This window comes from Perna viridis, chromosome 12, assembly GCF_037379345.1.
Source record: "Perna viridis isolate PV_CMFRI_1.1 ecotype Kerala chromosome 12, ASM3737934v1, whole genome shotgun sequence".
Taxonomy (NCBI): domain Eukaryota; kingdom Metazoa; phylum Mollusca; class Bivalvia; order Mytilida; family Mytilidae; genus Perna; species Perna viridis.
The window spans coordinates 11884715-12028893 of NC_142456.1; the positions used below are offsets into that span (position 1 = coordinate 11884715).

The window sequence follows — 144179 nt, forward strand, 5'->3', positions numbered from 1 at the left end:
ACGATCCAGGAGTTCATGATGGCGACCATAAAACTTCTGTAGTGATGACTTCAATTTTGTAGCAGCATAACCCTGTTCCAGAAGCCTATTTGTTAGAGTTCTAGGTTAGGTTTTCCTTTCTCTCCTTTATTAGAGAATCTTCATTCCAATGTTTTTCATGTAAATATGCTATGAATATATTATAATCACAACTTATAGTGAGGAACGGTTAAAGTTTACAACCAATAAAGAATCTGACTCTGAATCTGATTTTCAACTTAAAATGAAATAAACAGAACTGATTAATGGTCTGTTCTGTATGAGACATTCCTCACTAAAAATCTGAGGATAACTATAAAATTGCACGCATGACTAAGAATCATTTTATATTAATTTGCACTAGATTTAAGGTAAATCAAAAACAATAATTACGTCCGATAACCCTTGCCTAACATCCATTCCTTAAGTAGGTCAGCATTTACTATCATAATATTTTTTCCAGAATTAATAGAAAAAATATTCAGACTACATGTATAGAACAAAACATGTCCACCAATCTTATCGGGGCTTAATTACTCCAGCAATACTAGAGGTTGGCTGCCAAGCTATTTTCTGACTTGGTGCCATCCTAACGGAATTCCAACCTCTTACGTTGTACATGTAGGAGTAGAGGCTTAATATATTTTGAACACCGGATTTGGTTAACACTATACACGTATTCAAAATATGTCAACCGATCTTCACGAATCTTACACTAGTTGAACTCAAGAAAGTGAATTCAGAAAAGGCATAATCGGAACAAAGAATAAAATGTACATGTCAATATTTCAATTTTGGTTTGGTTTTTGGTCAAACCTTACACTATTTCGTTCCACTTGGAAGTCTGCATTTCATTCTTACCAACGAAAACATGGCAGACCAGGCTACGAGGTCGGAAGATGTCCTTGGACAAAAATGGGATAGATGCTTCTCTGACACAATGATTAAAACAGGTTATGATTATAACTGAAATGTAATAATTAAGGAACACCATAGACAAAATATGTATCTCTAATTTCTTAACATTTCATTGTAATCTGGTTTCGTTTTCTGATGACAGAAAGCCGGTGTAATTTTTTCTCGCAGAATGACTGAGTCTGAGTGAATTTTGAATGCGGACGGGACCTTTAACTTCTTTAAGTTCAATGTGTTACGAAGCTATTAACTTGGCTTTTAATTTAACCCGAAGAAAACTGTACCTCCGAAAGTCTGCATGTTTACAATAATAATAATACGTTATACATGTAGCTTTGAAAATATCAGGACTGGAGGTTTACTACCCTGCAGTGTGACACTGGATCCTAGAATTCAATGAACAACATGTAAAAAATAGCATGGGAAATCCCCTAGGTTTTATAAAAAGGGGGTCTTAATAAAGAACTCATATAAATACTTGGGCTGACATTTTCATCCTGTTGTTGTTGTCTCTTTGACATATACACCATACCTATTCTTGTTATATCAAAGTCAGTAAGTAAAAGTGACCATTCCATGACCAACTGTGAATAAATAAAGAGAATAATATGGAGTAGGCATTGCCTATATCTATGAGAACTGTAAGCTTTACCATACGTGTACCATAGTCCGAATTTCCTCTGACCCAGCAACCCTCCTCTTTTTTATTTGGATATTGATTAGTCGGGTTGGGGTCAGAACGATGTGCCATACACAAAGTTGGAGATTTAGCGATACCGTGGAGTATCGCCCTTCAAGCGCTTGTAATGACTTTCAAGTTGAAATTGTGCATGTCACACCTACCTAGTTTGATTTTGGAATCATTTTCCTGTATGCTGATACCAAATTTGCTACAAAAATGACATTTATTATTGAATTTTCGAAAATTTTCCATGAGAGATCCTGTTTTTTTGACATTTTGAACCGTAATAGAGAGTAGGCGGAGCTTGTTACCTTTGGAACGGAACGGAGCAGAAACGATTTTTAAAACCGGAATCTAAAAGAATATTTCAAAATTCTGCTGAAAAATTATGTGCCCGCTACCCTTCCGTTCCAAAAGTAACAAGCTCCACCAAACCCGACATATCAATATCCAAAAAAAAAAAAGAGGAGGGTTGCAGGGTCAGAGAAAATTCGGACTAACATGTACCGGAAGGCTCTGAAAACTTCGATAGCCCATGTCGGTCATTTTATCAAACTGTTGATCAAACTGTTGTGTCGGTCATTTAGATGCTTTGATCATGAAAGATAAATATTGGAATTTGTGTTATTTCATTACTATCAGAATGATTGAACAAAGTCCGCTTCAACCACACGTTGACATTCTAACAAGTAAACAAAGCATCATACACTGTGTCTCTCAGACTTTTTCATCACATTTGCAAACAGCCGAAAAAATGTTGACAAATAAAAGAAAATCATGAATACATTATGTATGTTGATTTAATTGGGTTGTTGACTTATGTGTTAAAAGGATTCAATCGATAAATTGATGATTACAAACTACACATGCTTTCGTAACCCTGAAAGATCGGTAAGAAATGATGGCTTTGTAAATATTTTTCTTAATTTTATAAATCAAGTAATACAATGTAAATGTATGAAAGTTCTTGGAGTCATTCGTATACACACAAATACTGGTAAAGATTTCTGCTGGGAAAATTCGTTAACTCTGTATCAAAATGACATAAAAAGTTATTTATCATTTATTTTTGTACATCAAACTTGAGTGTAAATCAAATGTAATTTGGTCACTACATTTTTTATTTGCATTTCGGCAATATTTACGATTTTAAATTATGTTATCAATGAACACCTCAGGGAACAATACTAAATACATGTATAACACTGAAGAAATGACATAAATTTGTCATTAACTTGGTCTGGATCCCAGAAAGCTCAGTTGAAATTGTACTAAAAATAGAATATCATAAGACAATACACATGAAATACTTATTTGGAAAATATTTATATCTGTACTGGTGCATGATAAGGCAGTTCATATCTATATCTACAGGTGCCAGATGTATTTTTGTGTTTCGACAAAGGGTGACCTTGCAGAAATCATAATTTTTTTATATTAAAGACATTTAAAATTATGGAAGGCATGTATGTCCCTGATTAAAGTATAAAAAGGTAAAGGGATTTTTATTTTTGATGATTCTTAGATGCTGGGGAGTTTCTTTTTAATTAAATCTCAGGTATGGGATTGTCTGGAAAACATGCCTGCATGATAGTAGAAAAAATAATGTGCTTTATTCATATGGAATGTACATTTATGTTTTATTTCATGTCTTTACAGAGTGCTGTAAATAGCAGATCATACTGAAATATCTTATTTCAATACCGGTACTACTTCAAAAAATATATCATCAAAATGGTCCTCTTTTTTTGACGCTGAAGTGACTAAAGCTTTCAAAATCCTGACGTCTACCATACTGTAAAATTTTTAACCCTTAAGGGCCATCTCTAGCAACATTCTTTTCAGTTTTAGTGGGTCAGATTAATTTGTACAGAATCAATAAATATTACAGTTCTCCACCAATGAAGGGAATATTTTATACATATCCTGTGACTTAAACAAAATTCAGATGCAACTGACGGACAGCTGCAAATTTCAAAAAAGAAAACGATAGCATTTCCTATCTAAGAAAAGCTATGCTTCAATTATAATTCAATTGGAATTATATTTTTTCTGAGGAAGGTTATGTTGACAACAGCAGCAGTGTAATAGCAGAGATACACGTACATGCATCCACGTTTTTCCCGAAATTTTTAAAAACACATCATATTCACTTCTTTTAGTAAATAAAAAAATAGGAAAAAGTAGAAAACTACTAGTATCAGAAGTGATGAAGTTATTTTTACTGAAACATAATCTTAACCTATATATTTTTATTTGTTTGATTTAAGGAAGCGATGTATTTTCTCTGTACAGACAGTCACTTTTTGTTACTTCCAGGACATTACTTTTTTTATTCTTAGTATATTGGGAAACCTTAAGGGAAATTAAGATAGTTCATGTAATTACCGTAGAGTTCATACTGCTTCCCAGTGCCCACTGTTATTCTCTGCGTCAGTGGTAGACGGAATTATTTGTTCGTGAGAATCCACATTCACTTTTTACTAATCTGATTTTAAAAAATCCCTTTTAAACCTACTCTGGTGGTCAAGATATGAAGCCTCCAATAAAAATTTTATACAACAATTGATGGACATGTTTTATTTCTACTTAAGTAACCTGGATATTCTTTTATTAAATTTTGAAAAAAATTTATGATTGTAAATGCTAACTTACTTAAGAAATGGATGAATGACAAGGGTCATCGGCCGCCATTATTGTTTTTTGATTAACCTGGTTCTGGTGCAAAAGTGAAATTCTCCATCATACCTACATTTCATTATTACTGACGTTGCCGAGGAATGCATCCTACAAAGCAAACTGTTCATCAGTTCTGTTTATTTTATTATACAAGTAGGTTGGAGATCAATGTTTAAATTTTAATTTAATTTTGAATGCATACAAGGATAATTAGGATGTACAGTAAATCACAATGGCAAACTTTTAAAAGGAATATTATACCCTATATGGAATGTTGAGCTGATTTGAATATGTTAGTAAACACCCCTTGACCTAATCTTGATGATGTACATGTATAATCCACATTTTTATATAAATGACAGGTATATTACACACTTTTCTATTTTCTTTTCAGCAAGTGGTTTAGGAGTTGGAATTGTGTTATCCATCATACTGTTTAAAAGTAAGTTAAGAAAAGCATGAATTGGATGTCATGAAGTTTTAAAACATACTGCATTTTCATAAAATGTCATAATTTTTTTTCTTCAACAAAGCTATTTACAATTTAAAAATTGACATTGAGCAATGAAATCTTGTGATGATTGATATCTACCTGAAAAATGGCAAACCTGTTCAAACCATGGTGGGGTCATTACTAAGACTTTAATCAGAGTTTACTGTTTCCTTGCCAAACAAGTAGTAGTCAGAAGAGTGACAACAAGCTTGTAAAAGGAAATATTGTGTCTGAATGGGATGATACATCTTCCAGTAAGGTATTGCTTCTGAGAGCTAGCACAATAAAAAAAAAAGCTCAGCACGTTATTCTGATACTAAGAAAAGTGAGTTAAATTGATCAAACACTCTTGACCTGAATTGCATCCTTTGGATATTTCACTACAACCAATCAATCAAGTACTGTAAAAGTACTATAATTCGTGGATATCAATTTTTGTGGATAAGGGAAGAAACACAAGTTCGGGGATTCTTGAATTTGTGGTTTTTAGGTTTTCAGTATATACATCAAATGGATTCTCCTTTTGGTTGGAAACCAAATTTCGTGGCTTAAACACGAAAACTACGAAAATTGGTACTCAATGAACAATAGTACTGTCACAGTAATCAAATGACAGCAAACACTAGTAGTGCTGTAACGATACACCTACTTTACGATACCATACGTATCATGATACAAGGGTATCGATACAATATCCAACTAGATGCTAGCCTATTTATTTTCTTCAAATTGGAATAACGAGTATTCAACAGATTAAAAAATTATGAATTTGGTTGAAGCTAAGTTTCATTTTTTTTCCATTCTTTGATCTTAACAAAAATCAATGGATTTTTCCTTACACAACATGCCCTACTATTTGCATAGTAATTTCATCAATTATTTAAAAAGAAATTGTATTTTGACTTGTATTGTATCATATCGAAATCCCAGTCAAATGTACTGTAGCATATCATGACCAAAAGTATTGTGATACATCAATATCACAAGAAATTGTTTCTTCCTCTGCCAACACAGAAAAAAACTACAATTATAGTAGCAATTTAACCCATGAAAACGAACTGCCTCTAAGAACAAAATGTGCATTAGAAAATAGTTCTTAGGAAGCCTTTTTGACACATTCTAATTCAATGATTATAAATGCATGTGCCTTTTTTACCACTGGGCGGTGATTAAATTTCTGTGAAAGTTTTCCTGCTATTTTTCATTTTTGAAGTTTTCTACAGATTTCATGGGAGAAACAGATTCTTCTCCAATGCTCTCTGGGATTACAAGATTTCTCCACTCTCGATAGTCAAATTTTAGGTATAACCCATTCGCTGTAGCTCTTGGGTTGAAATCTAAAATTTAACTGTTTTGAGTGGAGAAATCTTGTAATCGACTGGAGACTGAAAGAGAATCTATATTAAATACCAGTGAAAGTCTGTTGCCATAGTAACCTAAAAATATTGACATTTCTGACAGAATGTGTTGTTATTTCAGGGAAGACATGGCCTGTTGCTCTTGGTACTGGATTTGGACTAGGAATGGGATATTCAAATTGTCAAAATGATTTCCAGAATCCTTATTTGAAGCATGGGAAAAGAGTAAAGGTTTAGTGTTTATCTTTGGGTCATACCACCACAATGTTTGAGATTCATTACACTGGATTTAAAATAAGGCCTAACACAAAAGTGGACTCGTCTGTGAAAGATATTGGAAACTACATACCATGTTCATAAACAAGGAGTAGCATAAAGCTACATTAAAAAAAACTTTCTTAATTTTTAAATTTAAAGGAGAGAGAAAAAAATGAAATGCATTGAAATTCTTTACTGTCCAAACCTCAAAATAATAGGAAGGCAACTTAAAAAAAAATGTAATCATATACATAATTATCTTGTCTAAAAATATGTAAATCATATACATAATTATCTTGTTTAAAAATATGTAATATTTTCTTCGAAATTTTGTGTGTGCAAAAGTTATTTCACATTTCTGAACACGCTTCATAAACTATAAGTTGTTCTTCTAATCCTTTTTTTTTTTTACATTTAATGCCAATGTACCAGTATTTATACAAGATGCAAGATTTTGTTGAAGCTACATATCCTTTTCTAAATCTTATGGGTTTAAAATGTTATATAGTCTGAAATCCAAAACTAAAAAATTTAGATTTGGTATGGCACTAATTTTTTCCAGTCTTTTATATAGCAGTTTTCTGTTTAAACCATTTTTTTTACAGTGGAAACATATGAACCCTATATGAACATTAATTCTAGGGAGAATCTTTAGAATTATAGGTTGTTCTTGTTCCTTATTGGTATCTAGTCTGTCTGGAACATAAACTGTCAATTTTTAACATATTGATCTTTAATATATTTAAGGTACCAGTTGAAGGAACCCAGATTAGCTAACAGGAGTCTTATCTCTATTGACTGTGATTGTTGACTTTATACTTCTAAGGACTGTTAAAGTGGTGCAAAGTTTATCAGTCCATATCTGTATGAAAGGAGTTTTGTAAATGTCCTTTTATGTATTAAAATAATGAAAAGAAATTCTAGAAATGTGTTTTTTTATCGCTAAGTAAGAGACTACCATGAAATGGCAAATGCTGATTCTCCCCTCGCTGATAGTTGACCAAATAAAAAAAATACTCTCCAGGCTATCAAGTGAATATAAAAGAAAACCCACCACCAAAGTTTTACTCACTAACTCAACCTAGACAGTTATAGTTTCGGGAGATGTTCCAGCCTAGATGCCTTTTTAAGTGCAAGGTCGTAGGAACCATAGTAAAATAATTGAAAATTAATAAAATCAGGTACATTCTTGTCAAAAACCTGACAATATATTTTCTCTTTAATTGGATTCTTATTTGATCTCTACAAGAACTTTCAAATTTAGGTAATTGTGCAATTGACAATTTTATCTATTTCTCAATTGTTTTTAAGAGCATTTCAATAAAAATACACTTTGCTAATTCATAATATAAAATACAAAAAATATCAAATTCAGTCCTCCCTTAGTTCTCTCTAATGGCATAAATTTTATAGAAAACTAGCATTGTCTCTGCATCACCAACTACTTCAAGTACTTGAGAGAAAATTAGATTTGCTGACACACAGCCAGCATCACTACATTGGCAAAATATCAAAACCAACACTCGTGTTGAGAAATGACGAGCACCTTTATTATACCTGTGTTAAGAACAAATTTGATTTGTTGAAGCTATCAAAAACATTAAATCCTCAGTTCATTTTGGACGCCACTACAACTTTTTTCTGAGGGGTATACTGAGGACTCCACCACAATGACACCAGTACTGTTAAATGGCTAATGTGAAGGAGAGAACTACTGAACATGGTTGATGGATAGGTATTCCATGAAAGCTCTATACAACCCAATAATAACAGTCTGAAAAGAAAAAAAAAGTTTAAATTGAAAAATAAGTGCATACATAATTAATCCAACAGGCTTTTTAAATTTAATGGAACTCTTTCCGTACAATGGGACATGAAATTTATGTGAAAAATACTGTGAAAGTACTATAGTTCAGGGGGTGCCAATTTTGTGGTTTTGTGGGTAGGCCAAACCATGAAATTTCATTCTCAATGAAAAGGAGATTTCCATTCATATGTATACCTCAAAACCACAAATTCAAGAATCCACTAACTTGTGTTTCTTCATTAATCCACGAATTAAAGTACTTTCTCAGAAGTATAGTTCATCATCATAACTTTTTGCTGGATACATCTGTATTTTATTTAAGTTGGGCTACAGTATGATTCCGAAAATTATTAGTTTTAGATGAACATACAAACTGAACATCCCAGCAAAGCATCACATTTAGCTTATATTTTCTGTCTCCACTTTAAAAACTGCTGTTATTCTTTAGTGTGTCAAATTTTTCACAGTAAAGCAAATTATACAAAGAGAGATAAGTCATGGATGTTTGACAACTCACCTGACAACTGTAGGAAGTGATGTACACCACAATAAATAATGTAATGTATGGAAATACCACACATAAAACTGGTAGTGTAAAGACCTACTGAAACACATTCCTATAAAATTAGCTGTAAATAATGGTAATATGATCTGTAAGCATGTTAAGGAATGTACAGTTCTGTCTGATTAATAAATGCACATTTCTTATTGTGTTAAACAGACATTATTTGTTTTTCACTTTTTCAAAACCAAAATTTACTGTTGGGTTTCTTTTTTTACCATACATATACATTTGTATATGTTACATTCAATTAAGCCAATTTCCACTTTTTATATTGGCTTTGTAAAATCAAGTTGCTTACTGCAAGTAAAATAGTTAACTTCAGAAAATAGGGTTGGTCTTCTCTTGTTCATTGAATGACCACTAGACAACTGAAAAGGAGATATAACTTTCCATTATTACATAGATTTTTACATAGATAGCATACTATTACAGTAAGTGATGTTATAAGAGTACGTTTCATTTCCATTGAATTTTACCATCTCTCAATTTTTGTGTAAATACTGAAAAGCTTACACGTAAGTTGAAATCATTCTTGGCCCATGATTGGTTAGAATTCCATTGTGATGACATCATTTAACAATTTGTTTGCTTTAACACTTTAAACACTTAAAACTTCAGTTGTAAAATTTGTTAGAAGAAATCAGAAAAAAATGTGTGCCATATCAAAACTCAAAGATAAACAGATTTCTTAAATCTCGACAGTTTGGTGGTTATTCAAACACTCAATAAACAAGCTTTTATTTGAATTTGGAACTGAATGCTGAAAATACCATCAGTTAACAATCTTGATTGAGTGATTGATTGATTGTTAGGGTTTAACGCCCAAGCAGCAATATTTCAGATACATCCATGCAATGAACATGGATGATAAAATGAACATGAAATCTTAACTATCTTGATAAGAGAAATCTGAGATGCTTTTAGAAAACAGAATTCTCACATCTCCAGTGAATATGATGCTTCTTTTACATGTAATGCAGACTTGATTCAAATATCAAATTTACATTAGATCAGTTAAGTCATGCCTCTGTAGTTTAAAGTTTCATTTTAAAACTAAAAGGATATGATTAGAAGTTAAAATATGAGGAAGAGGTTTCATCCAGAGTTTAAACCTGACACATTGGTACAACCTGAAAGTAGATCAATGAAAACTGTAAAGTTTCAAATACACATAGAAATGGATGAATAAAATCATATTTTTTAATTTTGGTTTTTATGTTAGTGTTATTTTGTTTGATACTACATATTTCATGTTCTTGAAATGCAGCCATTCAACCTATTCCAACTACATTTACGGTTATATGCTGTTTATTGAAATAAGTATGTTCTAATGTAAGTCTGTGAAAAAAAAAACATATTAAAGATACTTGTGGCTTTTCTCTGTGTTGATACATAACTGATGGTATTTTAACAAAAAATATTGTGAACAAGCTCGTAAACGAAATACCCCCAGCTGCATGTGAAATTAAATCCATGTAGAGCCCTATATATGAATTATCTCCCTTTGTAAGCTGCTCACAATTAACATATTCTTTCATACACATTAACATAAGATGTCTAAACTTACTTTAAATTTCAATCAAGGCCATTAAGAAGTTAAAGAGAAGTTGTGTGTTCAAGAAACATGGACAGATGAACAAACAGGCAGGATGTATACCCCCCCCCCCCACAAAGATTGTCTGTGGGGTAAACAAACATAATAACATACCTCCTCCATTTAAAATGGAAAAATACCACTAAACAAATGACATGACATGACAACAATAAGAGCTGGAATCTTTTATCTAAAAATAAATCTTCTGGTATCAACCTCCAATTGACAGTCCATATGTAGAAAAACTGTCTCCCAAGATTAAAGGACTGCTTGGTGTAGCCAACAGGATTTGCTATTAGAAAGGGAATTGCTAGTAAGATCTAGAAACAGAGAAAAGGTTAATCATTGAGTACATCACACATACATGTCCAGAAAATAGACCTTTAAGTTTTTGGGAAGATTTATTCTGAACTGACTTTATGATAATTACCATGCCAACTTAAACTAAAGAGTCTTTCATAAAACATAAACAATTTAAAAAAGCTATGGTTTTTATTTGCTGCACTTCAAAATGTTTTTTAATGCAACAAAAGAAATTCATAGGATAATTAAGCTATGGTTTTTATTTGCTGCACTTCAAAATGTTTTTTAATGCAACAAAAGAAATTCATAGGATAAATAGACAAAATCGTAAAATATCAATTATAAGCCATGATATTCTTTAATGTGTGTATTCAAAACTAGGAGATATATATTACTTAGTAGTTATTCATTAGTTTAAGGAAACAAACTGAATGAGTTATCTCCTCTTGACCTTACAAAGAGAAAAGTCATAATGCATAGGAACTATATAGTGTGTCTAGTTTAATCATGTTTCCAGTTAATTCAGAGTCAACTTTGATTTAACTGTGAAATTTCCTTTTTTAAACATAATACATTTTTTGTATATTGTACTTATTTAGTATTTCAAAGAGGTAATTTTTCTTATAAGCTGGAAGAAAACAATTGAAAAACATTTTTTAAGGCAATTGCCCCAGTCAAACAACACATTATGTACATGTACATTTGCATTAATTGTTACCTGAGGCAGTGTAGACTGTCAGGTATTGGATTGTTATACCTGTACCATGTCTTACTTAAGGTAGAATACTTATTGTGAGGTATTTGGCTATTCCTCCTGGCTGTACCATGTCTTACCTGACACAGAACACCTGTCGTAAAGTTTTTACCCGTTTCACCTTGGACCTATTCAATGTCTTACCTGAGGCAAAGCAGAGATTGTGAGTTATCTGGCATTTCCATCAGTAACATGTCTTACTGGAGGCCGAGCAGAGGTTGTGAGGTATTTGACAGTCCCTTTGTACCATGTTGTGCTTGAGACAGAGCACATATTGTGAGGTACTTGACTGTTTCCCTGTACCATGTCTTACTGGAGGCCAAGCACAGTTTGTGAGGTATTTGACTGTTCCCCTGTACCATGTTGTACTTGAGACAAAGCACAGATTATGAGGTACTTGACTACTCCCCAGTACCAAGTTTAACCTGAGACAGTGCACAGATTGTGAGGTATTTGACTGTTCCCTTGTACCATGTTGTACTTGAGACAGAGCACAGATTGTGAGGTACTTGACTTCCCCAGTACCATGTCTTACCTGAGGCAGAGCACAGATTGTGAGGTATTTGACTGCTCCCCTGTACCAAGTTTATCCTGAGACAGGGCACAGACTATGAGGTATTGGACAGTTCCATTGTACCAAGTCTTACCTGAGGCAGAGCAGATTGTGAGGTATTTGACTTTCACCTGTACCAAGTCTTACCAGAGGCAGAGCACAGATTATGAGGTATTTGACTTTCACCTGTACTAAGTCTTACCAGAGGCAGAGCACAGATTGTGAGGTATTTGACTTTCACCTGTACCAAGTCTTACCTGAGACAGAGCACAGATTGTGAGGTATTTGACTTTCACCTGTACCAAGTCTTACCTGAGGCAGAGCACAGATTGTGAGGTATTGGACTGTTCCCTTGTACCATGTTGTACTTGAGACAGAGCACAGATTGTGAGGTACTTGACTGCTCCCCTGTACCAAGTCTTACCTGAGGCAGAGCACAGATTGTGAGGTATTTGACTTTCACCTGTACCAAGTCTTACCTGAGGCAGAGCACAGATTGTGAGGTATTTGACTGTTCCACCTGTACCAAGTCTTACCTGAGGCAGAGCACAGATTGTGAGGTATTTGACTGTTCCACCTGTACCATGTCTTATTAATAGCAACATCAGTAGGGCTGGAGCAAACAAAAGAACATTCATCTTGATTGATACACCTAAACTGAAAGTAGAAAATATCATCTTGAATGATACACCTAAACTAATGGTATTTACAATATTGATTGTTATATACTGTACACCTATAAAACTGAGAAATTTCATCCTGGTTTACCTAAACTGAGATTAGAATTTTGATAAACTTAAATACTTCTACATTGATTGTATCTAGTCATTTTCTAACCATTTTTAGCCCCATTTCCAATACAAAATATGTTAATTACCGGTACTTTCAGAGAATTCATTTTCTATTGATAATTTTTGCACTGGATTCCAATGCATATTTCTATTCCTAGTATTAGGTTGAAGACAATCTGAATACCCCCCTTGTATAATGATGATGGGCTATTGTAAATATAGTGTGCGTTTCTAAGAAAGCAGCATGCTTAGAAAATCCATTGTTGAAAACAGTGATAAGCACTTTACATTTTCTGGTGAGAAGAACATATTGAAATATTTACTTTTAAAATGATCATTAATAGTCTGGTGTATAAAGAAATCCAATATGACGTGCTTCAAAGATCTTTAGACCATAGCCATGGTAAAACTTTGATTAACAAACGATCAACTTCATAGATGTATTATTCCAATGTAATACATAAGTTTTACTCAATTTTATCAACATTACAACAGAATTTTGTTCCAAAACAGTTGCCATTTTATCAAACATATGTACTGCATCTTTAAACAATACACAAAGAAACTAGTCCTATTAAAACTGAAGTAAATCTAGGAATCTCCATTTTATCAAAGTGTTATTATGGGCTGGCTATTTATGTGGACATTTAAAATAATGTAACATAAATATCCAGCCTGTGATGAAACCATGATAAAATGGAGATTCTGCGATTTTCTTCTTAATTTTACCTGAACATAAGACAGCCTAAAGACCATCTATCTTGTAGGAAACAATCAACTGCTAAATATAGAAACAACATTGCAACAGGGTCATTAAACAGCCTCAGGATATAAATAGAATGAATTCTGTATGATGCACAACACATGAAGAAATACATGTAAGGTGGAATCTAAAATGAAAAAAAAAAAAAAAACCAACATAAGATTATACCAAAATATAAAACAGGGCGACATGTATCTACATTAAACATATATATGTTTACATGTACTTCAACCAATTTAAATTGGTACATAAATAACTTGGAAAATCTATGACATGTACATATATGTAAATGAGCTTACTTTCTACAAAATTAAGTTTCAATTGTCCCTAATACACAGCCTGAGTGACATTGTACTTTCATTATCATGAAAATTGTGTAGCAAGTACACACATATGTATTGTTGAAATAGACATTTTTACATGAGGGTGTCTTTTGCTGTATTTACCATTACCAAATATCCACAAAATAAACCCCACATGAAATTTTTCTTGATTAATTTGTTAGACAATAAGATATTTGACCATGAAAATTTAAGCCATGCAGAAAAAACACCCCTTCAAAAAGGTTAAGTTTACATAATTGTTTTTAAAATTGTGTGAGCTACATACATGTGTGTTTATGGTCCTCAAACTCTAAGATGACAGTTTGTATTTGGTTTAAGAAATTTAATGAACGATTTTAAAAAGTACATGTAATTATAATGACTCCATATGTGATCTGATATATCTTACTAAAATGTTATTAGAAGACAGTAAAGTTACAGAAAATGATAGATTTAATACTAATAAGATTGTAATTACCAGTTTACATTGTCTGTAAATATCAAAAACTACAATCAGGGAAAAAATGTACAATGCTGCAAAGATGTACTGTCCTAGTCTGATGTTGGTACCATGGCTAGTTATGTAATAAAGAGCTGTGTATAAGTAGACAAATCCAGCAGGATACCTGTGAAATATCAATAGAACACTATGGTTATGAAAAAAATTGTTAACATCTATGTACATTGCATATAAACTGAAACAAACTATCAATTTTAAACAAAGAAAAAAGTACATGTGAGTCTATTAAAAGTTTTTTGTAATTTACATCCATGTACATTTGATTTCTTAGCATTGTGCTATCAGTAATAATTTTTTTTTTGAATGCACTACCTGCACTGTGCTATAATTTAAGAGGAAGACCATAAGAGCTGTGCTATTTAAAAATTATGGTGAGAACACTGGGAGTCATTGAAGATGAATTCATTATTTCCAAAGCCAGAAATCAGATCCAAAGGCAAAGATATACATGTAACAAACCTGCATAAGTTTTCATCAAAATGTGAAGTGCATGTTAATTTGTAGGTGTGACAAGTAATCTATTGGCAGAAAACACTTTTTAAAAAAGCATGAAGGACAGACAACATTAAAATAAAATACCAGTACATGTACATTTGTACATATACACTCCTTGAAATGTTCATGTTTCCCATTTTAGCATTCATGCATTTTTATTGAGTGTTTGCAAGTCGTTTTGGGTTAGTTTAAATGCAAGAAAAATGCACAATAGAACCGTTTTAATTTTGTAAACGCATGCTAGGAGCATTCATTTAAATGCACGATAGAAGCTTTCATTTATATTTGTACATTCATTATTTCCTTTATTCATTTTTATATTTTTTGTTATTATTATTTTTCATATTTTCTGTTTTTTCTTTCTTCATTTTTTTGTTAATATTATTATTTTTTAAAGTTCGCCTATCCTGTGTTTAAACACACGCTACGAGTGTTCGACTATTGTGAGTGTAAACACATGCTAAAAGCATTCGTTTACCATGCTTTTAAATGCAGGCTGGGAGCCTTCGTTTATCTTCCATTCATTTAACTGCATGATAAAAGCCTTTTTTATGGTGAATTTAGTGAGCATTTAGGTTTTGTACATGTGGATAACCTAACTGTCTCAAGGAGTGTACATTGTACCTGTAAAGTATCAACCAATTCACATGGTTTTCAGTATGTTTTTTTTTTCAACATTGACTCACACTAGAGGTCCTGTATCTCCTTTTAACTTTAAATAATCATATGTGCCATTTACCACACCTTCAACCTCCTGCATATAAGCAATCCAATCTATTTCTGTATCTGAAAGTAAAAATAACCACTTTGCAAACAGGGGGATACGAAAACTATGTACATGCATCAATAGGTATAAAGTGCAGAAGAATTTAATATGCTATTGAATAGACTGTTGTTTTGATAATTTACTGAAGCATGATAAACCTACAGTGTAGCTGTTTTGTTAAACAATTTAAACCATTAAGCTACATGTGCAGGTTTTTTTCCAGGATATTAAAAGCTTTAGTCATTTTTGCCTAAGAAAATAAGGACCATTTAATATACATATTTGCATCTGACATAAAGAAAATAGTTCAGTATTTTCTGTCATTTACAGCACTGTGTAAATGCATTAAACAAAACTTAAATGTACACTGCATATGAGTAAAGCACATTGTTTTTTTTTCACTATCATGCAGATGTTCCAGACAATCCAAATAGCATGCATACCTGAGATTTAATTAAAAAAGGAACTACCCAGCCTTTAAGAATCATCAAAAATAGAAATCCTTTCACACTAGCTCTAGATCTTATACTTAATCAGGGACCATATATTCTATACATCCCTGGCATAATTTTAAATGCCTTTAATATTGAAAAAAAATGCTCTTTCCTGCATGGCCAACCTTTGTAGAAACACAAACATACATCTAGCACAGTGTAGATATAAGTATTTTCAAATAAGTATTTCCCCAGTGTTGCCTTATGAGATTTTATTTTTAGCACAATTTCAACTCCAGGCCGAATTAATGACAATTTTATGTTGTCATTTTATGTTTAGTATTGGTCTTTGAAAAATTCATTGATAACATAAATATTTTCAGGATCGTTAATATTGCTGACATGCAACTTCAAAATGTAGTGATACTTGGGTAGTGACCAAATTATCCACCTTTGGTTTATACTTTAGTTTGATATACAAAAATAAATTGAAAAATAATTTTTTATGTCATTTTGATACAAAGTAAAAGAGAAGGAATTTTTCCAGCAGAAATTTGTACAAGCATTTTTACAGACCTTTAACTGTGTGCAATAGTCATGCTTGAGTGATCAAGAGATCAACATTTACTCACCATGCCTGATTAGGTGACTGTTTGCATAAAGTTGAGTGTTGTATTTAGCGTGGGGCAGAGTTCTCAATAAGTTTTAAAGTAAGTGGAAAAAAATTAAAAGTAGATGGCACCATTGAGGGCCCTCAAGACTGAAACGAGTGCCGGAAAATTTTTAAAATCTAGAATGCAGTAGGTGGTCACTTACTCTTGATGCAAATATTCCAATTTTTGGAGCTCATTTTGCTCAAATTTTACAAAGTTATGTGACTTTTGCACGACATGGCTTGCTTTGCATGTTGTTTATATCACTAAGCTATTCCAGATCTGATTGTATGCAGGAGGGAGAGACACTTTTTATTTGAACCATAACTTTTTAATTGATTTTTCTCTCAGCTTTTTGACATGAACATTACAAAAAAGGCTACATCAGTACATGGTCATTATTTGGGGCAACATTTATAGGTCAATTCAAAACAGGAAACATCTATGTTGAGTGAAGCACAAGAGCTTGGCCTGATCACACCTAAAAGATAATGTCAAGTCATTGAAAGATGTTGATATTTGTTTATACACACCATCTATTGCCTTTTTTTAGTAAAATAAGATATTTTTCTGTACATGCACTGTGACATGCTTTTGTCAATGATGTCCAGAAATGTTGAATTGATTCTAAAACTTCCCTCATATGGAATCCATGATACTGAATCAGTACTGTGTTTGAAAAAAAAAAACAGATCATATCCATTACAAAAGCCCCGAATTAACCACGATTAAAGTTTGTTTATTTGTACTGCCGATCACAACAAAAAAAAATGAATTTATCAAGGAAACTAATCTGCATTACAATAAACACCACGATCAAAGGTTTCTGACACAATTTTTTATGTATGACAGTGTGGGAAACCATTTTTTTTCCCAACTTGCCATACTGGCAAGTGGAATATCGATCTTGATAGCCAAATAGAAATTCAACTAGCCAAATTTTTTTTGGTTTTTTTTTGTCTGTACTATCATCTGTTTTCTCTTGGATTTGACTATCTTCTGCGCTTCTTTTTCTTTCTTCAACTATCTTTTCATTTGTTTCTAAATTTATTAAAAACTTTTCCATTTTCGAATATTCCCTCCTATTAAGTTTTTCAAGTACTTAAAGTACTCCATTTCTGAACTCGTATTTTAAAAATAAATTTCTATTTCAACAAATTCATAGTTTTGGCACATCCCGTTAACCGGAAATTAAAATGGCAGATCGTAAACAATGCCTATAAGCTAATAAAATTGTGCAAAATTCACTTGACATATTCAAGCTAAACTTCATAATATGTAGGGAACATATTTTTAATGTATGATGTTAAGGGATGTTTAACTAAATAAGCTGTTGGCTGGTTAACTTTCCTTGGAACTCGCCAATCAAATGACGGTCGCCAAATTGACGAGTGTAAGCTAATGAGAACTCGCCAAATTACACATCTACTTGTATTTGGCGAGCTGGCAAGTGGTGGTTTCCCACACTGGTATGAAACGTGAAATAACCGAACATTTTTTTCAATTAAATTTTTTTTTTGAGCAACAAAATAGCTGGCGCCACTGTCAAAGTAGACAGCGAAATCGCTGGTTGCCGACAGTTATTGAGAACCCTGCCCATTGGGGTAATAAAATTATCATTTTTGCCACTTTAACCAATGTTGTGCATACAGCTTGATGTTTTTTTGTACTTTCAAAGCTTTCAGGTGACGAAAGGTGACTAGAGTACTTTCGTCATCCTGAAACGTCTTTTGTCAATGATGAGCACTAGGCAAATCACTGCATGTGAAATAATGTGTTATGAGATTTTGGTCTAGCTAGTAACATTTGGAACAGAATGTTAACAAGTCTGATTAACCTCTAACCCTGCAACCCTCCTATTTTATACTTCAATATTGATATGTCGTTCTTACCCTAAACTAAACATCAATATCCAAATAAATAAGAGGAGGGTTGCAGGGTCAGAGGAAATTCTGACTTAATGTTAGCAGACACATACATGTACATGTATTTTATAACTGGAATCTGATAGAGTTTTTCATGATTACAATAGTAAATTACGTGTCTGCTTAACTTTATCTGGACTGACTTTTGGACCGGGATTAGGGCAGTATGTACATTATATATATATATGTACATGTATATGTACGTTACATGTAAATAGAAATGTTTATAGTGTCATAAAACACATAGTGAACAGATTGGTAGCCTTTCTCCGAATTCTCGCCAATCTCGGTGTTTTACGTACACTTAATCTTTTGAATCACGAAAATGTTAACAAAAAGTTCTGCCAAAAGCAACAGGAACATTGCTGGTAGACAATATTCTGCATGAAAAACATATTTCTTCCAAAATGAAGGCGAAATGAAGTCTTTAAATTTCGTCCACTTAGATTTTCTGGAGACTGCCATTTTTTTAAGTTATCTTCCGGTTATCGGAACTCTCGGGTATTTTCCCATTTTTGTACAATAAAGCCTATGTTGCAGCTGCTGAATTCCCAAGCAATGATGAAAGATGTATTTTCTTGTTTTTGTTGTGTTTTTCTTATTTTCAACACAACATTCAAGTCAAATTGAAGTTGAATACCAAATTGAAAACAAGCAAACTCAACAATGCACCTACTTTGGTAAACTACATTTTAGAGCAAGTGTTCCTTAACACAATCCCAAATAATCATTTGATAACCTTGGTTCCCTTGATTACTCTTTCGATTTTGTGCATATGTAATATCATGATTGATTATTATTATTCTCATCTGCAGTAGCAGGTCTTTAATTTTATATATTTGTTTGGTTGATTTAACATTGAATTATGTGTCTCAGACTCCAGTATTGTAACTGGTTGTAATCTTATTACTTGGATTTTACATGTATACCAATATATAATTTGAATTTCATTATGCCTTCTTATCACAGAGACTGGTTTAGTGCCATTCAACAGGATATACTATTAATGGGCTTTTAATTTGGATTTTGTACCAATAAATAATTATAAATTTGAATTTCATTATGCCCTCTTTGGTACTGGGGCTCATTTAGTGCAATTTGATGGGATATACAAACATGTACATGTACAATGTACTATATTGTACCAAGGGGCTGTACAATCCAACACCCAAACACATTGGTGCTAGGCTTGGATAATTAGGCCATTGATAATATGAAATGCATGTGTCGGTGTTGGATTAAGCCTGCTCTCTTGGAAAGCTCATTTTTATTTTGCTTGGTTGCCTTCCATAACATCAGATTAAAAAAAGCCTCAGTGAACATCATAAATATCTGGACTAGTGTAGGAAGGGAAATTGGGTCATTTGCCCTGAATCTTGTTCACCCGATGTTCCTAATGCCTTTTCAACCAGAGACTGGTCACTTCTAACAGTCTTTATGCTGGTTAAACTTAAAGCCTTTTAGATTTACATTTGACTTACATGTATACATGTACGTACTGGCCAGGGGGAGGAGTGGTTAGTGGGGAGAAAAACTATTCAGTATTTTAGTTGTTTAAGGTATAAAATTAACAAATTGATAATGACAAAGTTATAATAAAAATCTGAGAAAGGATGACAAAACACTAGAATATAAAATAAAGATGTCAAAATTTTTCTGTAAAAATAAATAATTACATCATACTTATTAATTATCAGTAATTGCAGCAGGTAAAATTAATGAATTTGACCAACTTTTAACTGTTAATTTAGTATTTCAAACTACAGTACAGCTCACAGCATAGTCTGATACATGTAAATACCTGGCATCCAATGCCAGGTATTTATTGCTTATTGGGCATTAATTAACAAGACCCCCAGCATTACCTGTTTCCAATATACAACAAGAAATGACTAATCAACTGAACAGATACATATACCTACTGGTGGTTTTACCTGTATAGTTAATTATCACACACAGGTGGCTATCCCAGCATTTTAGAATTAGTATATAAGTAGAATAATTTAAAAACAAGAATTTTATAATTTAGGGCTTGAAATTTTTTAAATTTTAAGTATGTTTAACTAAAATTTCAAAACTATTTAGTTCTCAGGAAATTTGTAGATGAATTTGTGGATTTACCACTGTTTTAATTAAACATTATACATGTATATGTAGAAATTTTTTGTCCTTAAAAAGTTTTGGCATTTTCATGTAAAACTGAATTGTATTACTACATGTGTGGGACAATTTATATATTTATTATTTATCATTCTAGTTTGCAGTTTAAGTATTTTAAAAATCATAATTAGGAAACTATATTTGGTTTTTTTTTCAGTGGTATGAACACACATTTTTCTACTTCATGATTTAATATCAAAATTTGTGTAAGATGTAGTTTGATTTATTTAATTACTTAAAGAAGAATATTTGTTTACAAATTAAAGTAACTACAACAAAACAGTAAAGTTAAAATTGCTTTATAACAGTGGAAATCTTCATATATGAAAAGATTCCCATATTAAAAGCTACTCTATTTTTTTGAAGTACATTTAACATTGAATATACCATTTATGTTAAAAAACTGAGTTGCTACATGTGATTATGATTTGATTTCAAATAAAATCAAACTTTCACTTTGAAATGATATGTGTTTTAAAATGTTGATGTGGTTTTGTTTATTTGTTAAAAATCTAAAATGTGACATTATGATAAACATGATTAATTCATCATTTATTATTATTTTTAAAAGTTATTTATAATAGGCTATTTTTCATCTGTCTTTTTTTCCTCAAAAATATAAAATAGTACTGAGTGACAATGATTTGCAATATAACAAAGTATGTGAAGTCTACACTACTGATGACATGTAATAACTTTCTATGTGCTCTTAATATTTCCATGGACTATTGATTTTTAGGTTAACCGAAAAAAAGTTACAGGAAAAATACTGATGTGTTACAATGCCTGAAATATAATTAATTACTCCATCAATAATTTCTCCAAAATGAACGTAAATTCATATAATGTAAAAATAATGAGTAAAAAATAATGTCATGATTTTTTGGTCAACTTTACCTAGTGTACATAGTAATTTGCCTTTAGCTAAAAAAATATTTTAATGATATATGAAGGTTTATAATTCACTGGCACCACATACTTTATACATGTATATCACTCCCTGCTGGCACCCATTATTCTTTATACAGCATCTGATGTTCCTTCTAAATTGTGTAACTATTTTCAATATTGTCTTGATTTTTTTTCGATTTGACCCACATTACATAGTAAAACAAATTAAAAAAAAATGTATAGGGCAAATAGACTCTGAGGGTGAAAGGACCCAGGGCTGACAGACTCGGGGTGAACACTAAACTAGGGCGAAAGGACCCAATTCTGTTGGATAGTACTGCCTGTTGATAGTATAATCTGTCCAATCATCCTAAAAGAACCCCTGTGTCTTGGAAGACTAATTTTTATCATGCTGGTTATCTCCCTGCAGCATACAAGATGTAAATGTCAGATTTGAAAAATGCTTCTGTGAAAGAGTAATCAAGGGAACCAAGGTTATAGGGGTAATCAAAAGAATGTAATCCAGGGACAAAGACCAGACATGGAAAATAGATACACAACAAAGAACATAAAGTAACTAAAATAATACATACAAAGTGACACAAGTAAATGAGCGACTAGGACTCAACTAAAGACTGGGGGCATGGACCAGGTGAACCGGTAGGGTAAGCACATGACTATCTGGACTACACTAAGTTGACTCTTTCAGTATAACACATTGTTTACAAAGTGCTGTTCACTTGTTTGGAACATTGCTTTGCAAGCTGCACACTCAGCCATGACTGAAAATCATGAAGAATGCTCTAAAAATTAACCATTTAATGCTACATGTACATATAATTATACAGTTTCTCTCCCGTCACCTGCCAGAAGTTGATCAAATAAAGAAAACCGAAAGCCTATATACATTTACATGTATACAAATGCATCTCATGACGAGAAAGTACAGTATTCATAAAAATTCTTTGCAAAATCAGCTTGTATAAACCAGATCCTTAGCTTTTAGCAATTTGAATTTGTCTACCTGTTCTTTTACTTGTTTTTTTTTTCATTTTAGGTAGTGACAGAGATGCCAAAATACAAAGAGGTCTTGTAAATTGTTCTTGGTATGCCAACAAGGCATGCTGTAAGACCACTGAAGTGACATCAGTCTTTTCTACAATGATGCCCCTTTACGGAGCCTCACAAGCCTGTCAAAACCAGATGAATTACATGATGTGCTTTTTTTGTGATCCAGAGCAGCATACATGGTATAATGAGTAAGTAGACACTTTTGTTAAAGTTGGAAGGAGATGTGAGGTAATGTGAGGACTTTTATAGAATATTGTTAATAACAGTTAACAAATCTTTACAGGATAGATTTTCCCATCCCAGTGTTTAGTTGTGTTCATGCCATACTTTTCAGTTTTTGTGCTATACAACTTTTTTTTTCTTTCATGTACAGGGATTGAAATTAATAACTTTTTTTCCACAGGCTAAATTAAGCAAATACTAAAAATCCACACTTGATAACCCCAGTAAATCTAAGATTCATGGTAGCAAGGGGAACTAATTTCTACTTGCAAAATCAGTTTTGAACTTGCATTTAACAAGTATTTCCCCTTATGATTAAAATTGATTACTGATGTATGCTGTCCTTTTGGTGTTCCCAACGTTTTTTTTTATATTTATTTCACATCATATCTGTGGTATTGCTATTTCTTGAGCTACATTTTATGGCATGATAAAATGCACACAGCAAATTGTAACTAGCTGAACAAATTTTACAAGAAGTAGCCATGCTCTAATAGTGTGGTTTTCTGTGATACAATTATAAATGTATATTTTCAGGCACTACATTTCTTGAAATATAATAGTAGTACTATACAATCTATAGTCTAACCATTGTTAACCGAGTAGTATAGGTCAAACAGAAGGCATTGTTAGTGTACATGTATATACAATGTACCTCTTTCTTACTAATACTTTTTCACATATGAGAATAAGGAAGTGTGTAGTAAATTAATGTCTTATACATTTACATGTATGCTGAATTTAGTTCAAATTAGTTTGCTTAAACATGTTTTTTAAACGTTGATCAATGATTGCAAATTCTTATTCTAGTGAAACTGGTCGTAAAGTACACATTTGTGCAGATTTTTGCAGAATGGTATATAAAAGCTGTAAAACTGCAGAATATGATGGGCATGATATAGGTAAGGTATTATTAAGGTCATTTTTTTTCTGCATGGAGATAAATGAGGTACATGTACTTACCTAATTGTGAGGTTATCAATGAAATATCAATTTGTAGTGAAAATACAATGAAAATACTCAGCATCTTTGCTTAAGCCAAGGACTAAGGTCAAGTCCCTCTCCCTCCACTGATGTATCAAGCATTTTTTTTTTTTTATAATTAACCAGGCCAATTATTAATTACTTTTAATATTGGCAAAAGAACTATAGATGCTAAAACAGAACATTTATTAATACATTGTATATTTATATTTTAACTGCAAAAAAAAAACAAAAAAAATGAAAGAGGACATTTTTTTATATATTTATATTTTTATTGCCAAAATGGAACAAAGAGGACATTTATTAATCAGTGATCTAGATTCCAATTTCCTGTACACAGGGCAAGTGAAATTTGGGTCCCGTGGCAAGTTGAAAACTTCATTTGCTGTAAGGATTTGTTTTGTTAGGAAAGCAGTCATTGACTTTGGGAAAGTTGATTTTATATCGATTTTTCCTGAGGAAACCTCAATTTCTGAAAAATCCTAGAACACTGTTAATATATTTATACATTTGTATTTTTATTACAAAAAAACTTTAAATAAAAGACTGTTTGCAAATGATTATAATATCACTTAATCATAGCTGTAATATAGTGATATGTGTGACAAATATTGACTCACTTCTTTAAACAAAGTCTCCTATCATGCCTGTAAATGAACACTTCTATAGCTCCAATCATATATACTAACTCTTCTACCGTATGTTCAAATAAACACTCCTATAGTGTGTTTAATCGAACACTTCTTTTGAGTTGTTAAATGAACACTTCTATCACGTGTTTATAATGAGTTTCAATAAAGGAAACTAAAAAGGATCTGTAAACCCACATAAAATGCTCAGTAAACACATGATAAACGATGTATGTACACTTAAATGGAAACATGAACATTTCAAGGATTGTGCTTGGTAACAAGGTTTTATTATGTACAAACTCTACTTTATTATTATATTATATTTTTTTATTCTATAGGGGATTACTATCAGAATGAAACTGCATTTTGTCAGGCACAGAATTTTCAACTGGTTGAAGGAAAGAAGAACTGTTTCAACTTTGACCCTACAGTATTTGGACATACAACGATACCCGACATAAGTATTACATTAATCCTGGGGACAGTCTCTATCATGATGGTCTTAAAGAATTATTTGGTAGCATAGTTTTTGTTCAGATACTTTAGAGCTGTTTTGTTTTCAGAGATATTTTGAAGTTCTATAGGCTTTGATGTATTTTATTAATTGTTTTTATTTTGGTCAGATCATGAATACACCTAGAGTGTACACTGCAATAGAAAATTTTTCACTTATTATTGCACTTTGTACATCTATGTGTCTGATTACCTCTGTGATGTTTTTTTACACCTTTTTTCACCCACTACCTGATTCTTACAGGGACTGACACATGAATTCCACTAATAATATTTACTTATTTGTATTTACAAAAGATTTACAGTTACTGAGTGTAGATAATTTTTGTTGTGATGTTTTTTAGTTGCTAGGATTGCAGTTGCTCCCACTTAAAATCAGACATGTTACCTTGCTTAAATTTTTTTCTTTTTATCAATATTGGCAGTATATAGACAACAATATGAAGTGTTACATCACATTATCAACTGATGCATGTGCTAAATTTTGACTTGACTGTATCACAAATCATAGCGATCATTTGTCATCCAGTAAATTGACTTGGCAAAAGCTTATATACAAAAAATCTGGCTGGAAATGGTAAAAATGCTAAACACAGCCTTATTTTTCTTCATGGTTGTAAGGCACATCTGTGTAAGATTTTATGTCAATAGTGTATTATTTTTGTTTATGTAACTTAAATTTATAAAGTTATTAGTGTGTATTGGTATCAAAGTTCAGAAGTCATAGTGATTAAAAGGTCATGAATATAAACATGTACTCTGGTAGATAAGAACAGTCACACATAATTTTTCTGTAGCATATTGCTTCATAGTTCTTATGTGATTGAAAAAGTAGATGTTTGAACAATGAAAAAGTAGATGTTTGAACAATATATATATATATATTATGTTTGTATTAACCTTTGGAACATGTTAATGTTGGAGATTCTTGCCCATTGACACTGTCTCATGTGGGAGATTTTGACATAAAAGCAAATATTTGATGCTAAAATTCGACTATTTAGAATTTTAAACATAGAAAATAGTAATTGTAACCAAAAACCTTTTACAAATCTTTCAGTTTTATGTTACAGATTCTATAACAGGTTTGTATTAGCAGTTGATCATTTCTGCATGGATAATAGATTGATATGATTTTGGAGTCCATGTAAAATTCAGGCAGTGCTATGGCAGAGATGATTCATGGTGTTGAAAAATCCATAGAACAATGCTTTTTTGTTCTGCATATGTCATATTTTCATGTAATGAGTCCTTCCTTCATTCCAGAGTTAGAAATAGTAGCCTGTCCATCAGCCCAAGACTGGCTATTTTTTTGGCAGGGCTGGCTAATTATAGCAAAAATGTATATAGCCATATAGTCACTATATTGAAATTGTATTCAGGACTGGCTAGAATATGAGTGAGTGTCCTATCCTGCTTCATTCACATCAGTATTTTTGAGAAAACCATACACTCATCTTCCAATTCGTTAAACCAAATCAAACCATATTATGAACCATAACTTTCCCTAATTTCAAGTAAAAACTCTATAATATTTATATCAAAAGTGCAACAATTGAATGAAAAACTTATACTGGTTATGTGGTGTATAGTAATTTCTGATTGAGAATTAAAAGTGAATTTGGTTGGTTTCTGACATTTTTGAATCACCTACTGTCTGATTTATATAAAAACTGGATCTTAATTATTGTTGATGCTTTTTAAAGAAATAGTGTGGAGAAAGCCTTGTTTGTATAGTACCATATTTCTGTGTTGTTGTTTGATCTTACTACCATTGAAAACCTAACAAAATGTAAATATTAAAATTTAACATTAAGAAATAACTGCTGTATTTTTAGACATATTGGTTAATTTTTATACTAAAATTGAACTATAAGAAATAACTATGGCAAGCCAAAGTAAACAAAATGAGTATTTTCTAATATTACAAATTCGATTTCTTATTTCACAAAACACTTTTTTAATATTAAAAAAATATTTTCTAATATTAGATAATGGGTTTTTTGTATTCAATTATGATTTTTTAATATTAGAAAATCATTTTGTAATATTAAATGATGTGACTGATTTTGCAATATTGCGAAGTGATTTTCTAATATTACAAAATGTGTGATGTTTTGTAATATTACTAAATCAGGAATTTGTAATATTAGAAAATAAATTTTTAACATTACAAAAGGAATTTCTAATATTAAAAAATATTTTCTGATATTAAAAAAAATATTGTAATATTAAAAATTCATTTTCTAATATTACAAAATATTGATTTTTGTCCGCTTTGGCTTGCCATAAATAACTGCTATATTTTTTTAGTTATATTGGCAAATATGCCAAGATATCTAATTTGTTTATCTTATGATATATACTAAGTCAAATATTTACAATCTTATGAAGTTTGATAATCTCAAAATTTAGTACATTAAAAAAATGAAAGTTTGTCATGTTTTGTATAGGACAGTACAATAAATTTATAAAAAAAGTAAACTGGTAATACATAAGAAATACAATGTAAAATGTAGCCCTGTGTTTGGGCCCCTCTGACTGCCACTGGTTTGATATTGTATACATGTATGTATAAGTAAGATAACTTTTTCAAATAGTAATAAAATTTCAATAATAAAAGTTACGCCCTCTCCGAAATTGAAAAGATGAAAAGATTGTAATGTGTTACTATTATGTCATCAATGTTTTATGATGATCTACTTGTTAATTTTTCTAAATAACTATAATAAATAACTGTTATATTTCTTTTGAAGACAAAATCTAAATGATGTGGTCAACATTAAAGAATACCATAAATAACCTGTGAAATATTTGATATTAAAACAAAATTTTTAATTTTTTTTAAGGATTAAAATAGTGTTCACTCTTTCAATTGTTTTTGTTTTAAGTTTTTTGTAATGTGTCTCTTTATTTTTCATACATTATTGATGTTTAATTTGAATTTTAATGTTTTTTGTTCTATATGATAAATGCATGACAGTATACTGTACAGCATTTACATTGAGTCTGATTCTCATCTATTTCATATGTCAAAGGTACTGGAAGTGAAAAATGACATTTTCAATGGATGTCCATATACAAAAAAATGATGTATTCTTATTGAGTCAACAATACAAAAAAGAGGTCATTGACATCTTAACAGGAAATTTTATGTTTTTTGTTACTGTAACTGCTTGAAATCTAAAAAGTGGAAATATCAAAATATGAATACATGATGCATCATGTTGCAAGACGGTTTGTGTATTATACTATACCTCATTGTAAGTTGATCGTAAGTAATGACGTCACAACCTAACATAGTATTGTGACGTCATAATTTTCAATTAATTTCACACTTACAACTTTTTGTGAAATCGACACCTGGAAACAGTATCCATGAAACTACAACAAGACAAAGTAAGATTGAAAAACGATTCTACATGTAATAGTATCGACATTTCAACAACCAAAGAAATTATAATCGACTTGATGTGTCGAAGAATGAAAAATAACCTAATAATTTTAGGTCTTGGTAACCAAGAGAATGAACTTAGCAAAGAAATACTTCATAATCGAATTGTGGAGGTCCAGAAGTATTCGAGGAGCTCCTGAAATAAAATAATTATTTGTGAAGATCCTGAAATAATGCAGGAGCACAAATATTTCTCGAGATCATGAAAACGATTTCTTAGGTCCAGAAATATTTCAGGAGCTCCTGAAATCGATTTCTGGAGGGCCAGAAATAATTAAGGACCTCCTTAAATGATTCAGAACTTCCTTAGATAAAGGTAATTTGCCTGTGTTGCATTAATATCGATTTTCTAAATTTGCATTTTGTAATGTTTTAGATTTTTTTATTTATTTACTTTGACTTATGGTGTCCATTGATTCATATTGTAAAGCGAGAAAACAATGTAAAATTCGACGTACGCGTGTAGATAGTATTCTTAGTTAACTTGAAACCTCTACTGATATTTCACAAAGCTTTGTCAATTCTATAGCCGAAGAAGTAGTAAAACTCTACCGACTATGCTACAATAAACATTTGGAGCCGGGAAGCGCAAACCACTCGTTGTAAAACAACAGCTAAACCATTGTTAAATGCAGTCTGGAATGTAAACTTGAAAGGAGAAGTTTAAGATAAAAACATCGCAAAAGGAGAGCGTCCGATGAAATAGAATAATTTTGTTCAAACTAAATGTAATGGAAAATTTGTTGAAGACATAAAGCAAAGATCTCAGAAGACAGATTGACGAATTCAATAAAATGTCCTAAAAGCTAATCGGAAACGGCTTAATAGTAAATAACATATGAAACACTCTATTATGTGGAATTTGATTACCTCTTTTCATTCATTAAAAAGCTTAATAGTCTATCCGATCACAGCAACGGTATTCCTCATTTGACTGCAAATGGCACAAGTTTTTACGAAAATTTAAATGCATTCAAATGAGGAAAGATGAAGTCTTAAACTGCATATGTAAGCTAACAAAATGACAAAACATGCACTGATGATAAAATTGTAAATGAATACATAAAGTCATCAACTGACCATCATATAGACGTATACATTAAATATTTTAATGTTTTAGTTGATTCAGGTAAGATACCAGATCGAGTCATGACTTTTTGGAAATGTTAAACCCTTCCACAAGGTATAACCCAAACAAACATCACTATTGTTAGTTGTTTTGGTATATTGTTAGCATTGTATTTCATTAAAAGATAAATAAATTTTCAGAGGATTCGTTACAGATCAGTGGAAATCTATGATTGTCGTCAAGATTAATAAACGGGTATCTTGCACTATATGAGTGTCTAGGACACTGGATTTTGTACAGGCGGTGTCGCCAAAGATGTCACAGTGGTACGAGTTCGAGTCCCGCGGAGAGAACGACCAAAACTTTGCTTCGCAAATTTGACAGATCTAACATCGTTGGGAATTTTTTCAGGTCCTTTTATGCTTACTTTATCTTCCCTGTATCAATTTGATCCGATGGAACAAACGCTGTATATATTACACATTTGTGAATTAAGCATGGATAACCACAACCTGCCAACAGGATAGAAAGATGGTTAACTGTTCCAATTGTGCAGTGAGTATTCTGTCAGTAAGTGTGGTGTTGAGTGAGAATGACTTCTAAATTTATTTGATGAATATGAGCATGGCTACATTAAATCTTATTCGCCCACATTTAAGAGGACAAAGTCATGAGCAGACAAAATTGAAATTGTTATTGCTTGTACTTTCGTCTATATACATGGATAAAATGTATCCTGATGAAACCGACGTTACAAAAAAATCATTAAAACAAAGGTTCTTAACAGGAAATTACCATTTATCATGCAACTGAATCAGTTAGAAGTTTATATATCACATTATGATAGCACTATAACAATTATGCTATGTTGCATTGGGAAGTTTTCATTACACTACACGTTGAAATATTTTGCGGGATAAAAAAAAACCAAAGACAAATACATCAGTTGATTGCTATTTGGGTTTTTGTTATTGGATGTGTTTGTCTATTTTCCTTGTCTAGTCTTTATCCTTTGTAATATATTATTTTGAGTTTAGCTCTCATCTTGGTTCCCTTGATTACACTTTCCAACTTTCTAGATAGGACAACTTTACTTTTCACTTAGTGGCAAATTAATTGCACTTTTAAAGCGATAGATCTTTTGTTTACTTGATCATTACCGGATGGTAATGCATGATTTTTAGAAAAAAAAAACTTGTCCTTTAATCATTTGAAGTATTCATCAAAGCGTTTGGAGCAAACACAAACACCAAACATTGTTTACTTCTATTATATGATTGATATTAATCATTTAAGTATCTGTCGATCCTTGTAGGAATTATGTTGAATGGATAATCATTTTTAATATGAAGCAAGCCCGTAAAGGTATTCACTGTGATATGTATAGAACTTGATAGCGAAATGATGCTGACAGATCTAGAATAGAAACAAAAGTTGTAATGTATTCCATTAAATGTTGCCCATCATCGTGATCTTTCGGCCCATTAATCACCTCTGTAATATCCTTTAACGAATATCATCATTTGAAGTCCAACAGTTTATAAACATGGTCTGTTTTAGAATATACATGCCACAAACGTAATGTGAAGCCGATAATATATAGCCACATACGTAATGTGAAGCCGATAATATATAGCAAAATAACATAAATACAATATGAAATCTTCATTTATAGCACCGTACCTAAAGACCTCACGGCAGGTGTTTTCTTCCTTATAAATTGAACATAAAGATGACACAACGTTCGAGGAAAAAATGTGAAAAAAGAACAGATATGGGAATCGCGTCAAATGTATCAGCGTATGGTCTCACTAACCACTTCTAATGTTTTTATTACTTTACATGTTAAAAAAGTAATTTTCAAAGTCTCACTGTGAATTCCCAGGACAAATGACATCTTAAAGTTGAATACCGTTGCAGAGCTTGGAAAATAAGGCTTTCAAAATCATTATGCTAATGGTACGATGATAGTAGAAATTCTTAACAAAATTTACTTGAATAAATAATACTGATAATCCACATTTTTACCTGTTCTGCTAACTGACAGCATGGAGGCAAATTACTCACACATGTAAACAATATTCATACACTTTTGTAGTTAATTACATATATGATTTTAAAGTACACATTCTCAGCTTCATTTTGACTACTTTTAATCATAATACACACAAATAATGCACTTGCAATGCATATGTCTAGGTTCAGTGTGTTGTTGGTACTACATAGGGGGGTGACCATTTGACCCGGAAGTGGTTAGTGAGACCTATGATCTAAATCCAAAATAGTAAGGAAGTTTTGGGATTGCCAAAATAACCTCCGAAATGAGTAAACACATCTTTCAGCAAGCTCTGGAAGTGGTACCACCTGAAAGAGCTGTTCAGCCTGAGGCGAAGCCGTATGGTGTCCAAAAGTTCTTTCATGTAGTGTTATTTCCATATATCCGTCTGTTAGCATGGGTAAAAGATTAATCCCCGCCTATCAAGGTAAAAGTTTATAAATTATAAGTTATAAGTTCTTTTTTTTATCAGATATGAGCTAAACAGCAACGTCGTTGTGCATAAGAAATGCATTTAACCAGGTCGAAGATGGAATGTTTGGAACTAACCTCCGATTAAGCGAGTTTCAATTTATTAGTTTATTCTGTTTTACATTGTTTTTTTTCTACATTTCGTAATTGGCGGCTCAAGTCACGTATTATGCAGACAATGACGTTAAGTTCCGGTTTAAAAGTAGAACATCTGCAGCGTTTCAAATCAGATTTATTTAAAGAATTCAGGAGATAGATCTAGAGTAAGGGACATAACTATTTAAATCAGTGATATGTTTGTATTATATTCAATTTTACCAAAGCCTATCAAGATTTCTTTTGAAAAAGAAAGAATCAATCCAAGTTACGTTGATGCTTACATGAGGTTGATGGCAAATGCAGAATACAAACGTTCCAATGATTTGTAAGAGTTGTGTCACTATCCCTAGGTCTACCTCCTTTAAAGGACATCAGTGACATGGATTTTTTTCCTTTTGGAATAACTTAGTAAATGGATTCAACATGAACACAAACTTCATAGAAAAAAAGAACAGTTATACGGCATATTTGTCAAAGAACAAAGTCCTGATAAATTGGGTTATTATTGTTGATTATTATGTTGATAGATATAATGTAGTCGTTTCTGGTATACGGTGCAGCAAGCAAAGTATCAAATCACCCATAATGTCATTCAGACTTACGCCTCTCTTCTCCATCTGAAGTTCTGATACTTGCATTGAGGAGGGACCAGCGGGAAGGAAAAAATGTCTATGTTAACGGTAAAGCATTTTATTTCAATTGCGCTGGTCACAGCGGTGTTTATAAGCGGTTGCAATTTTTTTTCTTGTCTGATGTCCTTTGTTATTTAACGAGACTAGAAATGCTTTCAATACCAGATACTGACATGTTGTAATACCATACCTTCCCATTTTCATTAAATGATTTAAATGGCCTTTTCAAAAGTCTCTCACAATCTGGAGGTTTTTTTTAAAAAAAATAATATTCATATGAACTGCCTGAGCAATAAGGGCTTTCTGTCAGTCCAATCATCATTGTGAAGTTTTGGTTACATTCTCTTTCCCAGTTTCATTATCTGGGTTTATGTCAAAAGTGTTTTTGTCATTGTTTGCATGTTTTCAGCACCGTGGCGAAAAGAAAATCATTACCTTTTATCAAATTGAACTTTATTATAAAGACCAACGGTGTCGTATAGATTTCTGTGACGTTCGTCTTGATTCAATCAAGTTGATTGTGGTCCTCCTTCACCGTATTCTATTAACAGCAGTTATGTAGAAAGAGTTTGTTCATGAAAGTCTGAATCTTTTATAATGTCAAAAAAATTAATAAAGGTGGGACCTTCAACTAGCAGCGTAATGAATATCGTGTAGTTTCTGGGAACACTACCGCCTGCTTTTTGGTCCGTAGACAAGCTTAAATCTAGGTTCATTTTACGCAAATACTCCGTCAATAATATCAATACCTTCTTGTTGTCTCTTTCTGTGTTTTGGGGTATAGTTTTAGAGTTTTCCCTCTTAATATCTTTATCTGTAAAGCTTATACTCTCATGGAATTTATCAACCATACGGCAGCATGGGGTTTGTACCGACAATGACTACCCAATCAAAATTTCACATTTGTTATAAGCCGGGGATATTGAACCATATTTGTTTTCTGTAATGAATATGATTTTTGATGTCTTACATGACGAATCTGATTTTCCGACATTTCATAGGACAAAGTATGGAGCAGAACAAAAGTGTCATTGCTTCAGCATATACCTTAATCCAACTTTAGTCTCTCCACAAGACAAAAAAAAAAAAAAAAACATATATTCTTACAGAATTCACAATGCAAATAAAAATAAAACATTGTATATTTAACTTAATAGGTTCGTAAGCTTAAAGTATAAAATATCTAAATATGAAATACTATAATGGTTATACCATGCAAGATGAATTGTTCTTTACATTGCATTTGGTAATATTTTCCCGGATGAGGAATACAAGAAGACATACACGCCAATTGATTGCTTCAAACTTTCTAGATGGGCAAGTTTTCACTTACCTGAAAATTAATTGCACCTTTAAAGCAATAGATATATTTTTACAACTCGGTCATTACCGGCTGCCAAATCAAGTATTTAGGAAACTTCTCCATTCAACCATTTGAAATAGTCATCAAAGTGTTTAGTGTTTGGAGCAAACACACATGCAAAACGCTGTTTACTTCTTATACGATATCAATCATGAAGTATCTGTCCTAATAAGAATGATGTTGATGGAAAATGCAACGTTTATCATATGATGGCTTTTAGTAAAGACATCTACAGCGGAATTTACCACAGAAATTGGTACAAAGCAAGAACGGTCTTCCATTAAAATAAAGAAAAAATTGTTACGCATTTTGAGTTTGGCCCACCACAAGAAAACCATCAATGAATGACAATACCTTGAAGCAAACTTCTACACAATACATGTACATTAACAATATGTGATTTTTCGACCAATGAAGTACATCTGCATTATCCTTCGGCGGTCATATTAAATCCAACAACACGTTGTTAATAATACCTGTTATTATGTTATCATATCCATACCATGAACAAAATAAAGCTGAGGGTATATTGTAAAATGAGATTAATATAAATGGAGACTTCTGACACTGTCTACATTTCTCTTGAATATGATTTATGCATTTAATGTACCTTTCAAGTTGTATGTCTAAGAGCTAAAAGAAAGGAACTAACAATAAAGATGGTACATTGTAAGAAACGATGATACAACATTAACGAATAATCTGAACTGTACGAATGTTCATAAAAATGTGCCCCAACACTTAATTTTTCGCATTTAAAAAGAGTATTAACACAAATCAAGATTAAGTTGACTATTTGTTTTTTAGTTTTAATAATATATCCGAAATGAAAAACAAGAACCTGGTTTGCTAAGCCTCTCCTTTTTAATCCAGAGGCCACATATCGTTGATTAAAACAATACTAATTACCATGATTCATCACACAGATATGCCAGTGTTTTAGTAAAAGCAGCGGACGTGATACCCAATGGACCTAGTCAATATTTCCAGTTTTTAGTAGTGTTAGGGCTGATAATTTATTCTTTAATTTATGAGTAATCATTTCCTTTTTGGTTATTTTGTGTTAGTTTGGGGTTTTCACTTTCTTTGACCCTCGTTAGTGTTATTCTGCTTCTGATTCTAAAGTCTCATTGATTTAGCTATAATTAGAATGAAACTGACCATGGTGTAAATCCTATTGCATTGATTTCAACCATATCTTGATAATTCATATTTCCTGAAGTAGGAACATTTGCGCTCCGCCACAGGAGGCTAATTTGCCCGACCTTACCCATCCCCCTTTTTCTAGTGGCAATCAAAATTTGTCGACCCTGTTGTCCTTGTGACCCATTCTTTTTTTATCATTTCATGTTCATTTTATCATTCATTTCATGTTCATTGTCTGAATATAGCTGAAATATTGCTGCTCGGACGTTAAACCCCAACAAACAAACAAACAAACAAATTTCCTGAACATACCATTAAAGTACACTAATTTATTTGATAGTTGTCTACATGTGATGCTTCATGACTCGATGCAACACAATGTTTGCCTTGTTTATAGACCACGCCCACAAATACAGTACAACATTTATTGATAACTGTGTATTTTCTAATTTCTTTGGAAATGATGATCGCCATCACGGACGTTTTGAAGAGATTTAAGGTAGATCACACCAATTACATGGACCATTCTTTTCTATCATCTTGCGAAATCGTACAGACATTATTTTTTGTATAAACTAATGGTGTTTGAAGTGATGTAAAAATAATATATTTAAATCATTTCAGATTTTTTGACATAAAAATTAGAATCGTGAATACTTTTTTCTTCAAAACCCTTTTTCAAAGGATAGATAATCGGCGGGAAAATGTTTCACTGGAATGTGTAAAGAATTTTATATATTTTTTAATAAGGCGAGAAAGCGTTCGTTTTCATTTTTCCTTTTGAAATATGAAAGAATGTCAGTTAAGTGTTCTTTATATAAAGTAATGGGAAGTTTTATCTACCAGGTTTTAAGTCTCAATGGTCAACGCTTTTACACACCAATAAAACATCAAAGATGAAACATTCAATTTATAAGTATATTTTCTTGCCTTGTAAATATGTAGGGCTGTACTGATGTAATGGAAACCTTTCCCACTCATCAATTAAAACAAATTGAAATATAAGTTGCATACATATTGAAATAAACCCAGAATGTGAAGGTAGATGAGCCGTAACAAAGTGTTGCAAAACAAATTGCTTTCGTTCAAAGATGAAAATAACACTTTTATTTGCACTTGGAAAATTCTTAATTTCCTATATGCATATTTGTTACATTAATTTAAGTTTTTGAAAACACTGCCTTGTGTTGTGCGAAGGCTTTGTTTCATCTCTACAAGCTGATTTGGTTTTGCCGGAAGACAATTGTTCGATGAACTTACAAGATTTGAATTTAATCTAGTGTGAACATTGACAAAACAATGCCAATACTATCTGGAGACAAGTATTGGAATATCTGCAATCAAAATAATCTGACGAATTTGCTTACAAATCTACAAATACAAAAACGTTGAAATGATGCTACAAAAAGCTCCAAATTACAATATATCAAGACGCCGATAAGTTCGACCGACAAAATGAGATGGAAAAAATGGTATTACAGTACAAAAAGCTGAAACACGGTCTGGATGCATTAGATTTTCAAATTTCTTTAAACACAAATAGTTGAGCTTACTCATTTAGATATTTAGTGATGCAATCAAATAATCATCGTATACCATAAAACTAAAGCTAACTCGTCAAAGAATTATCAAGGGAACCAAGATTCTAGCGGCGATCAAAAGAATGTAATCCAGGGACAACGACCAGACATGGAAAACAGACATACACAACAAAGAACATAAAGTAAATAAAATCATACATACAAAGTAACAAAAGCAAATGAGGAACTCGGACTCCACTAAAAACTGGGAGCATGGACCAGGTACACCAGTAGAGTAAGCGTCCTCTGCTTTTCTAGAAACACCTGCCGAGTTGCTCATAACATGTAAATTTGGGTAGACGAAAGAGGAAAACAAACTATGATACGTTGAACAAATCAGTTTTCATGGCACAGATGGATACACCGTCATGAGTTCATGATGACAATCATGAAGCTTCTGTAGTGATAATTTCAATCTTGTAGCAACATAAGCCTGTTCCAGAAGCCTATTTGTTAGAATTCTAGCGCGATACAAAAAGTCTGCGTAGTTTCGGCAAGCTTTGGCATAACGTATGAGTTGTGATATGAACACTCCATACGCAGGTGCTGAAGGGATGTTGCCACAGATGAAAGGTAAGTTGACAATTCTGAATGAAAATCCATCACGTTTGTCGTAAAGTTTGGTCAATAGTCTTAAATAAAGTAGAACTCACTTGCGAACAGCCGTTCTAATATTCTGGTAGAGGTAAGACAATTGAATACCGAAAGTCAAAACACTGAATCAAACTGAGGTCGTTAGTTGCATTGCCATTAATCATGCTTTGAACTTTGTTGCTATTTAGAAGGGGATAACGTAATACGTACAAATATTCAACATATTTCGAGGGCTCAAACCTTATATTAAATATACTGACAATGATATTGTGCACAAAGTTCTGCTGTCGTCTCCATGATTTGTTTTACCCTTATCTTTCCCTGGACTTGACTGTCAACAAGGACGACAAATAGCAGAAACCGCATACCCTTCCGTAATATCTGAGTTCAGCAAGAACTGTATACGCCTTCCTTAGCACCTAAGTTCAGCAGGAACCTGAGTTCAACAGGAACTATATACACATTCGTAGCACCCGAGTTCAGCAGGAACTGTATAAACGTCCAAAGCACCTGAATTTAGCATGAACTGTATATCCTTCCGTAGCAGTTGAGTTCAGTAAGAACTCTATTCCTTTCTGTAGCACCTAAGTTCGGTAGGAAATGTATAATTTCCGTAGCGCCTGAGTGCAAAAATGTTTGTTACTCTGTATATATTATTTCAGTTAGTTTATGTTATTTTTTTGTGACTTGTTTGTTCGTTCAATTGTGTTCCCGATATTGTTTTGTCCACTATGACTTTCCCCTAATATGTACCTTTGGCATTGCTACTTCTACTTAAGCATACTCAAATGATTTATATAAAAGTCAAGCTTCCACGAAACATATTTGTTTCTTGGCGAGTAAATTCTAAAAAAAAATCTTATTCAGGTTATTCAGGTGAAATTTGTCTTTGTCTGGGTCTTATGAAATGTTCTATTTTGAATTTATTGCATTGAATTTACATTTTTGTAATTACAAATCGTAATATTGAACCGTGTAAATGGAAATTTGATTATATTCCTCAACGACCAACTATATGAAGCATTAACTAAAGTAATACAATTGGAAATCTTTTGATTTCAAATATAGGTTTTTAATGAGAAAATCACTTTCCTCACATGCAAAACTCAAATGAAGAAATTCAAACCCGTTGTACTTGGAGGTTATGGGTTTATGGTGATACGTTTCCATAGAAAAAAGTATATATCAATTAAACTTTAATCAGTTCTAATTGACACCAATTTGTTGAAGAATTTTATAATGTCTAATGATGTCGTGCGATTGACAATAACTCGCATCATGCTTCCTCTTAACATATTGTCTTATCATCTTCTAAATAAAAAAAAATGTTAATGAATTTCTGACAAAAATCTGCCTGAATAACTTTATAACAAACTTAAAACACTGCTTCTAAATTAATTCCAAAAAGATTTCTTGTTCACATTGAATCTTGTTCAAACAGTGCTTTTTGGGGTGAGTTTTGATGTTGTCAACCGATGTAAAATTATTAAAATGGCGCTTTTTGTGGCGAGTTTGCTCATTTACTATTGATTCTTTGTACCTGCTAATATTTTTTTAATTTCATGTTCTTTGTTGAATGTGTCCATTTCTCTGCCTTGTCTTTATCCTTGGTATAAATTCGTTTGATTTGCACTCGAATCTTAATTCCCTTGAATACTCTTTGTATTGACGACTGCTGACCAACCGATGTAATTGACGTTTCATTTCGAAGGCGTGTTATACATGTGAATAAAATAGAATGAACCAATCAGACGTTTTTTTTACATTTTACAAATTAATTGATGCAATGATGTATTTAAACAAGTCACAATTTTACTTTGTCTTCTTTTAACAATAATTCTGCCCTTTATATTAGCAGTATCCTAGATGCCGATGAAAAACATAAAGAGTTGAAAGATCTTGATTTAAGTTAATTTTGCAACAATTTATACACATATATCATTCTAAAATGAAAATATATTACCATATCCTTCGTAAGACTACTGGCGCGATATGTGATAAAACCAACCCTACTGTCGACATTCTTTAATTTCTACCTTTCAAAGGCTCATATTTAATAAACCAAACTTGTAATTCAAAGAAAATACACCTAAATCTTGTCAATCATGTAAATTTTGACAATATTTGTTTTTGTTTTACTACTGTAACATAGTTTTCGTGTAAGTTATTCTTTTGATACTGTTGTAAATAATCGACCTTTTCTCAATGTCGCGCCATACTAAAGTACTGGATATGGTTACTCTACACTGTAATACTACGATAGTGTGATATCATCAATTGCATAAATTGTACTTAACGATAAAGCTATAGGTTTATAACTTAAAGAATAGTATTTTCATTCTAAATGATTTTATTTTCAAAGTGCATAGTCTACAAAAAGAGGAGGAAAGTAAACACCTATCGATCATAGTACATGCAATTCTTAATGTATTTTGAATTCATTTAAACCTGTCTAAACCGAACTCGGATAAACCCAAAAAATTTTCAAAACCTGACATCTTTAAAGTCATTTTATATCAATTCAAATATATTTTGAACCTTCGTTAACCGAAAAATTTTAATGTCCAAAATGAATACATGAATACGAATGATATGAATATGAAACCCAATGCTAGCGAATAGTATTTTTTATAAGGCTAAGGTATTCGAAACAATTATATAAGATTCAAGTTAATATATCTTATTTTGGTTTTCTTGACATTAAGTAGTATAAGATTAACATTTAGTAACCTACATTTATTTAGTATTTAATTTAGAAACATCATATAACTATGATCGAAACGTCTTTAAATCACCTTTAGAAATTTTGGAAAAAAAAAACAGAAACAGCGGAACATTATTCTTGGACATATGTACAATAAATACACTTTTAAAGAATATAGAGGGGTTGGTTCAGATACATTTAATCGATCCTTGACGCAATAGCTTTTTTTATTTTGTGTTTGTGTTTATCTCCAAACGTTAAAAGTTCTGCTCGAAACTAAGTGCATTAACTTGACAGATCCTGTCAAGACTACAGTAATGTTTTGTTATGTAGACTCATACGCGAACCAAATGAAAACCAAACATCAATTAATTTTAAACTCTAAATTGCATAAACACACATTTTAGATGATTGACAATGCAAATATTAAATGGAACGTTCACGTATGAATAAAGTAATAGGTCTTTAGGTGATCAAAGATTTGTTTTTTTAAGAGAATTGTTAATATTAAAACTATGATTTTATGTAGAAAACTGTACCGTCATCACACAGTTGGTTGAAGAATAACATTATAGCCATGGCCTCAGCTCTTGAATGATATAAACATCCAGTTACAACATACATCATCTCAATATCAGCCTTCCCCATTGGGAAGTTTTCATTACTAATATTATCACCATTGCATTAATATTTTTCACACTTCTTATTCCATAAAATTAGATAATTGAATTGTTTTCAAAATTTTAACAAATGCTTTTGATTAAATTAGATGAAATTTTGGAAAGTTGCAAATAAAGTACTTTAAACAAACCAAACCAATTCAAACAGAATAGGAAGATTGTAAAATTCAAGGACTGTAAATAAACTGATAATATGTTGATAGAAAGCATGGAATATTAGACATTTAAAATACTTTATACATCACAGCACACTATTCTAATGTTTTATACTTCTACCGACTATAACAAGCCTATTATCAAAAACTATTTGTTCTGCATTTTACAGATACCGGAAACCTTTTACAGTACAGCAGTAATATATCACTGGTCTAAGATATGAAATAGGAAAATGCTGAAATACCTGTAAATGCCTGTAATTAAAATTATCCCCCGTACGCATTACACGAAAGAACAAAAAAAAATAATGCTGAGAATCAACCTTTAAAAGGAATTTTTCTGCGATCATTGAGCATACTAATTATACCTGCGAACACGATGGTTAATTTCAGGGAAAGCTGCAGGTGAGATGGAACTAGGTGGATTATTGAATTGTATAAATTCCAAGGCAGTGTACAGGTACTCCAGTGGGAGTATGAACGCTCTGGATGACAGGTGATTGCATTCTGGTAAGTTCATTATTCAACTTTCGGGTATAAGAGTATCGAGTAATGTTAATTCTGTAAAGGATTAATTTTCATATATTTCTAAGTTGCATACCAAGGTATGAAAAATGAAAACTAACATCAGACCTAATTCTGGTATCTAGACGAAAAAATTAAGCTCACAATCTAACAGGTGTACTCCCTAAAACTCTTCTTATTTCTTTGCGTCAACTTCATTTTATGATCTTTATAGTTTTACGTTTTCATTTTGTTTGAATAATTAATTTTCCATTTTCTATTTTCCTCAAATACTACGTTTTTTCAAAACATTTTTCAAATGATGCTTATTTTATTTTACCTTTCTAACATTATTTTTTTTCTCTTGTTGTTTTGGTTAAAATAATAGAACACTCATCTCAATGTCATTTTCAAGTTTATAAGGCGTAACATCTAAGCTCACAGATGAAACAAGATACCTTAACCTACTTAACACGTCTTATCGGATTGACAATCCATTAAACTTGACCCTTTCTAGATTCAGTGGTGCATCTTTTTTGATATATTGTCAAGGAGGAGCTCCAGGGCTGTTAATTACATTGCCATCGTGAAAGGCTGTAAGAATTAGACAGAAAAAAATTTGATTTACTTTTATCAAGTTCAAACCCAAAGATTCAGGTTGCAAATGTTGATTTGTCCAAAGTATTATTTTGTAAAGGTCCTTTTTCGATCTTCGACATTTTATTTCTCTTTTTATGATGATATTCTACCGTATCAATATTGTTTATATTAAAAAAAAATTAATTGTTAAATTAACTAATATCTTACCTGGGGTTGCCTCTTTGTTGTTGTAGGACCTCATTGTGACATTTTAGCTCTCACCAAATATTACTCAGGTTCACTATGACGGGTGCCGGAACAACATTCTCCTGTCGATTGTATAGTTTATGTGACGCCTATAAGCGTAGGCAGGATCACGAAGTAATGAAAAAGAAAACAAAATATTAAAAGAAAACAACAACAAAAAACCAAAGATTTCAAAACAAAACAACACACACCAACATAATAAAACACAAAACAACAAACAAATCCAGTGCAGCAAAGTATAACATAGTAAAAAAAATGAAAGTACACATGTTTATCAAGACGTTTGAAGTGATATGGACGTGTTTGCCCATTTAGTAACCCCGGAAGTTGTAAGCAACTACTAGCCCGGGCTGATAATTGATTACTGACCCGTCATCAATATTAGCCCACCGTCAATGGTAAAGTACTCGGTAAAGAAAGTGACGTTCTTAATTTAGACTAAGTAATTTGTTTACAAAGTTACATTCAAGTATAACTTAATTCAACGTCTTCGTCCTGATTTTTGTGGTGATTAAATGTTTGATTAAAATAATATCATCCCAAGCATCAACACTCGACCCATATTAACCCTCGCGTAGAGCTTTCTGGCATGATATAAAATTGTCGTGTCGATGCACGGGCCTTTATAGAAAATGCAATATTTTACTTTATGAACATCATGCGTATAGTTACAACAGATACTGCTTGTTATAAATAAAAAAACGAGGAACTTACATTTCTTACAAATCCTCATGTAGCGAGAATACGGGTACACATGAAAATATGACCCGATCTCGAAAAACCAAATTATAGTCTGTATATCATGGTATCTATGATTGTATTACTATCCCTACGAGTCTTAACTTCTGATATATATTGAGCTGTTTCCTTGATTAGAAGTTAAGGCCTTGAAAGAAGTTCTAAGAAAATATGTAACAGGTACATTTGTAGTTCTTCGTATTCCGATTAATCAAAATTTGAAGCGATATCTGAAGAGGCCACGATCCTACATAAGTAACATTGTTCATTTTTACCTACTAAGTTGTTTGTATCAGCGATATGTTAATTTTAATATATGTAAGTTACAATTGCACGATATAGATTTTACATAATTTTGCTCACACTATTTGAATTTAAAATTATTTTCAGTTGTGTCATTATAATTCTTTGTAATCACGCAAATTACACAAAACAGTAAACGAAAAAGACCGTCAAATAAAAAACAAGCGGCTCTCAGGAGACTGAATCGCTCACCTGCATAAATTTTTGCCTTTCAAGAGCAATAACTCTAACAAGAATTTGTCCGATAATTTCCGCAAATTCGTTAAATCTAGGCGTTTGTCAGCACTCGTGATAATATTTTGGTTATTCACTCTTTCCTATATATCAATCTTACTCTGTCGAAAAAAAAAATACATAAAGTATTTTAAAAGTAATTTTAGGACGGATCGCTTTCTAATTTTGCATGTTATTGATTCAATCCATTGTAACCGTCGATTAGTGCTTTATCTAAAACGAAAGGCAACTTAATGAGTTACTTACAAAACTCATACAGATATTTGCACAATAGAAATTAAAAAACAACATTGTAAAGTACTAGATGGACGTAGTTACGTTACTGATCATAATAGTTTGGGAGAGATGGTTAAGTAATATCGAATAATGCACTTATATAGTTATTTGCACAATCGGAAAATAATTATTTAAAATATTCTAGAATGTTAAAAAATGTTCGGCATCTACTGAGATGAACATTTATGAAAGGTGTATTAATGTGAAAATGACACATTGATTAAATCTTACGTAGATTAAAATCAATCTATCTTGTCATTGATTAAAACAAAAAAAGTTTGTTCGGCAATTTTTATTAAGCACGATAATTAGCAGCTCATTAACGGTACAGGCAAGAACGTTAATCGATTGACTTACTGAATATATAAATGTATAGAGTTACTAGAAAACAGTTCTTTTAAATAGATCTTTTGCCACACCTTTACCCCAAATGACGGGATCAGACATAGTGACATTCGTGAAAATTAGCAGTCTTAAGTTTAAAAAATAAGATTAGACGTTTATATGATTTTAAGGTGACTCAATCATTTTTAAGGAAGCCCGCATATATTTTTTCTTATTTTGATTAACATGTATGTTGTACAAACTATTCCACCGGAATCATTTCCACATACATGGGGTCAAAATTTTGAATTGTGCCCTAAAATGAATTCCAATTTTCTTTAGATTGTTTAGTATATATACAGGATATAGAAAAAACTGTAATCACATACCTTTATTGTTTAAATTAGAGGACGCTTATCTTACCGCTCTCCTGGTCCATGACTCCAGTTTGAAGTGGAGTCCGAGTTGCTCATAAACTTTGGTTTTTTTTGTACGCATTATTTTGGTTATTGTAATTTCTTTGTTGTGCGTGTCTGTTTACCCTGTCTGTTCGTTGTGCCTGGATTGCGTATATTTTTTTTTGAAATTTTCGCGAAAATCGTGGTTCCTGTGATTACTCTTTATATTAATAAAATAATCGAACTAAGTTTTTCTGTTTAAAAAATATATTTAACAGACATTAAATTGAAACATTTTGCAGTGAAAAAAAAATACGGGCTCACCAGGATATTAACAGAGATATAAGGAAAATTATCAGACAATTATGGCATACGACAGTAACCAAGGTCAATACATCTGGGTTTATTGCTCATTCTTATCAGATTCCTTGAAATTTAAATACTGGTATTGGAAAGTCCACTAAATAGGGGAGCCACCTTAATTTCATATGAGCCAAAGAAAAGAAAAGAAAAAGATCATCTCAAACAAGAAAAAGTCAAACAATTGTGGATCCTATTGACATTATTTTCCGTATTACGACATAATATTACATCATTTATTCATTTTCCTTATCTTTCCAAATTGGTATGAATAGGTCAAATGAACATAATTTGATCTGAATTAAATGTTTACAATGCAATGCACTGGTTATAGAAATCATCGGATGGGCACAGAGATAAGTAGGACATAAAGATGAGAGTGAATATACATGTAAAATTTCATATGGTCTTTGTATTAATTATTTGGTCTCCTATGATGATTTTGGATCACAACACTTCGTCTTGCATTTTTAGAGCATATAGCAGAGCAAAGGATAATCAAGGGAACCATGGTTATAGCGGTAATCAAAAGAATTTAATCCAGGGACAAAGACCAGACATGGAAAACAGACAAACACAACAAAGAACATAAAGTAACTAAAATCATACATACAAAGTAACAAAAGTAAATGAGCAACTCGGACTCCACTAAAAACTGGAAGCATGGACCATGTGCACTAGTAGTTCGCCCATTTGTACAATTATTGATACTGATTTTACTTTATGGTCCGGCTTCCCAAATGAGTTAGATTTCAAAAGATGAAAATGTGTAATTGTCTTCAGCTTAGGTCTCCATTTGTACCTAACATATATATACATTCAATTTCAACTGTGTTTTTCTGTAATGGAAACTGGTGACATTTTGGACATAATCTGCTTACGTCATTGATAATAATCTCCACGCTCCAAGCTTGTAGAAAAGTCATTGCTGCTCATTCATTTATTTCATTTCATCTCAATGTCTCTTAATATCTCGGTCTTCGTTTGTAGTTTATTCTTGTTTTTTATTTCGCTAAATGACATTGAAGGCGACTGTAATTTATTACCTTCTCAGGAAATTAAGTCTACATTATACTGTTGTTTTTTAAGCTTTGAGGATTTCAAATGTTAGAGTAGGATTTAACTATCAATAATTAAAAGTCAGAATTGAACAATATCAAATATATGTAAATCTCATCTAGGCTTACATTTAATCATAAAATAAAATTGAAATCTTCTTCAATTTCTTATCGATATAAACAGTTTCTGCACATGCAGTAAAACCCTTCGATTTCCATTAGTATCGCACAAAAAATAAATGAAAAAACCTATATCATTTCTATTTCTTAAATACGAGTATGTTACAAAATCATGACTTATTGTTATAACCACTTAAACTGCACTATTTAATCTTGGATATCACTATCTATTTTCATCATTTAATTTTGAACTTAATCTTAGCAAACACACTTGATTGACCAATTAAAACCGCGTTCTATTAATTTGCGTGGAGTATAATGCAGTATTCCAAATAAATATTTATGGATTGAAGGTGTCCACGCAATAGTTAGGCAGTGGGTGGCACATGGCAAGTTTAGTTTAAGACAAAAATACTCATCCATTTCATATCGCAAATCCATCCTTTCGCAAGTTGAATGTTGTTTTTGCTGTTAAATGCAGCGGTTAAAAAGAAAACAAATACGTAAAAAGCAATTAAATTGATGGACAAATGGTAGAGTAAAGAACAAATAGGACTAAGAAACCGAATGAAAATAACAAGAGTTGTTTACTTTATAACTTATTGACCAGTTGCATAGTACATTAATCACCCTCAGTTGTTTTAGAAGCCACTGCCGAGTTGCTTTAGGGTAAAATAATCGGATTAATACTATGACAATCAAACTCAATACGTCCTAGTGCGAGATGTAATGTAAATGAATTCCACATAAAGTCTTCAAACCGGTAATCTTATCACTGAGTGACCTTATGCATAAGTGAAGATGTATTAAAATTTGCATGTGTGTAATGTTTGTTGGCTTTCGGCTAAAATGTGTACTTAATTTCAACTGGTATCGTTTAAAATTCGCTGCATTCGCTGTCAAGAAAGATCCGCGAAATTATGCCGACTCCAAAATATCCTTCTCTAATTAGACAAGGCGTTAAGACGTTAAATATTACACCCTGCTAAAATGTCTACATGTACCCAAAGATGAACATCTTAATATAAATGCCGGCTTCGTTCATGTATCGTGTTCTTCGCCCGTCATGTGTGTTGTTTAGCCTGACCTGTTTTGGCAACTTTAATACCTTATTTAACAAGAGACTTCTTTTTCATCATACATTTTCTGAAAGTGGATTGCAAAGAAATAAAGATATTTGGGATTCAGTCCATAAGAAATTTATAACTTGTGATTTATTATATAAACAAACTTATAGACAAACGTCTGAATATTCTAAAATTAAAACATCTGTACCGTCTTAATTTACAGAAATTCTAAAAAAAAACAAAATATTGAAAATCTCGAGAAATGATATTGTTTTAACCAACACAGATGGGCAACAAATTCTGGATGTAAACAGACGAGTAATATATCATGACAAACTTTGTCTTGTAGCTGTCCAAAATATAATTAATAAAAAGCTTAATCATAAATGTCAAAACAAATGGGAAGAAACCTTTAATAAAGAATGTAACTTGGATGAAATTTGGAAAGCTAAGAAAAGTTTAATAACACATCAAAAATAAAAAGAATTTCATTGGCAATTTATACACCACATATTATTCACTGAAAACAGACTGCAAGTAATCGGTATGTCAAATGGCAAATGTCATTTTTGTCACGAATAAAATAACATTGAGACCATAAAACACTTATTATATGATAGCATTGTTGTCAATGAAGTAGTAAGTATATCATACAAATTATACAAGGATTGTTCTCATGTATATTTACTTTTACTATGTTACAGCTAATAATATTCTTAACATTTATGCCGAATGTATTACAATGTGTATTCAAAGTCATGCAATGCTATTTCATGGTTCAAAATTTACTTTTTATACATACCGAAGGTGTACAAAATCATTCTGTAAAATACTCTACGTATCAGAAACTCCATTTAAACTACATATGTAACCGTGAAAAGATACCGATTTCATTTCGTCTGTCTTTATCCCAGGGAAGAAATGTTTGTATTGTAAACAGTGACCCTTACACTTGTGTACACTCACCGTATATTGTTAATAGAAAGTGAGTACAAAGTAAACTATTTTAAAATAAAAACAAAACAAAACAAAACAAAACAAAACAAAAACAAAACCGATACTAGGCTTTCTACAAATACAGGATGTCAAATAAACCATGTATTTATATAGCAGCACCATACCGTCTGCTGTTTACCTTTTTTTTGAAATTTTGGGCAAAGCTTAAAGCAGAGAGGTCAACAATAAAAAGTTTTAGGGTGCTTTATGACACATCTGCGAATCGGCATATAATGATAAAATAATCATTTTTGCAGCGTATTTCAAAGTTTCAACTATAAAGTACAGTTGCAGGACAAAACAATATCTGAGCATTGCCTCGTTTGTTCTCGCAGCGAAACATGCAACCAGAATTGCGCGTGAAATCCTCTCATTCTGACTGTTTTTAAAGCTTGATGCTTTTCGACAATGCACGTGTATATTGTTTATATAGCCAAAATATTAACATGAATAAAAATGAACAAACAATTCAACTAAGTACATCGGCTTGAGGTATAATTAACTTTGGAGATTTTTGACCTGAAAGTACTCATTCACTCCTAATAAAATGATTTTATTGGTTTAAAGTATTTATTATAACCTGTATTAATTACGATGAGATAAACAGTGTCTAGTAATTAGTTTTTATTTGAAGTGTTCTTTTTTGTTTCCAGAACAGCAATTGATTTCAATTATTATAATCTTGTTTGTTAGTCGTTCTTTGCAATATAGATCCTCCCTCTTGACATGAACTTGATGCACCTGCCCAACAAAGTTCAATACTGTTTTGAAACTCGTGGCTTGGATTTAAATAATTTTTATTGTATTTTGTTCTTTTTATATTCATTAATTTATTTCATATCTTTTGTTGTGTTTTGACTATTGATTTTTAACGATTTTGGATGGTGGCAATTTTATGCTATCCAACTGCGTTTAAATATACCAGAAATAATGAATCGTAATGAAAGCAAAATTGATCTTTGTGGAGAACACTTAGAGAAAGACGTCATACACAGAAAAAATTCTTCACACCCTAAACACTTTCCTGAAAACATAAATACGAATGTGTTACGTTTCTTGACTTAAGTCATTTAACATTTTTTAAATTTTTTATTTAAATTTTTGTATATTCCCTACTAATACACGTATAAGTATCTTTTGAGACAAAAGGTCAAGGTCGTGCGGGTGTTATGATATGATTATTAATGGTTGGTTGCAAGTGCAATTTTTGGTATTTACAATAACTGAAACAATAAATGAAAGTTTCGAATAAAAAACTCATTATCTATTAATTGTTAAAAAATCAGCTCTCTTGTTTAGTGTCCGGAATTTCTAACATTGAACAAATGTTTTATACTGTCCTTTAACTTAAACAAATTCCTCAACGTTTTATTTTGTATGGTGGGGTAAATAATGGAAGGCCAGTTCTTTGTATCCATTTCTGTAAGAATCTGGCAGTTATAGAAGCGTTATAAATAAAACAAGATTCTGGCAGTGTTATTTCCTTATGCATATGTGCCATACATGTTTTGGTAAAACAAAGTACATATGATACAATCTCCTGAGTTGTTAGGATGATGTTAAAGTCATCCACGATTTAACTAGTACGAGAGACTACTTTGCGATTGAACATTTCATAGGATATTGGATTTTGACATGTGTGTTTCAGATTTTACAAATTTGCATGATTTGAGAGACGATTTGTACATTTCATTGGTGACTTTAACAGAACAAAATTCTGCAAGGTCTAGTTGCATACAATTATTTGTATGTAAAATAGTAAGTATTTTTTTTTTATCTTAGGATAATATCATATTGACAACTGTTAACGTTGTACAAAAAGAGGCGTTTGAGACAGATTTATTTGAGGTGTATGGGTGTTTACACCTTCCAATACGCAGGACAAAAGCCATGCATGTCATACGCATATGCACAAAAAACCATGTGTAAAACGTGCGTTTTTCATGTGTGATATAAATGATGTATTCAACTTGAGTTTATCAACGTGTGTTAAACATGGATTTTACATACGTTAAACGTAAAACATTGGCACTTTTTCCTGTGTACTTGTCAGACGAAAAAGCATATGCACGAATTATGAAAGACTTGAAGTTAAGAGTACATGAATAAAATTTATCATATTGGACCACAATGTTTACCACAGAAAGTAACTTTAAAGAGGTAGACATAGGATAAGGGACAGAACTCTTACAAATCATTGGAACGTTTGTATTCACCATTTTACATCAATCTCATATAAGCATTAAAGTAACTTTGACTGATTTCATTCTGTTTACAGGAAAGCTTGAAAGGTTTTGGTGAAATTGTACATATCATCGATTTCAAGATTTGTCTCCCTTAACTTAGTTCTATCTCCTTAGTTCTATGTGAAGCTTAGTCCAATACTCTGTTAGTACAAACATCACATTTGATTATCGGTTAATGACATAAAGAATTTGCAATACAATGACATGGAGAGAAAGAAATATTATCACTTGGAGTGTAAATATATAGTGTAATCGAGAGTGCATGTTGTATATAACAATGATAGAGGCAGTATTTTTAAATATTCATGGAATTTTTACATGTTATTTTCATATATTTATAAAATAAAGAAAATCACTTAAGTAGCTGTCTTTGTAAGAATCATGCAAAACCTGAAAAATGTGATACACCCCCAATAAAGACTACATATTTTTATTTTTGTTATTAAGTTGTTTTATTGGTCTATACTATAAAATGTGTAATTATTCATTCAAATCTGCCTGCTCTTAGGAGATAATCAACATTGAAAATACAGTAGATTCTATTGTATTTGAGCGCCATTTACAGAGTTATCTCTCTCAATTTTGAAATCTACAGTGCATTCTATATATTTTTTATCTCCTAAGAACACGGGTTATATGAAAAACCACATGTTTATTTCTGTTTACTATGACATTTCAAACAAAATATCAAAAATAAAAATATGTAGGCTTTTTACCCATGAATCACATTTTGCATGATCCTTAGCTAGAGTGCTACTTAATAAACCAAAAGAAATCACAGTAGACTGTAATTGAAAGATTTTTATTAGAATAACTTACAATATAAATTATCCAGGTGAAATCGGCATATTTTATCTGCACAATTCGATAACCACTCAGCATATAAGAGACCATAGAAGAAATATCATCAGTCTATTAGTGGTATAGGTGAAGAAAGAATCTCTGTAGATAATTCAACATCACTTATTGCTGTTATTTAAATGATTGTGACGCAAACACTAGCTCTAAACGATTAAATATCAAAGTATATTAAAAAGTGTGCCAATACATTTCCAATTTTCTCAAGGAATTGAGATGAACTAGTTCTGAAATATACATAGTAATACCAATATTGTTTTTCTTTTTGCAGTCGAGGAGTATATATAAAACCATCAACTTTTGGACTTACAAAGAGTAATCAAAGGAACCAAGGTTATAGCGGTAATCAAAAGAATTTAATCCAGGGACAAAGACCAGACATGGAAAACAGACATACACAACAAAGAACATAAAGTAACTAAAATCATACATACAAAGTAACAAAGCAAATGAGCAACTCGGACTCCACTAAAAACTGGGAGCATGGACCAGGTGCACCGGTAGAGTAAGCGTCCTCTGCTTTTCTAGGGACACAAATGTAACGGGATGTTCTGTTTGGACAGGTGTTCTATTTACCAAGGTATAAAATACATTTAAGTTGATATAAAGGGACACAAGTTTTTTTCGAATTACCTAGGGTACGATTAAGACAGGATTTGTTGTTTTATATGTTAGTTGAAGTATGTATTTAATGCATTAAATAGCAGTCTTTATAAAAATCAGAGAGAAAGAGAGAGTGATTTATTCATGTGAAAAACCCACTGAAATCATTTTTTTGTCATAATCAGGCTAAGTTCTTGCATTTAGTCGTTTCACGTTTGAAATAAAATCCATATAGATTGTACATGAAATAAGCACTTTGCTAGAATAGTTATCGTTCTTGATTTTGTTCAATTTGGTTGCTTTAAGAGGGATATATTGTATGATTTTCTCAAAAGTTCAGATCTGAATCTGAATCTGTCAATTTTTTAGCATATGTAGATTGAAAGGCATTGGTTGTTCGGTGGGTTTTTATTCACCATAAATCACTTCAATATGGACAGTGTCTGAATTTTATATGGACTGGTACTTTAATACATATTTTATTGATTAGCTTAATATTTACATCATCGTAGAAGCTACCTTGTAATCAATTGATTTTGATAATTTCTATATTGTTGTGTTTACTATTCGCAAACAGAAGCATGTCAATTAAGAGTTGCATCAGTGATGTAACTATTAAATTATCAAATTACATTATCAAAATAAGTTATTGACTCTAAAGTAGAATATTGGGAATGTCAGTTTACATAAAAACAAATGCAAACAATGCAATTTATGCCACACCAGACCAAATTAGTTACACATCTTCTAGAGAAACCATAACCAAACGAAGGAATAATACAATACAAACACAACAATTGAAATAAAAATAAGATAAAATAAATATTGAATATTAGAACATTATATCCGAAGGAGAGTTGAATTGTTTCAAGAAAATTAAATTTCAAATTCGACATAAATGATAAAAGATCATCAACAGACAGATTATACATCCAAACTTGAGCAGAAATGTTAAGACTTCAGTAGCTTTCGTCGTAAGAATCATGCAAAATCTGAAAAATGTGATACACCCCAAAAAAGGCTACAAATTTTTATTTTGTAATTAAGTTGTTTTATGGGTCAATGCTATGAAATGTGTAATTATTAATTCAGATCTGCCTGCTCTTAGAGGATAATCAACATTGAAAATTCATTACATTCTGTTTTATTTGAGCGTCATTTGAGTTATCTCCCTTAATTTTGAAATCTACAGTGCATTCTATATAATTTTTATCTCCTCAGAGCACAGGTTATATGAAAAAACCACATGTTAATTTCTGTTTACTATGACATTTCAAACGAAATATCAGAAATAAAATTATGTAGGCTTTTTACCCATTAAGCACATTTTGCATGATCCTTAGCTGGAGTGCTACTTAATTAAAGACATATTTTTGTTTTATTTTCATGTAGAAACACTATAGTAACTATTTTCAACTATAGTGCATTTATGTATTTATTACTTGCATCTAGCTACCTGAACTATTTGTATTCACAGTTATTGCGGTATCTATGTAGTCATAGGAATAAAACTTCATCTTCATTATAGACAGTTGAAATTATTTTATATGCCAATTACTAGTGAAAGAAAAGTGACAAAGTGATAAAAACGATACAGTCTGCCTGAAATCCGCATTGTGATGAATATTTCCTTAAAGTATAAATCATTTAACCCATGATTTGGGAAAGACTGCCTTACAAAATATTCGTACCGGATTATTCATATTACGGCATTAGTTTATTTGCATATTACGCAAAAAGATTATATTATGCAATCTTTTGAGTAAAACTTTCGCTTTTGGATCACGGACAAAAACGGATTATTTGATCTGTCAAATTATTTTCAAATATAAAACCAGCGATCGTGAGAAGTCTAACATTAGGAATACTTTTAGAATCAGATAATTGATAACATTAAAGAAAGAAAACGGCTCCCATGTTTGATATATGTATTTTCTCAATCAAGGAATATAAAGGCACTGATCACTTCAAACATCATATCTTACAATTTTCATAATATCATGACCACAAGACCATTAAAGTAACATTATAAAGATCAACTTTACAAAGCTTTCAAAAATTGGAATTAAAAAAAAGTAAATGAAAGATATGAATACATAACTTTAATGGCAATGTTAAAATAAACATGTTTTCGGAAAGATTAAATTCAAATTTTCGCACTAATTAGGTATAATAAAAAAAATTCGAGACACCATCGATCCGACAATATACGTTGCCTCTAGGAAGTATTCATATGAGATAACATAACATTCCTCTGCATAATTGGATATTCTAGAGATTTTCTTTGGTATTTTATGAAATTAAGGTTTTTGATTCAATAGCTGCACCGAAAATATTTATTTGCAGTGTGTTCAATCTTTGCACAATGATATGGATTCTGTTGGTACAAAAACACAAGTAACATAGTCAAAGTTGATGATTTCATTCACTATTTGATTTTTACAGGTATTGGCACTTAAGAAAGTAGACCTAGGGTAAGAGACACAACTCTTACAAATCATTAGAACGTTTGTATTGAGCATTTTACACCAATGTAGTGCAAGCATCAGAGTAACTTGGATAGATTTTATTTTGTTTCAGATGAAAGCTTGATTGGTTTGGTGAAATTGAATATGATACAAGCATATAACTGATTTCAAGAGTTCTGTCCTTTACCCTAGGTTTACCTTCTTAATTGACTTTGAATTGATGGGACCCCTTGTGACTCGTATTGGAGAGCTGCAAAGTTCCGGTTTCTTTTTTGTGGAACTTCAGATTGTTTCAATTAGTGCTTAAGTGCTTTTGTGTTGCGTCTTATTATCCTCATCTTTAGTTGTTATATGCAATCTATTTCATTCGGTTTGATGCTAAGGTGTATGTGTTTCCCGCTTTTCCGATCCGTTAAAGACTAGAACTGTGATGTATCTGAATTGTCCCATTATTGACGCTTCGATATTTGTTTCCGATATTAAGTTATGCCATAAATTCATTATTTTTGATGATATCAGTTTTCAATGCTTATTACAAATAAACGTGTCGGGAAGTTTAAAGTTTGTCGATTTAATAGCAGTTTCAATTTAAAAAAAATCTTTGAATCCTAAACTCATCCATTGACAGAATCAAGAAGACAGTTTTTTTTAGTAGTTATTCGCTTTAGACACAGAGGTGTGTTATATATGCTTCTTGTTGGTTTATTCCGACATACTTACTTGTACATGTATTTAAGCTTTTGTTATATTATAATGTTTCAATATCTTATAACCCCTACCTATATATATTCAACTATGAATTTGCGACCATGAGGTCCCTTAACGAAACCTTAAATTTCTATTGAAGAATAAAAACGATACGAAATACCACATTGTAACTTAATAACGCATTGTCTTATTATATGTCGGCAACCTTTGCTGATCAATAAAAAACAACGAAAATGCATTGACCATTTGATTTTAAAAGAATGTACGATATTCTGTTATACGGTAAAACATAATAAAATTCAATAGATATCTTTCTGAAATAACGTAAACAATATAATTGTGCGAAAAAAAAGAGTGCCATTAATATAATGTATCAGTATCCTATACAGTATAAAATTATTGTGGTCATATAAAGGTGAATTCATTGATCAAAATGTGGATCAAGAACACGTAAAAAGGTGGCCACATGGTGTAAAACACATTAGGAAAGGTAGGTGACTCAATTGATTTTATATAAAAATAAAAAAATAATAATTACAATAAAAGGCCCATTTATCAACGTACACGAACTATTAGTTATTTTATACATTACATGTATTTAGTGGTTTTGCCAATTTGACTCCATATTCGATGAATAACTTAAAAATAGTGCTCAACTTCCTTTAAAGACCCCTAAATACTAGATATGAAATTGTGAGACTGTAATGTTGAATTTTCTTTTAAATTCAGAATATGTTATCAAAATGTATTGTACACAGTAAAATTAGACCCGCTATTTCGTAATAAAATTCGACAGATATGAGGACGGTAATGAGATCTTAGTTTGGAATGAGTAAGAATATTTACACGTGGTCCAACAAAATGGCGTGAGAACCAAAGCAATTATGATATCCAGTTCATTGATTTGTTTGGTAACGGTTCTTTGGTTTTCTAAGAAACTTTAACATACCCAATATAAATCATATCATACTGCATTTACACCATTATTACCCCTGATATTTAATTAAATCAGTTATAACATTTCAGTATAGATGAATGCGAAGCGATGGAGTTAAGTGAAAAATCACTTCTTTGTTGCGTTTGTAGTGTTATATTTGGTGAGTATGTTTTTTTAAATTTATATCATGTTAAATCTTTATAATATACTACGTATTCAATGGTAAATTGCTATTTTTTAGGCAACAAATATAATTAGGACACCTATTGACTTTCAAAGATTGTCTTTAACATAATAATATTAGTTACAGTTCTTTAAAATTCTGTTATCTTTGTACTTCTCTGTAATATTTTTAAGGCACTGCCTGTGTCAAAGTCTTGGGTGATATTTTATTCGCGATATCATTCCTATACGTTGAACTTTTTATATTATTCCTAAATTAAAAAAAAAGTTAATTTGAAGAATTACTATTGCCTTATCTTCAGACAACTCTAGAGGGCTTCTAGAAAAGCAGAGGAATTTTGGTCTAACTATTCTTCTTTTCCACACACCATATTGGTTGTAGGTTGGAGCCCGATATCATTTTTTCTGGATTAAAATCTTCCTATATATTTGATTCCAATGCTCCTGATGAAATGTTACTCCTTAAAAACACGCATACAGTATATCAAATTCGAATATACATGATTGGTATTAATGGTATTTAGTATTTGTTTTAAATCTATGAGAATGGTTTAATTGGTTAAAGGTTTTTCTATTGGAATTTTGACTATTGACATTCGAGTTTTTGGCGTTCCCGACACTTACCAATTTCGTTAACCGTACCAAAATGAGAGGTTAAAATGTGAAAATATAGAATATAGCATTACATGTATGTAAACTAATAACTCTAATTTTGAAATGAAAAAGGAAAAAAAAAACAAATCCCCCCCCCCAAAAAAAAAACAAAAAAAAAAAAAGTTTTTTTTTAATTTGTTAGAACTTGCAAAAGCATGTAGGTTTTTACCCCTATATAGCCATTTGTTACACGGACTTTCACTTTAGCCTATTCCTTTGACTACCGACTAGACTTTATCAGTTCGGTAATTTTGTTATTACCTTCCATTGAATACAAAACGTCGTGATTTTTGTAGTGTGGGAGATGTTCAATCAGATTGATATTCTAATGGCAGGTATCGTTTGATACGTGACTGCCCTTCGTTATTTGGTTTCTAACAAATATTCTTCTGGAACAGGGTTATGTTGCTACAAGATTGAAGTCATCACTACAGATGTGTTATGGTCTTCATCGTGAACTCATGGATCGTTATGGTGTATCCATCTGCGCAATGAAAACTGATTTATCCAACGTGTCATAGTTTTCCTTTTCGCGTATGTCTATGACAAATTTGACCTTTTATGAGCAACTCGGCGGGTGTTTCTAGAAAAGCAGAGGACACCTACCCTACGGGTGCACCTGGTCCATGCGCCCAGTCTTTAGTGGAGTTCGAGTTGCTCATTTGCTATTGTTACTTTGTATGTATGATTTTAGTTACTTAATGTTCTTGCATACTAAAACTAAAATGGTACAAGCTGGCATTGTTAGACACTGCACGATTTAAGTTTATTATTCTTTATTTTACCCACAGGGTGTCTGTTATGTTCCGGAGAATGGGGACCAGATCTACCAGTCGTCTATACAGTCTATAACATAAATAAAACATGGAATGAGGCAAAATCTATTTGTACTGCAAGGAACTCATCCATGCTTTCCATACCCAACGACACTATTTGGAAGTTTTGGATTTTTATGCTGTAAGTATAAATTCATCAATTAATTTCCATATTTTGTATTTTGTAACCAGTTTTTATGTACGTTAAACAAAATTCAGTATTTATTATACCTTCAAGGAAGCACAAAAAACATTAATCGTAAAATGCATATTTGTAAAAACTGAGTCAAAATTTTTTTTAAAACAAAACGATTAACCTGGCTATCCGAAAGAACCCTAAAGATGGTGAAATTGGAAGCAAATGTTGATCACAGACTCCACTGCTAGTTCATAAAGACGCATCTGAAACTTTATTTCTTAGTTAAAAAGTAAAGGATTCGGAAGTTGGATAAGACTCAAGGCAAATTGCTTATTATAGTTTCTAAATGTCATTTTCAAATATACGTATTTTAAAGTTCACAAACGCAAAAATGACTATAATCATGTGACGCTACATTTTAAAATAAAAATAATGATAAAAAAAACATTCCCTGCAACGTGTCTTCATTCCTTTCAATCATAGGTACTCATAAGTGTGAAATTTCGCATATTTATCAAAAAAATATAAAACAATTCTTAATAAAAAAAATATTTTATCGATTGTTCTCCTAAAATGAATCGCATTTGTTTTATAAAGCGGATGCCACTTCTGTATAAAATGTATTTACCGATATATTCTAACGATTGTCTACTTTGAAACAATGGAAATCTGGGAACGTCAGTTGAAAAAAAATATTAAAATATTGGCTGCTTTTGTTTTGTTTTGCTTATCAATTTTGCAAGTAATTGATTCATCCATGATTTTTTTTTATCGGTTTGACAAGAGATTCGTTTGTTTGTTTCAAACCTATTAACATTAACATTTTTCATTTTAATTATATATGACATATTAAATGGATATTCATCACATTCTGCAAAGAGTATTTTTATTGGTGTTGATACAAAATAATAGCTTTTCCCACCGCCTTGTGTAGAAACAATGATAATATAGTACAAGTCTTTATTGTACTTAAAATCAGAATAGGACAACTCATGCAAGTCACAAAATAGATAGAGATGTTTTTGTCACCATCTCAAATCTTCAAATGTTTAATCCAACCTAGCAATTTATGTAGAAAGACGCATGATATGACATTTCTCTGTGTGTAGACGCATTGTTCCCTGTAATAACAACAAAAAGTATAATATTGATAAAAAGACTATTTATTAACATAAAACATGTAACTAATTTATTCCTAAAGAAGTTTATCATCTTCTGTGAAAATCATTATCAATGTCGCATATTTAACACTAGTAATATTGTTAAAAGACAATACTGTTAACCCGACACTTTAAAAATCATGCGTAATCTGCAACCATTTGGAAATTACAAAAGTGAATTATTACTTTGTAAAGAAAGGGTTGTAATAGATTATCGAAAACTCCGGGCAATAATGAAAAGCACGAAAATTCATATAACAAATACCAATCTCAAGGCGAGTAGTTGAAAACGAACACCATGATCCAGTTTTCCGATGGAAATGGTCAGGTTTTATAGACCTCTGACCTCTCGTTTCCATATCGGTTACTGTAAACCATGAATTTTTTATTTTTTTTGTCATTCTTGTACCAAGATCCATAAAGCAAAAAAAGTAAAATCGAACAGGACAACAACTATTGGAACGATATAGGTAAGTCCGGCATCATGATGTAATCCCTATAGTCCAAAGGAGCTTTCGAAGTGTGACAATCCGGAGAATCGCCCCCCCCCCCAAAAAAAAAAAAATAAATAAATAAAAAAAAAAAATAAAATAATAAAATAAAATTTAAAAAAATTTAAAAAATGTATGATATATGATTATAACCTCGGCAAAACATATCCATATAATTCGAAAGAGGGTTGCAGGACTAGAGAAAAAAAAATAATGTCCAGCTACTTTCTAAAAAAGTGTAATCAAGGAAATTAAGATTCGAGAGGAAATCAAAAGAAAAGATTCAAAGGATAAAGACTAGACAAAAAAATCAGACAAATACAACAACAAAAAGATGAAATAATCAAAATAACACGTAAAAAGAAACAAACGCAAATAAGCAACCCGGACTAAAAACTAGGAGCATTGAACAGGTAGGGTAAACGTCCTCTGTTTTTCTGGAAACACCCACCAAGTTGCTCGTAAAATGTTACGTCCAAGATAGATGAAAAAGACAAAGAAAATCATGATACGGTGAATAAATCGGTTTTCGTGGTGCATATGGATACACCATAGCGATCAAAATGAGTTGACTCTAACCTTGTTTCAGAGATCCTGACATTTCAGTAGCTCATAGAATACCAGCTACATACTGGTTTGGATTACATTCACCTAATCCATCAAACCTTTCACAAGTGTATTGGGATAGTTGTCAAATTCCAAAATGGAAACAGTACAGTCCTTCTTACATTTTTAAAGATCAATGCTGGATACTTGAAATAAAGAAAAAGATTTTTAATGATGTCATTTTAAATCTTTGGTTAGCAAAACGCTGTTCTGACAAGTTCAAGTTCATTTGTACTTGGGGTAAGTTCATTGTAGAAATTAAAAAAAAAGTTAAAAAGTTATTTATTGAGTTAATATAGCTTGATTAAAGAGTGTATGCTTTTTGAATTCATCCTTTCTTATTTTCGTGATATACAGAGCAGTTACAAAATATGTATACTAAGATTCAGTGAAAAACCACAAAAGATAGCAACCATAACAGGTTAAAACAGCAAATTTGATATGACAATGTTAAGGCATCAATCAGCGATGATTTATTTAACCTAATCTATGGATAAATACATTTATATTATATTCGTTCTATTTGAACTACCAACATTTATTGACAGTATATTTATTGATGATATCTGGTGACTGACCATATATATAACTTTGGCCCTGCCTACATTCCTGTCCTTGCATGAACTATTGACAATATATTTATTGATGATATCTGGTCACTGACCATGTATAAAACTTTGGCTGCGCCTACCTTCCTATCCTTGCATCAACTAACTGTTAATCGTAGCGTCACTATCGGACCACTAATGGAGAATAAATGTAGATAAATCGTCATGAAGATCCAAACTTGAATAAAAAGTGATTAGGATTATGGTAAATTGGCTACGATTTTGGCAGGAATCGGAAATAACACTCAGCAAACCTTGTGTTTTAACCCGAATCTAAGCCCCATCCGTACATTGTTTGTTTTATCTTAAGTCAATGCATTATTTTTGCCTATACATCACAGGACATTTAACAAGTATTATAAAAATAAACTAGAATATTTAAAAATCACTTTTAAATATAAAAATGACAATATTGCATATGATTGTCATGGTGTAATGACCAATTCGTTTTTGGTAACAAATCTTTACCTTGTTGTAGAGAAGGAATGTATTCATCAGAATTGTGAAGAATTTATCATAAATGTTCCTTCTTCACAATGCAGTGCATCTTGTACAAGCTTGCACGACAATGGGGAAATAACTGACGTAGCAAACTGCAAAACAAGGTTCATTGATATATCTGGGCATAATTTTTGTCATGTGTACATGGACCCATCACCAACGCCTGGAGAAGTGTTCTCAATATGTTACAAGCCATCATTACTTAATCCTCTTACCACATGTAGCGGTGTTTCACGTATGTATAAAATAGATTTTCTGCGTATCAAAGCATAATTTACGCAATTTACAAGAACTTTAATAGCATATTGTACGTTACATGCTCAATTCATAATAATAAGTATGATGTATGTTACAGCCTGTCTAAACCGAACCCCTTTGGACTATAAACAGTTTCTGGTTGAGAAAAGTTTTCGAATGTTTTAGGGATAGCTTAAGATATATTTCACTGTACATCAACCAATATAAAATCAGAACCAGTAGACGCGCCACTCCTCTGAATGTATAGACCGTAGAATACCCTTTCTTTCTCTCTCACCCAGACACGTACACACATAAGTATAATAGGTCTTTGTTACAATACATTACAAATTAGGTTCTTTTAAATATACAATTCTTATCATTCTTTTTCGATATTTTGAACACTATTTACGTATCTGTAAAATAAGATCAAATTTAATTTATTGATAAAGATTTGGAATATTGTAATGACCCATTTGATATGACCTATCTATTTTGACGGTATTCTCCAGCAAACGCCTTGTCCAGATTTTGAAATAAACAAATCAGTTACACCACTAACAATACATGCAAAATATGTCTACATTTGTTTTGTTTTTGTTGTTGTTGTAAGTGATCTTTAAAATTCATACATGAATTTACAAAAAAATGTTTAGTTCAATATATGATATATGTAATCGTTCTTCCCACTTTCGTCTTAGTCGGAAATAGTAGAATTTGATACAATGTGTAAATGAAGTTGAAAAAGGAAAGTTCCTAATTTCAGAGCAGGTTATACGAAATACATGTAACATAGTTTGTACAGCGTGAAACTGGCCCAAACCAAGTCATTTCGTATGATCTGTTCAAAAACTAAAACCATCTTGATGAATTCAAAAAATAAAAAAAAAATAAACCAAAAACAAAAGAATATGTTCGTTCTCAAAAACTTCATTTTATTTTGGATTTTTTGAATTGGTGAATGACGTCACAGAACCACAGAAAATTATATACTATGCATGTAACTTGGTTTTTTCAAAGGAAACTTACCAATCAGAAGGCTTGTTACAAAGCAAATTAAATTATTATCAAATGGTATCAACCATTTGATTGAAGTTTAACAGAAACAACTTGAAAATCCAATCTAAATATGACACATTGAAAAAAAGGTAGACTTATTCACAGACTCAATTGTTTCACGTCATTTTCAAGTTTACACAGATTTTATCCGACATAAGCGAATAAATTTTGTGTAGAAGAGTAATCAAGGGAACCAAGGTTATAGCGGTAATCAAAAGAATGTAATCCAGGGACAAAGACCAGACATGGAAAACAGACATACACAACAAAGAACATGAGGTAACTGAAATCATACATACAAAGTAACAAAAGTAAATGAGCAACTCGGACTCCACTAAAACATCACACAAAATTTACGTGAATCACGTCTTGGATTGTCAATCAAGGATCTGAATTTATTGATAATGCAAACACATCTCATTATTACCATGTGAATATTTTTCCCCGATATTTCAAGAATATAATTTCTGTTAAACACAACATGGGACCCCAACATTTTCCATATTTTCTCTCGAAATTTACTCAATCCTACTAGGACAATTCTAAATTCCAATTTGTCCTAGTAGAAATTGGAATTATGATTTGCACTGGTTTAAATCCAGCACAAATCTGAATTCTTATTTGTCCTAGTAGAAATTTGAATTATAATTTGCACTGGTTTAAATCCAGTACAAATCAGAATTTCAATTTCTACTAGGACGTATTGAGATATCCCGATTTGTACTAGGGGGATTCCGGTCCTACTGAATTTCTAGTAGAATCTAGAATCCTACTGGCAGTTCGTAGGATTCTAGATAGTCCTGGAATATTAAACCATAAAATTTGTTTGAACACTGAACTCAACTACATTTAATTATATTTTATTCAATCGAGCTACAATATCTCATCACGTTAAAACAATACAAACACAACCTCCTCAATATTTTGAATATTTTTCAATTTGCCCAGTGTTTGAATTTTGCTCCTTCATTCGTCCCTTTTCAGCATAAAGACACTTTAAGATGCGTCTTTAACTCCTGACAAGACAAACGTCTCCCTGTCATATTTTTGTGGAAAATTATCCTCATATTCTACTAGTTCTTCAGAAAACACTCTTTTATGGTCTCCATGTTATCACTTTCCATTTACTGATAATAAATGACCACAATTTAAACACAGTTCAAAGGATTAAAAGTCAGGTCATGGATATTAACTTATTTTGAATCAATAAAATATCTTTACCACTTTTTTTTTATAAATAAAATGATTATTGAACAATTATTTTATCATTATATAACACCAACACACTTTCAGTTTTTTTTTTTACATGCATTATAAATTTTTAATGAATGTACACTCATTTAAGCCAGGACGATCCGGAATCCTCCTAGGGCAGATCGGGATATCTCAATTTGTCCTAGTAGAAATCGGAATTCTGGTTTGTACTGGATTTAAACCGTGCAAATCAGAAGTCCAATTTCTACTAGGACAAATTGGAATTCCGATTTGTCCTAGGAGGATTCTGGATCGTCATTCATTCCAATTTGCCCTGTAACATATATAAATATAGACTCTTATGTATTTTGAAGCAAACCCGGATGTAAATACATTTATTGACACAAGCACAACACCCAATAGTGGCTGCAATTCTGTTACAACGTTGGGAACGACGGGCATGTATACTTAATATGAAATTAATTCTTTGTTTTTAAAGACACTAACTGCGTTTCTGCGATCAATGTGCATTCGCACAGTTCTGAATTAACAATTCCTTGAATTGTATCATCATGTTCGACGACTTAAATACAGTCGACAATATCCCGACAGTGGGATTTATTTTGCCGTACGGTCGTTTTGCAAAAAATACAGAAATAAAACTACAGCAAAAAATTTACGGTTTACAGTAAATGATATGGCAATCAATAATAAACAAAACAACACACGTATTTAAGGAGGTAGACCTAGGGTAAGGGACACAACGTTTGTATTAAGAATTTCATATCAATTTTATGTAAGTATCTAATTAACTTGGATTCGTTTAATTCTGCTTCAAACAAAAGCTTAAAAGGCTTTGGTGAAATTGAGTATAATGCAAACATATCACTGATTTCATGAGTTATTTCCCTTACCCAAGGTCTACCTCCTTAATTGGGGGTATATTCCTTAAATTTGATTAATCAGCTACAATGTATACCAAACTGTAGGCGTGTTGAAATTCGTGGACAAGACATCACCGAGAGAAAAAAATACAACACTAGAAAATCAAATGATAAAAACACACAAATAGAAGAAGAAAAATTGTTTTAAATAATACATTTCGCGAATACATACCATTAGCTATGAATTATTTCTGTAACGTTCATGGAAGGCGATAAAATTTATCTAATAGACAGAAAGAGTTACAAGATGAAAACAAAATTACACTAACATAAAGTGCGTTTGATTTCAGTTTCCAACAATATGTGTGAGTGTCCGTGTACAGTTGTCAAACCTGTCAATAGCTCATTACCACAACTTACCCTTGCAGAAAAAATTGAAATACTTAAACAGGAACTCACTATTAACAAGGACGAGACGTCAAAGAACAAAAGGAAACTTATTAGTGCCCCTGACGAGCGGCCATCAGCAAGAAACCTAGGTGCTTTTGGATTATCAGTTTTAGTGTTAGTTCCCGTGTGCATAATTTTGATCGATATCAGTTCAATTTGTCGGCATATAAAGATGTTTTCCAATGGTCCCACGTCTAAGTTTATCAAAGACAACAGTAAAAACACAACAACTAAACAGAGTATATCTAGAGATGTTCCCAATGAAGATAGGAATGATTATTTTTCAGGAACACAAAATCAGTTGCAGGCAGCTGAACAATTTATTGATAAAAATTCGATACGAAAACAATTACATAACGATGTTCATACAGAGCAGTCTTCTTCAGTTATGTGTATACGGCCAAAGTCGTCCATTAATCCACGAATCAAGGTTGTTTATAAGGACATTTTAGACTTGAAGTACCAATCATCCATGATAGCTTCTAGAATAGTTGCTAATGATGTAAGAACAGGACAAAGACCTCTAGAACAAGAACATGTTTTCTTAAAAGGTAATGACATAGCAGAAAGCGTCAAAACCGTGAGGAAAAGGGAGAAAACTGAAAAAATTCCTTGGATGCGAATGTTATGATACGAACGAAACTGTTTAATCTTACCTTTGTGTCGAATTTGATCAGCCATGTAAAATGGGTATTGTACGACATTTCCTTAGAATGTCAAAAGATCCATTTAAGTGTCCTAGCACATACAAGTGTATGTATTTTTGGGTAAAATATTTATTTTATTGTTGGTGCTGAAGACAGAACATAAATCACCCTGAATAGAGTTCCCTTTCTTGTGATCGATTGAAACAAATGTGTCCACAATAAAAAAGTTATTATTATTTTTTTTATATTTAAAATACTGTTGTTTTAGGATACTTATAATTACAAAAAATAAGTTGAGCAGAGCACCAGTATTTTGTGGGAAATTGTTTTGTAATGATTCAAATCTATGTTCAATTTACGTTGAACCTAAAGTCAAAGTAAGGCATATTTGCAAAAATAAAACTATTATTTTCTGAAAATTTCATGCTATGACTATACTATAACTAATGATTTGAAATAAGTTTAAACATGCATGGGACGTACGAATTTAAACACAAATAACCTAGTGATTTAAGTACCAATTTAATTGTTAGCACGAAAATAACAGTTAAGTATTTACACAAACAATCGCAAGTGTCAAACCTCTTGAAGGAAGATATGGAAGGCGCATCTCGATGGCAATTGAAAGTGCCGAGTTTACAAACAAAAAAACTATTGTGTATCAATTACCATTTAACCACATTTGTATGTAGAAAATGTTATGTCAATTCATTCAAAATTAAATCTAGAAATACGCCTTATTGATAATGGAATACAATTTATTGGGAAAGTATATTAATCAACCTACATATCCGTTAACCATCCATTCGTCTGTCTATATTTCTTGTATGCACAACCCTATTAAACTGCTGAAGGGATGGTTAAAGAGTAATTATGGGAACCAAGGTTCTAGCGGAAATCAAAAGAATGTTATCCATGGACACAGCCCAGACATAGAAAACAGACAAACACAACTAAGAACATACAGTAACTAAAATAATACATACAAGAAAAAAAGTAAATGAGCAACTCGGACTCCACTAAAAACTGGAAACGTCAAGTCCGAGGTAGACAAAAGAGGAAAGGAAACCTATGACACGTTGAACAAATCAGTTTTCATGGTGCAGATGGATACACCGTAACGATCCTCGAGTTCATAATGACGACCATAAAACTTCTGTAGTGATGACGTCAATCTTGTGGCAGTATAACCTTGTTCTAGAAACCTAATTGAAAGAAGTCTAGCGCGATACGAAAAGTCTGCGTAGTTAGGGCAAGCTCTGGAATAAGTACGGGTTGTGATATGAAAACCATACACAGGTGCTGAAGGAAAGTTGATAATTCTGAATGAAAACTCATCACGTTTGTCGTAAAGTTTGGTCAATACTTTTCCTTTACCATCGGTCTCTAAGTGTAGGTCAAGATATGAGGCTGACTTCACAGTGTCTGTAGTGTCCTTTATTTTATGTTCTTTTGGGGTAGATGCGATGTATCAAATCCCAAAACTAGGATTGTTTAACGATTGTTTAACACGTCATCTCTATAGCGGGAACTGATATTAAAGATCGAGCTTCGCGATGTTCTACGAGTCAGTATAAAAATTAGTTGTAACTAAAAAAATTACGAGTCAGTGTAAAAATAATTTGATTACATTGATTTATTAATTAAACAACACGCTGTGCATTCAAAATAGTATAACTAATTATAAACGAAATATGATCACGAGTGTCGAAGAACACCTAGATCCATTGAAAGTGCGAAACTTGTTCCGCGCATAAATTAAATATCAATCCGTCCTTAGTACGATAGATTATATTTTCTTTATTAACGATATCCAGTTGATTATTCTATGTATTATACAGGTTGTTTCCAATTGTGTTTGCCATTTCCCGCATAAATATTAAATTTTGTGAACGGCGGACTGATATTCGCCTTGTGACATTTTCGCGGGAGAACGTCCGAGGATGAAATCATCGAAATCATTTCACTGGGTGAATAATAAAAACATTTTTACACAAGGGAAAATTCGGTAATTCAGTGCGATCTCATGTAATAACTATATGTTTTGTCAACACAAACATGGGATTGTTATGTCTAGCAAATTTTACCTAAAACTATGTATCTCTCCGTCTATATTTTCCGGTTCGTTTGTTTGTTCACTTTCACCTTCAAAGTGTAACGTTTCCGGTTTTATTTAAAGTGTTTTTACAATAGTATCAGTTTTGCCAAAACATACCAATAAAGGAATAAGAAAGAGTGACAAAGGGTACCACGATTCTAGAGGAAATCAAAAGAATGTAACCCATGGACAAAGACCAGACATGGAAAACAGACAAACACAACAACGAAACAAATGTAAATGAGCAACTTAAGGTAAGCGTCCTCTGCTTTTCTGGAAACACCCGCTGAAATGCTCATAAAAAGTAAAATCCAGGGCGACGAAAGAGGAAAAGAAAACTACGACACATTGAACAAATCAGTTTTCATGGTGCAGATGGATACATCGTAAAGGTCCACGAGTTCATGATGACGACTATTAAACTTCTGTAGTGATGAAAATTGTATTTTAAATATAATTGCCTACAGTCAAACACTACTTTACAAAGTGCACTTTAAAAACTACTAGAAAAATGCATGATCGAGCAATTTTGTTCCGCGTGTAACAACAAACGCAAGCCTACAAATTTAAAACCAATAATATTTCATTTAGTTTAAAAGATTATAACGATTTGAGGACAGGAAACTAGTAAATGTATTATGTTTTTGATAATAACGATCTGTATAAGTTATTCTGATTTGTTTTTTACAAGTTAACTTCAAATATCTGTGTCAAAATTACCGTAGATGTTGCTGTTTTGTACGTGTTGTCAATAAAATATACAAGTTTTATTTCGACAACATTAATAGGCGGAAACAAATACAACTTGACCAATATCTGTTCAAAAATAAAAGACCACGCATTTCGTAACATATAAACGTGAAATCGACGTTTATGGAACCCAGAAAGGGTCAAATGGAGACCACATCATCACAAAAAATGTAACAATTGTTTACAAACATAAACTGATGAATGTTCTTATGATGACCTTTTTGAACGTCAGCTCTATCTTATGAAATCCCAAACTGAGAACATTCGATGATCCACATGGAAAGTAGGATATCTGTACAAAGCTGAAGTAGAATTAACACAAAATCGATTATGAGTAAGAGTCGTGACATGCATTATTTATCGACATCATAAATATGAACATCATTTTTGGGAAAAAATGATTAAACGTATACATGGACATTCAAACGCATTAGAAATTAAAAACACGATGATACAAATAAGTTTTTACAGTGTTGTCGAGATCCACATTTCAAAACTAGCATTTTATAGTTCGTGATTACTTTTAAAAGGAAAGTTAAAGTAATGCAGTGTTGTTTATGCACATACTCTAACATAGTAACAGATGGTAGAGCGAACCTAAGGCGTATCAAATCGGGCCTTTTTTTTAAATCAAATTGCTTGAAATGTTTGATGTCATCTGTAGAAACAGTTGATATACATTGATAACAAACTAGTCCAATAAATAATAAAGATTGTTATTTCAAAACGAAAAAATAAGATTAATATTTTTCGCATAATTCTTCAATAATAATTTGCGGGCTGGGTCTGGTCCCCTGGTTTGGCCCCTTTTTGATTTTTGTCGTTCCGACTGGCCCACTGTCGATCTTCTGCAAAGTCGACAAATGATCTTTTTTCTTGTCATTTCATTTATATTACAGACTGATGATTTCATTTCAAAGCACAATGACTATGGATAGAAATCATGGGAGACTTTGATTAATTCAAATTATTCTTCACAAAAAGGGAAAATATTGATGTATTACTCCAAACACTATTTAAAAAGCAATTAAGCTAATCCAAAAACAAAGACAACAGTCAAACACAATAACAAACAAGGCAAAAATAAAAAGTAAAGATTCGTCATTGTCAACTGTCAATTGAACAATTGCCATCTTCCCTATTAAGGTTGTGATGTGTCATATATTAAAAGGTGGTTTAAAACGCGAATTCAGAAAAAAATACATCTCTCGTAAAACTAATTTTAATATGGTTATGTATTCGAATGCAAATCAAGTCGCGTGGTTCTTTTATTGTATATAAAGTATTTGTGATTGTAACCAAGTTTGGATTCAAGTCACGTTTTGGAACCTCAGAGTATATCCATAAATTGTTATTAAGATAGACCAATGCACCCGGGAGAGGGATATGCATTTTTAATGTAGTACAAACTGGAGATAAAGCTATTTTGTCTTATATGTAAGGGTTTGCATATCAAATCAAGACGAGCCTTTTATTATCGTCCGATCAGTTTGCCTAATAATTCATGTCCTTATTATTCTAAGAAAGCTTAATAGTATTGGAAAGATTATTTAAAAAAAAACTGGGGCTTCGGAAAAGAAGTATACCTGTAAGGTACCTTATCGAACCAGTAAAAATCTCGGAAATTCTCGGAAAAAGTAAAACGTTGCACATATCAATCTCGCGACACCAAGTAAAAGGAATTTTCTTTCTCAGATGAACCCTAGATACAACATTCTACTTTTTTATACAACCGATAATTCACCGAATGATATTTAAGCGGACTTGTATCAAAATTTTATTTCAAAGGCATATGACAATACACTTTAGAATGACTCAGAGGTTTCAAAGTGTAAAAATATTATAGTTCAGTTTGAAAAGTGTTTTGTTATTACCTTTTAAAGACATCAAGGGGATTGGAATGGTTATAAGTACAATGAAAAGGTAATTTTCGTAGCTAGTGATATGAAAAGCTTACGTACACTATGAAAAGTCCTATCCGTGTCTCTTTATTTGTTTAGGACATCTTATAGCTGGTGCGATCCATTTTTAATGTTATTCGTTTTTTTTTCAGGCCAAATATTAAAAATAAATGGATACAATTGTTTTAAGAATCAATGACACTACATTTGTTTATATGCAATAAAACAATGAATTCGTTCTGAACAAATTAAAACAAGACGTAGCACATTTTAATCATATATTGAAAATCCTGCCACATTTAACTAAACTCCGTTCATTTTACATAAACACATCACAACAGACTAAAACAGAGGGGCGAAACAAAAATCCGAAAAAAAAAATTTCCAAACCAGGAATTTTTAAGTTAGTAACTTCATTCATGCAAACACCTCGTTTAAAGATAAACTAACAATAATACATAAATAAATTTTATTTTTCAACCCCCCCCAAAAAAAAAAAAAAAAAAAAAAAAAAAAAAACAACAACAAAAAACAAAAAACAAAACAAAACTAAACTAAACAAAACAAAACAAAACAAAAAACAAAAACAAACTAACAAACTATCCAACTATGAACTGTAGTCATTATCAAAATATTTATAATTTATTCCTCCCACAAACAGATCAAAAGGTTCTGTATTATATGTTATGACATTCATGCCAACTTCAGTTGTAATAAAGCAAGATTATACCTAATATGTTAGTGTGGTTTTCCCGAAGGTGAACTTTAATGTACATACTTTACACTTTGAGTCTATGTATAAACCTTTTGCACCATATATCTTTCGTTATTTGCTCACTATTTTGTTCTACTGATTTTACACACTTCGAACTTTGCGAATTGTATGCTAATGCAGTAAATTGCTGCAAATGATTAACCGTAAAGACAGAGGTCAGTTGAGTGTCTTATAAAACCTGGTTTAAACCCACCAGTACTAATATTCATTATAATTTAATTTTTGTATCAAAATTCAACAAGTTAAGCATTCAAAAATGTTGATTTAGTCACAGTTATAAACAACATTTAATTTTTGAGTTTAACCGTGTTAATTCTGAAATGAAATTATAAAATAAATAAAACTTAGTGTTCAAAACACGATATGAGAAGATAAGAACACAAATTTATGATAAGATGCATTTGGTTACATTCCCTTTTACCTTAAAGCAAATTATTGCATTTCGAGTTCTCAAGTTTCCATGTTTACTTATATTGCAAAATTTCAGTAAATGTAGCTTGGTCAGCCTGTTTAAGATTATGAATACTTGTTGCATGTACTTTATGTTTATATCTAGAACTTCCTCAGTATTTGTTTCTATTTTTTTATGACAAGATTTTCCTTGAAACACGTCTGCACCATACCAATGTTTGAAATATTTATATCATTTTTTTTGTATATAAGTATTTAATACATAAACTATTTAATATTTTGTTCTGGTAATTATAAAGTTTGAGTAGAAGTTTGTTAGAAATTCATTAAAGAATATTTGGTTATGAAAATTTTATGATCATTCATGATACTCTTCAGTTTATTATGGTTTTTGCCGCCCGTTTTTCTATGTGTACATCTCGGTTCTTTTCTTTGTAAATTTTGTTTTTCTTGTGTTGTAATAACTTTGAAGTTCCCGAATTTGTTTTCAACTTGTCGATGGTTTTCCATGCCAGCTAGACTTCTTAAAATTAAGCTTTAGGAACACGCTTATGTTACTTCCAAATTAAAGTCATAATGACAAAAAAATTATGGTCGTCATAATGAATTCCTAGATAGTTCTTGTTCAGCCATCCGCATAATGAAAACCGACTTTTTTATCGTGTCATTTATTCATTTATTTCCTTTCCTCTTTCGACTACAACGAACTTGTCATTATATGAGCACTACGATGACTGTTTTCAGAGAAAAAACAAAACGGAGGATGTTTACTCTCCTGGTGTACCTGGTGCATGTTTCCAGGTTTATTGGAGTCCAGATGTCGGTTTCACAAAAAGTCGTAAGTGCAAAATTGATCGTAAGTAATGACGTCATAAACTTAAATAGCATTGTGACATCATGTTTATGATCAATTTCGCACTTCAGACTTTTTGTGAAACCGACGCCAGTTTGCTCATTTATAGTTGTTTCCGTGTTCGTGATTTTTATTTATGTCATGTTTTCACTTGTGCTTGTCGTTTTTGTCTTGTTTAGTCGTTATCCTTGGATTATTTTGCTTAGTCTATTCTAGTTCCCTTGTTTTCCCTTTGCAACAACGGAAGTATTTTTCTCATAGGTTACGCATCAGAAAACATTAGAAAAAACAAGGTTAATTCTTCTTAATTGCAGGGTGACAAGTATGGATAAAAAGCCAAAACCGTTAGGTATTTAAGTTTACATATACCTTTAACACTAAACATCTTGTAAATTCATATAGTTTTAAACTTTTGACCAATACATGCATACATGGTAAAACTGAAAAAGTCTTATTCAATATTTTTGATAAATTTCTACAAAAAATGTAGGGGAGTACATAAAAAGCAAAATAAATTGTTTTTCAATACATGTATATGACAAATGTAGCATGTGAGAAGTTGTCTTTTTGACACCCTTTTCCAAAATCTGTTTTTACCGCAAAAGAAATCAGGAATTAGGATACGTTTAAAGTCAACCAATACTTAGACTCAAATATTTACAAAAAGGCGAAAGAGATCTCTGGTACATTGTTTTGAATTCATAATAAAAATGAATGTCATTAACGACCCCCCCACCACCATAAAAAATTTCCAAATATTTTACATTATCTACTTTTAGTTTGAGAATTGGAATACATGTTGTAAAATAAAAAAAATGCGACCTCCATACGATTATAAGCAAAAAAATGAAATTCTAAAATTTCAAAACTGCTTAAAATGAACATTATACATATTCTTCAAATTTCACCACTTCAAATAGAATGCCCTGTTTGCTACGTGCTTCTGTGTTTTACTTTTCTTCTATATTGGAAGACAGATCACATTGAAGCGTCAAACAAAAAAGAATTAACCGAATCCCACATCGTCACCTGAACTTTGTTTTCATTCTAAAACCCACGACATCGGAAGGCGGAATACGGTATTGTCATGTTGTACATAATTTACATTTCAATGACTATACGACAAGAGGAAATACCTAGAAATTAAACGATAAACATTATGCCTTGGGTCACCTAATAGATATATGATTTCATTAGTGTGACGAATGCTAACCACAGATGCAGGTAAACATTCATTTTAAAATTTATTACATTCTGGTTTCTTCTTCAGGTAAGATGTATACAAAAATGATGGTTTTTGATGAATTTGTATATAATTTTTACTTCAGCATTCAACTGTTTTTTTGTTTTTTGTTTTTGTTTTTGTTTGGTTTTTGTTTTTTGTTTTTTTGTTTTTTTCTTTTTTTTGTACATTGTTGTGTTACATTATTCCGCCGGCTATTTTTTCCTTTTCAAAATAGTCGAAACATACATTGCTTTACTATAGATGATTTTTTGCTTTCTTAGTTTTTCATTGTTACATTTATGTCTCCGCTTATGGCTTTAAAAAGATCTTACGTTTTATTAGATGCATTGTTGTAATATAATATATATAAATAAACAACTTTCGTCAGTAATATGACCTGTCTGACCCGGAGATCTGGACTACACTAATCAATGAAGATATACTATGTTGTAAATGTTTTCACGTTTGCTTTCGGCAATGTTTGATACTATATTTCTAATAAACGAACGTACAACAAGTCAACAAATACACTAATTGATGCATCGATATGGCTATGACCTAAATTTAATGTATAATATGGCTATCTGTTAAGTTTTCTGGGTATCATTTGTAGTACTACAATTTAGAAAAGGAGGTATGTTATTTGGGAACATTTATAAATTGACATTTTACTGTAATAAAATTGACAAAAAATTAAAGTTCAAAGATATATTAGTATGTAATAGAATTGTAATACATAGGATGATTTATTTTATTTTTACGTACATGAACAATTTGGGTGCTGTCTTCTGTGAGAATCAGGCAGTGGGTAAATCATGGTAAAAACACACAAGTCTTTCCGTAAATTTGTATTCAAAGTGCTGTTTGAAATGCAGAAAATGGCAGTGATTAGAGGTATAAACGATATGAAAAGCATTACAATATCAACATTAAAGGGAGATAATACACTCTCCCCTATCTTCTTATTGTAACTTTGAAATCTTAATATATGCATTCTTTGACACTTCTAAGACCAACGAACTGTCAATTTGTCTTCAATAGATCATAAACTAGGTGCCCACATTTTCAAATTCGAGTGATTTTGTTTAGCATGACTTATATTTAAAACAAAATTGCCTGCGTCTTATAGATTTCAGCATTTAAGTCTATATAAATAATACCAGGATGTGGTTATTTTACACGTTTTTAAGTAGCTGTCTATGTAAGAATCATGCAAAATCTGCAAAATGTGATACACACCAAAAAAGGCTGCATAATTTTTAATTTTGTAATTGAGTTGTTTTATGGGTCTATACTATGAAATGTGTAATTATTCATTCAAATCTGCCTGCTCTTAGGAGATAATAAACATTGAAAATCCAGTAGATTCTATTGTATTTGAGCGTCATTTACAGAGTTATCTCCCGTCATTTTGAAATCAACAGTGCATTCTATATAATTTTTATCTCCTAAGAGCATGGGGTATATGGAAAACCACATGTTAATATCTGTTTACTATGACATTTAAAACAAAGCATCAAAAATAAAAATATGTAGGCTTTTTACCCATGAATCACATTTTGCATGATCCTTAGCTGGAGTGCTACTTAAGTGAAAAGGTCATCAATACATTTGTCTTTTGATGAAGAAGAATATTAAAACATGTATTTTTATTACTGCTAATTTTTTACTAACGTTTGAGATGAAAGGAATACAAGATGCATATAGATCTGCTTATATCAAATAACTAGTCTTATACCAATTTGTTTTTCTCAGTTTCATTTGAAACTTACACTTAGTGCAGTGAAGATATCAGTATGGCTAAAAAGTGATTGAAATAAATATTTAATTATGATTTAGCATATACGTTTTTAAGAGAACATGTTGCCATCATCTTATTTAATCAATTCTCTCAAAAACTTAAGTGAACATTACTGTTACCGTTCCATGACAACAACTAAGCTTTCATACTTACCACACGCTCCCAATATTGACAATACATACAATGTTTCAAAATAACCGCAACAAAATTATTGTAAATAACAAAAAAAAATTGACATGATGACGTCGTGATATTACAAAAAGGAAAGAAAAGATTAAAAAAGGAAAAAGTATAGTAGACTTGTGCTTGTGTTTGGGTTAATTTTTAATAAGGCAATATATTCATCAGCTTTGTCAGGAATGTGACATGATTAAATTAATAGATTCAGACAAATGTTGACCATGACTGGACATTTTTTTCTCACATCAAGTTTCGTTTGTACCGTCTTTCTTTGATTGTTTGTGATTTTTGGGCAAAAGTTGCATTTATTTTGCCTTTTTGGAAACATCATTAAAATGAAAAAAAAAATTAACCGTCACACTTTAAGGTTATACACCAGCTGCTACGCTGGTGTAATATCTATTTTGCCAGATTTATTTTAGACTTGACTTAGTGTTCGATAATTTTATTGTTACTCTTATTTACAGCAAAAGGACCATGAAAAGGAACGACAAAAAAATAATGATCATTTGGAGGATAAGTAAAACAAACATCGAATAACACAATTTACAAAACATATATTGAGAAACTAAAAAAATGCATTAGCATATGAATATACCATAGCACCAGCAGTCGTCCCTGAGGTTTCTAGAAACAATGGCCGAATTGCTCATTATATGTAAAATCCAGGTTTAAATAAGACAATCTACGAAAGGGTGAGCCATTATTTTCGCGGATTAAGATATAAAATGAACGGAATAACGTCGTCCTACTAAATAAAATCATTATAAATAAAGAGTTAAAAGAACTACGTGATATGCTTATTTAAGATAGTGTCCACGCTGAAACCAGCCAGTGGATTGCACATCACAATTTTTTTAATATTTTTTTTTTTCATCCATTTCATATCACAAATGCATCCTAACTCAATGTTGAATGTTGGTTATCTTTAACTGCAATTGTTAAAGAGAAAAACTGAAAAAGGGAAATAACTCTTTATTTTGGTGTAAAATGTGGATGGTTGATTTGTTACGAAACATTAAAATCCAGCCATTGTTGCATTAAAAAAATCTATTTGACTTACATATCAGTGGGATAAAATTTATCATGTGTCAAACATATTACAGGATTTGCATGATATTTTTACAGATAGTCTTTCAGCAAATAAAAATGAGCGTAGTTACTCACTGTTAACTAACCATACATCATATCATCTACTTACATGTACCGGTATAATAAAATCAATCGTATTTAAACTTATACAATAATGTTTAAAGATCATGTAATCATGTGATCATGTCATCGTTTCTTGATAGCTTAAAACCAAATATGATGCATAGAGTCATAGCAATATTAGTGATACTGAGTACATTGTGTAATGGCAAAAAGGATGGGGCACCAACTGGTTCATGTGACAGTATGATGCCCGCTCATAGCAGTAATGTAGGCCAAACCACACAGTCGCCATACCAAATTGCAGTGAACAGAAATATGTACAAAAAGGGAGATACATTGACAGGTTAATGATTGTGTTAACTCAGTGAAAACTGAATTTTGGACAACAACAACACAAACAAAAACAAAAACAAAACAAAACAAAAACATTTAAGTAAACCATAGTAAAACAAAAGTAAAACAAAATAAAATACTTTACAAACAAACAATCAAATAGACAAAAAGAAATAAGAGGAAATAAACAAACTTTGTCCTTCAACTCCTGCGTAAACTGGACAATAAACTTTGATAAAGAAACATCTACAAATCAATCGCAGTAAACTTATATTTAAGATTAGATAACTTTATGATTAACGTGAACTAATTAATTAGTACTCTTTTTATTGCATACACACATACTAAAATACATTCGGATTGACGAAAGTAAAGCTATTTAAAATGCATACATATAACTGTGTTCTCTATTTCAGTTTCGTTATATTCAACAACAGATAAGTTCAAAGGTTATATCATACAGGTGAGAAGTGGCAACGGTGAAAAGATTCCCGGACTGAGCAATGCTGGGCAGCCAAATTCAAAACTGATGGCGTGCACATCACCGGTAAGCTCAGAAACTCAATAAAACAGATTAAACATGAATTCAAAACCACGAAGTGTGCCGTTTTACGGGTTATGTTCTGTTTGGCTCAAATATACAGGCATATTTTGATCTAGATGATTTTTAGGTAATACTTACACCGGATATAGTGGTGATGATAATTAGGTATATCCAATATATAATATAATCTATTTTTAGCCGATTACAACACTTCTCTTCAAGTATCAGATCATTTTCTGTCCGTTTCTTGGGTAACGTAAGTGTGGTGTCTGACCTCGATTGTTAATTTCAGATTTCTATTAACTAGATCGCAGACCTCTCACCTGATATGGGCTTATGTAGGAAAATGTTTTTTTTTATTCAAAAAGTTTTGGTAATATTCATGATGAAAGCAGATAAAAAAATAGAAAAAAAAATGAAACCAATAATTGAAGGGACTTCTTTTGTATGATCAAACCGTATGCTAATTCTGATTTTTCCCTAGGCATCTTACTGTAAGGCATGAACCCTTGTTACAATGTTTGATAGTAATTTCAAAAACACATTATGGAGTAGTCGTGGGTAATTCAAAACTCAAATGGCTATCCTAACCTGGAAACTCATACATAATATGAACCATTAATTATTGTTTTTGTTAAGTACAAATCACTGTTACAAACAGACCACTGGAGATTCACCTTTAGATTTCCGCTGAATGTTGCATACTCGTAAATAAATTGCATTCAAAACAGCAAAAACATGAATAAGAATGCATCTGTGTTAAGGTCACGTGGTTAAAGATTACTTTTGACAGATTATTTAGAAAATAAAAATGTTTTGATACTTCGTAGAACATTTGAAGCGAATTGCAATTCAACCTGTAATGTATTTATTGATAAGGCGAATTCATAACCCGGCGTAGCAGCAAATATTCCTATCACATTCAGTAATAGAATCAAAAGTCATTAATAATCATTTTTTTGTAGTATTATTCATCTTTCGTGAAATAAAAGAGTCAATCTGATTTTACCGATACATGAATCCGATCCATATTGTCCCTTTTCTTACTATGTTTTTAGAATGATGCTGTAACTCACTCTGATGCCTCAGAGAAGTCAAATGTTACTTTTACCTTTGTTGCTCCAGAATCTACAAGAGGAGACTTAACAGTATAGTAAGCACAATATAGCAATTATAGAAAGCACCAAAACAGATTCCTATCGGTGTTTAAAAATGACCATTATTTGACACAACGTATGTATCCAACGCTATTAACATAAACATATAATGATCGTTCATGAATTATACCCCTTTTACCATAAAAAAACTAACAACTAGGTTTGTTTCTTAGGTTGTGTAAAAAAGGTAACTCTCTATTTAGAATTATTTTTTGTGCATCATTCAATACTACAGGAGATCTTAAAGTCTCGTGTTAAGTCTGATCCAATTGCGAAAGTCCACCAAGGACATAAGGCAATTTCATGTAACTATATATTGTTGGAATTGAAATATGGGAAGTTAACACACTGCAGCTCATTATAAGATCTTAAATGACGAGTTACAAAATCAAATATATGTTTTTATTTTTCGGGAATTCATTTGACGGATAATATATATTTCTTTGGTATATGAAGGTCATACTATGTATCTTAATAAAAACATGCAAGTAAAAACCTCAAATTATTCATAACTGAAAACAATGAAGATAGTTTATGAAGCCTGGTGATTTAGCTCGGCTTTCTTCCATTTGATATTATATTCTTCATTAAAACAAACAAAAAAAGAAAAAAAGTGGTGTCGAGCATTGTTCACCTTAACAAGAATATCTCCTCCATATTTAAGGAGGTATACCAAGGGTAAGAGATATAATTCTTGTAATCAGTGATATGTTTGTAGCATTTTTAATTTCACTGAAGCCTATGAAGATTCCATTTGAAACAGAATGAAAACAGTCCAAGTTACTTTGAGGCTTACATGAGATTGATGTAAAATGCTGAATACAGACGTTCCAATGATTTGTAAGAGTCGTGTCCCTTATCTCAGGTCTACATCCTTAAATGTTTTTTTTAAAGTAACTTACCCCTGTTGATACAGTTGCTAATCAGATATTTTCAAATGCAGGTTTCTTTTGAAAACATATAATTCCTTACTCACAAAGCACTATCTATGTTACAATGCTTCCATTTTAATTTTAGCGCAACAGTCGTTAAAGACTACAGTACATTTTGGGTGAAGATGCCATCAAGTGTTATTAAGTCGTCATCTACAGGTGTTTTTCCAAGCCTTATTGTACTTTTCTGTCTTCTACTTTGTTCTGTTATTTTGAAGAAACTGTAAATTAATTAGGAGCATCACATATCCGGAACAATATAATATAGAAGAAAAACAATTACATGACGGCAAAACGACTGTGATGCTCTGCGCACAGATAAAGATAATTACATATGCTAAAGAGAGAGAGAGAGAGAGAGAGAGAGAGAGAGAGAGAGAGATATTTGTTACTTTCTTTTTTTAACTTGAAATACTTCATATTTAAGTTAGACAGTGTCTTTGATCAACTGTAAAGAACTTTGTAAGAGTACATTAGTTTAATATAATATATTTGAAGTAGCCACAAGTTCATTTCCTTTCCGTTTTTACCTCGATGTAAATGAACTGATGTTTATAGTTAAAAAATGATATGCCTTATTTGTCTCGTTTTCAAAGAACACAAGAAAAATAAAATTTATCGAATCAACCTTTCCCGTATACATATGAAAATTGTTTCTTAAAAAGTAGACTGCCATTAATCATCATTGTTACATATTACATTAAGAAGATGTATTATACTCATAATATATTACTTTTTATCTGAAATGTGGACATAATTTGAACGATCTATAAATCCTTTAAATGATAAAAATAATCTATCCATGTGAAATTGTAACCGTTTAATAAGCATCTTTTTCGTTTTTGCAAGCTTGAAACAGCTTTACATGATTTGTTTATTCATTTTTGTTTAACCACATACTAAATAAGAAAATGAAGAATGCAAAACCTGAAATGCTCCCAGAGATTGTAGGAAGATATTATCTGATTACTTTATCAAATCTTATTGCATGTTTTATATGTTTTGTTATGACTTCATGATCTGGAGAGAGTTGGATAAAATTAAAATTCTGGAATTATATTTTCCGGCAACTTGCAGATCAAACTTACGAACGCGAATAAATTATGAAAAGGAAAAACAAAATGCAATTAAGAAGAAAAATCTTCGAAAAGAGAACAAAAGTTAATCATTAGATGAGGGTTCTTTCGTGCAGAGCAAAACAAAAAGAAAACAGGCAAACAAACTATAAAAATCAATACGTCAAACGATATGTTCTGCGTCAGAAAAACGAAAGTCTCATCCAAATGTAAAAATGTAAAAATAATTTGTCTGTTATCTTTTTATTTACTGTACATGTGAATGGAATATAGGGCTAACACTGTCCATTCGATTGATAGATTCACAAGCCTTAATTCTACGTTTTGCTTTTTGAACCAAACTGCAGCACACTGGCCATAGCATTCGTAACCAGGTAAAACAAGTAGGAAGAGGGCCCCAATTTCCATGTATATACAGTTAAAACCATACATAATTATAGTAATGCAAAATACCAATGATTAATGCTATACAAACCACATGTGATCAATAGGGAATAAATGCGGTTTTTTTTTTTTTATTTTTTTTTATTTTTTTATTTTTTTTTGTTGTTGTAAAAACAAGACTGATGAGATTTGTGTAATCTTGCCTTACGACTAGTCCAACTTTAAGCGCAGCATACTATTTAAGAAAACCAGGGTTTAAAGATTTGTTTAGAATAGATTTTATGACTGACGGAATGAAGGTGTTTTATGTCATCATAGGACTGATCAGTTGTTGCTGTGGTGAGTTATGTTTTATATTTGTGTGTGATATACATCCACAATGCAGTTTATAAAATCAAATGCTTGTTTGTTTTGTACAATTTGAAATGAAAGATATTTCTTTTGTACTTCTCGCTCATTCTCCGCAAAATGTAAGTCACTATAGTCTTGGCAGTGGAATGTAGAATGTGTAGAATGTGTGTAGAAGACATTATAATCTTTTGTTTACATTTTAATTAAAAATGTCAAAATGTTTGGCCCGAAATGTAACCCATCATACGCTATACCATGATGTATTTATATCAAATATCTATCACACTATTGACAGATTGTAGCTTGTGAAGTGAAACGAAATAAAACATGTAAGATAAACAAAACTGTTCTTTTAAATAGAACCCTAGCAATGTCTTTAGATTGAAAGACAATGCTGTGATATTTGTGGTCAGAACACGGATCAGAAGTGGTTATCAATGTATTGGTTAGACAAAAGAATACATTCCTGAGATAATATTAAGTCAGCTTAAGAAGTCATTAAAAGTGTAAATAAAAACATTCATAGGAAAAAAAAACAAAGAAAATAAATTTTGTCTGCAGATGAGTGGTTTCCTCCCAAATCCAAACATATCCCAAATTTTTATCATTTCATTTTTCGTTTTAAGTAAAATAAAGTTTCAAATTATTTAAGCTAGCAGATTATGCAACTACCCATGCAACAGACAGGTCAGAGGTCATTACATTAATGTTATTGGCGGCGAATACTCAAGGTCACAATTTTCATGTCAAAACCCATCAATTTTATATCGTAATGGAGGAGTTTATGAGTGCTTTACAAAAGAAGGGCCATTTTACATGCAACGGTAAGTATATCTAAAAATGATTATCTTTTTAATTTAATATTAATCTACATCTGCATTAATTTTTAATTGAAAATTTGAGATGAGGCTTGCTGTGAAAATTAAAATTACCCAATGAAAATACACATGATTTAAATGCTTTAGAATAACACTTTTTCATCTATTTAAATAAATGTGAATAAATAAAAGGTTTTTGGGTGTTCTCTCTCTATGTACTACTTAATATGACAATGTAACTCAATGAAAAATGACGAAAAACATTATAATAACGAAACGGAAAGTTTGAATTAGAACTATGTATGAGTTGAATAAGAAATTTCATGATTTTCTTCAAGATGTAAAAAGTGATACATGTTAGTAGAATTAGTGATTTGCCTTTTTCTGATTTATTTGGCTCCTCCGAGATTCCCCCATCGCTGTTTCATTTGTTCCACAATATCGTGCATCCATACCTTATGGTAGTTCATTGACTCGATTACTGACACGCTTTTTATTGGACAGATGCTTAGTTGAGCTAATCAATTATCATGTAGGCTTAATATTATGTTCATAGAAGGTTCTAAATAATTCATCAAATGTTCTGGTTCTGAAATACATAAAATATCTGCCGTTTGTATTTTTTTATATCAAATTCATACAACAAGTAATCAATCAACCTGTCCCGTCGAATATCATATAATTGGGTTAACGTTGAAATAAAACTTAATCCGTTGTGTTTTGAAATCTATTATATATTCAAATCGTAAGAAAGTATATGAAATTAAATTTATTTGTTTTTGATTGGCTCTTCTCAAAAACAATTTCGTAAAATTATAGATAAATATTTATTAATGACTTTCATTATGAACGTCATATGCTTTCAGATGACCATATTGGGTATATGTAACAAATATGCACATAATTAACCGCTGCTCTCATTTAGGATCGGTTCAAAATTTTAACTTGAGATGAAGAAATTTGTAAACTTTGAAATCGTGACTCTTTTCACATGTTTACCTTAATGTAATTGAGGTTATGTATACAAAATAACATTGGCCAATTATATCACCGTCATAGTAAAGAACATGAAAAATGGAAAGACATACATAATGAAAAAAGTTAACCGAAAATAACAAAATAATAAAAGGTTATATATGACACTAACACATCGGAACCTCGTCCGGAACAGATATACTTCATGGTAAAGTTATTTATGCACATTTAGACAAAACACCCTCAGAAAATGAGGACTTCCAATTGCGAACATCATACTTCACACAAAGCAATGTTTAAATTCATTTTACACAAAGAACCTCAATAACAGCTCTTGTCAAATCAATAAAATCTCAATTATCTAGACCATCCGATTGAACTACATATCTAAACCCCTTCTATTCCTGCCACCTTTTAATTACTTTACACCGTCATTTTACATAGATTCTTGGATTCTAATCTCCATTACCTATAGCTAACCAAGATAAAAATAAACTTAAGGAATCAAACATTTATTTTGGCATATTACAAATTATTTTAAAGATATACAGTTTTCATACCATGAACAAATTAATCGAGTATGTGTAAAAAAAATCTCATTTCTTTATACTGCGTTGACATTTCATCTTAAATTTTAATTTATAAAGTTATGTTGTACTACGATTAAAAGTCCGATAGCTAAAGTATACCGTGGCCAGGCCCTTGCTAGCTAGAAATTGCTTATAGGGTGGGGTTCGGAGACGCGTTCTTTAGACAAATTATTCCAGACTTTTATATTACTAACCCTGGAACCAAAGAAAAGACTATTCGAATGTTGCTATTATTGTTTATCTGGAGTGTTTATATCTGTAAGCAGACGGTGCTATTTAAGAACCAGTTCATAAAAAACTCAGACATTGCTGTAAACATTTCCTATACTTTGTGTTTCGATAGTGCTTTCTGTACTCAATCTGTGTTTTGAGATAACCGTATATTCAACTCGTATGGTCAACCAAATCAACGATAACTTTTACAAAAAGAAAAATTAATACAATATCAATATAATCTTTAATCTCGAAAATGACAAACTTAGACGGATTATGTGGTCTGTAAATGTTTCTATGTTAGAAAAAAAAAAGGATTTAATTTGATGGGTTTTTGATACACATGAATCTCTTCCTGTTTGAATTTTATAAAGACAGATATTTTCGTCTTGTAAAGACGAACATAATGTTTTCGCCTTTCATACGTGTATAAACTCTGCATATGTGACATGATTTAAATTTGAAATATAGTTTACACAGCGATTCCCGTAAAGAGCATTTTCAGGAATTTACAAATAATTTGCTTTTAATTCAGCCGGAATGGTAATGAATTTCGCTGTGTGAAGAACATGGCTGCAGACTTTGATGGGACATTCTCCTTAGTATATGCTACCAGCTTTAGTAAGTATCACCGCAATAATATTCGGATAGTACAATTGAATTGGCATGAAACTTTCACAATAAATAATAATATTACACAAAAACCCAAAATAATTTATGATATTGTTGACTGTATAATTTATTTGCTTGATGATTTATAAAGCAACATTTTAATGAATCGACCAAGGACCAGGTTCATGACTGCTACGTGTGTCGTTTGTATTTGTATTTTGCTTTTACTATGAAATACAAATCGTGTCTAAATTGAAGTTTGGTGTCACTAATTGACTTATTTCTAGTTCATGGCATTTATACCATCTTTTCAAAAATTGATTTTAAAAAGGGAGGGTGGCCCTTGGCCTGTCCCTTATAAAAACGCAAACTTGTAAGATGGTTCTCATTTCGTTTATGTTAAAAATGAAGAACCTTGGAATTGTATTATTGATATGACGTACGTACCTAACACCTAACATAAACATATACATATGTACAATGTAATGTTTGATCCATGACAAACACCAGAATTGTTTACGTATCGGTAATTTTTTATTAAAGGAAGTAGCTATCGTCCATTTTAAGACGTTTCCTTTGGGAAAGCCGACTTTGTCTTAAAACGTTTTGTTAACATCTGGTTCCAATTGCGTTTTAATCAATAAAATGATAATTTAAATAAATAAGAAAAAATATTAAATGTCAGGTGTTAGATTTTGTGGATTCATAGCAGGTCTTTATGTCTTAAAAATACAATAAATAAATAATAATAGGATGATAAATTGAACTGACTGAATAACCACAATTTTGTGAATGGCCGATTGATATTCATTTTTGCGGGGACAAGGCCACCATCCCTTTTTTAAGCCTACCTTTGAAAAATGGTTGTGTACTATCTATCATACTCTCATGATTTAAGGTGTATCCTCTGCATATGTCATATGCATTATGTTGATTCTATGATATGAACACTATTATGTCATTTTATGTCACTACTGCATACTTATATTTCAATGATATTTGCCATAGCTTTTACTTAGCTTTTGCATTAAAGATTTATTATTATTAAGTACCAGTCCATATACAATTCAGACATTGCCTATGGGAAAGTGATTTATGGTGTAGAAAAAAAAAAAAACCACCGAACAAACAATATTTTTTTCTCTCTTCAGATGCTATCTTTGTAGGTAACATTAGTCTTTTCTGTATTCAGATCTGCACTTTTGAGAAAATTATACATTCTTCTCATACTAAAATCGACCTAATCAAAGCAAATCAAGAACGATAAATCTTACAAAGTGCTTATTTCATGTACAATCTATATATTTTTTATGTCAAATAAAAAAAAACAAGACTGGTTATGAGGTCTAAAACGTATTCTAAATATGAAATAAAAGTAAAGTTGGTGTGTTTTTGACACTCATGAATCACCTCCTGTCTGATTTTGTAAAGACTGCTACTTAAACAGTATTTTTGTTTAGATCAGTACAAAAAGATACCACAGTTTTGTGAGGTTTGTGGTCATAGACATGACTGGAAGTTGTTCTTAGATGTTGGTAAGCTGTAATTGCTTTATTCAAAAATACAACCAGTAGTGCATATAAATACAATGCTTGTTTATTTAAATGCCTACCCCGGACTTGACTGTTTATGAGTAACTCGGCGGGTGTTTCTAGAAAAGCAGAGGACGCTTACCCTATTGGTGCACCTGGTCCCAGTTTTTAGGTTTTAGTGGAGTCCGAGTTGCTCATTTGCTTTTGTTACTTTGTATGATTTTAGTTACTTGTTCTTTGTTGCGTATGTCTGTTTTTCATATCTGGTCTTTGTCCCTGGATTGCATTATTTTGATTACTCTGTAATACAACGATTAAAGAAGGGCAAATGTCCTATTAAACAAGTGGTAAACGCCGGACTTAAGATGTATTTTCGGACTTACAAAGTCCCCGTACGGTTCCACACTGTTGTATGGCCAAGAAAATATAGTACTTCTGCCTCCACTTAGTCAAGATTGACCCTTTATTCCCCTTGATAATAGCATAATAGACCATGATTCTATGATAGTTTGATTATCACACGATTCGATGTTGTTTGTTGAAATCATGTTGGTCACTAAAGTTTGTTATGCGTTTATGAATATGAAATAGATATGATATCGATAACCGTTATGCACAACAATTGTAATTCTAAATAATTAAAGAAAAAAAAACAATTTCATTTCAGTAATTGGTACGCCAGGTAAGTTTAGTTATTCTTTAAACGATAAAACGATGAAAATTGAAAAAAAGACTGATGCCTGTCTAAACTTTCAATCTCTCAATCTACCAATATCAGTAAAATATAAACCTGTATAAACTACATGTATACACGTGCCTAAACCTATAAAAATAATCAAAACAGAAGACCTTCATTATGACAGATTTCGATGTAAAAGTTAATGTCTGATTTTACCTAAACCCATTCATATATGTAAATTATTTTCGAAGAAATAAAATACTTGACATTTTAATTGAATCTGTTATCAAAACGACTTTTACATATATGCAAAGGTGTCTATTTTTTTAATGAGTATACAGCATAAATGAATGTACTTTTTCAGCTGCCATGGTACAACACTTTATTGGTATGTCAAAGCTACGACACTGATAACAATAAATGAAACGTGTTTAAGAACTTTCAATTAAAAACATGTTATTGTGCTATTTGAAATACAAAAAAGTATTTTATATACGGTACTTTACACCATATCTTGATTTCCAGTCCGTGGGTATTTGTAGAAAAGAACAGAGGGCTCTTACACTAAAGGTACACCAGGTCCATACATCAGTTTTAGTTTAAAGAGTATGATGTTGATAGAAGACTTTAATGTCCGGACTGCGCTATATAAGAATTATATAATAAAAAAAAAGAAAACGAAAGGACAATGGTAGATGATGGCGTAAACATTAATAAAGTTAGTGGGTTACATGTATAAAAGGGTAGAAATAGATGTGAAAACCAGTTGCTAGAATAATGCAAAGGAAATGATTTATTTATTTTAAATTGTAATTACTTTGATCAAAAGTGTAAGTCGGGGTTAACCGTCTCGTTTTCCCTTTTCTCTTATAACAATAACTTTCACCAAATACAGAATGTCAATCTAGAAATTGGAATGTAATATATGTATTGAAAATTTCAAATAAATTTGACAATTGTCATTTTTTAAAGAATAAGTATACTTGCTATTTTTCTTTCAGATCACAAAATTAAACGTAAGTAGTTCAGATAAGTATTAACTGATGTCAACTTTTATGTGTTCACATTTTTCAAACACACATTATATTAGTATTTGTGAATACATGAAGGCAAATTAAAACAATTATTTGAAATTTAATGACTTTTAATATAACAAAGTATGAATCGACAAAGTGTTATGATTGAAGTCCAATATATATATATATATATATATATATATATATATATATATATATATATATATATATATATATATATATTGATAGGGTTTAAGCGCGTTATTTTGATGACAGCATTTGAACTTTGTTTTAAACCCTATAAAACAGTCGGGTAGTAATTTTGATAGTCACCTGTTAACCCATCTAGACGTATATCAGATGATTTTTGTATAAACTTGGACAACCTTTTTTGGTACGGTTTAAAATTTAAATCGCATATGTCCAGCTTCAATGGTGGTTTCACGTGCAACTCTTTTGGCTAAGTTACATTTTTTTTGTTTTATTTGTTGTCATGTTGGAGTTTCGATTTTTTTCGTCACGTAAATATAAACTCGTCTTTGGAATTATTTGTAAGTTTGTATGCAACTTGACTGGTTTTAAAATGTTTTTGCTTTTCCACATTACCACGCTTTTAATTATTTGTTTCTTGTAGTTTCAAATTAATGTAAATGATTTTAAATAGGAAAAAAATAAAAAGTTCTCAAATCTTAATAATACAAAAAGTACAATTTTTTAAATAATCAATCTGATTGTTTCGCAGATTCAAGGGACGATCAAGATTTAACTTTCAGCTTACAAAATGAATAGATATACCACTAGGAATGTTATTATGCATTCATTTTTACAGAAGTATGGAGAAATTTTTAAAACATCTTTCGTTTAGTCAAAAAAGATCATTTACGAACCACTGTTCATGGTCTGCATTTAATTGATTTCCAATTTCAGGTGTTTAAATCCAGAAAAAAATCATGAGTAATAGAAAGTTGCATTTATAAAATATATATTAATGACAATAATTATAGTAATAACAATTACAGTAACAGTAGATACAATATTGTATTACATTTTAATTTTTCTAATTAACTTATGTTACTAGTACTATTATTTTACAATGTTTTTCATAAAAACATAAGAAGAAGGTTTCTATATCAACAGACAAGTGGCAAATCAAACTTTTGTTCCGAGGCAAAAAGGGGGGGATAAACCTTTATAAGAAAATTGTGGATCTTGCGTTTTTTCTTGGGCTAAAAAAAGCCCATCATAGCTGGGATTGGCCTCAAAAAGGCATTCAATTTTGAATTACTGTATGCAAACGTACATAACAAAGCGACATGATTAAAATGATAATAAAATTATTCGATAAAATTTAATATGAGCACCTTAAGCATTTTCGTGTTTTATGCATTTAAGATGCTGCAACATTTGACCATGATTTGTACAGAACACACAATGTGTGACAACAAACAATTAAAAAATATACTTATAGTAAATTATAAGCATGATTTGTATTTTACAGCTATTGGTTGTGCAGTACCAAATGCTTGCTCCGTTAAGAATCCATTTCTTGATATCAAGTGCCCTACTGTTGAACGTGTTGAGCCGGATGTTGATTGTGTCTTTTGCAGTCGTAAACAAAGTGTATCTTTCAAGTTCGATAAAATTATCTTTTAGTATTCATCAATAGTTTTTATCGACAACCCTTCCTGAAAAATAAAATACACACAGAAACACCAATAAAGAAACAGTACAAGGTCAATATTGCATGCTTCAAAAATGACAAAAAAGCAAACACGGAAATTGGAGGGAATCAAAAATGTTTTTCAAAACTACATAACTAATGCTGTAATTATACTCCATTGACCACGTGATACATCTAACTTATAGTTTTATACCAATTTTTTTTTAACTGTTGAAATAGTTACTTTCCATGTTATACCACCTATCGTAATTCTGAGAATCCCTACAAAAACCTATGAAAATATATGCCAAAGTAATCACTCTGTTTTTATTTACACGACAGCATAAACTATGAACAGTTATATTGTACTGACTGTTAGGAACAGCAAAGAGTTTAGAATATCTAATATATTTAGTAAGCAGTACTTTATTTTACAATTTCAACACAGTTTATGCTCGAATATACGATTTCGCCGAAAGCATCTTTTAATCCTGACTACTTATAAAACTAAACTAAATTATAACTCAAATATATGAAAAATTACAAACATACCAATCACATATATTACTAATTTCAAAGAAGGATTGTTCCTAAGACTCCGTGCTGTTTTCTAAAACATTTGCCTAGTATCTGCCTTTTTAAAAGCATTCCCGTTTTTATCTGATGTCATTCGAATATTTGCCTTCGATAGTGGTACGACTCTAATTAAAGTCAATCATCAAGCAGTTAAATGAAGGAACAAACAAGGATTTCATTTTGAGTGTCAAAGCGATGTTTTAAAGAATTTAATTTGATGTTGAACAGACATTGAATATACTGTAAGTTACAATTGACACGGCTTATCAATAAGTATACTTACAGCTTTACGAGAAGAAAATGCTGGAGTTATGAATATTAACTGTACTGGTTTTCAGTTGTTTCTCTCTAGATAATAATTTCAATGCAAATATAGAAAAGCCTACCTTTACGAATTTTACATTGAATGTAAAATAGACGAAACAGTAGGTTTTGTTTTGAATGTACAACCTCTCGTTCCTTATTATATCAGTTTAGTAATGAATATTAACTAGCAAAAAGAATATCATAACTTAAGAGGGAGGTAAAACCTAGATTTAGCCGCCATTTCATTAGAAATGCCTGTACCAAATCCGGACCATTGCTGCCCTTTGGTGTAATATCTATTTTGCCATACGTATTTTGGACTTGACTTGATTATGAATCGGAATAGTGTTCGATAATTTTGTTGTTACCCTCATTCCATATGAAACTCTCAAATGTTGATGTATACGGACAACAAACTATTGAGACCTTTTTCTTTGCTCGTCAAAACTTGTACTTTATCATGCCTGTGGACATGTCTTGCGTTTCCAAAGTCACCATTTGTTAACAACAAGAACAAATAAAAAATATAGTCGAGGTTGATGGTAAAAATTCTGGTACAGACATTTTGTTTTTCGGCATGTAGTAATATCGAAAGAGTAATCAAGGGAACCAAGATTCTAGCGGAAATCAAAAGAATGTAATTCAGGGGCAAAGACCAGACATGGAAAACAGACAAACACAACAAAGAACATAAAGTAACTAAAATAATACATACAAAGTAACAAAAGTAAATTAGCACTAAAAACAAAGCATACGCATTATGTTTTTTTTAATAATGACATGAAAATTGCGTCTTTCTATTTTTCATCGTATATTTTGAAGTTGCCATGTCATCACACGTGTCTGATTCCAAAGCACTATTATTCGTGTGGGACCAATTTTCGTAGTTTTCGTGGATAGGCCAAACCACGAAATCTGGTTTCTAACAAACAGGAGAATTTCAATTATGAGTATACTGAAAACACCTCGAAACCACTGATTCAAGAATCCACAAAGTTGTGTTTCGTCACTAATCCACAAAAAATGGTATCCACTAATTAAAGTACTTTCGCAGTATAAACGTTACGGAGAAAAGACCTAAATAAGTCCATTTATAATAATTAAATTACAATTTAATCACATTTTGTATTCCCAAATATACGTACCCAGAACGATACTAGTGTGAATAAGACGAATTCTGTATCAAAAATGACTCAGAACAATGTTCAAAACTCCCTAAAAATCAATTCAATTATGCACAGACTATAGAGCTATCTTTCAAAGTTTGTATAACTCTCTATGTAATAAATGTCATTCTTACCATTGACGAAAAATATTTTAAAAGAAAACACGAGTAAGTGAAAATAAATAAAACTCTTTTGAAAACAAATTTTTGCATGTGCCAACCACTGCCTGGGTCTTCCGTGGGCACCCTGAAAATACAACATTTTAATTCAGAATGAAATAAATTGAACCAATTCAGTTGAAATGTCATATAGTGAAAAAATATTTTTTTTAGTCCTTAGCAAGAGGTAAAATATACCTGCAATTCTGTTCCAGTAATTGTTTTCACAACTTGCATTAAGTCTTGATGTAAGACATTCTTTGCCGACTATAGTTAAATGAAGGCAATCACTTTCCATCTAATGCTTATTAGCATTAGGGTTCTTTAACGTGCGAGGAACGTGGCATTGGCATCTTTCCTAACACGGTGCACCACTATGGTTTGCGGTCAGGTTTTCCGTATCATAGTCTGACAACCCCAGCATGTAACACACCAGGGGTACCCCATTCCACCATCTGGGGCACACATCCCAGTTGCTCTATGGGCACAACGCCCTAGCCCCCGGCTAAGGTTCTGAGCACTATTTAGTCGCCTTTTACGACAAGCTTAGCGCTGCTGCAGGCCTATTCTTTTAACATCCGGACTTGCACGGGGCTAATGCTTACATGTCCTTACATTAAAAATCAAGGATTTAAAATTTATTATTTACATTTTGTCGCCACATTTTGTGCGAATTTAACAAAATGCTGCTCAAATTGGGTCAACCCTCCCACCTTTCTCCTTATCTAGTTAAAACGACCACAACTTATTTTTCAATTGTTTATTACTGCAAAATTGGTATTATTCGGTCTTTCAGTAAAATTCTAAATCAAATTCAAAGGAATCGCATTCTTTTTAATCTTAATGTATGCATCAACCTGAAATATAAAATTGAAATTATCAGAAAAAGAAAGATTTTGAAACATTATATGAAACCTTTTTTGCCAAATATACTATTGCTCTTCTTAATTCCATATTCAATAATACTGTACGGGAAAAAAACTCATTAGAAATGTATATTATGATATTGAAGGTTTAATAATGATTTTACAGTACAATTACCTTAATAACATGTGTTCCCCGACTCTTTTCCGGTACTTGTAATTGAAATAAACTAAATGCATTTGAGGATGTTCACTGGTAATGTTCAGCCAGTTTTTTTTCTGAATTCTGGACTCACCTGTTTTTATCCATTTCATAGCATTAAAATATTTTGTGCCCAGTGATCCCAACTTTTCTTTTCAAAATTTAATTAAAAAACAACTTAAATTGTTATTTGGGAATTTTGTTTGAAATCCGTGTTATTTCTTCAGGGTTTGTTATAGATAATATCTTTTTAGACAATATCTATGAAAAGTCAAGAGGAATCCCTTTCCGCAAAAATTTCAAATGCTTATATCCCAAAAACTAGTACAGTGACCGTCAATATTTTCTACATATATTGTTCTTGGACAAAAGATCTTCAAAAATTCACAACCCTTTGAAATTTTTGTAATTTTTAAACTGAGCAGCCAACATCCTTAAAGCATGATTTTAAGGTATATCAATGTGCCAATTCAAATTGTCATCAATGAATTTAGATTACATTTGCCATTTGTTTTATGTCCAATGTATATTCCTTCACTCTTATGAGGCTGACTTTATAGCTGATCTGATCCGAAAGAAAGAATATCGTTTGGTTAGATCCTTTAATCTCTGTTCCCGCTATATAGTTGACGTATTATCTTTAAACAATCGTAATTTAGGGGATTTGATTCATCGCATCTACCCTAAAGAACTTGAGATAAAGGAGACTACAGACATTGTGAGTTCAGCCTCATATCTTGACCTACAATTAGAAATCGATGGTAAAGGAAAACTATTGACCAAACATTGCGGCAAACGTGATGACTTTTCATTCGGAGGAGATTGTCAACTTTCCTTTCATCTCTGGCAATATCCCCTCAGCACCTGCGTATGGAGTGTTCATATCACAACACATACGTTATGCCAGAGCTTGCCGAAACTCAGCAAACTTTTAGTATCGCGCTAGAACTCTAACAAATAGGCTTCTGGAACAGGGTTATGTTGCTACAAGATTGAAATCATTACTACAGAAGTTTTATGGTCGTCATCATGAACTCGTGGATCGTTATGGTGTATCCATCTGCACCATGAAAACTGATTTATTCAACGGGTCATAGTTTTCCTTTCCTCGTTTGTCTACCCCGGACTTGACTTTTTATGAACAACTCGGCGGACGTTTCTAGAACGCTTACCCTACCGGTGCACCTTGTCCATTTTTAGTGGATTCCGAGTTGCTCATTTGCTTTTGTTACTTTGTATGTATGATTTTAGTTACTTTATGTTCTTTGTTGTGTATGTCTGTTTTCAATGTCTTGTCTTTGTCCCTGGATTACATTCTTTTGATTACCGCTATAACCTTGGTTCCCTGATTACTCTCTGCTTAAACTAAGGGTGTGGAAATGTTTTGAGGAATGTTTCAAAGAATTTAAATTGATAAATGATTTTAAAAGTGTCAAAGTGATTGATTAGTTAGTGTTCATCGACCAATCAGTCCTATTTGGCTATATCCGGGCGATAAAGCATTAAATGAACGATAAAATGAAAATGAATGATGATCGAATGAAAATTGGGATGAGACACAAGGATAATTGGGTCGACGAACTTTGATTGCCACTGGAAAAAGGATAGGTTGGTAAGTTTGGCCTCCTGTAGCGAAGCCTCGAATCGTCTGTCACATCAATAGTTGGTTATTTCGTCCTCCTTCTGGTTTCACAATCACCATTGGACCCCGTGTAGGTCCGGGTGTCTAAAGAATAGGCCTGCAGCAGCGGTAAGCTTGTCGTTAAAGGCGACTAAATAGTTCTCAGAACCCTAGCCAGGGGCTAGGGCGCTCTGCCCACAAAGCAACTGGGTTGTGTGCCCCAGGTGGTGGAATGGGGTACCCCTGGCGTGTTACATACTAGGGTTGTCAGGCTATAATACGGAAAACCTGACCGCATACCATAGTGGTACACCGTGTTGAGAAAGATGTCACGTTCCTCGCACGTTAAAGAACCCTGCTGTGGTATTCTCCCGGAGTAGGAACCATAGGGCTCCACCAAAGGAGGCTAAATTGCCCAACCCTACCCATCCCTTCCTTTTTCTAGTGGCAATCAAAATTATTCGACCTAATTATACTTGTGTCCCATCCTTTTTTTTTCATTTCATCATCATTTCATGTTCATCGTCTGAATATAGCTGAAATATTGCTTTTCGGACGTTAAACCCCAACAATCAATCAATCCTGTTTACTATATGGACGATTACGATACACATTAAACTAGATCCTTTAACATGGACATGTTGATAATATGATCGAAAGTTAAATGTTTATAATAAAATATATGGTACAAGATTCTACATATTTTCAGTTTCGAAAATGGATGCCTTCATTCAAGACAACTGAAATAAAAAAAAACACAGATCATAAAACAAACGTGGCACCAAAACACTTATTTCAACATTTTTTATTGGAGTCGGAGTTCTTCATTTACTATAGTTACTTTGTACGTATAATTTGGTTAGTTTATGTCCTTTGTTGTGTGTGTCGTTTTATTTGAATCTTTGTTTCCTATATTACACTTTCATGACTTAAAATCTGTGATTATCGGGAGAAAATACCGTCAAGAATGGAATAATTCAAATACGTCAAATTCAAAGTACATTGTCTGAAACATGTAGGAAACTTACACAATGTAGGAAACTGAATAAAGGAATAAAGGAAAACATAAAGATGCTACACATACATCAAAAGCACTATAGTATGAATTTCAACCATTAAAAAAAACGGGAGGGTAAGCATGTACTGCCACTATCATTTTGCAAATGAATATAATCCTGTAGTAGTAGTCTAGTGGCAATTACGCAGCTCACCAACACGGGTCACAAAGGGGTCAAATGAAAAATATTTTACACATGAGCGATATCATTCATTTCAACAAAGTGTCTCATATGTCAGATAGAAACTTACATTGCAATATCGGCCAAGTGAATTGTAGTGACGACATTAAAACCTATATAGATATGATTTTTACAAAGACTGAACGTACCCCTGATGACGAAATTTATTTGAAAGTATCCATACTCTACAGAGAAAGTCCGTATACAGAACACAGGCTCGATAGTAACGGTCAACTGTGAAATGCATACTGGCTAGCCTGAAATTGTTGGTATATTGCAACTAAGAAAGGTGATGTTTACAATTCGGATATTATCACGTTTGTCACCAAGTTACGATTTCAAACGTCTAGTATTATCTTTGTTCAAGTTAAGGTCTAGGTAATAGGTAAAAGAAGGTGTATCAGTTGTCTCCTCAATTTCTAGTTTATCTGAATAGACCTCTGTCTACCAGATATTTCAACATACGACTGTCAAAGCGGACCATTTTTTGTCAGAGTACGTGTTTTCCCCCACAAAATAAGCATTTTCTTTAATACAAAATAAATGTTTCGTTTGGTTCAGAGCTACTTTCATTTGCAGACTAAACAATGTACCTCTTTTTGTAAAAGGACATTTTTGAAGTGTTGGTATCAAATGGGTAGCAGGGAAAGTCGAATTGCCTTCCCCTATAGAAATACTAAAGAACGTTAGTACATACTTGTGATTATTATCGTTTCCTCCTTGTGTATAGTACTAAATGTTTATGATGAGTTGTAAAGTGAATTATTAAGACAAACTTACTCAGGCAGTCACAAAATGTCCGTTCATAAATGAAAGAAGAGGTCGTGCTGAAATTCCTTCTTTCAATATGATATAATTCTTCCCTGTTTCATAATTAAGGATTCGAAAGAAGGATTACGATGAATATGAACCTATTTAAGTCATTTCCTCGTTAACAATAATCTCATTTATTTTTTGCACACCTGTAATATTGTGATGTAAAGTGTTATTTTATAATACCTAAATATAACTTCGATCAAAACATGTTTTTTTTTCTATTTCCTCTACTTAGTTATTAGATAAAGATATCATTACGGAATAATTTCTGACTAGCCAAGTTGTGGTCGAAAGCCTCGGAACAAAAATGTGGCAAATACAAATATTATCACGAAATACATTTTTAATATCATGTTACTCTCTTCTTCGATAGGGGTGATATGGTGCGGAAGTTGTTCTACATGCAACAGGGAATTGAAAAGTAAGATTTTAAATTTTAATGAAAACTAAAAATACAAAAGAAGGAAAATTGTTGTGTGTGTACATTTATTCAGTAACAAATATTCGGCAAAGTAAAAGTAGAATTCCCACAAATATCATGTAGATATTTCATTGTCTCGTTTAAATATGTAGTGTCCTGTTGGTTGGAGTTATGACATGATGCAGAACATCTGACATTACGACAATTCAGATCGTATGTCGAAATACATGCACATATCAACGACTGTTTTCCTCTGAATCGACACCCCCCGTGCAGGTCCGGGTGTTAAAAGAATAGGCCTGCAGCAGCGCTAAGCTTGTCGTAAAAGGCGACTAAATAGTGCTCAGAAGCCTAGCCGGGGGCTAGGCGCTCTGCCCACAGAGCAACTGGGATGTGGTGGAATGGGGTACCCCTGACGTGTTACATGCTGGGGTTGTCAGGCTATAATACGGAAAACCTGACCGCAAACCATAGTGGTGCACCGTGTTGGGAAAGATGCCACGTTCCTCGCACGTTAAAGAACCCTGCTGTGGTATTCGATAGGAGTAGGAACCTTTGCGCTCCGCCACAGGAGGCTAAATTGCCCGACCTTACCCATCCCCCCTTTTTCCAGTTGCAATCAAAATTTGTCGACCCTATTATCCTTGTGACCCATCCTTTCTTTTTTCATTTCATGTTCATTTTATCATCCATTTCATGTTCATTGTCTGAATATAGCTGAAATATTGCTGCTCGGACGTTAAACCCCAACAAACAAACAAACTGAATCGACACTATAAGAACTGCCAGATTAGCCGAATCTAGAATTTTTCTACTTCATTTGTACATCAATTTTAGAGTCATCTATTCTGACTATTTGCTTTAAAGGTCAAAGCAATGTTCCATCTATAAGATATGACTCATCACAACATATATTGTATTTAGTAGTTGCAAATCTGACATCACGTTTTTTGTTTTGTTTTGTTTTTTGCTTTTTGTTTGTTTTATCCTTGTTTATGCTTTTTTAAAAATATTTTTGTTATTCTGTATATACAAATGTACTTTTTACGAGACATAAGACTATATTCATCACAAAACTCGACACCTCCCTCATTGTGCGCTGTTCTAAAAACGGCGAATAAATAAAACAGTTTTGTAAAATATTGTTCCAATATAAATGTAATAATATCTTAAACCAACAGTATGTGGGAAACATTATAGTTACAACATGTATATGAAGTAAATGTACAAGGGACATAGTATTCTTTATCTATATCTTGAACTCAGACTGACCCTGTTGTCTGCAACAATAAGAAAGAGAAGGGTAAAATACTGTCTATATGGATTCATTGTCATGATACCTTGGTATTTAGTCGGGTTTTTGGTTTAGAGACATTTTTATTGCACTTTTGATTTGTTTCTTTAGTTTCTCAGTCACATCTTCATCTTTTAGTATTTTTAGTCAACAAAGGCATCGGTGACTAGTTTACCTTAAAAACTTTACACAGATCAAAGACAATGTCATTAAACTACGCCACGCATCACTAAACTGTCAACAATATAAAAATACTGAACAGTACGATTACTCTTTAATTAAAAACAACAATACAACTTTTACGTTTATTCTTGATTTGAACACAAACATACACAAATACCTATCAAAGAATGTGTGTAGAAACATACAAACAGTGCAACCAGATAATCATCAATAGGATCGGATCGATCACAAGATCAATAACATTGTACTTCCGGTATCCATATACGGAACGGATACGAAAATTTCCGGAACCTCCGAAAACCGGCACCTCTGAAAACCGGCCGATTTCTTTGGTCCCATGGGCAGCCGGTTTTCAGAGGCTCCACTGTATTGATGTTCAATAATTTTTTTGTATTTGTTCTATCGATATATATCAACATGAACTAGATAGTTGGCAGCGATGGTTTACATATACTTTGGTACGTTCAATCCTGAATAATCGTTTTATATTTGATCAATGGGTTTTATCTATCGATTTTATCTATAAATCTTCTTTTGATTATTAGTTTTAAACCTCAGTATGAGTTCTGTATATGTTTTTATTAATTATCTACAAAGGAATCTATATATTGCGTTTTATCATTATTACTGGACCAAGTGCATTTAATGTCAGTGGTCGTGTAACGTCACGGTTGTATCGTGTATGTAAATAGGAAATTTGTCTTCTTATCTTGACTGCAGATATTTTCGCACTTCATTTGTACCTATCCTTTCTGGACACATTTATTCATAACGTTTGGCTTAAGTTCGGTTTACCAGTACTTAATACTCATTCAATGATTTGGCATTGCCTTATATTATACTATAAACCGATAAGTCGAGCTTACAGGATATGTTGACGCACCTGTTCAGGTAAGGCATTCTACTTTCAATTGGGGTTTTGACGCCGAAGGCTGCCACAAGCAATTTTATGAAAATGTACATTTTGATTACAGCCAAATGCACAATTGTATCAGAACTGAATTTCTTCCGTGACAAATAAAACAATATTGAATAAAACTGTACAACTATCTTAAACATCTGTTATGAATTTATGTTTAAAAAAGATGTTTTACGGATCTTTTTCTAGATGCATCGCTCAACGTTCAATACATAATCTGATATACGGAAACAACGTAACGTCGACTATTACGTTAATCGGTGAAAAATAACGTTACTAACATAACCAAACTTCACGGATGTTTAAACTAAAGAAATAAAAAGAAAACTTTTCATTTCAAAATACAACAGTTTTTTGTTTTGTTTGTTGTCTTTGAAAGCTTCGTTTTGTCAACGAATTACCATAGTATACACCCTTTGCAATTCAATTTCTTTCGGATACTTTTGTGTTCCTTTAGCAGTTACCTTTAGGATTAAATTAGTTGAAATAAAACATACCTTTATATCTACAGTCTTTATATTTATATCTACTCAACAGTAGGAGAGTAAATAATATATATTTCTTTAAATCATTTCAGATGTTCATGTATTAAAATACAAAGCTTTTATATCAATGTGTCACGTACCAGGGGTAAGTGATCAAAGCGCTCTGGGGTTCGTACCAGAGTTATATCTCTAGATACAGCAACGGCATTGTAATATAGCGTGTGTTAAAATGAAAATTACCATTGCACAATACCAATGCTCATCTTAATGCCTTAGACCAACGCACGGGATTTTACAAAATGGGCCACGGACACAACACATGCCTGAACTGGTCATATATTGTACAGTTATCATATGTATTTCCTTGACTAGGACAGTCCGCAAAACAAATGCGTGGTTTTATCAGCAATGGTTTAATACCAGTGTGTAACCTAATGATCTAAGTAGTGATAGCTTACTTGAAAAGCAACGTTTTAAGGTCAATTACTGGTGTGTTGTCGATTCTGTAGCCACTGCAAAAAAGGTCGCTTACTCTAAATAACCGCTGCATTGATAAAGGTACACTTTATGCTACGGATCAGACGTGTCCAATGTGTCTTCAGCAATGGTAAAATGAGTTGTCTTATTTCTTGTTCCTTACACAGAAACACTTCAATAATTCTTATTCAGAATTATACACTTTAATTCTTTTTCAGAATTACCTTGCAACTCTAACCTTTACTACGTACCTCAAAAATCTGTCTTCTTTATCATCCAACGACTACATACTGACTAACTTATAAACTAAAATTCACTGATTATATACCCAAAATAATCTCGAACCAAAAGCAATTTAATCTCTAAACCAATGATACAATTTGTCCCGATTTATATCGGAACCTACCAGTTGTCCTTCCAGGAGATTAATATACAGGAAGTGCATACTTTACGGAATGTAACTTTTAGTATATTTGATTTCCGGAATTGCCTAGCAACGGATAAACAGGTGTAGTTGAAAACGTAAAGAGTTAAAAGTTTGCAGAATTTATTATTATTAATTACAAGGCAAAATCATTACAAATGTACTTTTTTGATAACTTACAAAATACATAGTGTGTAGAAAATTGTATATTTCAAATCTTACATATACAGGTGGAATAACCATTAGATTATAAAATGAAACATTTACAACATTCGTTAAAACAGTCTGAAAGAATTAAATCGATGGATACCCAAAGTAAAGGCAGCAAACGGATACATACATTTGTTTGCTCAATAGTTTCATCAGAAACGTTTCAGTTTTTATTAGAAGTACTGACTGGTTTTGAGAATCATCTTTTGCTTTTGGATATACTGATTGTTTTATCTGGTAGAATATGTGCATACTCACTAGGATTGTTAGGATATCGACGTTCAATACATACCTTGAAGAAAGGTATTGTAGATCCATATTCTGTTTGGCAAGGTGATATTCTTTCAATGCAAAATTATAAATGTGTTGTGAGAAGAAATGTTACAGGAAAATATCCAGAGAGACGCAAAAGAGTATGCCTTAGTCTAGTGTGCAATGAAAGGAGACTATTAGCATCAAAGAAAGTAACTTCGTCAGATTTTGCTTTTCAACCAAGCGACCGTATTAGTGTTAAAACTGGAACTTATGGAAGCCGCATACATTCTTTAGAATTAGCAAAACAATCATTAGGAGAAGTTACATTAGCATGCACTTCGTCCAAGTTTGAAAGACAAGTGGTATGTAAATATTTATACGTGTTTTAAAATTCGTAAACATAATATGGGGTTTGAATGACAGACATTTTGAGTTTAAAAAAAAAACCTTTCTGCATGTTATGATTTGGAAATGACGTTACGACAAATGTTTTATTTTGTATTATTATAATTTTAATCAATCATTTAAACATCATAATTTGTTCTGTTTAACAAAGGGTGTGCAGACTTGTGGTTACCATAATTCTGATTTGTTTTCAAATTAAAATATTGAAGATTTGAGCTGATCTCGAAATTTGTGTGCAAGTATAACTAAAAAAAATAGCAAACACTGAGATGAAAAGAACTGCATAAAGCACTGAAGCAAAGTTTTTGTATTAACTCCATGTGGACATAATACATGGAGTTCCTTTACAATAATGCTATCCTGATATGTAACGTCACAAACGACGTGCGCATTTGAAGTTGATGACGTGCATCGAAAAAGAAAAAAAAATTAACGTTACTAAAATATACAAAGACACCCCAGTAGAAAGTTTAAGGGGAAACATCCGCATATTCCATATTATCGTTCAATATAGATCGTACGCTGGCAGTGAAGATCCCAAAAAAACATACTAGAGGATTGTAAAACTGTACTGATAAAGCTTCTTCGTTGGAACAAATTCGATTCAGCCTAAGGGCATCAGTAAATGGTAAACCTTTATTCAAGGGAATGAATAACTGCTCTTGGTCATAAAGCATTGGTAGTTGTCTGTTGGTTTTGGGTAGAGGTTAATATTTGCTGATGGGCAGCTTCTCTGGCCTGATAGAAAAATAATTATTCATCATTAATATATACTATTTTCCTTTGCTGTAATTGAATGGTATTTCTCTATCTATCGTATAAATTCAGATATTCAAACACATTTATTAAACATTCGAGATGATTGTGTCGTATCTCGAACATCATCTTTAGGGTTTTGAATGAAAATGATGTCACACGTCGACGGTGTATTGTCGACAAAAGTAGAACCAAATAACTAAATTTCCAGCATAAAAAATAAAAACGTCATAATTGGATTACCGATAGACAGTATGTTTGCAGTATCAGAATTAACTGTAACAAAAATATATTGTACAATGCATGTTATACATTTTATTCCAGGCATCTTTATTTTCCACTCAATGGAATTTGAGCAAGGTTAAAAACATAACACGAGGCGATTTTGTTTTCTTCATTCACAAAGGTTGTTATATCAAAGGAATTGTAAGTGAACTAAAAATGGTTCCACCTGTCTTAGAGATAGATGCTTTTTCCATAGACGAAAATAGAATTATTGTCCGAAATAGAAAAAAAATCGACCTCAACACAACAAATGTTTGGCAACAGGACTACGACGATCTGGACTGTGTTTTCAGAGAACGTATTATTCATTCAATGAGCAGCATCGAAGATAAACATGATTTGTCTAGATATTCGACTATTTTGCATAACATTATCAGTGGAAACTTCGACTTTAAAAGGTAAACTAATGACATGTTATATTGTTTAAATTAAATTTGAAGTTCGACATAACAAGTATACAGTATAAATATATTTTAAATCAAAATAATGAGGGTATTTAAAAGTAAGGAGTAGAACAAGTTGTTCCCTAATGACAATAAGTATTTGTTTGATTTTGTCTGATACTTTTTTTTTCATGTAACAAATCGCTTTTTTCAACGAAATAAGAAAGATAATAGAAAAATCGAGATAAAGCTTAACAATGCTTTATGTATTATTATTTTTTTCAATGTATTTTCTCGCATCATTTTAGATTTGAGGATCTGTTTATACATATAGAGGAAGCTTCTTTAAACTATGAGGTATTCCCGCGAATAAAAAATGTAGTAAACTGGATGAAACACCGGAATTGCCTTCATTTGCCAAATTTATACGACAGCTGCAAAGTTACAAACATAAACATATTACCAACAGTTATAATTATTTCCAGTTCCACTACTCGACAGCCAATAGACCGTTTGTTGCAAAAGAATATTAATGTGACAACAAAAACAAAATCATTTCTTCTTCCTCGAAGTGCAAAAGAAACGTATATGAAAATGATGAAAGAAATATCACTAGTTACACCGTGTGTTACATTATGTATCCTATCAACAACAGAGAAAGGATGTCTTACAAATCAGGTAGGTTTCCTTTCAAAACTAACTTGAATGTTATGAAAATTAAACCACCACAAGTTAATATCAACAAAATTCATGAAGTACGTTCTCTATTGGCGATTTGTTTTTTTTTGTTTTTTTTTTTGTTTGTTTTGTTTGTTTGTTTTGTTTTGTTTTTGTTTTGTTTTTGTTTTATTGTTTTGTTTTTGTTATGTTATGTTTTGTTTAAGATGGAATGTCGATATTTTTTACCTAATTAATGGAAATAGACAGAAACGAAATATTATTGTTTTCAATTCCTTTCTTAAATCTCTTATGTATCGAAAGACGGAGAACGATCTACATTTTATTTTTCACGCCCCGTGCAGGTCCGGGTGTTTAAAGAATAGGCCTGCAGCAGCGCTAAGCTTGTCGTAAAAGGCGACTCAATAGTGCTCAGAACCCTAGCCGGAGGCTAGGGCGCTCTGCCCACAGAGCAACTGGGATGTGTGCCCCAGGTGGTTAAATGGGGTACCCCTGGCGTGTTACATGCTGGGGTTGTCAGGCTATAATACGGAAAACCTGACCGCAAACCATAGTGGTGCCCCGTGTTGGGCAATATGCCACGTTCCTCGCACGTTAAAGAACCCTACTGTGGTATTCTCCCGGAGTAGAAACCATAGGGCTCCGCCACAGGAGGCTAAATTGCCCGACCCTACCCACCTCTCCCTATTTCCAGTGGCAATCAAAATTTGTCGACCCCATTGTCCTTGTGTCCCATCCCTCTTTCTTTTCATCATCATTTCATGTTCATTTATCAATTTCATGTTCATCGTCTGAATATAGCTGAAATATTGTTGCTCGGACGTTAAACCCCAACAAACAAACAAACATTTATTGTTCACTTCCTTAATCTCGGAACGCTGTATTACAATGCAAAATATTCTATTAATTGCTATTCTCAACACACTTTTTTCATGTAGAAATAGACATTGTCATTTTATTATCTATATATTTAAACATAATAATGTTTTAATGCTTAACTTAATGGTATGTAAGAGTAATCAAGGGACCCAAGGTTATAGCGGTAATCAAAAGAATGTAATCCAGGAACAAAGACCAGACATGGAAAACAGACATACACAACAAAGAACATAAAGTAACTAAAATCATACATATAAAGTAACAAAAGCAAATGAGCAACTCGGACTCCACTAAAAACTGGGAGCATGGACCAGGTGCACCGGTAGGGTAAGCGTCCTCTGCTTTTCTAGAAACAGCCGCCGAGTTGCTCATAAAAAGTCAAGTCCGGGGTAGACAAACGAGGAAAGGAAAACTATGACCCGTTGAATAAATCAGTTTTCATGGTGCAGATGGATACACCATAACGATCCACGAGTTCATGATGACGACCATAAAACTTCTGTAGTGATGATTTCAATCTTGTAGCAACATAACCCTGTTCCAGAAGCCTATTTGTTAGAGTTCTAGCGCGATACAAAAAGTCTGCGTAGTTTCGGGTAGCTCTTGCATAACGTATGAGTTGTGATATACGCAGGAGCCGAAGGGATGTTTCCAGAGATGAAAGGAAAGTTGACAATTCTGAATGAAAATTCATCACGTTTGTCGTAAAGTTTGGTCAATAGTTTTCCTTTACCATCGATTTCTAATTGTAGGTCAAGATATGATGCTGACTTCACAGTGTCTGTAGTATCCTTTATCTCAAGTTCTTTTGGGTAGATGCGATGTATCAAATCCCCGAAATTAGGATTGTTTATAGATAATACGTCATCTATATAGCGGAAACTGAGATTGAAGGATCTAGCCAAACGATATTCAATTGACAATTATAAATGACAAACTACCATGCATTTGAGTGGTCGATTTGGACCAATTTTCGCAGACCCATAGTCAAGTGACGAGACTTGCATGCCTTTTTTATCATGTATGTATTCTTATTATTTCAGGATAAAGATATACTGCAAGTAATCGTTAAACAAAAAACAAAGAGCTGTTTATTTCTTATATTAAGAAATGAAAACAACGTTGAGCAAGATGTCAGGTTGAAAATAGGCCAAAATATATCGAAGGTAGTAGACAGGAACTGTACAATAAATACAACATATCCTGATGTTTTCTTTGTCAATGAATCTGAAGTAGAAAAACGAATTGCTTTTTTACTCGAGGTACAAATCAATGCTATGATTAAGGAACATGTGAAGTCCCTTCCGGAATCAATTGTTTTCCAATCCAAAACGGTTTAACTCAGTCCAACGAAGCAGTTCTGTATGAACAAAATATGAATCTACTGTGTACATTGCTTCCTAAAAAAGACCGACTATTGATTCTCAGGCATAAATTGGAGGTGCTGCTGCACAGGTATTTATTGCATAAGTTTAATTCAGTTTTTATACTTTAAAACGAATTTAACACTTAGAATTATTTAGTAGAATCTTGATGTTTATTGTGAGATTTTTTTTTATTATGTTAAGTTGTTGGTAGAACCCATAAGGGTTTTGTGACTTTGAAATCAAGTTCAGGGTGAAAACAACGAGTGAACAATTGACAATTATAAACCTTAAATCGTTGGTGGATGCATATTCTGTTTAGACATTTGCAAGATAAATTGTAAAAAAGAACCAATACCACAAGAAGATTAGTCGGGAGCGAAATATTTAACAAGTCCTGTTATACAGGAACACGGAAAAGTTTGCATCATCTCTATATAACGTCTTTCTATCTATTTTGTTAAATAATCAATTCAGCTAATATCTTCTTGAGCTGTTATGTTGTAGCTTCACCAGGTTGGTATATATCATCTTCTTTAGTGAAAACTCTTAAGTCTAAGAGGTTTGCATTATTGTATTAATAAACAATTAATTTTTCGTCACCACTCTTCATTTTTTTTATTTTAGAAATAAAGATGTTGATGCATTTTCATATCAAGATGATGAACTACAAGTATTTTCCTGCAGTTCAGGCGTTAACATTAACGTTTATCTATCGCGCTTCCTCACTGAAGACGAGTTAAAAGATATAGGGAAGATAGCTGTACGACAATGGTCAGGACCTCCAAAACCAGTTAATTGTCAAATTAAACAAGGAAGTAAAGTTAGAACACCAACAATAGGGGATAGCTTTGGTACCGTAGGACTATTTGTGCGTGATAATAAAGGGAATATATACTTTACAACATGTGAGCATGTTATAAAATATGGACAAGAAGCATTTCCAGAAGAAACGGGGTCAACTGCAATCGGTAGAAGTGTACATGCAAGAACTGATCCCTCGATTATAAAAGAAATAGATGTTTCCATTGTTAAAGTTAACACAGACAGTCTGTCGGAGTGTCGGTATGGTATACGCGATCCTGATGATCGGTTAGTAGAAGGAACCATTTCTGTCGCTAACGATGTTGAAATGAAGGATTTGAAGTTGTACAAGTGGGGTGCGAAATCAGGCCTTACAAAGGGTACTTACAAGGGTATGCTATGCATTCGGCAAGGTGAAGACTTCAATAATCGCATTATTTTCATAGAAGGGAATGTTGACCAAGGTTTATTTGCTGAACCAGGAGATAGCGGTTCGCTCATCTGCTTCGAGGCAACTTGCTCCCCACAATTTTCTACTCATTCGGGGGCGTTCATTTTTGTAGGACATTGCCTAAGTGGAGAAGAATATGTTCAAAACGATTGTTTTGCTGGTTTTTGTTACAATGTTTCAGATGTATTTAAATGTTCTATAGACAGATTGGGAATGCTTGAGCCAATGCTGAAACCAATTGCAACAGACAAAGTGACACCGAAACTAAGTCGAGGTGTACCATCATTTAGTTAGATTTCTCATATGGATAGAAATTGAAAACATAGGTAAAGAAAAATTAGTTAATATTCAGATAACATATCAAGCTATATATTTTTCATATACTGTGTTTTATGTTTATGCATTTTTCTGTCAATTTGAGAGAATGATTTTGTCCGTTTATTTTATTTGTATCAAATTAAATAAATAAAAAAAGCCGGTTAAAATACATTATTATTATTACATCTGATAAATATTATCTTGCATGTATTCATATACAAGAATTGCAAAAACATTTCTTTAAATTGTAAATGTATAGAATGAAATACGATATACGTATTGAAATGTTGAATTAGATACATCTGATAAATATCCTACATGTATTCATATACAAGAATTGCAAAAAAACATTTCTTTAAATTGTAAATGTATAGAATGAAATACGATATACGTATTGAAATGTTGAATTAGATAGAGTAAATGTCACAATTTGTGATGCATGAGGATAAAACACAAAGGGCAAACCGTGCCCTATGTTCTAATTATCATTTATCGTCAGACATCAGGGACATATTTATTTTCAGAAGTAACACGGTTTCTGATCGGGTAAACAATCATGTGTACTGCTATTGTCATATCTCTAACTAATATTCACATGTGTATTGTCCATTTAAACATGAAAGTGATCTCCAGCTAACTTGACTATTGCATTCACTTTTTGATTTTATCTTTTGTACATATATAGAATGAACATGCATTGATTATGTGACTTATGGAGAGTCATTCTATCTATGATGTTATTTTACTGCTAGGTGTGACATAAGATTATCTGATGTATGTCTGAGCCAGTGATATGATTGGTTAGATCTAGTGTGCAAGTGTTGACAGAGTACTCTCTAAGGTGTTATGTAGTGGTGCCCGAGAGTTTTCATTGGTTGTATGTGTCAAAAGGTTTGAGAATCGTTTGTGGTTGGTTGAAAATATTGGAGAGAATTTTTGATTCTTTCATTATCTTTCATTGTGTTGGAAGTGATATAGATCATTGATCATACATACAAATTAACAAAAGCAAATGAGCAACTCCGACTCCACTAAAAACTAAAAACTGGGAGTATGGACCAGGTGCACCGGTAGGGTGAGCGTCCTCTGCTTTTCTAGAAACAGCCGCCGAGTTGCTCATAAAAAGTCAAGTCCGGGGTAGACAAACGATGAAAGGAAAACTATGACCCGTTGAATAAATCAGTTTTCATGATGCAGATGGATACACCATAACAATCCACGAGTTCTTGATGACGACCATAAAACTTCTGTAGTGATGACTTTAATCTTGTAGCAACATAACTCTGTTCCAGAAGCCTATTTGTTCGAGTTCTAGCGCGATACAAAAATTCTGCATAGTTTCGGCAAACTCTGGCATAACGTTGTGATATGAATAATTTTGACATATATATATATATATACACGTTTTTGAAGAATTTTGACTTAAATATATAAGTCGAAGTCACCCACATGCTAGTTATATTAAGAAAAAATAGCATTTTAGACTCATGGAAATCAAAAGTGCTCGCAAAATAATATATTTTCAAAGAATTTGACTCAAATAAATGTATCACAGCCTCCCACATGATAGTTATAGTGAAAAAGCATTTCAGTCATTAATTTTAGACCCTCATGGAAATTAAAGGTGCTCCCACTCATACATTTTGCAAGAATATGACATTTTTAAGAATTTTGACTCAAATTAATATGTTGCAGCCCCTGTATGATAGTTATATTGAAATAATTATCATTTCAGTCTAAAATTGTATACCCCCATGCAAACTGAAAGTGTGCACACTCATACATTTTGCAAGAATATGACATTTTTAAAGAATTTCGACTTAAAATAATGTGTCGCAGCCCAACATACTAGTTATATTGAAAAATTTAGCATTTAAGTCATTAATTTGAGACTCTCATGGAAATTAAAAATGCTCGCACTCAAACACTTTGCAAGAATATGTCATTTTTGAATTTAGACTCAAATAAATGTCACAGCCACTATACGATAGTTATACTCAAAATTTTTGCATTTTAGTCATCAATTAAAGACCCTCATGGAAATAAAAAAGTGCTGATATTCAAACATTTTCCAAGAATATGATATTTTTAAAGACTTTTGACTCAAATTAATGTGTCACATTACTTTATTGAAATAATTAGCATTTTAGTCAGTAATTGTATATCCTCAAGCAAATTAAAAGTGCTCGTACTTATACATTTTACAAGAATGTGACATTTTGTGAAGACTTTCGACTCAAATTAATATGTCGCAGCCCCTCTATGATAGTTATATTGAACATGTTGAAATAATTAGCCTTTAAGTAAAACATTTTATACCCTCAACCAAAATAAAAATGTGCGCACTCATACATTTTGCATCAATATGAATTGTTGAAAGAATGTTGACTCAAAATAATGTCACAGCCACTACATGATAGCTTTATTAAAAAATTAGCAGTTTAGTCATTAATTTAAGACCCTCATGCAAATAAAAAGTACTCGCACTCATACATTTTGCAAAAATATGACATTTTTGAAGAATTTTGACACAGATTAATATATTTCAGCCATTATATGATAGTCATATTGAAAAAAATAGAATTTAAGTCATTAAATTTAGACCCTCATGGAAATAAAAAGTGTGCGCACTCATACATTTTGCAAGAATATAACATTTTTAAAGTATTTTGACTTAAAATAATGTGTCGCTGCCCCTCATGATAGTTATCTTAAAAAATCAGCATTTCAGTCATTAATTTTAGACCTTCATGGAAATTGAAAGTGTTTGCAGTCATACATTTTGCAAGAATATGACATTTTTTAAAGAATTTTGACTAAAACTAATATGTCATGGCCACTATATGATAGTTCTATTGAAATATTTAGCATTTTAAATAATTAATTTTAGACCCTCATAGAAATTAAAAGTGTGGGCACTCATACACTCCTTGAGACGTTTAAGTTTCCCGCACGCACGATAACCAAACGCCCGCTAAACGCTCACCAAACGCACGATAAACGAACGCTTCTATCGCGCGTTTAAACGCACGATAAACGAACGCTCCTATCGTGCGTTTAAACGCACGATATACGAACGCTCCCAGCGTGCGTTTAAACGCACGATAAACGAACGCCCCTAGCGTGCGTTTAAACGCACGACAGACGAACGACGAAAAATAATAATATTGACATATAATGAAGACAGAAAAAAATAGAAAATAAAATTAATGAAATCATATAAATTAATAATAGCAAAAAATATAAAAATAACAGTTAATTCAAGAAAACAGTACAAAAATAAACGAACGCTTCTATCGTGCGTTTAAACGAATGTTCCCAGCTTGTTTGTTTGTTTGTTAGGGTTTAACGTTCGATCAGCAATATTTCAGCTATATTCAGACGATGAACATGCAGTGGATGATAAAATGAACATGAAATGATGATGGAATTAAAAAAAAAAGGATGGGACACAAGGATAATAGGGTCGACAAATTGTGATTGCCACTCGAAAAAAAGGGGGGGTAAGGTCGGGCACTTTAGCCTTCTGTGGCAAAGCGCAAAGGTTCCTACTCCTATCGAATACCACAGCGGGGTTCTTTAACGTGCGAGGAACGTGGCATATTTCCCAACACGGTGCACCACTGTGGTTTGCGGTCAGGTTTTCCGTATTATAGCCTGACAACCCCAGCATATAACATGCCAGGGGTACCCCATTCCACCACCTGGGGCACACATCCCAGTTGCTCTGTGGGCAGAGCGCCTAGCCCCGGCTAGGTTTCTGAGCACTATTTAGTCGCCTTTTACGACAAGTTTAGCGCTGCTGCAGGCCTATTCTTTTGACACCCGGACCTGCACGGGGCAACGCTCCCAGCGAGCGTTTAAACGAATGCTTCTATCGTGCGTTTAAACGAACGCAAAACGATGTGTAAACGCACGATAAACGATGCACGAACGCTAAAATGGGAAATGTGAACCTCTCAAGGAGTGTATATATGCTGGAATATGATATTTTAAAAGAATTTTGACCGAAATATATGTGTAATAGTCACCCACATGATAGTTATATTGAAAAAAAATAAGCATTTTAGTTAATAGTTTTAGACCATTTTGAATAATAAAACTGCTCGCACTCAAACATTTTGCAGTATTTTTGGAGTTTTTACTTAAATACAGGTGTCACAGTGACTAATATGAAACTAACATTTTTATTTACTACATTTTCTACAGATAAGACCATGTAGGTAAATTGGAAGTGTTCATAGTCACATTCGTTGCTAAAAGTGGCATTTTGAAGAATTTTGACCGAAATATATATAGGTATCAGTCACCCATCTAATGCTAAAATTGTCAATTTTAACATTTTTTTAGAATAGTTTGTGATCCTTATGTTATTGTTTTGTGTTTGTTTGTTTGTTGGGGTTTAACGTCCGAGCAGCAATATTTCAGCTATATTCAGACGGTGAACATGAAATTGATGATAAAACGAACATGAAATGATGATGAAATGAAAAAGGGATGGGACACAAGGACAATGGGGTCGACAAATTTTGATTGCCACTGGAAATAGGGAGAGGGGGGTAGGGTCGGGCAATTTAGCCACCTGTGGCGGAGCCCTATGGTTCCTACTCCGGGAGAATACCACAGTAGAGATCTTTAACGTGCGAGGAACGTGGCATCTTTCCCAACACGATGCACCACTATGGTTTGCGGTCAGGTTTTCCGTATTAGAGCCTGACAACCCCAGCATGTAACACGCCAAGGGTACCCCATTCCACCACCTGGGGCACACATTCCAGTTGCTCTGTGGGCAAAACGCCCCAGCCCCCGGCTAGGGTTCTGAGCACTATTTAGTCGCCTTTTACGACAAGTTTAGCGCTGCTGCAGGCCTATTCTTTTAACGGCCGGACCTGCACGGTTAGACCCTTATGTTATTACTAAAAGTAGCTTTCCCTCAAAAAGTACTATTGTCAATCTTGAACTTCCTGAGAATTACCAAACATCTGAAAATTATCGGTTACCACTTTTAAACTTGAACAGAAACATAGACCTTTAATTTTATAATTAAATAGTTTAATTTGATTAGTATCACAGATGTATGACAGTATCTAAAAAATATATATGTAAACAAGTATGATAAGTTTTAAACGATGAGTGACTGGACCGTGATCGACGAACATTGGAATATGAACAACGATTGAGTGATTGTGGGATGATGATTACGACAAGCTCTCTCTCTATATATATAATGGGAAATTCAATGTAAATCTTGAAAAAATATTTTCCTAATCGGATTTGCTAATTTACATTAGTCACAGTTTTATTTATTGATCATGGACTTCCTGTTCTAAATTACGTCACACAGAATAGAAAGATTTAGTGTCAGGAACTGTCCAGGGGTATGACAGTTTAGAACAGCTTTTCGTATTTTCTTTGTTACGACCAATGACAGTTTTTGTCAGGATCTGCCAGCGAATAGGGCATAATGTGTCCTGACCCAGGACAGCCTCTGTCAGACCCTGTCAAACCCAGGACAGCCTCTGTCAGACCCTGTCAGACCCAGGACAGCCTCTATCAGACCCTGTCTGGATCTGTCAGACCCTGTCAGACCCAGGACAGCCTCTGTCAGACCCTGTCAGACCCTGTCAGACCCTGTCAGGATTTCTGTTCTATCTGCTGTCGCAGAACAGAAATCCTGATAGAATTTAAGAGAGGTTAGAAGTGATCGCAACTGTATGTTATTTATTTTATTATACTGAATGTTCCATCGTCATTATTTTTTCAAACTAACTTTAAAGCCTTAATAAAAAGTTTTGTATGTTTGTCTATGGCCTTTATATTTTCTTAATAAAATTGTTTTATTTTATTTCAAGTTTACATTCATTTGAAACTGAAAACGTCAACTGTGGATCACACCCATTTGTGACCTTTAATCGAAGTACCGATATCGCTGATGGACCTTTTCCCTTCGCACAAACAGAAATGTCAATAAGATGTTTTTTTGTTTTGTATTTTTTGGGGGTTTTGTTTGTTTTGTTTTTCTTTTGTTTTAAGTTTTCTTGTATATAGTCATTTAACTGTTAACGAGGCAACAACAAAACAAAAAAAAGGTCCGGAATTAATGCAGTGTTTGGAAATTGTCCACATTTGATCAACAATGACATAAATTCTCATTTGAACACTATCTTTTCCAGTTCCAGCCTCAGTCACTTTTTAATTTGACAAGACAATTAAAAATGTTAAGGAAGAAGTTAGTAGTAGATTTGATAACACACACACACACACACACACACACACACACACATATATATATATATATATATATATATGTATGTATAGAAGGGTCTGAAAAATTCCCAAAGATATTAGAACTGTCAAATTTGCAAAGCACATATTTGGTCGTTCCCTCATCGGGACTCGAACTGTGATATCTATGGCAACACTGCCTACACAAAGTCCAGCGTCCTAGACCACTCGGCTACTCGGCCAGAAAGGCTATATAAAAATATAGCTTTCGCTGGCCGGGTCATTCCTCCTCGTAGGATTAAGCTAGGGCGACTCTACTCGCTACACTGTTCCATCAGATCAAATTGGTAGAAGGAAGATATTGTTTGCATAGAAGGGTCCGAAAAATTCCCGACGATGCTAGAATAGCAACTGGGTTGTGTGCCCCAGGTGGTTGAATGAGGTATCCCTGGCATGCTTCACGCTGGGGTCGTTAGGCCATAATACGAAAAACCTAACCGCATACCATAGTTGTGCAACGTGTTGGGAAAGATGCAACGTTCCTCGCACGTAAAAGAACCCTTCTGTGGTATTCTCCTGAAGTGGGAACTATTGGGCTCCGTCACAGGAGGCTAAATTGTCCGAACCTACCCACCTCTCCCTATTTCCAGTGGCAATCAAAATTGTTGATCCCATTATCCTTGTGTCCCATCCCATTTTTTATTTATTTCATCATTTCATGTTCATCGCCTAAATATGGCTGAAAGATTGCTGCTCAGGTGTTAAACCCTTAAATCAATCAATCAATCTTCAGCATAAAACTAACAAAGTTCAAGATTAAAACATTGACTCTGAAGCTGAATCACACAGTGGATTGCAAAATATCCTAATACCAACATATGAGAAAAGGATAATTATACACCTTTTTACACCAAAATTTGAACCGTTTCATTTTTGCCATTGGTAACTAAGGTTACGTTTTCAATTGTGAAAACTTACTGATATTCAGACTCTTTACTTAAAACAATTTCACCAACTCTAAAATATTTATCAAAGGCCGTAGTAGAGGCCAAGTTGGCTTCGTAGAGTGACAAGCATACTAAAGGGAAGGACCTAGTTACACAAGATAACAGAGTTTCCGAAATCGGCAATCTTGTGTCACACGCTTAAGTCCCTTGAGCATTTTTTGCATTAAAAGGGTATTTGAAATCTCACCTTTCCCAAAGACTGATCGGAGATTTAAAGCCGATAACAGTTATCGGTACAGTACGACTTTTCCTTTTTTTGCCGTTGGTTCCCTTGATTACTCTTTTAAATGTACGGACATGATTTGTTGAAATATTGTTGTTTCTTTTATTTTGTGACTGTGTATTCTTTGGAAATTGTACTCTGTGGTGAATAGCAGAATGTGGATTTCCACATTTTGAACATTTATGCAAATGTCTACAATAAGGCAGAATACATTTACCTTTATTGACAAATTCAAAGCATCTACCCTTGATTAACCCTGTTTTTACAGTTATAGTAGAATAGATTTTCATGAATAGCAGCCATAGTTCTTGCTCAACTGTACCGCAAGTCAGTGACGGATTTGTAGCCTTTTTTAAGTCAAAATTTCTGATCATACTCTTACTAGCTTGAACTTTGAGAGCGACTTAGACCTAATTTTACCAATTACATATATTTCAATAGACCCGAAATACACTCTCGGTGAGCAGAGGTATAAATGCTAGTAAAGATAACGGAAGCGTCTAACTGTGCGTTTATGTCATTCATCTTTCTTGTCTTTTAGTTGACCTTTAATTTGTCTTTGATCATGAGAAGTTTTGCTGTTCTTGTGTAGAATGTAGAATTGATAAGTAGAGATCTAAGGTCAATGTACTCCCCAATACTTCCTCCCTTATTTGCTGAGGAACGTTTAGCACCTAATTCATGCTAACAATGGGTGAATTTATACCAACTAAATTTAGCTTTATACCTTGATTCAAGTTTGAACTTGAAGTCTGTTTACCAGGAAAATAGTCTTAAGTGACAGCAGTAGCTTGCGACCCTCCTAGTATATTAATAGCCTGTGTATTTTTTCTTCCCTCTGATCTCTCACAAGTTGTTACAACTTGTGATGAACTAGTACCTGGTTGTATTACCTCAGGAATGATTGTGCTATGAAAGCACTACACAAAGCGGGATAACTCAAAAATAATATGAGAAATTTGCTTGAAAAGTTACAACAATATAGTGAAGTGAAAGCCTAAGATAATATGATTTACCTCCCATGAAGTGAGATACATCGAATTATTTTTATTTCGATGTGGTTCTCTAGCATTTTGTTTAATCTTTCCTTTCAGATTATGAACTTGGTGAAACATTTCTGTAATTAAGTCATTTAAATGTTTAAATGAGTCTTGAATTTCTCGTGAAATATGTAAATTGATTTCAAGGTGTATATTTCATGCAGTATTTAATTAAAGGTTTTGTCATGACAGGAATTTAAAAATAGGACATGTGGTATGATTGCCGATGAGACAGTTATCCACCACTTCAACAACGACCATTGAAACTTTATAGAAAAATACAACAACAAAACGAACTATAAGAATCTGTGGAATTCGGATTTAACTCATGAGATCGGTACAGAATACAACCACTTAAATAAGACAAAAGAGTACGATCTGAATCTCCCTCGAAAGAGTACTCGCTTTTTCTGTAAGCTAGTTCAATCTAAAAGCAATTGATACATGTAAGCACACCTTGTTTACTCAAACAAAAATATCAATAAAACACGTCCGACAGGATTTAGTGAAAATATATCATTAACTGTCTAAGTATAAAAAGTCTTTGTGCTAATGCCCAGATAAAAAGCTTTGACAGTCACATAACAATGTAACGTGGAATTCGTTAATCTTGACATTTATGAAAGAACTATTAAACGCCACCGACACACTAGAGAACATGGAAAAGAATACGCTAATAAAGAACTTATTAAGTACTTCGCTGTTTAAGAATCAGGCAAAAGGTGTATTAGGTGCGGCACATGAAGAGCTAAATGCAGAGATTGTATTATATTATCCATGTATTTATAAATACATAGTAAACTCCAACACAAATGTATGTAAAGTTTGCCTGTTTAAGATATTGACAGGTCAAATTAAGTTGAAATGCACTGTGGGAATTTTTTCTATTTGTCTATATAAGCAGTCAAACATATCTACGTCACACATACTTCGGGATAAATTTATAGCTTTCAATTGTTTTCTATGTGTATATGTACATGTATAGAATGTATTTGAGGCAAAACAGACCAAATTGAGAATTGTGATGTGCATGTCACCCTTTGCCTCATTCGTACACAGAATGGTACTTTATTATGTGTATGTTAATGGTATGTTAACCAACTTGAGGAATGGTTTATGTGGGACTGCAATTATTACAGTTGATTGGTCCGCCAACATTTTTTTCAATAACCCATGTGTGAGGGTGTGGACAGGGTGTACTTAATACCCGCTTCCCTCTCCCAAGACCACTGCCTCCCACCCTCCTCACAACCGCTTCCCGACCACTTACATTTTACTTCTAGTTATTGTTCCAAACCATAATCCCCGCTTTCCGTCATGATTGGATAAGCTTATAATTTTCAATGTAAACTGATGATGAAACATAAAAAACAGCCAAATCACTTAATTTAGTGCTTGTATTACTACATGTAATTAAGGACCAAAAATAGATATAAAAATACACAGTTATCTCCACATGCGATACAAATGTAGCAAGTCCTTATCGAATAAAAATACTAAGTTCCGATCCGCAGCAAAAATTGGTATCCTTTTGTCAACTTGTGCGTAAGGCTAGAAACCACTAATTCCATTTCCCATAGGCTTCTACGCTAATTTCACAATATTCAATGGCTTCTCTGGACTTTACCTTAACTTTAACCTGCAGAGGACTATAATCAGCATGATTCTACATATGTCAGCTCACAATCTTCAGAATGTCATGTGGAGTTAGCAGACTTGCAGTGTAATACTGGTCTCCGGAAGTGAGTGGTCTAAAAATAGCATGATGGGAAATCCCAGTGTATTCACAAGATAGGGGTATATTTAGAAATCTTTATGGCGATTAGGCTTCACATCACAAGAAGCAAAATCACCTATAAAATGTACAGAAATGTTTTTCCTTTCGGAAACTGTATAAATTTTTAAAATAAAATGAGAACTTTTTTTCACAGCACTTTGAGGAACAGGGGCTAAGGACTGTTTTTGCGTGTTTCCAAAATTGGTGGTCTGTAACCTAAAAGCACATCTTTTATAAAACTTGAGAGTCTCATGTCAGTTTCCTCTTTTTAAGCATGATTAACAAAAAAAAAACCAAAAACAAACAAAACAAAACAAACACAAACAAAAACTCTTTTTGTTATTTGAATACTGATATCACCATTACACGAACGTTAATGAATTCTATCACACTCCTGCGGTCTGAAACTGCTACCACGGAGATTGAGCTCCATTTTTACTAATTCAATTAAGGAACTCACTGAGCAAAACTGGTATTTACATGGAGCTATTTTAGTTTAACAAGCTCAGATATTCCAGTCAACCGTTTTAAAAATATACAGGAACTACATATTAAAGAATCAGTAATTGAGCCACTTTGGAGAACTAATAAAAATTTTATTCATGATTTTTATGGACTACATAAAGTCAAAATGATATACGGAATTGATATTAAGTGTACTTGATTTTTTTTAATTATTTATGCTTTGTTTTTGTTTTTTTTAATGTATATGTGCAGACTAAATATCCGTCGAATTCATTCCCTGGAATTTCCTAGACTGCGAAGGCGTTAATTCTTTTAGAAACAATTTTACATACAACAAAATGCTCGAAGTAATTTAATAATTGAAAAGCAAATGACGAAATATTTCAGACAAAATTGTTTACAGACATGATCAGCATGACTAAATTAAATTTCAACGTCTTAGAAAAGTCTCCAAACAGAAATATCTGTTTAAAAATCATTATTGAAATGTCTATCGTTAAATGAACCTGAGAGGTCAGCGAGGTGGATCCAAGGTTTGAACAATACTTAGTCTATTATATTAACTGCTGTGATGTAAAAGTGATTCGCCTGTTCCAACTTTTATGGAACGAACATTACATTTTGATGTTAAAATATTAATTATTGACGTATATGTACATTGAAAATAATTTTCTATACATTCAATGATTTACTTTCATTTTAACATTTTTCATAAAAAAAGGAGGACTCGTTTCTTCTTCTCTGGGCCTTGATCCGCTTTTGATACTGTAAATGTACACTGTGCAGTATTTAGACTGGTCTGTTTCGTTTTTTCTGGAAACACCCATCAGCCTGTTTAACAATATCATGCTCGGCTTACATTTGTACTATTGTAAAACAGTATCCGAATTATAAACGTGTAACTACTTAATAACGAAACATGGGCTATTGATAATATTTCTGACAGTAGCAATATTAAATAAAAAATGAAACAATATTTTGCCCAGCTTCGCTCGGCCTTAAATTCTGCACCCAATCCTCCTGAAATCCGCTTTCTATCCCGTCTTGAATCAATAATACGTACATGTTTCTCTTTTACTGTACCGATGACTTTACAGTTTAAACACGATAGATATTTAATGAAATAACAAATAATGTAAGGATGGCTTCCTCTCATACATGAACATGTAGGTAAAGAATTCAAAAATTCTCTCATGTTAACTGCGACCCAGTCAATATAAATGCAGATCAGGCTCTACTTTTTCATCGACAAACTGGGTCGAACTGTATCATTCAAAGTGGGTGTATTACGGATTTAATTAAGCACATACGGGATATTGTGTATGTTCTTCGGAGACGTAGAACCATCATACAGTAGCTTTCAAAACTTCTCATGTAACACTTTTTATTAAAAATCAAGGCAATCTGTTTTTTAACCATTTGATTTATTCTCTTTAATTTACAGCTTCTTAACACCTAATAAAATAAACAGGCACTCCCATAAGACTTTCAAAGCGTTCTGTATTTATATCTTGATTGGAAATAGGTATTTATATAATCGATGTATTCTAACACAACTACATGTAGTGGAGAATTTCTTTTTGAGATGAATTAAGTTCTGATTATTGCTGATTTAAGGGGGGTTGCATGTGAATGCAATATACATTGTACATGTAGTTGATTGACATTTATCGGATTGATCTTAAAGAACAAAGCTTTTTCTTTAATTTCATTTATATTTTATTAATGTTGTCGAGATTTTAGTATTAAGAACGAAATATCAAAATAGCACGTCAAAAAAAAGCATTGTATATATAAATATTATTTCTATCATAAGTAATGTTAACACTACAAGGAATGAGAGGCGTAGTAGATAAGATGTTTTTTTTCAATAAATTACGATTATTAGGGTTTATTGCCCGTACCCCAAATAATATTTTGGCAATTTCTTCATTATTACATGATATTTCCAACCGAAAGGTGGTACATATTTACAAAATGATATAATCGGGTTTATCTAAGTAAAAGATAAACCAATTTAATAAAAGAGAAATTAATCTGTTCTTTCACAACGTTAAACCGGAATCCGTGCCGGATGTATCCCGATTTTATATTTACGTCTAACGCTGCCATATTTTTTGAAACACCACATCAAAACAGATAATCAATCCAAGCCATCCTACTTAAAACGCAGCATGAAACCTGCCAAAAGAAAACGAGCAGCCCCTAGAAGGAATCAACAAGACGGAGATGCTACAAAAAACCAGAAAAAGAAGAAGACTTTGCAGACTGCTCAGACGTCATCGTCGCCACGCCATTCCAGAAAAATACCCTCGACAGCTTCCACGTCGTCCAGCGAAATTGATGCCACTGATGCCCCTACTCAAGGTCCCTCGACCAGAAAGTCAACTTTATCTGTGAGCCATGGTCCGGTCGTCAATATCATAGCCGATGAAGCATTGCCTCCCATTCCTGATGAGTCTCGTATGCCTGTTCCTGTTACCGCACAAGAGGTCCCACCCCAGCAAAGCTCGAGTGGAATTGGTAGGTTTATCAATACTTCACAAACCTTAGCACGTCCATTTTACTCTGGGTCTCCTGTCCCCCCCCTTTCCGATCCTGATACACAAAGGTGTGGCGATATGTCGTACATCAATCAATCGCCTGATTCTGTGTCTAGTGTCTTTACTCCTTTATCATCTCACGTCCCAAGTAAAATAAAAGAGAAAATATGGGCAGGTGAATTTGTAGATCTAAACTTGCTTCTCAAATCAGCTCGAGATTTAGCAGATAACTGTGAGTTAGATGGAGAGCTCACTATAAAAGGGGGTACCCTTGCCGTTGTAAAACAACAAAAAACACAGTTTAAAAACATTGAAACTTGGACTAATGCATTCATGATATATGCAAGCATTATTTTACAGAAATGGCCCCAAAAAGGGTTAGAACTTTTCAAATATATGCAAACAATTCGACTTGCAGCCTCCAGGGGCTATTTTCGAGGTTGGGTTCACTATGATGAACAATACAGGTTGCGTAAAGCGGCATCCCCAACTTCTTCTTGGGGAATAGTTGATATGGAACTTTGGATGATGTGTGTTTCAACCCCTTATACACCCCCTTCTCAGTCAGTAGGTCATGGGTCGGTTCAAGACCCTTCAAATCATAGACCTGGACATTCCTCACCCGATGTTCGTTCATTACCTTAGGATTGTCACATTCGTTAATATATGTTATCAAATGTTGAAAGGAATATAAATGATTTATTATTTGAAGCGGTAGGGCCGCGGGGGGGGGGGGGGGGGGGTAGATATTTGAAAGTGTATAGACACGCCCATTTGGCGGAATCTGGCAACATAAGGGGACACTATCCTTTCCTTAATTGTACGTCGGGTCATATCAATAAAACTTTCCTACGCTTTACCGTTGGAAGTTGGTCTAGACCATCTCATGCCTCCACGAGTGGTCGGTTCTTTTCTGATCACCAGATTGAATTTGGCCAGGGTATTCTAAATACAAATAAATAATCAAAATAAATAATAAACTCACTCCCATGTTTTTATAAATATTAAATGAAAAAAGTGGTTGCTACCATGGGGTGACAAATGGTATGGGCTGGCGTACTGGAAAATCGTGTCCCTCGTTCTCTCAAGGTACCTTGAGGAATGTGAGCATCCATTGTTTACCAATGGTGCACAGAGTTGTCCGTATACCTCTGCGTTTGGCATTCTGTTTCCCTATCTTGTCAATTCCTCTCTTGCAGTGAGCTGTGGCCGTTATTAGCCATTTATATTGTTTCTTGAATTTTTATAAGCCAAACAATTGATTCTTTGATTAATCGGGTTTGTCTAAGTAAAAGATAAACCAATTTAATAAAAGAGAAATTAATCTGTTCTTTCACAACGTTAAACCGGAATCCGTTCCGGATGTATCCCGATTTTATATTTACGTCTAACGCTGCCATATTTTTTGAAACACCACATCAAAACCCCTCCATCCTCCCCTTCCACATTTACCACCTGTTGCTGCTGCTGTTTTATAATTTTTTCAGGGTCAAAACATTCGATCGACTTAAACTTCCGGGGATCTGAGAGTTTCGAGCAGAGTAGACTGTTAAATGAGGAAATCCACATGAACTTTTGTGAATACAGACTCTGGACACTCAAACTGGTTGTGAATCCGACAGATCAGCTCGGAGAATATGAACTCATGGACAACAACATTGGTTTGGAGACTGTTTCTTTAATTGGATTTGTTTAATGATTTTGATTTATTTTATGATGCACCAAAGACTGACTTAAAACGTTAAATTTTAGCTAATTTGATTTCATTTTTATTTTATTATTATATATATATTTTTTCAGAATAACTTGTGTCATAAATATAATTAATAATAAAAAGTTCTTGTCACAGTCTGTCTGGGCGGAATCTGGCAAGATAAGGGGACACTATCCTTTCCTTAATTGTACGTCGGGTCATATCAATAAAACTTTCCTACGCTTTACCGTTGGAAGTTGGTCTAGACCATCTCATGCCTCCATGAGTGGTCGGTTCTTTTCTGATCACCAGATTGAATTTGGCCAGGGTATTCTAAATACAAATAAATAATCAAAATAAATAATAAACTCACTCCCATGTTTTTATAAATATTAAATGAAAAAAGTGGTTGCTACCATGGGGTGACAAATGGTATGGGCTGGCGTACTGGAAAATCGTGTCCCTCGTTCTCTCAAGGTACCTTGAGGAATGTGAGCATCCATTGTTTACCAATGGTGCACAGAGTTGTCCGTATACCCCTGCGTTTGGCATTCTGTTTCCCTATCTTGTCAATTCCTCTCTTGCAGTGAGCTGTGGCCGTTATTAGCCATTTATATTGTTTCTTGAATTTTTATAAGCCAAACAATTGATTCTTTGATTAATGGTTAGGCTAAATCTAATGATTTTTAAAATGTTTGTCGATTTTCTCTTTTCGGGAGGTCTAAAATGTGTCACCCGGAATTCCCGTACCCAAAAATCAAAGTCTGGTATTTCGTTATCTGTGCAATTTAAATGCATACTTGACTTCGTTTTTCATTCTGGATAAGATCGTATTCATTCTTTGTTGTTACGGGGATTGACGCTAGGTACGCTACGGAATTCAAACTCAATCACTTCTTTTTGAATACAGTATCAAATCTTTCAAAACTTTATCCAAAGTCTTAAAGTGAAGTTTTAATCTCTTAGTGATTTCAGAAAACCGTGAAATTTGGATAGGAAAGTGAGAAATAGTCAATATGGGTATGGCAACTTCCGGTTTTCACATTTTAGACCTTTTGACTTCAGAAAACCGATCAAATAAGAAATATTAGACAAATATACATCATTGTCTTGATTAAAAATGTATTTAATAGGACTTTTCTACATCTGATGCAATTTTCAGTCCTTTACATACCGACAGAATGAATATTTAAGCAAAACATCATTTGGGCACGGGGAAAAGTTGGTACGGGTACGGGTTACACATTTTAGACCATACCCTTCTGAATTAAACTATCAAAATAATCCATATAGATTACAAAAAAATTAGTTATCCAAGACGATGAAGCCCCATAAGAAAAGGACTTAGACACCTGACAAATGTCAACAAATTGCTGATGGAAGTAAACGAATTCGGCAAGCTTCAACAAGGCAAAAAGTTGTGTCCCGACAGACCCGTACGGTTTCATCATATGGCACTGAAGGACAAACTCAGCACGGCGAGAGCTTACAATTGCCTATTACAAACAATGCACGTCTATTAAACACTAGACTATCATCTAGATCTACCAGAGTGCCAGCTAAAAGTACCGGCGGCTCTATGGTTTTGCAAGCCCAGCAATCTCAGTGGTCGTCGATAGAGAGTTTCACATGGCCCAATCGTGAACATAGTCTCAGACACTATTCCGAACGAAGGAAATCAATAAACAAAAGAGAGCGTCAACGTTTCACGACGTGATGGCTTCAGTTGTCTCGACTAGCCATGAAGACCCCTCTTTTATTGGTGTACTCGTACCCATGCCAGCAATGCTGACGGAAACTGCCCCTCGCTAAACCAGGCAGCGAATCGCCATTAAAATACTGGTAGGTTCACGCTGCAAACTTAAGCTTCTGGTACTAATTCATTGATACAAAGGCCAGGCTCCTAAATTGTTAACGATTTTTTTACCCCATTTATGCAAATATTCCACCAAAACTAAAAGAGAAAGTTAGGAATGGAGAATTCATCTATTTCAGCTTAATGTTAAAATCAAAGCAGAGCTTAAAAAAACTTAATCTTGATATATAGTTTGCCATAAAAGGAGATGTTCTCTCAGCTAAAGAAAACACACACATTCAAAAACATACATACATGGTCAACAGACTTCATGAATTATGGTAGTGTCATGCTCGAGAGACGGTTCGGAAAGGGGATGGCATTTTTTTTTTAATTATTATATGCATACAATTAGACTGGCAGCACCAAGAGCTGTTTTTTTTCAAATGGTTGGGTTATATGTATGATGAACAAATAAGCCTGAAAAAGTCTGTTAACTATCAACCTCCTGGGGGGAGGTAGTGGTGGAAATGGAATTATAGATGAGGTGCGTTACAACGCTTAATTATAATAGCTCTGTGGGTATCAATCAAGGTCAAGTTTGGGTTAGAAACAATCAAAACCAAGTGTAAAAAAATATATTAGCAGTCAAGGTCAATCAGGGGACAGGAACAATCTTATTCAGTCTCATTAGAACATGAACGGGAATGTTACCCGAAAACTAGCCATTGTAAATTCTACATGTACAACAGTGAGGTGTTTTGTAATTTCGGAATGAGATGTAAATTTGAACAAAAATCTGTAATGGTCCACCCTGCGTCTTTGTGAAGACAATAATTAGAAACTTTGTTATGTTCAAAATTTATTTAGTATTATTGTTCACAAATGTATTGTTAGGTATGGTTTTCCAAAGAAGATTTTATTTCCGGGGCATCCCAATTATATTCACTTGGAAATTCGCCAATAACGGTGGATACACTTAAAAATTACCAAAATACAAAACAAAGAGCTTATAAACGGACTCGAATACGGATTTAAATGATATTATCATGGCCCTTGAATACTATTTGATCATAAATGTAAAGAAATTGTCGGGGATGTGGCTACAATTGCTAAATTATATAAATTTAACATTAGCGAATTTCGAATGATACATAATTTGTCATTTCCACATAATGAATATGTTAACGACTATTTCGATAGGGACATTGCGATATTTATAATCGGCGTTTAGAATTTATAGACTGTCACCTAGTGACTTCGATTTAACGGGGTTGAAATTTGAAAATACATGTACGTGTATGTACTACTTTGATAAATGTCGCCGGATGGCACCTTTCTTATCTGTTCTTTGTTTGAATCTTTTTCAGTGGCTTTGTGTTGATTTGTGGAAAGGCAGTCAAATAACGAAAATATCTTGCGCTACTTAGATGACTTCTTGCTGTTTTCAAAAGGGGGAGTTTCAAGTGTAAACACACTTCAACAACGGTTACTTTCAGGAGAGTTGCGGTTTATAGGGCGTCCTAATTTGACACTAAACAGATTGTAATCAGGCTTCCGCGAGATAAGATTGAAACATTGCGTTACAAACTTCCTTCTCGTCTTAAGTTTAAAAATATCACACTCTGAAAATTGCAATCTTTGATAGGCATCCTAAATTTTGCGTGTCCATTTATAGTTCCAGGTCGATTCTGTCGTCGCTTATTGGACGCTACACGTAAAATGCATAAGCCTCAGCATAAAATCAGGGTTACACAGTCCATGAATTATGAATTTGGTTATCATTTCTGGCCAAAACAATGGAACTTCGGTCTTCCTTGATCAATTTTGGTCTTATAACCAGTTGCAACTCTTCAGTGATAGCGCGGGTGGCAAGAAAAGCGGATTTGGTATTTATTTCAATGGTAGGTGGGCATAGACAAATTGGCCCTACTCTTGGGTGTCTCTTGGTTTGATGACTGATATTACGTTTCTGGAATTAATCCCTGTAGTAACTGTATTGAATATAGGGGAACAACATTTAAGAAACAAAAAAATGTTTTCAAAATCGACAACATTACTGTAGTCACTATTATAGCTTGGAAAAAATCCTCTAAATTCCCAAGAGTTACATGTATGTCCTTTGTCAGAAAATTGGTTTGGCCTGTTCTGATTTTAATATTTTGTTAAAAGCTTAACATATCACGGGATGTTTGAATTGTATAGCTGATTCTTTTCATGTGGTGAATTTCAGAAATTCAGAAGATTGTGTCCCACAGCAGACGTCAATCCTAGTGTCATTTTGCTCCAACTCTGGAAGTTTTAGGTGATGTACATGTCCATAATTTGCTAGTTAATTCATCCATGTCGTCTAGAACCTGGAAAACTATGAAATACACGTAGCAGTAGGATCTTACATTCAATTTCGGTTACTTTATAATTTGGATGATTTATGGCCTATTCCTATTGACAATTTGGCAAAGTTCATAGCATACCTCTCTTATAAAAAACTGTCAGTTATCTCAAAGACCACTTATATACCTGTCACGTTTGAGTTTTGCCCACAAAAAAACGAAACATAACGGACCATACAAAATCATTTATCATAGGGAAAATGGTTGAGGGGTTCCGAATGAAAAAACCGCGACAAGCAGATGTTAGGTCCCCAATTTCTCTAGATTATTAAAACGTTTAATCACCGCCTTACATAGTATATGTATGTTTAACCCTATAGCGAAAATGTTCTATTCTGCTTTTTCATTATCCCATTTTGCAATGCTTTGAGTAAGCGAACTAGATGTTACAGGTCAATATGATAATTCCGATCAATGTTTTAAATTTGGTTCAATATCCGATGGGAAGAGAAACGTAGGATGTCCTACTATGCCCTCACGGACGCACTCGGAAAAGTCATGCAAGCCGATATTTTGTTTCTCCGTCTCTTACTTTCGACCTCACAAATAAATTGGAGTGACATACTAATGAGGCGGTATTGGCACATTGCCGAAAGAAAGAGCAAAACATTGAAAAGGTCCGTTTAAGGGTCAAATGCGTCATTCAGAAATTCGTAAAAACCAAGCTTACTGCGTAATAAGTCATCTGAATACCAGAGCTAGTGAAAAATATTATGTCGCAGAGATGGTATGCATTTATCAGACGAGGGTAAAGACATTTACCTACATAATTTACAATACATTCAAGAAGCTTTTGAAATATTCATGTCATCTGATAAAAAGTGTTTTCCTGTACATTGAATGTTTAAAAGACAGTTCTTAGCCGATATGTGCTTATCACGTATGAAGGCTGACCGGGGATTATGTGAGTGTATATAGACCCACTCATACACATGTATGGCGGGGTCTGACAAAATAAAGGTCCCGATCCTTTCCACTGTTCTACATCGGATCATATCCAAGTCAGTGACCCCCCCTCGTTATATACCGTGAGAAAGTCCGTTCAGTAGAGACTCTCATGTTACATTTGTACAATGTACCATGAGTAGCCAGGGCTAAACTGATACCAGTTTATTCTGGCCGAGTTTTAGTATACTGTTTGCTTGTATGAAATATAAATGTGGATTGTTAAACTAGTAAATTGTTTAATTACTGTTCTTCCTTGTCATACGGGTTGTTCTGGCATATTACCCGGCGCATGACGGACACTCGCTTTGGTGGTTTCTTTAACAAGAGGAATTTGAGCATCCTTTGATACCAAAGGTGCGCAGATTTGCCCGTTATATTTTGATATTTTGTATTTTTTTCTTGTCAGATATCGTCATCCTTATTCGACTATTCTACTGTGGCCGTGTAATCCACTTCATATTTTGTTCATGGTTGATTAGCCAAATAATGAATCTTAAATTAATGCACTACATTTTTCTTCTTAAATTGCATGTATTCCTAAATTGATTTATATTTGAAAAAGGAAAAAAAATGTGATAGAGTTTTAAATAACATTTTTTTCCCATCAGAGTACATAATCAGTATCAATTTACCAATGTTAAGCCCTCTAAGACAGCAGAATATTTCCTCAATAGTTTTGAAGGCGCCGGGTAACAGGATGTATCTAAGAGTTACCGGCAAAATTTGTTTTACGCTGCTAATATGATAATATCCTTATCCAATTTTTATCTTTTATCAGGCTGCTAAAAATCCTCGTATCGCTGCCAACTCAATAAATTGATCTTGCAAAGAAATTAACTTAACAGAACGGCGGGTCTTAGTATCTGACTATTAAAGCCTGATATAACCATTGTATAAAGGATGCTTAATACAAGATTATAAACAGAAGCCATACATATAGGTAGAATTACATTAAGTATAAGGATTGTCAAAATGTGCTCACAATCTCCTTTGAAGATAAAGCAATACGTGAACCAATGATTATTGTACATGTAAAGTACCCCAGGGTGACACTTGACTAAAGTTGCTTTACAAGACCCAAGGACTTTAAGCTTAGTTGAATCTGGTAAAAGGGATTCTAATTTTCGACCAAAAATTTAATGGATGCTTTCTGATAAAACCGCAAAACAAACTGCATGTATGACAAAGGAAACACATTGAGTTGGAATTTTATCAGCAAATTTGACTTTTAACTGATTGTTCATTTGGTATAAGTTTGGTAAGTCACGATTCTGTATAGAGAGTTTCATCTACCTGTTTAAAATAGCTTTCTTTGTATCGAAAATATCATTACATATTTTTTGCGAACTCGTTTTTCATTCCGAACCCGTGAATAACAAAAATGGCAACCTCAAAGTCCGTATCGTTAATGTTCTTTTTATTTGGAATAACATACATGTGACATCAATGGTCGAGCAGATGAAGACTAAAACCAATTTAAAATAGATTTTTAATAGTTATGTTAAATCTGTTCTACTATAAGTGAGTGCTAGTTTCTCCGGATTGACCTAGAACAAGAACTTGGAATCATCATTAACATATTTGTATGTCTGATCGAGGGTCATAATAACGATCCATCGGTCACAGAAATTATCTAACAAAGAGCTATATGAAAAATTCCAATAAAAAGATATCATAATAGACATCAAAAAGAAGAAAATGTACATGGTTACACAATACAATTTCCGTAAAGACCAATACGACATCACAAGAGGTGCAATATTTTGGACAATTGATGGGCAACGAAAACGAGGTCGACCAAAAATCAATTCAAGGAACATCATCAGAAAAGAGCTTGAAGTGTAAGGATACACCTGGGAGAGTGCAGACACACTGGCAAAAGAAGGAATGAATATGCAGACACACTGGCCAAAGAAGGGATGAATTTCTAGCGGATATATGTGGAGACTAGAAGGGGCGAAAAGGACTGAGTAAGTAAGGAGGTTAGTACATGTAACACAATGTATCTACATATAATACATATACAGCTTCCAAAAAACAACGTTATAAACTTAAAATTCATGTTTGTCATTCCAAGAATATAAGATGTCTACCATCTTGAATATATTGACCGAGATAGAACATATTACATGTGATAATATCTGTAGCGGTTTCTATTTTAAGGGCAGCTTTTTGTTTTGTTTTCAGAACTATTATGTGAAATCAAACCATTCACTGACAAAATAAATTTCATTGTTTTTCCAGTCACTACAAAGATCTGGAAATATTATCATTGATTTTTTTCGAGACATTTATAAAGTAAAATTAATATTGAAAATGACATGTATTGAAAAATAATTTATTTTAATTATTCATAAATGATTTTAATTATTTATATTATTGTCTTCAAATTATTTCTCTACAAACTCGTAAAAGAGTAATCAAGGGAACCAAGGTTATAGCGGTAATCAAAGAGTAATCAAGGGAACCAAGGTTATAGCGGTAATCAAAGAGTAATCAAAGGAACCAAGGTTATAGCGGTAATCAAAGAGTAATCAAGGGAACCAAGGTTATAGCGGTAATCAAAAGAATGTAATCCAGGGACAAAGACCAGATATGGAAAACAGACATACACAACAAAGAACATAAAGTAACTAAAATCATACATACAAAGTAACAAAAGCAAATGAGCAACTCGGAATCCACCAAAAAAACTGGGAGCATGGACCAGGTGCACGGGTAGGGTAAGCGTCCTCTGTTTTTCTAGAAACACCCGCAGAGTTGCTCATAAAAAGTCAAGTCCGGGGTAGACAAACGAGGAAAGGAAAACTATGATCCGTTGAATAAATCAGTTTTCATGGTGCAGATGGATACACCATTACGATCCACGAGTTCATGATGACGACCATAAAACTGGTTTTCAAATTCAACCAACCTTTGCCCAGGTATACTCGTTGACATGAATGTAAGCTTTGTATGCACCCATATGTATACATGTACAGTGACCTTTGTAGAACAATTCATTTTGACAGTGAAACCTGTGTAAACCGAACCCGAAAAACTGGAAAACTGTCAAAACCATACACTTTTAATCGTCCTTTATTCCAGTATACATTGTAAATTATATTGATCCTATCGTCTGAATATACATGTATCTGAAATATTGTTGGTCGTGCGTTAAACCACAACATTCAATCAATTATATATTGATCCTTGGTAAACCGAACACCTGTCTAAACCAAACCAATTCTTAAGTTCGGGGAAGACAGTTACACTATATGCTCGTGCAGTATGCTCATGTTCAATTCAGTCAAATTGAGTTTTCTGATTAGGTAGCAATTTACACTTTGAAAATCTGCAGCCAACATACATGTAAGAGTTATCTGTGCAGCATAATCGGTGGAGATCGTTTTCATCAACTAATCAAATATGTTAACTTTAGCGATCATTTTCCATGTATGTAGTTTTTAGAGGTGATGAACAAGTCAAATGCTACAACTAATAAGGATACTTGTGAGTTTCAATATAGCTAAAATTTTTGTTCACTTTATTTCACGTACCAAAGGAGGAGAGATACAAATTTGATAAACTTTAAAAAAATGTATATTCCATATTATAACTGTCAGGTTTAAATCAACTTCAGGGTAAATTTTGCGAAATAAATTTTCACGGCATCATCAAAAACCAATTATGAATATACCCCTGAAGGAATAAGAGCGTTTTGAAGATACAACTATTAAAAATCATTTCTTAAATCACAAAAAAATATTCACAACACGTCGATTGTTAAAATGTTAAGAGTTTTAAGCCTAAAGTGTACATAGTTTCTTCATCATACGAATACTATTGCAGCTGATTACATTATTTGGAAAAAAAAAGAATTTAAATGGCATGTACATGTACACGCATTGTTTTTTTTTTGTTTTTTGTTTTGTTTTTTTGTTTTTTGTTTTTTTTCCTTTTGTACGTGAGTGAAGCAAACTCTAATGCACATTTATACATGTACAAAGTTATGCATTTTTTTCACAACACTTCTTGACGAAGCTTTATTATTCATGGAAAGATAACATGGATTACCTTTAAGTGTTAGTGTTTGTAAGAATCAGGCAAAATGGGAAAAATCAGAAACATGCATGTCAAAGCCCCACCGATCTGACAATGTAATATAACTCTGTTTGATTTATGTGATCTCTGCATCACTGGCTTTGCGCAGAAATTTTTCAATAGAATCTTAGAAAAAATGTGTTTTTTTACTGAGTTATCTGCCCTTGAAATATTCGTTTCCAGTGCATTTAAATGAAATTAAAACTCAACGGCTTAGCATGATATGGGAAGTCTTGTCCGTTTGCCTTGATTCTGTCAAACTACACTGTCATAATGATGTTTTTTTTTTCATACCATGTTTCAACGACTGCCTGACTCTTAAAGGGACTGACACTTAAAGGTTGTTCCCTAGCTTTTTCATATTAGCGATTTGTCTCTTAATTAATTTTCACATATGCATTTTACTTTGAAAGTAGTAGCTCTTTTGTTTTGTTTTGTTTTGTTTTTTTTTTACAAAATAAACTTTCATTTACTCAAAGAGAGATCATGAATTGATATGCAAGATATAAATATCTGCAAAATTATTTGTAGATTGACTTTATAAATAGAGAATGAGTGGAGAGAATATGTCTGAGAGACAATAACCAAACCGGAATGAAAAAAATGTCAGCTCAAAGCCACCCAATGGTCTTCAGTGAACGACGAGGAAATCCTCACATCACAGGGCAGGCTGCAGAAAACAACATTACCTACAGGTACAGCGAAAAATTTGTCTCTTTATACTCCAGAAGCATAACAGTAATTTGAAAGTGAAAACGAAACAAGACATACAGAGGCCAGAAATTCATGACTTGGGACAGCTAAAAAATTGTGGTTGGTTTTAAAAATTTTGGCGTGATCACAACCCTGCCCCTTTTTTAATCTAGCCACTGTGGAAATAAAATACAATAACACAACTGATCTTCCGGTGCATGATTTCAAACCCTACTCTTTTTTTCTGGACAACCATGATTTCTGTCTAATTCTTTCTACTGATGCCCGAGTCGATGTTTTATCAGATACTGGTATTATAATACATTTTCTTTGTGATATTTAAAGATTTTTTCAACATTTTTTTTTTAAATCAGATGAACGAATCAAACAGAAAGCATGGTTGTCAAGGAAAGATATGGAGGTTGTAAACATCCAAGCCTCACTTGCTTGTGCCATGAATTTTTGACATAAATGCAGACTTTTTCATAAATTTCTAAGGAAACAAATAGTAATTACCAGAACAACAAGAGTTTTGAGTATTTATGCCGGGTCACATTGAAACAAAATCATGATGTGATACGTATTTTGAACATGGTTCTAAAAAAAAGTTCTTAAGCAAAAAAAGTCAATCTGAAGTAACTTTAAATAGAAATATTAATATACAAAACGTAATTACATTTTATTAAGTAAGATGATTATATTCTGGAGCATCATTTAGGAACATTAGAAAATTTATCAAGTCATGAAAATGGCTAAAGGAATAAAGTACTCGTTGATCATATCACTATTACTCAATTACTTCCTTATCAATCAAAGAACAACTGACACAGATAAAAAATTAAAAAAAAAAAGAATCACAGAATTATCGAAGCATTTTCTGTATGAAAACGACATTAATTCTACTTGACAAGATTTATGAAAAAGCCTGCTATTATTCACTAATAATTTGATGGATATCAGAATTGCGAATAGTTTAATTTTTGTGTTCTAAAGTGTTGATTTATCAGGCTTCAATATGGTTTTCTAAAATGCCCCCTTATGTTACAAAAAAGGCAAAAAAAAAAAAAAACAAAACAAAAAAACAAAACGTAAACATAAACAAACAAACAAACAAACACAAAAAACAAGACCACCTCCACAAAAAAGTAACAACCTACATGTCCAAAAACAAAATATCTTCCGAAGACTTATCTGATTGATGTAACTGAATTACTCAGCTGATACAGGATGTGAAGTATTTATAACTTATGTGCATCACTGAAGCTGTTATCATCGTACTGTACTAGTAAGCATAAATTGGCGGGGTCAATTGTGAAAGAGGTCAAAAGCATTGAACAGTTGAAACAGCGTATAATTATACAAATGTACCCTCTACGCGGGAAATTGACATATTGGTATCTGCCACAAACATGTATTTATCATTAATTATACAAAAGTGCGCAATTTTAATACTGACTCATAAATTATTACATTGCATGTTTCATGTCGGCCCGTGTATCAACAAGATATTTCCAAATTAAGACCGAGAGCTCCGATCGAGGGCCCATATATGACGAGGGTTGTTGCAAGGTACGATATGGAATAATGCAGTCATAATCGTTTTATCATGTATTTGAATCATTATAAAAATAGAAACTGTAGATGACTATTCTAAGTCATATCTGAATTTAATTTTTTATTTGTAAACAAATTATTCATTATTTGATTTGTAATCACAGCGTTACTTTCTTTACCGATCACTTGAAGTACTATTTTTTATGACGGGATGATATCGAAGGCGTTGTCAACTGTTAACGACCGGCCAATAAATGCTGTTATCCTCCGAATCGGCTTGCAACTTCAGGGATTAATATAGGGCCCACTTCCAAATGTATATGTGATAAGTTATGATACAAACGTACACAATTTAACTACAAAGATACAGACAATACAAATGTAAACATGTATAATTGGTATCATACAAGTTTCTTACGGACAAGGTTATTAAGTTGGATGATATACATGTACATGTAGCACGTATACAGTACCGTAGAATAAGCAATTTCGTGTTAAATGCGGGGTGGTCGATGAGCACGCAATTAATACGTTTCAGCGATGAAAATTCTTCTGTTCTATCATTAGCCCTACCTCGCGGAAGCACATGTATATCTCAAAGCCAAATCCCGGACAAATTCTACAACCTAGTGCACACAATGAACGAAATGTGCTTCTGTGTAATAAAACAGGCTGAATAGTCTTAAAGCTATTAGTAATATAAGTTTTCAGTTTGAGACAAATTTCTTATTTAGGCATATACACCACGCCTGTAATACGGACACTAAGAACCGGGTCGGACACTATGAACGAGAAAAAACAACTTTCGGGTATGCTATTGGTGAGAATAAATTCTTCACCACCATGCATCGTGAATATTTAATATAGGATGTCTGACGTGGCACACCTACTGGGGAATTATTGGGCTTGGTGTATGCAATTTTCCAGCAGTAAAAGTCGATATAGAATCTGCATCAGCCCTGCATTATCGAAAGTGTCAGAAAAAAAAAATCCAAAATTTTGACTTATCGGGTTATTTCTCTAACAATTATATCGATTTTTCTGTGGTACCAATATGATACAATATTGTCAATTTAAATGTATTTTAAACTATATAATCTCTCGTATAACGCAACATACATGTACATTGATACATTATATCGGTACAAATCAACGATATGACGTAGAAGAAATACGATCTATGTATTAAAGCTAAGGTACATGCATTCTTGTTTTTATAAAAAAAGTTTTTACATATATTTCAAATTACATGATTGTAGCATATTTTAAAAAGTACAAAACTCAGTCACTAATTCGCTCTGTAAAGTTCACTTTGATATAAAAAATACTCTCAAATCAAATAAATACGGTGAAGACAAAAAAATAAGATAATTCATCATTTGAATCTCCGAGCAACAGACGTTTCGTGAATGGCCATTATCTAGAAACATTTTAAATAACGTTGACATTTTGTTGATATTTCCTTGTTATTGTTTTATATATCTAAATGTCAATATAGACAAAGGATTTGGGGGAAAATGTTTTCTTTTTCTTTTATCTTTTTTTTTGTCTTGGTACATAAAGTGCACGCAAATTATAAGTTGTGTAAAGTGCGATTGTGCTACACATTTATTACACAATAAAATGAAGTAAACAGAATTGAAAATTGAACAAATCCAAAAGAAACAGTACCGTTTGTTTTTTTCTTCAAAATTCGAAGATGTGTATTTTATGAGATTAAAACTCGATATAAGCCCAATTAATTAATAATAGTTTATAAAAGTGATTATACCAATTACAGCGTGATCTTGAACATACATGCATATTTTAATTCGGTTAAAAAACATTGCATTTTCAAAATATTGCTTAATGTAAAAATCTGCTTTTGAAAACCTGGTAAGCAGAATTATATGAACAATTTGCATATACAATAATTATTGTTACTTGCTCATCTTAAAGAAGAAGACGAAAATAGCATTGACGTGCTTTGGAAATTGAAATTTCCATCTCTTCACTTCAGTTTTCGTCATTTTCTGACATTAAAGCCAACGTTTCTTTGTTATGCTTATTGCCTTTCATTTGAACACGATGTATTTTTTTTCTTTTCGTGTCTAACTAATGGCATTGATTGTTTCGATAGTGATGCTAAATAAGTCAGGTAGTTCCACGCAAGGTTTTATATTTATATATTGTCCATTTTTACAGTATAGAATTAAAAAATATTGAATATATTTTAGTTACTCATCAAATACAATGACTGCAATATGGGATGCATGAATGACGAAACAAAACCAAACGAATGGCAAAACTTTCAATTTAGTATCATGCTTTTTAAAATATTTGACAAAACTGTGCCATTATACGAGTAGGAAACCACATGCATTACACCAATTTTCATCAAGTTGCCTTCATTCTATCAGGGTATTAAAATATGCCCTCCTTGGCAATGCATTTATTTTTCAAGGCACGTTCTTTCAAGAGTCAGGCATGATTATTCTTCCCTGGAACAACAATCAAATGTACGCAACAGATGGAATCACTCCTAACAGATTGATAGATGGACAGATATGAGGGTGCAAAGAAATAATGTTGACTGACTGAATTTGGACATTTGAAATAATATGGATATTGTTTTTTCAGATTGTACAACGCATTTTAGGGAAGGAACTAGGATTTCAGGTTAGAAAATGGGGTTAATAGAAGTTTATATGACGAGAGCAGGTAGTCAAGACGATATTTTTGGGTAGATCAGCGAAAAATCAAAATTTCGTGCAAAAAAAAATATGATATCCAATTTCGAGTGGATGTACACCAGGTCTGCGTTACAAGCACTTGTCAATTATAAATTCTTTCGTCACCATAAAATTTATTTGAATTACTTATAAAAAATTAAAATCCAAATCAAGTTTTGTGACTTAGTTAAAAAAAAAGTTCCACAAAAAATGTTCGATGTGTCACTTTTCCTACAGAAGCAAACTGAACTTGTACTTAATCATTCTTTGTTGCTTTACAAAATGTATTAAAAAAAATACTTCTAAAATCGACATGCTAACAATGGTTCCATTATCATGCTGTCAATTTTTTTTAACAATTCTAACGACATGAAGGGATGGAATTTCTCCTTGAATGGGTTTACTAACTATAAATGGAATTAAGAGTGACAGGTATTGCTGAAGTTTCTTTCAAAGAGAGCTGGTTGAATGAGCACTGGTAGTGCTGTATCATAATTAAAGATGTATTTGCTGATGTATTTCAATGTCAGACATTGCAATGATTTCTGTTTCTAACATGTTTATGCTTACCACAAATTATAGGATTCTTGTATCTGCTTTTGAGATCTCGTTTGACATATGAGACACAGACATGTACATGTAATTAAAAAAAGGAAAAATAATTAAACATCTATCTTTTTGTCTGACGAGATCAATACATAAAATGTTTCGTGCTGATATCAACATGATATATACAAAGAATATACGCCACTTCATTTTGTTTTATAGTGTATGAACGAAATCATTATTAGGGCCTGGTTTGATAATGCATAGGGTGTGGTTATATAATGCATAGGGTGTGGTTTTATAATGCATAGGGTGTGGTTATATAATGTTTATTGAAGTTGTTATTTTAACTAATTTAGGGGAAAACACGGTAATCAGTTTAAGTTTTCGATGTTTAAAATATTAAAATGATTTTGTGTTGGTTACATGTATGTCTTGATATTAAAGGACAATAGCAATGAGGGTTCTTTTGTGAAATTGAGATGGGTACGGGGTACGGTAGGTGGTATATATAGTGTAAATTAAATTCAACAAATACATGTAGGAGCTGTAATGGTAAATTTAAAGGTTAAAGTTCAAACATATTACAATACACAATCCTGACATTAGATAAAACTTAAGATCAGCAATACCTCTCTAAACGCCCCCAAAGTGTAAAACATTGACCAGGTTCACAGGTTGGACAGGCGTCCGTCGTTCATATTTCTGAACACATTTACCGGTGGCACCAGTGTCCTTCGCTACTATTTCTTGAATAGTGCTGACAATGTCCTTGAAAATATAGAAATTAAATCATATACTACCAGTAATCAATGAATCAATACTGACCAATTTATTTATATGCAAGTTCTTACTTACTAAGGCCTCTCCTTGTTAGATATTTGGCTGAAATTTTAAAATAAGTCGAAGCGTGCATTTGAAACAATATACTGAGCAATAACCCTTATAAGAGGTAGTGTAGGTAAACTTGTACCAGGGCGAAGGTGTAATCTAGCGAGGATAAGTCGATAGATATGTCATTTATCGTTGGGTGTCGTCCGTAATTCCTATTTTTAAATAATCGGAACGACTCTGTATCTATGCTACACTTGTGTCACAAAGGCTGAGTAATTACGGTTGGAGCACTTCCTGTCTGACTGAAGGAAGAATGTTTTAGGAACAAATTCAGTAAAAATAAACTCCCATTGATTCCAGTGCAAACCCATATTTTAAGTGATGCTCCTTGTGAAAAAACCTTTATAAATCAAGCAGTTTTATGTATCACTCATTTAGGTTCACAAGCCAAGTTATCGTTTGCAACTTTCAAAACATAAGGGTCACGCGGCATTTTTTGGCCATTTACATGGCTTGTTGACATACAATGTGATTTACCCTAGCCCCCACCGCTGTTTAAAGTGCTGTGAAAAAAAAATGAATAGCAAAATGAAGAACTGCATATTCTGGGGTGCAAAAATTAAATATCTTTCAAATTTTATTAAATTGGAAAAAAAGATATTATTCAATCCCATGGCCACTGGTCTTCTCTTCAGGGCAGATTGTTCTCTCCAAAAAGGGCGGTCCTTGTGACGTCATGAATACTTACTATATTATACCTATAAGGCATGGCTAAATTTGTATAATAGATTTCCACAACGAGGGCTTTCTCTCATATTTAATTAAAGTAACGTCAGAAGTTGACAAACAACATACTCTAACTATGCCAGTTTGATAAGTTGAAACACTTACAAACCCGGCAACTGATATGAAAACAACGTGAACTGATTTTAAGCTAACTTTTATTCATGCAATATGTTACTAAGGAATTTAATCTTAATTATCAAATGCTTCACACAGTATACACATAACAAAAATGAAACAAAAATCAATCATAGTTTCACGCTAAATCTGGGTTCAAAATACAAGTACGAATAAAATCCAATTAATCATTTCTAATTCAATAAGTTTCCCAGTAATGGCTTAACTTTGCTGATAATCAAATAGAAATGAAACCAAAGAGGTGTTTGATATCATATTAATTAGCTAGAACAAATATACTTTTACGTCCAATGATTTCTCTTGATACATGACCCGAAGATGAGGAGGTTATTTGTCTTCGTCTATTAAGGGCGAAATGCATTTATTCTGTAAATGAGGACCATGAAGATAAAGATACTCTTGAAATACCCATTAAGTGTCAGTCTCTGTACAAAACAGATAGTCGGTGAAACATGGTATGGGAAACTATCATTTTGATAGTGTAATTTGACTATTTCGTATTTGCAACATCTGAATCAAGAAAAAAAGACAAGATTTTCCAAATCATGATAGTGCATTGAGTTATAAATTCACTGAAATGCACTGAAAATGAACAATTCAAGGGCAGATAACTCTATTCTGTTGAAAACTTGCTGAGCAAAGCCAGTGACCAAAGAGCAAATAATGGTCTTTGCAAGTAGAAAAAGAATCCTTTAGTGATATTACATTGTCAGATCAGTGGGGTTTTGACATGCATGTTTCTGATTTTTTTCCACTTTTGCCTGATTTTTACAAACACTTACACTTAATACAAATAACTTGATTATTTTTAAATTCCTTATTACATTTAAAAAAAGATGTTTAATCTTTTCACATCGAACTTTGCCAAGTTATATAAGCAATCCACTGTCAACCTATACTTTGGTACAATGTATAAGAAAAAATATTGAAATTGATCTATCCCATGATATCAGAAATATATTTACATCGAGCATGTCATGATGTACGAACTGCTCGGACACCGAACAATATCGCGATATAAGAAATCTATTGACGAACTATGCCATGATGTAAGAAATTAATTGACAAAGGACAGTCACTATGCTATGCTGTATGAAAAATAACTCATGATATAAGAACTCTGCTGACATCGAACCATGTCATGATATATAATGATTTATCAATTTTAGTAAGGTAAAATCTACGTTGTTACAATAAATACCAGTAAATATTCACTTTGTAAAAATTTACATATTTAGTTACTGGTATAATTACTGCATGCATTTTCATCCTCGGGCTTTCTACCACAATTAAAAACATTAAAATTCTTTTTGTCTTGTGACGTTCTTTAGAATAAAGGTAAAAGATAAATTACCGAACATTAATCCGATCCATAATCAAGTCAAGTCAAAAATAAATCTTGTAAAATAGATATTACACCACTGGAGCAGCTTCTACCGCAATGGTCATGACTTGGTACATGCATTTCAAACAAAATGATATCACTGATGATTTGGAATATCAACAAGTAAGCCGATCAAACAAGGAGAAAGTGTATAAAGTTTCCTTAACTGACAGTGTTGATAGTGAATTCAGAGACTTTAATCTGAGACCTGAGAGAACTTACTAGTTTTTGAAAATTCTGGAATTTAAAGGACAAAAGAACGGCCTAACGTTTACCGATATTAAGACATTCTGTTAACTTTGCACTTTTCTTGTCATATTTCTTGCAAAGAAATAGTGTCCTCACTCAAAAAAAGTATCTCCATAATTTATTTATACTTGTGATTGTTATTATACAGTATATGATACATTTAAATGAAAATGTAAAGTTGTTTCTTGAGCGTGGACATATTTTTTTCGGATGTACATGTAAATGTGTCGACAATCTTCAACCATGCTCAGTAGTATTTTAATTGAATGATATATAGTAGTATCACCATTATAACGTCATTACAATGAACTGAAACCACGAAATACTCATTTTCTAAATACTCAAATATTATATTATTATATTATGAAATTTGAGTCATAATCATAGCCTAATGACTTTTCACCTTTGTTTTGATTTATTTGAAAGTAACAATTAATAATTGAGAAGAAATTATTTTGCTTATGAGGTTAACCAACTAATATCATGAATAACAAAATATGATAACTAGCACCGAAAATGCTTGTATATTTGACTCGTGCACGTAACAACGCACTCTTTCCTATTAACTAGTATTGTAGTAATAGAAATAATATCATATTTCTAAAGTGGGCAATAAATGTAGCTTTAACAGCTGAGTTTCGCCCACATTGAGTTCCAATATTAGACTTATGTGGAAATAGAGGAATATATTATATAACTTCATAAGGGATTATGTGGCAAGATATGAAAGTTGTTAAGAGAAAATGAGCGATATTGGCCATTAATTTATTGTTGATCATTTTGCTGTCTACTCTCACAGGGTGTTCACATAATAAGTAAAATTGTCCTAATTCAGTTGTTCGAGAAAACAGATGACGTAAATACAAGTATAATGAATTATAATATTAACCCTATAAGTACAATTTTTCTCTCGAATCTCATATGGCGATTTCGTTACAATTTTCAGGCCAGGAATTAGTATTAATCTTGGTAACCTATAAACAATAAATAAGTTATTCTCTTAACGGTTTCTGCTAACTTAAATATTTCTCAATTGCCCTTCCAATCTACTCCTGGACGATATATCACCATTCTAGGCTAGAACAGCTTTCTTGAAGATTATTTCAGATCAATGCCCGACTATTCCAGAGAATGACATAAACAAATTGCTACATTTATATACTGGCTAGAACGCTGTCGTAATTACACATATATGTTTTTTTATTATTTTGTTACGTCAGTTCCTTTTTATGTTTAAGTAATTACACAGTTCTAAACAGAAGCAAACTGACAACCTTAGATTTGCATGTACATAGTAAGTAATTACATATATAAATCTACCAATGAATCTCATAGAATTGCTAGATCCTAATCCTAGTTACCCCTGTCATGACATGAAATAATCACTCATTCTTTCATGAAAACCTAAAGATGCATACACTGTCAGTATTTACAGGCATTATTTCGAATAAGAGGGCCCAGCTTTCCTTTCTCTATATTTTGATACTTAAAACCATTTTTAGTGGAGTACGAGTTGCTCATTTGCTTATTTACTTTGTATGTATGATTTTAGTTATTTCATGTTCTTTGTTGTGTATGTCGGTTTTCCATGTCTGGTCTTTGTCCCTGGATTACATTCTTTTGATTACCGCTATAACCTTGGTTTCCTTGATTACTCTTTCAGTTACACAGTGATTGAAAATATTTTCTGACGTTCTGTGAATCTTTCCTTTGGTCATTTTTCCTTTTACTAAATACCGTTTAAACGACATTGGCAAGGCAATTTAAAAAGAAAAAAAAACTAAAATTAGCCAGGAAGTGATACTCGCCAGATTATATAAATATCGTTGTATATTTCATTTTCAATGAAGTACTTAATATTAGATAAGAATTAGAAGAAGTCGGTGGATCTTTTCGTGTATTTCTTGAATTATTGAAAGCACATCAAACGTACAAGAAAGCGATAAGAATTTCCATTATTAACATCGTCTAGAATATATGTTGGAAAATTAATAACACTGCAAAGAAAGGGAGAACACTGAAATGGAAAAAAAGATGCATCATTTTCAAACAAAGACTATAACAAACGACTGAAAAAAAATATGTAGGTGTCCATTTCTGGTAACTGTACAACAGTTGTACCAAGTGCATTTCATATGTTTTACTACCCTGCCAGTAAATATTAATGTAGTGGAAACAAACGACAACTTTTGTTTCAATTAGATATATTAATCAAAGGAAGAAATGAAAAAAAAAAAAACTAAAAAGTATGACACACATAAAGAAATGAAATAAGATTTCAAAGCGTTAATTCAATTAGCATATCAAACAAGTATACAACTAAAAGAAACTAACTACAAATTACTTCAATTAGCAGTTTTGTACTCCTCTGAACTTTAAACTTTAGTACAAACTATTTGTATCATTAGGTACGTCTTCATATTTCAACATTTTCCGTTAAGATTTATATCTTATTCCTTCTCACTTAAAGTACACTCATTTGTATCAATAATGTTGTATAATTGCTAAAGCAATGTCATCTCTTTAAACAGTTTTACCATCCGACTTCAATTATCTACGTACATTCTTCATGGCAAAAATTTGATTTATCATAACCAGTCTCCTTAAGAGTATTTCTTAGAACGAAAAATTATGAGTCAACTTTTAATTGGGTAATGAAGTATGTCATTATTGTACAGGCGCAACAATATACGCCTCCCCAATCTTCATTTGAATTTTGTATTTCTAAATAAAGTTACGATCTGTAAGATTGACCTACTGGACGAATTGATATTACTTTATTGTGTGTGACGATTTGTTGGATCCCATCTTGATTTTAATTTCGCAAATAACAGATTAATCAATTTTCGTTACTTACATTAAATCCACGATTAATGAAGATTAAGATAAAGACAACTTCGCATTTCATTAATGTAAACTGCAGTAAAAATTATTTGATTAATTTTGTTTCGAAACAAGCAAACAGTTATGACGGAACAGTGACAATGATTAAATTGTGCAATGAGAACAATATGAAACTACAAAAAAAATAAATATATACTATACCTTCATTAAATCGCAAAGCAATGATTGTTTTGCAAAATAAGTTTAACATGCATGCCATTTATAACTCAAAGTTTGATATAGAAAAAAATGAATTTGTTAAGAAATACACTTACTATTTTAAAACACAGTAGTTTAAGGCCATAATGTATTAGCAAACAATTAGGTAAGATCTTTCTGAGTAGTCACTTTTTTGTTGTGTTTAGTTTTTGTGGTTTTTCGGTTATATTTTAATATGTTTCCTTTTTTCTCGGTTGATGAGTCTATTTTTTTCTTGTGTCAGTCCTTTTGGCTTTTG

General features: G+C 32.5%; 7 protein-coding genes, 1 long non-coding RNA gene and 1 pseudogene across 11 annotated transcripts; 7 read left to right on the top strand and 2 right to left on the bottom strand.

Annotated features, from left to right (window-relative positions):
- Positions 1–818: 818 nt before the first annotated feature.
- On the top strand, positions 819–7321 carry LOC148601209 (MICOS complex subunit Mic10-like). Its single transcript, XM_088555130.1, has 4 exons — positions 819–971; positions 4689–4736; positions 6267–6376; positions 7151–7321. Exons 1-4 carry the CDS (start codon positions 890–892, stop codon positions 7178–7180), a joined length of 270 nt encoding a protein of 89 aa, XP_088411256.1. The 5' UTR covers positions 819–889; the 3' UTR covers positions 7181–7321.
- Positions 7322–7931: 610 nt separating this feature from the next.
- Positions 7932–19134, bottom strand: LOC148601210 (dol-P-Man:Man(5)GlcNAc(2)-PP-Dol alpha-1,3-mannosyltransferase-like). The gene is made up of 9 exons (XM_088555129.1): positions 18952–19134; positions 15558–15657; positions 14335–14482; positions 13500–13660; positions 12516–12636; positions 10484–10689; positions 9840–9905; positions 8728–8862; positions 7932–8177 (listed from the first exon to the last, which is right to left on the bottom strand). Exons 1-9 carry the CDS (start codon positions 19112–19114, stop codon positions 8012–8014), a joined length of 1266 nt encoding a protein of 421 aa, XP_088411255.1. The 5' UTR covers positions 19115–19134; the 3' UTR covers positions 7932–8011.
- A 27-nt stretch (positions 19135–19161) lies between these two features.
- On the top strand, positions 19162–28271 carry LOC148601211 (uncharacterized). The gene is made up of 4 exons (XM_088555567.1): positions 19162–19329; positions 22758–22959; positions 23804–23895; positions 24948–28271. The coding sequence occupies exons 1-4, from the start codon at positions 19218–19220 to the stop codon at positions 25133–25135; spliced, it is 594 nt and encodes a 197-aa protein (XP_088411693.1). The 5' UTR covers positions 19162–19217; the 3' UTR covers positions 25136–28271.
- A 13209-nt stretch (positions 28272–41480) lies between these two features.
- Positions 41481–66528, top strand: LOC148601212 (uncharacterized). Of its 2 annotated transcripts, XM_088555686.1 has the most exons (8): positions 41495–41635; positions 49998–50107; positions 56259–56329; positions 57798–57963; positions 60201–60457; positions 61304–61561; positions 64191–64274; positions 65051–66528. In XM_088555686.1, exons 3-8 carry the CDS (start codon positions 56278–56280, stop codon positions 65779–65781), a joined length of 1548 nt encoding a protein of 515 aa, XP_088411812.1. In that variant the 5' UTR covers positions 41495–41635; positions 49998–50107; positions 56259–56277; the 3' UTR covers positions 65782–66528. The 2 variants fall into 2 exon arrangements, with proteins under 2 accessions (XP_088411810.1, XP_088411812.1); XM_088555684.1 differs by lacking the exon at positions 49998–50107 and having other exon boundaries at positions 41481–41635.
- A 9714-nt stretch (positions 66529–76242) lies between these two features.
- LOC148601213 (putative defense protein 3) lies at positions 76243–80262 on the top strand. Its single transcript, XM_088555257.1, has 5 exons — positions 76243–76311; positions 77087–77289; positions 77696–77826; positions 78882–78976; positions 79998–80262. The coding sequence occupies exons 2-5, from the start codon at positions 77100–77102 to the stop codon at positions 80137–80139; spliced, it is 558 nt and encodes a 185-aa protein (XP_088411383.1). The 5' UTR covers positions 76243–76311; positions 77087–77099; the 3' UTR covers positions 80140–80262.
- Positions 80263–80558: 296 nt separating this feature from the next.
- Positions 80559–89811, top strand: LOC148601214 (uncharacterized). 2 transcript variants are annotated; one of them, XM_088555254.1, is made up of 8 exons: positions 80559–81711; positions 82376–82547; positions 84855–84940; positions 86392–86466; positions 87131–87145; positions 87507–87530; positions 88144–88158; positions 89657–89811. In XM_088555254.1, exons 1-8 carry the CDS (start codon positions 81654–81656, stop codon positions 89809–89811), a joined length of 600 nt encoding a protein of 199 aa, XP_088411380.1. In that variant the 5' UTR covers positions 80559–81653. The 2 variants fall into 2 exon arrangements, with proteins under 2 accessions (XP_088411380.1, XP_088411381.1); XM_088555255.1 differs by lacking the exon at positions 87507–87530.
- Positions 89711–96911, bottom strand: LOC148601215 (uncharacterized). The gene is made up of 4 exons (XR_015917114.1): positions 96729–96911; positions 92223–92881; positions 90678–90742; positions 89711–89843 (listed from the first exon to the last, which is right to left on the bottom strand). It is a non-coding gene; the product is annotated as an uncharacterized LOC148601215 (long non-coding RNA).
- A 2365-nt stretch (positions 96912–99276) lies between these two features.
- On the top strand, positions 99277–113600 carry LOC148601216 (uncharacterized; annotated as a pseudogene). The gene is made up of 5 exons (XR_015917107.1): positions 99277–101794; positions 102918–103276; positions 103747–103939; positions 105862–106273; positions 106810–113600. The product of XR_015917107.1 is annotated as an uncharacterized LOC148601216 (transcript).
- Positions 113601–120567: 6967 nt separating this feature from the next.
- LOC148601217 (uncharacterized) lies at positions 120568–123342 on the top strand. Its single transcript, XM_088556002.1, has one exon. It carries the CDS (start codon positions 120667–120669, stop codon positions 121678–121680), a length of 1014 nt encoding a protein of 337 aa, XP_088412128.1. The 5' UTR covers positions 120568–120666; the 3' UTR covers positions 121681–123342.
- Positions 123343–144179: the final 20837 nt, after the last annotated feature.

Bases quoted from the DNA above. Each gene is read 5' to 3' on its own strand.
- LOC148601209 (XM_088555130.1), top strand. From the start codon at position 890: ATGGCAGACCAGGCTACGAGGTCGGAAGATGTCCTTGGACAAAAATGG. The intron at 972-4,688 runs GTTATGATTATA...TTTTCTTTTCAG, and splicing joins TGACACAATGATTAAAACAG to CAAGTGGTTTAGGAGTTGGA. The intron at 6,377-7,150 runs GTTTAGTGTTTA...AATATATTTAAG, and splicing joins AGCATGGGAAAAGAGTAAAG to GTACCAGTTGAAGGAACCCA.
- LOC148601210 (XM_088555129.1), bottom strand. From the start codon at position 19,114: ATGGCAGTCTCCAGAAAATCTAAGTGGACGAAATTTAAAGACTTCATT. The intron at 15,658-18,951 runs GTACGTAAAACA...TTTTACTTTCAG, and splicing joins CGTGATTCAAAAGATTAAGT to ATACAGAAATAGATTGGATT. The intron at 8,863-9,839 runs TATCCTTTTAGT...AACATGCTTACA, and splicing joins CATATTTTAACTTCTAATCA to GATCATATTACCATTATTTA.
- LOC148601211 (XM_088555567.1), top strand. From the start codon at position 19,218: ATGTATTTTCTTGTTTTTGTTGTGTTTTTCTTATTTTCAACACAACAT. The intron at 22,960-23,803 runs GTAAGTAGACAC...TTCTTATTCTAG, and splicing joins CAGCATACATGGTATAATGA to TGAAACTGGTCGTAAAGTAC. The intron at 23,896-24,947 runs GTAAGGTATTAT...TTTATTCTATAG, and splicing joins ATATGATGGGCATGATATAG to GGGATTACTATCAGAATGAA.
- LOC148601212 (XM_088555684.1), top strand. From the start codon at position 56,278: ATGGAGTTAAGTGAAAAATCACTTCTTTGTTGCGTTTGTAGTGTTATA. The intron at 56,330-57,797 runs GTGAGTATGTTT...TTTTACCCACAG, and splicing joins CGTTTGTAGTGTTATATTTG to GGTGTCTGTTATGTTCCGGA. The intron at 61,562-64,190 runs GTATGTATAAAA...TGTATTTTGAAG, and splicing joins CACATGTAGCGGTGTTTCAC to CAAACCCGGATGTAAATACA.
- LOC148601213 (XM_088555257.1), top strand. From the start codon at position 77,100: ATGATGCATAGAGTCATAGCAATATTAGTGATACTGAGTACATTGTGT. The intron at 77,290-77,695 runs GTTAATGATTGT...TCTCTATTTCAG, and splicing joins AAAGGGAGATACATTGACAG to TTTCGTTATATTCAACAACA. The intron at 78,977-79,997 runs GTAAGCACAATA...TTTTAATTTTAG, and splicing joins AGAGGAGACTTAACAGTATA to CGCAACAGTCGTTAAAGACT.
- LOC148601214 (XM_088555254.1), top strand. From the start codon at position 81,654: ATGACTGACGGAATGAAGGTGTTTTATGTCATCATAGGACTGATCAGT. The intron at 81,712-82,375 runs GTGAGTTATGTT...AAATTATTTAAG, and splicing joins ACTGATCAGTTGTTGCTGTG to CTAGCAGATTATGCAACTAC. The intron at 84,941-86,391 runs GTAAGTATCACC...ATTTTTGTTTAG, and splicing joins AGTATATGCTACCAGCTTTA to ATCAGTACAAAAAGATACCA.
- LOC148601217 (XM_088556002.1), top strand. From the start codon at position 120,667: ATGAAACCTGCCAAAAGAAAACGAGCAGCCCCTAGAAGGAATCAACAA.